The 132,557-nt window shown below is 40.2% G+C and overlaps 8 protein-coding genes across 8 annotated transcripts; 5 read left to right on the top strand and 3 right to left on the bottom strand.

Annotated features, from left to right (window-relative positions):
* The first annotated feature begins 25,101 nt into the window (after nucleotides 1–25,101).
* Nucleotides 25,102–29,325, top strand: LOC129376408 (cholecystokinin-like). Its single transcript, XM_055056052.1, has 4 exons — nucleotides 25,102–25,622; nucleotides 26,431–26,551; nucleotides 26,633–26,788; nucleotides 28,926–29,325. Exons 2-4 carry the CDS (start codon nucleotides 26,431–26,433, stop codon nucleotides 29,051–29,053), a joined length of 405 nt encoding a protein of 134 aa, XP_054912027.1. The 5' UTR covers nucleotides 25,102–25,622; the 3' UTR covers nucleotides 29,054–29,325.
* Nucleotides 29,326–33,439: 4,114 nt separating this feature from the next.
* Nucleotides 33,440–50,499, bottom strand: LOC129376274 (trafficking kinesin-binding protein 1-like). Its single transcript, XM_055055849.1, has 17 exons — nucleotides 49,650–50,499; nucleotides 48,612–48,688; nucleotides 47,162–47,278; nucleotides 46,976–47,076; nucleotides 46,373–46,478; nucleotides 46,212–46,290; nucleotides 45,986–46,116; nucleotides 45,834–45,908; nucleotides 45,616–45,753; nucleotides 45,469–45,545; nucleotides 44,550–44,798; nucleotides 44,206–44,477; nucleotides 42,309–42,427; nucleotides 41,906–42,119; nucleotides 41,332–41,437; nucleotides 38,512–38,637; nucleotides 33,440–37,193 (listed from the first exon to the last, which is right to left on the bottom strand). Exons 1-17 carry the CDS (start codon nucleotides 49,789–49,791, stop codon nucleotides 36,611–36,613), a joined length of 2,712 nt encoding a protein of 903 aa, XP_054911824.1. The 5' UTR covers nucleotides 49,792–50,499; the 3' UTR covers nucleotides 33,440–36,610.
* A 7,089-nt stretch (nucleotides 50,500–57,588) lies between these two features.
* si:dkey-166k12.1 (solute carrier family 22 member 13) lies at nucleotides 57,589–68,974 on the top strand. Its single transcript, XM_055055850.1, has 10 exons — nucleotides 57,589–58,682; nucleotides 60,611–60,714; nucleotides 62,580–62,734; nucleotides 63,282–63,450; nucleotides 63,560–63,674; nucleotides 65,531–65,637; nucleotides 65,718–65,929; nucleotides 66,533–66,641; nucleotides 66,727–66,939; nucleotides 68,145–68,974. The coding sequence occupies exons 1-10, from the start codon at nucleotides 58,347–58,349 to the stop codon at nucleotides 68,215–68,217; spliced, it is 1,593 nt and encodes a 530-aa protein (XP_054911825.1). The 5' UTR covers nucleotides 57,589–58,346; the 3' UTR covers nucleotides 68,218–68,974.
* A 2,395-nt stretch (nucleotides 68,975–71,369) lies between these two features.
* Nucleotides 71,370–79,634, bottom strand: zgc:110239 (uncharacterized protein LOC550326 homolog). Its single transcript, XM_055055975.1, has 11 exons — nucleotides 79,472–79,634; nucleotides 79,124–79,183; nucleotides 78,936–79,028; nucleotides 77,415–77,587; nucleotides 76,589–76,850; nucleotides 76,305–76,500; nucleotides 75,508–75,701; nucleotides 75,332–75,423; nucleotides 72,663–72,824; nucleotides 72,279–72,468; nucleotides 71,370–72,197 (listed from the first exon to the last, which is right to left on the bottom strand). Exons 1-11 carry the CDS (start codon nucleotides 79,515–79,517, stop codon nucleotides 72,010–72,012), a joined length of 1,656 nt encoding a protein of 551 aa, XP_054911950.1. The 5' UTR covers nucleotides 79,518–79,634; the 3' UTR covers nucleotides 71,370–72,009.
* Nucleotides 79,635–83,039: 3,405 nt separating this feature from the next.
* On the bottom strand, nucleotides 83,040–98,896 carry LOC129376362 (SH3 domain-binding protein 5-like). The gene is made up of 9 exons (XM_055055976.1): nucleotides 98,470–98,896; nucleotides 98,231–98,293; nucleotides 93,185–93,313; nucleotides 87,094–87,258; nucleotides 86,878–87,008; nucleotides 86,557–86,599; nucleotides 85,041–85,257; nucleotides 84,565–84,921; nucleotides 83,040–84,114 (listed from the first exon to the last, which is right to left on the bottom strand). The coding sequence occupies exons 1-9, from the start codon at nucleotides 98,545–98,547 to the stop codon at nucleotides 83,942–83,944; spliced, it is 1,356 nt and encodes a 451-aa protein (XP_054911951.1). The 5' UTR covers nucleotides 98,548–98,896; the 3' UTR covers nucleotides 83,040–83,941.
* A 2,709-nt stretch (nucleotides 98,897–101,605) lies between these two features.
* Nucleotides 101,606–110,984, top strand: mturn (maturin, neural progenitor differentiation regulator homolog (Xenopus)). Its single transcript, XM_055056009.1, has 3 exons — nucleotides 101,606–102,262; nucleotides 106,993–107,115; nucleotides 108,513–110,984. Exons 1-3 carry the CDS (start codon nucleotides 102,104–102,106, stop codon nucleotides 108,618–108,620), a joined length of 390 nt encoding a protein of 129 aa, XP_054911984.1. The 5' UTR covers nucleotides 101,606–102,103; the 3' UTR covers nucleotides 108,621–110,984.
* A 921-nt stretch (nucleotides 110,985–111,905) lies between these two features.
* LOC129376325 (E3 ubiquitin-protein ligase znrf2-like) lies at nucleotides 111,906–122,077 on the top strand. Its single transcript, XM_055055923.1, has 4 exons — nucleotides 111,906–112,729; nucleotides 116,575–116,670; nucleotides 119,512–119,617; nucleotides 121,096–122,077. The coding sequence occupies exons 1-4, from the start codon at nucleotides 112,411–112,413 to the stop codon at nucleotides 121,151–121,153; spliced, it is 579 nt and encodes a 192-aa protein (XP_054911898.1). The 5' UTR covers nucleotides 111,906–112,410; the 3' UTR covers nucleotides 121,154–122,077.
* A 937-nt stretch (nucleotides 122,078–123,014) lies between these two features.
* On the top strand, nucleotides 123,015–125,358 carry txnl4a (thioredoxin-like 4A). Its single transcript, XM_055055811.1, has 4 exons — nucleotides 123,015–123,165; nucleotides 123,349–123,532; nucleotides 124,634–124,737; nucleotides 124,861–125,358. Exons 2-4 carry the CDS (start codon nucleotides 123,380–123,382, stop codon nucleotides 125,030–125,032), a joined length of 429 nt encoding a protein of 142 aa, XP_054911786.1. The 5' UTR covers nucleotides 123,015–123,165; nucleotides 123,349–123,379; the 3' UTR covers nucleotides 125,033–125,358.
* The last annotated feature ends 7,199 nt before the right edge of the window (nucleotides 125,359–132,557 follow it).

Below are 132,557 nucleotides of genomic sequence, written 5' to 3'. Positions count from 1 at the left end.
TGCAACATATTCATTATTTTCTTTTTCATTCAGTTTATTTCAGATTTCCAGCTTTACGGTTGTCCTGTTGACGACGCAGCATCTGGCCAAGCTTCAGATCTGGAGTTTCATGCAGGACGTAGTGGTGGTAAGTAACTCACTGCTGCAAAGATGGAGACCAATTTGCCTGTTTGCATCAACAAGTTCTTCTTTGTGGTCACTGCTCAGGTCTTCCATCTTTGAAACTGCTAAAACTCAAACTATTATAGAGGCGAAGAAACATTTTGATGATCAGTTTATAACTTTGAGGTGCCTGGCTTTTAATATCCTTCTCAATTCATTTTCAATAGCTCTAAATGTTTCTTTTCTTACATGACAGTAAATTTCAGTTTTCTCTTTGTCAGAGATGAAATTACCTTCCTTCTGTGAGGAAGGTAAATTCATTATGTCTCCTGGCTTATTCTTGATTTAGGATCTCTTGGTGTGATACTACCAGAAACAAACAATCCTTAAGTCAGAAGATTACTAAGAGATCCTCGAGAAAACCTGTGCGATCAAGTGAAATCGAATCAAAACAAGACTTTCCTTAAGCTTAGGAACAAAACGGAGATAGAAGACAGCACTTTCATTCTCAGTTGACCAGAGTTTGACCAAATCTAATTGCTGCTCGCTCTCTCACAGACTTGGCCATAATGACTTTTATAGAGATTTTCTAACAGTTACAGAAACACCATTAGTTCTTCGTGCAATTTGAAGCGTACTCCCCCCTGATTGCTTGAGATAGAGCCATCTGGGAGATGGGCGGCTTGGCTCCTCTGCGATCGTCTGTCGAGCTTTAGTGCCGCCTCTCGCGTTCGGCTTCATCTCTGCGGTATTCTCTGTAGATTCAGGTTGCTTTTCTCTTTGTTTTTTTATTTCTTTCTGGCAGCCAGTGTGCCACAAAACTGACAAATGGATCGATGGTTGTGTGGATAATGGTGACTTTGCACAAGTTTATGTCTCACTTAGCATCCCTTGGTGTCCTGTGTGCAGGAATAAAGAAACAGGAGCTCTGGAAGAGTTTCTGAAAAAGACATAAAAATAAACAGCTAGTGGCTGACATCTTGGAATATGTGCTGGTTTTAGTTGATCCGACATCCCTGAGAAGTCGTGACGGATATTTAGTTTACTTATCAACCCTTTAACACAAGAAGTGATCAACTGCTCATATTTTTCATTGACAAGTAACTGAAGCTCAGGATGTTTCATAGAGAGGATCTGTGAAAATATATTTTTACATCCCACTCAGTTCCATATTCTCAAGTTGATTTAGGTGTGGACTTTGACTGGACCATTTTATGACATGTATGATGTAAACCTCACTCTTTTAGGGCTGCTGTTCTGTAGCTTTCAGATGTTTGACGTCTTCTAAAAACGGTTCAACCAGGGACTGTGTAAATTAGAAAAAAAGAAAATTGTCCAAAATAATGGTTGCTTTGTTTTCATCATGTGACATCATTTCCTGTACTTATTGAAATAAACTTGAATTGAATTGAATGTGTGAATCAACTGATCTGTTTGACTCTATAGCTGCACCAAACCTTGTCAATATTCTGCTAAGATGTTGAAAAAAATTAAACATTTTTGCAATTAGGTGTTTCCGTTAAAAGAGAAATGCAATAAATAAGTGAATAAGTTTAGGTCAGTAAAAACTTGTCACCAAGATCCTCCGACTACTTCCTGTCGTTGTCGTCTTTGTGGTTTGCGCCAGTGGTAACATCTGGTTGTTGATCATGTGACTTGTGTGATTAAAAAAAAAAGTGTTTCTTATGAAGCCAACTTTGATACTAAGTTGGTGTGTTTCCATTGAGCAAATTTATTTTCAAACGTCAAATTGCTCAATTTTATGGTAACTGAAGACGCAGCTTGTGTTGTCCTGTGATGGACTGCCTCAATGTCCCCTCAGGTTGGAGGGGGGTATGAATACTTTTGAGATGAGCTGTATGTTCACCTTTCTTTTTTTTCTTTTTCTGCCTGATATTTATCTCAGACAAAAAAAAAGGAGAAAAAAGGCCCTCGTTACCAAGAACAGCATCCCCCCTTGAGACGGAAATGACATGAAACGCGGTGGAAATTGGGAAGTAATTGCGCAGCTGCTCTCATGTTTTCAGACCAAACTAATCAAGCCATACCTCAGCAAGTGAGTACATTGCATGTTATTTTCAATAACAACAACAACAAAAAAGAAAGACGAAGAGGAGGAAGAGAAAGAGACATGGAGGGAGAGAGGGACCAGATTTTCTCAAGTGCTGATTGGTGAACGGGGTCCAGGTGTACTGGAGACGAGGGGAAGCGGGACCATCTGCTTCCCCACACAGCGCACGCCAAATACGACATGCTCATTATGATTCAGAGGCATAAAGGAATGCTTCCTGTGCTTCAGTTTGGCCTGGAGCGACGTACATCCATATGCAGCGAGCTGACCGTTGGCTACCGCAGTCAGCGTGTGTGTGTGTGTGTGTGTGTGTGTGTGTGTGTATAACGTACTCTAGTGGTATGTTTGCCCACACAGCTGACTGCATCTCACCATGGCTGCCGGGGACGTGACTAATCCTTCCTTTCCTGTTCTGGTTGGCATCGTTTAAAATCACTTCCTGACACCTTTTCATCGTATAACATTATTTAAGTCGTTCATTTATCTCAGAACTCAAATGTTCAGATTCAGATTGAGCCTGGTTAAGATTAACTTCTAAGATTATTTCAGCAACAAGGCAGTTCAAAGTGCTTCATATGAATTAGAAGAAAATGCAAACCAAACAACAAAACCAAAAGACAAATATAAAAGTATAGAGCTACGTATTAGTTCCCTATGTTTAATAAGAATAAGTTGTCTGTGATTTATAAACTAATAGGAGTTGCTCTGGATTCTAAATTTGTTCCAATTCTTGCTCTGGTTTGAGAGAAGAACATTAAATGTTCAAGAGTAATCATTAAATATTTCAATTAAAAAGTACAATAAATCAGTGTATCTTTGTATTACTACTTTAATCAAACGGGTTTTTAATCTGGATTTACATTTAAAGGCATCAAAATAAAACCTGACTGAATTTATGGCATCTATTCCTGCTGTGGAAACATTTTAAATATGACAGCTGCAAAATAGAGGGAAATTTTGCAGACACATAAGCTGCCTTTTTGCACCATATACGTGATGAGTCTTTCCATACGACAGATACATTTGACTTTCAGAGATGACTTTAAGCCCTAGATATTCTATATATTTGTATTTTTTTACATTTACTGGTGCATCCAGGAAGTTGCTTCAATCAAATTCCTCTCTTTTCCAGACTCGGCGCGGCTCTTCAGTAGAGCTGTGCCAATGTGGAAATGACAGAATGTAAAATTATTCTACCATCCGTGTGAAATTTGCCCGGACCATCCAGACATAAAGTTCACGTTCACATTCAAAGACATTATTTTATTTAATGATTTTCCGGGAGAGATTTAAAACGTGCTCATAGTTAAAAAATTAACGTGCGTAACTTAGAAAAAGACATGGCCGAGCAATACTGCAATATAACTTGCCAGAAAATGGGGAAAAAAGGGATTATTCTTGATGAACAGCTGTAATATTCTCACATGTGGAGCTTATCGGGGTTTAACTTAAACGTCTCGTCTGTATTCTGACGTACCTGGTGTTACCTGCAACCCGCCACCAGATCATATGCAGTTTTCTATCATCTTATCTATATTACATTTTGGCCAATCGACTCTGCTCTGTGCTTCATATTTCATTACACCAAACAGTTTTTATCTGAAAGTTTACATCCTGAATGGTGCTGTATCAATATACCCAATATTGCCTAGTATTTCCCTGGCACTTTAGCAAAGTGTTTCTCATCTTCAGCCATAGCAGCACACAACTGCACTGAGGTCTCCGGCTGAATGTGTTGAGTCACATAAATGTTTGACTTGCAGAAACTTCTGCTGCTTTGAAGAAAAACGGTTACTGCGTCCTCCAGAACGCTAACATTGAGCATGTATCACTGATGAAATCCAGTTTGTGTTTTCACGCAGCGTTGATTTCCCGAGAAGTATCTGGGACACAGTGTGGTATGCTCTTTATTTAATCAGGTCGGCATCAGGTGGAAAAATCTTGATGACATAATACATGTTTTTCTTTTCGTATTTTCTCCTGCAGCAGAAGGAAGATGTAACAACAACAAGATTTAACATGCAGTATGTTCAGATTTGATCACTGACACCAAATGCACTGCGCACAGCTCTGCTCGGTTTCTTTCCTTCTTCTTCAGCTAATATCTCTTTTGAGCTTTTTAATCTGTCAGTCATTGCTCACCTCCATGCTGTGCAGCTCATACCCATCCTGCCTGACTCTATTGGACACCTTTGGGGGTAATAATGAATTGGTTCTATCTGTCAGCACTATTTTTGTAGGTGAATATATAGCTGCTCAGCCTCTTTTTCTTCCTGCCTTTTCTTTTTATTCTCCTCAAGTCAATTTAAAACTGATTAAATAATGATTTGATATGCTAAAACTGCTATTACTTTCACAACATGTATATTAAAAAAACATGAGTTCAAACAAACGCAAAAGAAGATTATGTTGTGTGTGTGGAGCTAAATTAGGGCCACATAGTTTTGCTCAAATTATTTTTGAAACTGAGCAAAATGTAAAACAGAAAAACGATTTGAGACTGAAAAAACATTCCAACTGAAAAATTTTAAACTTCATAGTGTTATGCTAGATCAAATCTCCCTTTTTTTTCTTCGTAGTTCAAATATTGTCTGGTAATGCCTTCAAGTTATCAGAAAGTTGACCAAAGGTTCCTTTCATTTTCAGTTTCAAGAATCCGGCATGCTGAGGTGAGTGAATCTTCACGGTACGACATAAAATTACACAATGTTTTCATAAGGTCGTTGTCATAGCCTGACTATCGCTTTTCTGCAGTTTCACCTGATTCTCATCTCCCTTCAGTGCTGCGTCTGAAATTTGTCCCATTGAGCTTAATTTCTCATTTTGCATTTCATCAATCAGCGAAGAAAAGGAAGAGCTGTGAACAAAGGCATTGAGTTTCCTCTGCCATTTTGAACTGTAGTATGTCTATGGTTTGTGATTTGGCAATGGCCGAGAAAGTGAACAAAACCATTTAATCTAAATATTTAGCAATTAAAAACTGAATGCCGAAGACATTTTATTGCTGGCAAAGACGACAAGGCCATACACCCCACCGGTTGTTTATGACACAAGCAGTTTCCAGGAAGCTTACTAGCGTATTTCATACGTCATGGCCAAACGTTAGCTTTTGGGTCAAATTGGATCCATCCATTTAAAACTTTGACTTGGTCCACACCTCCAGGAAGCAATAACTCAAGATGATAATGGAGTACTATTTTACTTGGCTGTCCTCTCTTTTTGTGCCATTGAAATGAAAGACACATTTACAATAATGTGATAGGGTGATAAAATTTTAATAAAACACTTCTGTATAATTTGTTCCTTGTATCTATTGGGAGCAAGTGGAAAACCTTCAAATGGAGTGAAGGATAACAAACAAGCATTGAAATTCATCTCTGAAGAAGTAAGTCGGTGACGGCTTGATGTGCTAATTGATGGTTTCCAATTCTGACTTCCTCAGCACCACCGTTTAACACCTCACCACAGCTCACCTTCCCTCTGTGGATATTATTTGAACCCACCAACCCCCCGACACACACACACACACACACACACACACACACACACACACACACACACACACACACACACACACACACACACACACACACACCTCCCTTTGGAATCTGCCTGGACACATTTCTTTGGATAATTGCCAAATTCGTGTCACATAGCCACTCTGAACTTTCACAGAGCTGTCGCTGCCAAACTCCGCTTAGCGTCTAATAAATTATACATCATGTGGGAGGGAGAGAGCGAGGACGAGAGGGAGGACTGTGTGTTTGTAGATCATTAAATCCCCCGATGTCTCGGGCGTTCAACAAGTCTTTAGAAATGGGTGACAAGCCAAGAAAGCAATACGAACAGAGAAGAGGAAGAGCGTTTGCATGGTATGGCGAGTTGAATAAAATGACACTAATTTCTTGTGTAACATGGGGTGTGAGACAGGCGAATCCTCTGCCTATCGACTCCATGTCTGTCATTCATTCAAATTCATCCTGGCTGACAGGGAAAGCAGCATGACACAGAGTGTCTGTGACACAACACAGCATCCACTGGCTGCAGGCTGCTGCATTAATACTTCCTCACTCCACTGAAAACCTGAGAACGATATCAGCTGTTCCTCTGCTGGGCTTTCTGGATGCTGCACAACCAAGTTTAAGATTCAATAAGATGAATTAATGTTCTCATAACGGGTTAAAAGTGCTAACAGGGAGCAGAAAGGACTAACAGTTCCTAGTGAGCTGTTTTATAGCTGATATAAATGATAAATAAAGCAGCAGTTGTTTATTATTTGAAGGTTTTCTGATCATTTGATTAAAGACGCTGTGAGGCACAAGCTGTTGTTGCCTCCAGACCGGCTACACATGAAGCAACTTGTTCCTCCATATTTGCTTCTACGTGATTTAAGCCCAGATGTTGCATTTGGATTTTATTTGAAAACAAACCAAGCAATAAAGATCGCTTTGGTGCAGTAGATCGTTTAGTTAGACAAGGTTTCATATTTCTCATATACCACTGCAGTAGAGGTAAAGGAAACCCTCTACAGGTATTTGTTTATTTTTCTGATGAACAAAATATGAACACTGAACATGGAGTGATGTAATCCCATCTGACCCATCATCAAATCATGGTATTTGTAGCTCAGCTGAGCCGCAACATTTTGCAGTTTTTACTCAAACCTGTGCGGCGGCAGTGTGGTTTGTCCTGTCAGGTCTGGGTCTTTGTGGTTCCTGAGATATAATTTAACAAATGGGAATAACAACTTACCTCCAAACATTTCACTCCTTGGAAAATAAATGTTGCAGCTTTTGTTCTGCACTTCTTCTGACCGGCGCCATCTTTTGAAAAAAAAAAAAAAAAAAAAAAAAAAACTAGTGAACCTATTCAAGCGAAGCCTAGTTATGTTTTAAGTATACTTTTTTTTTTTTAATATACGTCGTTTTTTTGTTTGTTTTTTTTACTTGTAGGACTTTCCTGTCATGCAAAAGTTTTAGTTGCACCCAAATATCTTCATTGTGACTTGATGTGGTTGAGTCTCCCGGCATAAACTGCTAGCAGGACTGGCTAAGTTTTTTTGTTTTGTTAGTTTTTTGCTATGTTTGCTTGTAATGCAGCAAAGTTCCCACAACCATCTTCAAGGTCTAGAAGTTTTTTATTTGACATTTTATTCCTGGTGGCATTAAAAGGGTTTAATCATGTCTTAAATGTAACTTGCTGAATCTAGCGGATGCCCCAACTCCACTGGTCTTCAGTTTCCTGCTCCATCTTCTTGGAACCAGTTACAGAAATACATGAACCTAAAGCTGCTGTTGTAGCTAAATGTTTTAACCGTTGAATCTGTTAACTAACTCATTCATGACGCTGTTAACTTTCTGTTTTGCTGTGGATGTTCTGTAATGCCTGCGTGTTTCTGCTAATCTTACCCAGGATTCTCTTGTAGAGATTTTTAATCTCAATGATTTTCCTGGTGGAATAATGATTAGTACTTGGAAAAAATAATGATTAAAAAGAGTAAATCAAAATAAATTTAAGTAGAATCTGACAATGTGTAGTAAACTAAAAGGTCTCAAGGAGAATTGGTCACATTTTGAGGCACGTGTCTGACGGGTGGGTTTCACACACGGGTGGAAACCCAGGAGAAGGAGAAGTTCCCTAAACACAAAGTTTAGGAAACTTTCCTATAAGTCTGGCCGGAGGGCTGCTGCGAGGATGAGGAGAGGAATGTAGTTTGCCAGGAAAATATTGTCAAATTCCTCCCATTACCAAGACACAAGGTGATGTGGAGGGATGAGTCCAGGAAGTGTTGGTCCGTTTGGTGAGGTGAATCCAGGTAAGCATCAGAGAACTTTCTAGAAGGTGTGCACCTGTGTTTGGATGATTCAATATTCATTTCAATTTTTTCCCATCCTCACAACTTTGCTGCCTCATTTTCCTAAATACTGTGACTTTCAGTGGTGATAACCCGGCTTAATGATGGTCGTAATACTGTTACATAATTTATGTGCTTCCCTTAGCAAATGAAAACATGATGTCATCAGTAGAAACAAGTGTTGGGTTATTTTTCCGACTTTGTTTGATAGTTACATCTGCAGAGATCAATACAGATTTATGTCTGGCTCATTAATTCCCTGCTTTTTATTGCCAAACTCCTTCCTGTGTTGCATGCAAAAGAAAAAAAGAGTGTTTTAGTGGGTGTAACAGGACGTCCAACACACCCACAAGCATAGAGAGATGTTCTGAAACTGACTGATGATTGATCAATTATTTTACCCAACAGATTCCAGATTAGATACAAGTTCCTGGGCAAACCACCTGAGGAGCAAAGACATGATAAAACCCACATCAGAAAAGAAAAACATGTATGTGTGATGCACATTTGTTCTTAATTGTTAACAAAAATGTTCTGGTGTTGACGGGCCAAAGGCTCTTGTCCTAAATAAATCATAGTCCCATCATTTCCCAACAGAGTTTGCGACACTCTGACTTATAACTCCAATGAATTTATCTACTGCTCCTTGTTCTCTGTCGCCACTGCCCCACTTTCAGTTGTGATGCGTTTGAGGGTTTTCTTGGATCTACGTCCCATTTCAAGTTGCCCCACAGCATCTCAGTGAGATCAAGATTCAGGCTTTGAGTCCGATGTAGCGCTTTTCATTTTTTAGTTGTCAGTGACTCCTCGGTGGATTTGCTGTCATGTTTTGGGTCACTGAGCCACAGAACCACAGGGTCCAGTTCTGTTTCGGATCACATGGCCTCACATTTTCTTTATGTACCTTTGTCCAATTTTTGGTCAACTCTGCGATTCTGTAGATGGATCAACGACACCAAGACACGTCCACATGTACTCCTGACAGCTGGGATACGGCCGGTTCTCTGACTTTATGCAAGATGTATTTTCTCCTCTTGTTTCCAAGTAATTCAGCTTTAGACTCATCTGATTCTGTTCCTGAAGCTCCGGTCTTTATCTATGTTCTTGTTTGGGAAAATTAAGTCTGATTCACACAGTAAGATTTAAAAATTGGTTCCTTGGACTTTCGAAATCTGAGGCACCACACACGACGATTAAAATTTGTTTGGCTGCAACAGGTTTGGTTGTACACAAACCGATTCCACTCCTCAACATTTAAATGTCGGACTGGAAATCAAACATGGCCGACAGGGAGGAAGCGGTGATGAAAGTTTGTGGACGATATTTAATCCAGTAGGCTTTGTGGTGTGCCTTGGCCTGTGGATTAGATTGCAATGATCAGATCAGAGGGGACCACATCGCTCTGGAAGGAATATCTCTAAAGATGACCTTAAGAGTCATCCCCATAATCTTAAAATTGTTGGAAATTGGGACAAAACTTTGTATAAAAATCTGTCCGTGTGAATAAGACATTGATTTATGACTTCTTACAGTTCCTTAGAAAATCACTACAAATTTGTATCCTATGTTTTTTTACATTAAGATTTGGATGAGTGTATTTGCTGTATCAGTACTCCACTAGCCTAAGTTACCTTTTCCTGTAGAACAACTTTTCAGGTTGATGCATCTGTATGAGCAGAGGGACATTTTTTCAGATGGCAACAGTAAATCTGCATTTCAGCCTGTTATCCATCAGGATTCGTGATGAGAAGACAGACGCCGCAGCTGCAAATGCCACCTGTGAGTTCCGCCTCGTTTTTGCCTCGAGCTGAAAAAACCCCCCAAATATGTATTTTTTTTATTTTGTGGTTCTGTGTAAGAGAGTTCTCTGAAGTGTGATGCTCGAGCACTACTGAGTAATCAGAGAACTGGTAATGGACCACGGTGGGAGAAAGGTAAAATTGCAAAACGTTTATGACATGATTGAGACGCCGCAGAGCTTTGCCGGCCGACAAGTCGTGAACCGAGGATATTAAGTTCTGCTTTCGTCAATGTGAAGCGAATCCCAGAGGAAAATCTGAGAGATCAGGAAACTCTTAAAGACTACACCACTGACCGGATGGACTAAGTTGATAGCTGTTTGTGTCTTGTGGAAAGAACACATTCAAACTTCCTCTGATGCCTCAAATGGAAGTTCAGCGTGGCAAGAAAAAGGCAAGACGTACGCGCCGTCTGGAGCTCAAGCATGGCTTTGATGTTAAGCGAGGATCACCAGGTGTCAGATTTGACAGGTTTATTTCCTTTTTCCACCAATTAATTGCCCACAGTCTGATTTCAACATAAGGGTTAGAAAAGCTTTTTTTTTTTCTTTTATGGTGAAAAAGATTACAACATGATGCAACTCTTGGTTATTATGGGAGAGACACAGCGTCATAATGGATATCTTTTCATTCTGTGATGCCTCTGTTTTCTCAGTGGGAGTAACCTATATGCACTCTTCCTCTGCAGCAACATGCCACAGGATCATTAATAATTCAGCGCAGAGCCATGAGCAGTTTAACAATAACCAGGCTCTGAACACAAGGCCAGGCGCACAGTCGTTGGGCTGAGTTGAGTGCACACGGCAAACAAATGACCAAAACACGAGTTTGGTAAGCTAACGCAGAACAAAATCAGCACTTCCACTGCGAAGCATGGAGGTGGCAGCATCATGGTGCGGGGATTGCTTTTCTTTCTCATGCACAGGGAAGCCAATCACAGTCGGAGTTGAGTTTAGGTTCAAGGGTCAACTCGAAATAATTGTTTCTGTGATTGTTGCGTTCAAGCCTTCAATGCATAAAACCAAACAAATGCATGATAATAATTACTTATTATGGCGTAAGTGTTGGAGCCGGTAGTTTAACCTGTTGAGGAAATATTCAGAGCATTTCCTCAATAGAAAGTTAATCAGGCCCTAACAAGCGCAGCGCATTAGTTCCTGCCAAACGCTGATCCCAGACGGTTTGCACCCGGTTCACCCTGCGGTTCCAACAACAGACAAAATGGAGCTGGAAGACGTGAAAAGCAAAAACAGGAGAAGTTTGAAGTTTGAAGCACCCTGCTTCCTTAAATGGTGGTCTGCGAACAAAAGCAGTAACATCTTAATTAAAATGCCAGGTTTATTTCAGGCTGAGTGTAATTAAAGTTAACTAGTCGAATCAGGTCGGGTCTTTTAGGATTACTTCAGGTCCGATCTAAACTCTTAAGCTGGAGAAAGTTTCCTCATTGGCTGAAATTAAAACTAAACTTTGGCAAAAATAAATAAATAACAGTCTCTACCTGCATCTAACCGGCTTTCTCGCACCTCTTTTTGGCAGTGAAGCACGGTGGTGGTAGCATCATGGTGTGGGGATGCTTCTGTCAATAAGGACAGGAAATCTTTTAAAAGTTTATATAGAAAGAAGCCAGAGCTAAAAACACAACTATTCTGGAGGAATAAAATGTTTGATGTCGGTAGAGACAAACACAAAACAATTTTCTGCCATAATGGCTGCTTTCCGTTCCTGCACCAAGTCAGGATGAAGAAATGACGACTTTCATCGCTGCAAAGCCACCTGAACATCAGGTTCTCCTCACCAAAGCTTTTACTTATATTTTACTTTAGCTGTCTTTCCCTCAAAAAGCTTTTTAATTGAGAAACGTGGTTGCTCTTAATGAGCACTCATCAACTTAATTGGATGCAAAATATCTGCGCAGCGTTAACGTAGCAGCTGACTGCACGGATACGGATGAACACTCAGGAGGACACGCCGTTCCAGTCCAATGCTAATTTTCACAACAAGCTTGCCTGCTGAACTATGGGGATTTTTTGAGGGAAGTTTGGTAGAGCTACTCTCAAAGTAAAGTCACGCTGCGCGATAAGCAGCTGTGACCGTTTTTTGTTGTTTTGTTTTGTTTTACTGCTTTGCGGTGGGAAGCCACAGAGAAAGACGCTCACTTGGTGTGTCTATTTATGTAAAACGAGACTCGTTTTTATTCGGGCATTCTGTGGGAACAGACAAGCTCGTGTCCCCCGACGTGAACGTTGATGCTGTTATACAACAAGTGAAGAGGAGAAGTTGCTGGAGATCTTTGAAGCTGTGAGCGGATTCCAGCTTCAGCGTCATAAGCCATATTTTTATATTTTTCTATTTTTCTATTTTAACATGTCCAGCCCATCAAGAGGCAACAAAAGATCCACAGAGTATTAATCACATTCATAAAAATCCAAAAGCATGAACACAACTCATCTGTTATACGCTTAAGTTTTATATAAGGTACAATATTTGTAAAAATAAAAAAAAATAAATATTTCAAAATAAATCTTAGGATCCCCCAAAACGTTGAGGCCCTGGGCTACTGTTCCTTTACGCCTTTTCCAAAGTCTGGCAACAACTTGGACTGAAACTGGAACCAGGCACTTTAGTCAGAGAAGACAAGCAGTGAAATCTTTGGTTGGTTTGGCAGGAAGCAAAAGATAAACACTCTGTTAACTGTTAAACATGGAGGAAGACCTGTGATGCTGTGGGTTTGATTTTTTCCAAAAACCACAGAAACCAAATTATTCATAGTTCATGGTAACTTTGAAGATTTGAAATACTCAGATGATTACTAAAGTATTACTACTTTGTTTTGGTGGAGCATATATTCCATAACACATTAAAATACCTGCTTAAAATAAATTATTCAGCCTTTGAGGAACTATTTTTTTTCATTCTAAGACAAATTACAGACCAAATGTTGGATTTCAAGGGTAAGAAGTTCCCAAATCGATATAGAAGGACGTTCTAAAACTGGCTTGAGCGTCAAAGTAAAAGTTGTCCAAAGTGTGACGTTTCCCAGCAAAAATGTCAGAAGTTCCTTCAATACCGGGGAGAGAAAAACCCTCAGCTGCTTCAGATCAAAATAAACAATGACTGGAAAACCAAACAGACGCCCACATGGCCACATGGATTAACGGAGCCTCCTCTAGACAAACACTGCAGGTCTCCCGGTCCAACTCAAACATCCCTGATTCTGAATCCACAAACACAGAGGAGCCGTGCGTCTCGGAGAACATCACTGTTTATTCTTCAAACCGGGCCCGGAAAAAAACGGAGCCACATTCACGAGGCATCAAAGGCTTCGATACGGGACCGGCTTACTTATTAACAGAGCAATTGGCCCTAAAATTACTTCTAGATCGTTAATTGGAAGGTCTGAATTGCCTGTAATGGCTGCTTAAAATAAATGGCTCCAACAACAGCATCACCTCAAAGTGCTGAAAAAGTGCAGAAGCTGCAGAGCGAGCAGCTCGGCAGGCAGATGGAGACGGGCTGAGGAAAATGGGGGGAGGGAGGAATAACTGTTTAATGTCAAGCACCATTTCCCTGTGGAGACCCCAGCAGATATCAAAGTCCTATTTAAAGTAAATCAAAGTTGAGGGTTCAGTTCCAGCTTCCTTCTGCTCCACGTCGCTGTGTGTCTGTACTGGTGTATCACTGTGAGTCTGACTGGGTGAATATGGCTCCAGTGAGAAGCACTCTGAGTGGGCGGCATCACTGGAAAAGCGCTGTGTAGATGTTGTCTATTTTATTTAAAGCCAGTTAAATCCAAAGGGACTGACCTTTGACCTTACATCTCCAAAGGTTTTCTGTTCTTCTGCGCTCGCTTCCGCAGAGCAGCTCATGTTTATTATCTAACTCAGTCGAGGCCAAACAGATAAATCCACTTTCTCAACATTTATGATGGTGTTTTTAGACTTTATTCTTATTTAACAAGAATAAAGCAAAATTATTCATTGCAAGATTTAACAGTTAATGTTTATGTCGGAACATTAAGTGTGAATCTGATTTTAACCCGCAGAACGATTGTCTTAAAATACCTTCAGTGTGGAAAACAACTCTTGACAATATTCTCACTGATAGAATTTTATGTTTCTGTCAGTAAACTCTTAGATGTTTCACATCGTTTTCAATTTTTAAAAGATGAACATCAAATAATAACTTTCATCTTCTTGTTTTCAGGTGTAACCTGAATCTCACCGGAAAGGTTAAAACCGTCTCTTCAGATGAAATTGGTTTTGAACAGACTTGCCGAGTGGTGCAGAATGAAGGCGGTTGGTAGTTGCTCTATAGATTATAGTTTCTGCAGAACCTGTGAAGTGTTTTTTTGGAGGGAGCTTAGATGTTGCAGAGTGTGGTGGCTCTTCCAGCTGTGTCTGTCTCAGCAGCCACAGTAACTCGTTAGATGTTGTGATGTCCACAGATGGACCCGGCCTCTGGGGCTGTAAGAGACTCTGAAGACGTCGTTAAAAGATGGAAGTTGGAAGCCGCTGATCTGTTGTCATGCAGTCGGTGATGTTTAGAAATCAAACATCCACTGTTGGAGAACCTTGTCTGTCTTCATTAAGGCTCTCAAGTCCTGCCCTGTGCTGCTTGAGGATCAGTATATGTCTTTGCTGATGTGGACACCAATGAACTCACTGTCGTAGAAATTTGTAAATTTCACAAACTGCCACAGTTAGGCTGGAGGCAACTTTTCCTCCCGCCTACTTTTGGGTAAATTCACTTATTTGTTCGCTTTGGATTGAAGGGAAGTGTGTTGTTAACATTTCCTGTTCTTTAAGTACCATCCGGCTCAAAATGGTTGGACATCAGCCCTGGAACAGTGATGTCATCATCTGCAATCATGATTTAGAAATTATATACAGGTCTGCATGTGCCAAAACAAGTGAGAGTGGGCTAAACACACAACCCTGTGGCGCTCCATTACACCACCACAGAGAAGTACGGCAAAGTCCAATTTCTCATGCTTAAACTGGAATAGTAGCATAATGTCCCAGTTGCAAATGTCTTTTTTCACATCCCACAAGCCAAAGGTAAGAACCTGCCATGATTATGCCAATGTTACATCCATGACTGGTTTCACTGGTGACAGTGATTGTATTGTCATTGCATTGTTTGAAGGAGGTTTAAGGCTATGAATACAAATTATATATTAACATAGGAAAAACATAGAAATAACAAAACTTTATCTTATTTATACATGAAGGTCAGAGTGATGAATGGTTGGAGTAAAAGGTTTCGGCTGATGATTCAACAACAAGTTTGACTGGAATAACTTTCAAAGCCAACTGAATGGAAAACACTGTGCTGCTAAATTACATGACAGAAAATTACAAACTGCTTGACTACTAGTCCTTCAGATTTTGGTCTGATAATCCAAAAAGTTGCTTTCAGCTGGTAGTTTGGCCCTCGTCCTGCATGCCTGTCGCCAGCAATGGGAGGAAACCCTCAGAGCAAAGAAATTTTAAACTATTTGCCCATCATAAAACGTGTGACCATCTCCGTCATTGTGGCTCAATTGCTGCGTGGAGCTGAAATCGGGCCTATCAGCCTGAGTGCCAGCGTAATTGATGGGGAGCACAGAGTGTAATAGGTCTTCCTGTCCTTTCTGTACTGGTGCTTGATCTCCTGAGAGATTCATTCACACGACAGAGATGTCAGCCCCGTGGGGGGCAGGAGACGACTGGGAGCCTTCATGTGTGGAAATGAATCCAACACATCAACCCGAGGGAAGGAGAGGAACACCTGGGATTCAATATATCCTTCTTGTTTCTAAAAGATTTCCACAAACAGGAATAGACTTAGTAATGTGAAAAGGAAAATCAAGCTTCTTCTGTGATTTGAAAAGTTTGTTGTAACAACTCAATACTCATGAGACTTTTTCCTGCCTGTTGCCTATACAACTCCATCACTGTGTTTTGTTTCCTGGGGAATTTCATGGCGGAGGAAGATACGCTGCCTCCAGCCAATTTCAAAAGTCTTACAGGACTTGAACGCACCACGCTGTGCGCGAAAGACATTATGGGAACTCCTGTCACAACGAGAGATTGGATGACTTGTTGCTGAAGCAAAATCACACATCGGTCGATCAGTACTTGTACAGTTATTGCCCTTCATGTCAGACTGGGACGTCGGACAGCAGGACACAAAGAGGCAGAGGACGAGAATCAGACGTCTGTGGGGCAGAAATCACACGGACGGCGCAGATTTAAAATTTCATTGCAAGTCGTCTCTAGTCATGAGATCACTGACTCAACGCTTTGAAGTCTTTCTTGGCAAAAAGTTTTAGTTTGCGAACCCAAATTAATCTGAATAAATGTTCAGCATCGCTTTCCTGATATTATGTTACTATTACATGGTTTAGTCTCCAGCTAATCCAGCTAATGTGTCAGTTTTGCGTACCTACAGCTTAGAAGTGATAATTAATATTCATAACATAATATTAAATGACTGTGTTCACTAACTTGGCTCACGTCTGCTGGCTGAATACTTGAAGTGACTCCAACTTAAGGCGACATGACCAACTTTCTTATTAAGTCTAATAATCACATCACCACTTGAGGGTAATAAACTTTTATTTCTAAAGTGATAATTAAGTGTGGAAAAAAACTGGGTTGGTTATATTATGACAAAAGTAACATACGACTTCCTTTTACACTCGTTATCCCGGTATACATGAACGATGCAAAGCAGGAGGGCACAGAATGTGGAAAAAAATTGGAAAAAAAGAAAGAAAGCAAACAGACGTTAAAAGGAACCAAGATTTGTCAAATATTATAATTCCACATGTCGATGGAAATATGCATTTCAGTGAAAGACGTCACTTTATCTGGACAGTGAGATAAAACTATTTCAGTCTCTTTCTGCGTTTAAAAGAAATTTGAAAATCACAAGGAAGCGGAAAGGCATTGAAAAAGCTGACGCTCCATTGTCCATTGTTTGTTTATTTTTCATGGATTTGAAATATAATCTGAGCTGAATGGCTCATTTTGGATAGGTGGCAGAATATTACAAGTTTATCCCTCTTTCTGCTCCTTTTCATTCACATTTTTTTAATTTGTTACACATTACAGAGTGAATGAAATAAAAAAATGGAGTTAAACGACCAGGACTTGATGCTCCATAACATGGGTCCATTCAGACCCATATAAAACGTGCTTCTGATACAATTACTAGGGCTAAACATGGCTGGATGATTCTCTTCAAAGTATTGGATGGCCCACAAAGTGCCATTTAGTTAGAGTTGTAGACCAGGTGACACTGTATTTTTATGAGTTGCAGATACAAAGGTGAGTGCTTTGATCTCGACACTCCATATCTGTGTTTGAAGTAAGACAGGAAATAGCTCTTGGCTCGTTAAACGGGTTGACCACTCTGGGTTGTATTGCTGATTGCTGTTTGTGACGGAGCGTTGACCTGTGCAGGATGTTCTCCTCTCACCCAGTGACACACCAGCTCCCTTCGACGCTGTAGGACATCTTGAATGTATTTATAAAACCTATTAGAAACTGTTAAAACATTAACAACTAGCTTTGATAAGTACTTCTTAGAATTAAATATCGAACATCTTTTCACGCTGATCCGTCCCTGCAGGACTTCATGATTGTTTTTTTGTGAGTTTTGAAAAACATTCTAACTCACTGACTCCATGGAGGCATAAGAAATATTTGCAAGGTATTTTGAAATATTTCTGATAACGTCTGACAGTAAATGTGACTTTCTGTTTCTCGCCGTATCGATTACAACTTGATATCAAGTAAGACAGAGGAAACAGGGTAAAATGAAATCCACAAAAATCTCTGGCCGGATTTGGCCCCCAGTCCTTGAGTTTGACGTGTTTAGAGAACAGACGTAAAGAATACAGAGCAATTCTTCACGTTTGTTTGCTGCTAACAAACTTATCATCTAAAACGTCTCAACTGATTAGACACTTGTGTGATAATTCAGCATTGTGTACATGTTCTTTCAATGAACACAATTCAACAAAAAACTGTATGTTTCCAAAAACAAATAAAAAGCTTTAAAGTCGTTTTAGCATAAAAACGGCATCAGCAGTAAGTCTGTTTAAAGAGAAAACAAGCTAAATAAAGTATGAGTGAAGTATGCGTTGTGCTTATGTTTGGTCGCGAGTGATTTTAAAAGAAAGTTTTCACGGTCAGGCTTTGCGACGCAAGCAAAAGAACAGTCAGTAAAGCCAAATCTCCCGGCCGCTCACTCGTCCTCTCCCTCTGCTCTCTCAGACGTCTCTTCCTAATAACACCATCATGAAACATTTTCATCAGAACTCCATTTTTTTTTTTTAATGACAACTCAAACTGTGTTTGATTGCAGTGAAGACACTCTACCACTCAGGCACTGATGTAGAACTGGACGTCTCATCCGCCTAAACCCATTTCAGCTAAACCGAGCGTCACAGCACACAATGGATCCGTCTTGATTCTGGTGGAGAATCAGTAAGAGCTGGACTTCTGTTAGGTCAAAAACCAGATCAAAAATAACAAAATACCGCAAAATTATTACGACCAGCTATTTAAAACACTGTTACTTCAGCTGCAGAGTATTTATTTATTTAATTTTATTTTTTTTACTTACTTAGATCGTATTGATTTATGCAAAGGATTTAAAAAGTTCATAAAATCTTGGATTTTCTCAGATGTATTTCTTGAGCACCTCCATGTGCGAGGCTCATCATGTGTGAGAACGAAAGCCTTCATCTTCAATATTAATCTTTAATGTGACATCACTGATACGCACAAAACAGGATTGGTTCAAGCAACGCGGACACTCGCTGATGTCCACGAGAAATTCAGGCTCAAGATTCCTGATGTTCAAATTAAAACAAAGTAATTCAAGCGTTTTACAGCGTTTGGCTTCAGACTGATAAAAAGACAAAATGCTGACAATACTCTTTTTTTACAAAATACTTTCACACGCAGTCTCATTTTCTTCAACCATTGGCTGACTCGGCTTTGACACAGTGACGCCGGTTGGTTGTTACTTTATGGTTTTCATATGGAGTTTGAGTTTGAGCCCCTCTGCTTGATTTCATTTCTCAAAATTAAGACTGCGGTCTTTTAAAATCTGCCACCGTTAACTTTGCAGTTTACCGAATGATAGAGAAGCAATGATAAAAAAAATTTGGCAAAAATTTGAGATTAAACCTGTGAAAGTTAAAACATACAGTGAGATCAAATTAAGACAAAGTTACCTAATGGTCTGAACCTTACGGGCTGAGCTTTGTGGAAAAACTGTGATAATAATATTGATTAGTACACTTTAAATGTATTTTTTTGCTGGTTGTTTGTCTTCTACGTCTCTCTACTGTCCTGGTATTTATGCAAACAAAACAGGTAACAAAAAAAAGACAGGAAATGATGGTTTCCTGAGAATAAAGTTTATTCACCCCTGCAGCGCTGACTCGCCTGGCGAAGCTCCGATGTGAGTGCAGGACTGAAACTGAGCAGGATGCATTAATAGAGTCATTTAGCGTTTGCTGTCTGTAAACTGCAGCGCCAGGAAATCGTCTTCTGTGAGCCTCTTAGCCGTTTATAATCTCATTTGTGGGTGTAATTTCTTTTACACGCTGTCAAAAATGAAGTGCTTTAACTGGAATTGACACAACACCTCTGGCTGGATTCGTGCAGCTTGAAATACCTGAAGAAGTTGGGGAAACTTTGCTCGCCTGCACCCTGAGAAGGGATGACGTTCAACAGGTCGCCCGGGGCGTGCTGGCAAAGCACGAACAGAAACAAGTAAAAAACACCTAAAAGACGACGTAAGGTAACGCACACTCACGCCTCCCACACCACATGGTCAATTAATTCTAATTTGAACGCCAGTGGCATCACCACCTACACTAATGTCTTGTGACTGTGCCTTAAGAAAATAAAGCAGTTTCCTCCGTGTGCAGATGAAATGAAAGCAAGAAGGAAAATTACATGTATGTGGGGGGAAATATCAGTGTACTTCCTGCGTGGCTGTGAATCTGAATGGATGAATGTGTCTCCAGTGGAAACGATGCTCAACAAAAACACTAAATCTTACCAAGTATTGTTGACCTCGCTTCTTGTGCAAATATCTGAATACATATGAAATAAGACAAAACTAATATCCAAGTAAGCAGGCATGTGCAGAGGATGGGGCAAAAGGGGCTTGAGCCCCTGCTCCTTTTATCCTTGATGCCCCTAGTGCCCTTTTTGAGTTTTTCTTTTATTTTAATGTTTTTTTATCTGTATGTCAGAATGCCTGTTTGTGCCCCTCAGCAAAAATATTTAGCTAAATATAATAATTGATCAAAAATAAACTAGTCTAGCTGCCCTCAGTCTAATGACACTGAGGGTTCATGGTGAGGAGGGGGTCGGATCTGTGGCTCTACCAAATATTCATAGCAATATATGAATATTTGTTCATTTTTAAACCTGTTCAAATTATAAACCTTTTAAAATGATTAAAAATCTCTAATTAAATCTCTAATTAAATGAATGGTTTAATTATACCATTCTCAAGCTACACTTAATATTTAACTATTAAAATCCCGGTTTTAATCTGTAGCCTCCTGAAATGTACACTTCCAAAGTCCGTCATGATTAATCATTTGCCTCAAATGATTTAGTGATGCAGTTGCAAAGGGTTAATAGTTAGTAATGCAGAACTGATCAGACCGTTTTTATAGCAACGATCAGAAGGAAGACTTTCCCCCAGAACTACAGTGATCTCATCGTAGCTATGACCTCACTGTCTGTGACACAGAGCTATGTCGCAGAGTTCAAAGAGCATCTAGGGTTATAAATGCTTCTGTCTCAAAATATCAGGTAGGAGACGAGCAGCACAATGGAGAAAGTTTTAGTGACAGCATTTATTTTGGTGCAGGTTATTTAATAACGACAGGAGTGAGGAAGATTTTTAATAAATTCCTTCCTCGTATAGAGTTTGATACTCGTGGGCCTCGGGACGACTGTCATTGTGACATTTTCGACGATTACCTGTTTAACCCTCCTCTGGCTGCAGAGCTAACCTCCATGGCTGGGGAGAGTAGAGAAGACTCTCAAGAGAGGCCTGACATCGCGATTAGTGAGACTGTTCAGTCTGCTTCCACTTCTGCACAAAACAAATCAGAAAAAGAAACTTCCCCGGCTGAGGAAGTTGACCAACTGTGTTCGGACCACTCTGATTTAAAAACCAGCGAGAAAAAACGGTCCGTGCACTTTGCTGAGCTGCCCGTGCCGTATAAATATGAACGGCCGGGCTGCTACATTTGCTATGAGGAGGCCCAAAAAAGAAAACTTCAAGCCAGTAAAGACAAGTGTTGTACCATTTGTTGACCGATGTCCACTTTAGTGCTGCTATTGATGTTCATTTATTAAATTGCAAAAATAACAAAATGTTCAGAACATAATTTTGTAACTTGAGAGCAACTGGATCCCGGCAGAAAGAAGCAGTCTGAATTTAAACGCTGTATTTGTGGTCGGCCCTGTTTCCACGTAACACGGATGTGTCTGACAAAAGTAAGTAACTTTGTTTGACGAAAGCAGTGATGTTAAGAATTTAGTGCAGGGACACAAAAAACTTTTAAAAGTAGACTGGCATGTCTTGTTAGCCTGTGTCCAATGGCAATCGTAGAGATAATAGAATCATTCTTCACTACGCAACATAAAACTAACAAACTGTAGATAGTCTTGCTTACAAGACTATCTACTTACAAGACTATTACAAGACTATCTGCTTAGTCTTGTAAGCAGATAGTCTTGCTTACAAGACTATCTGGCTACCAATGCATTTTGATATAGCTATGTCCTTTCCGAGCAGCAATATCAATAATTATTTCATTATTTATCATGCATGGCCATGTCCAATATTGTTATGATTCTGTTGCAGCATCTTTAGATTATGAAATACCAGCGAAATCAGACAGAATAAAATTATGCACAACAGTTTTGAACTTCTTTGTTTAACACACACACACACGTATGCACAAAAATATGCGCATAAAGGTCCATCTTTACAAATATCTGTGCTGTGCTGAAAACAAACACCCCGATGATGAAAACACCTTCTCAGCAAGACACAGGAACTTGTTTTGAGTAGTTAATTCCTTAATTTTGATGAGAGAGTACTTGTCCTATTGTCAAATTATTTCATTTATAACATGGGAAAATGTCTTGTTATAAGAGAAATAATCTGCCAATGGACCTGGTACTTTTTCATCAATATTAAGAATTAACTGGCTTAAAACAAGCACCTATATCTTGTTGTAAAGTTACTTGTAAGTTAGTTTTGTCCTGTTTCAAGCGTGCTCAGATATTTTCACAATAAACTAGACCAAAAATACTTGAAAAATATTTTATGTTTTTGCATAGTGAAGTTGAAAAAACTGTTCGCACACATCTGATCCACAGCTCCCCACTTGTTAACTAAGTTTTGTGTAACCCAGGTGTAAATTTTAACTCCCTTTCCCTCCGCTTCCCATTTTTCCACTCATTAGGCTTTTTCTATCAAATATCGCGATAGGTTTAATATAACGGCAGGAGTTCTCGCGAGACTACGACACAGCCAATCGCTATTGAGTATCTGTTAGTGACGTACAGTTAGTGCTATGCTACCGTGTTGCTGCTGTGTTACTGCCGCGTCACAGGCTTATTTAACAAAAGTCTTAAAGCATCATTAAAAGACACCTTCAATCTTTGAAGACTGGTTTTTTTAAAATTGCACCACAAATGTGCTGTATACAATGATGTACAATATGATCGAAACAAATGCAGTTTCACTTCATCAGTACAGAAGCCAAACTTACGGACCAGGATATTTGCCTGAGCATACAGCATTCGAACCTGTCGGTAAATGTCTGCATCATCAGACAAAGTGTCTGTCAACACATGACCAAGATATTTTACTTCATTAGAGACATTCAATTGAGTCCCAGACAGCTTGAAATTCGGAAATTTGCTATATTTGTCCTCCTTAGTGCGACAGATCAAGATGATGCTTTTTGATGGATTAAATTTAACATCATGTAATTCACCATATGCTGAACAGACATTAAGCAGCTTCTGCAGACCAGCTGAGCTTGGACTAAAAATCAGTATGTCATCAGCATACATTAAATGATTAATAATGGTATCGCCAACCATGCAGCCAGTTCTACACAGGTTGAGCTGCTTAGAGAGTTCATTCATATAAAAGTTAAATAACATGGGTGATAAAATACTACCTTGTCTGACTCCATTGCTGACATGAAAGGATGCAGATATACAATTGTCCCATTTGACCTGCATAGTTTAATTGGTATACCAATATGTCAGACATCCTACTATATATTTGGGCACACCAGCTTGGCACAATTTTAAAAATAACTTTCTATGATTTACACGATCAAAAGCCTTCGTGGCGTCTAAAAAGCACAAAAAGACTGTAGAGTTTTTGCTGGTATAATTATTCAGTAATTCTTTTAGGCCATATATACACATATCAGTGCCGTGTTTGGACTTAAACCCAAATGGATTATCAGTAGGCATAACTATCTTTTCAAATTTAGGCAAAAGAATTAGTTCAAAGACTTTGGACAGTGTACTTGCAATGGCTATAGGTCTATAGTTATCAGAACTGCCAATTCTATCAGCTTTGTTTTTAATCACAGGAAGCAGAAGAACATTCATCAAGGAATCAGGAATAAAGCCATGCATAATAAAACCAGTGAAGCACAAAGCAAGAAGAGGGGCTACCCTAGAACTTGCAAATTTCAGATGTTCAGCTGAAATAAGATCCTTTCCTATGGATTTATTTACAGACAGATCTTTAATTGCTTGATAAACCTCGTAAGTTTTGATAGTTTCTACAGTACTAACCTTGTCAACTCGGAAGGGTTCACTCTGTACACAGGTAAATAGCTTGCTGTAGTGATGTTGCCAATAATCTACAATCATATTCGTTCCAGAAACACCATCGACAGTGCAAGGGAGAGATGGTTTACTGTTATTAATGGTTTTAACCTCTTTCCAGAATGCTTTGGGATCCTTACCTATGAGCTTATTTGCCAAGGAGTCAGCCCTCATTGTTTGTTCATTCTGTCTAATAAAGCGTAGTGCATATTTGAATTTTGCATTAGACCGCTTTTTATGTTCAAATAAAGGGCCCTGCCTAGGTTTACCTGCTAGAGCCCAAGAAGTAGTAGCTTCACAGGCTTCACTGTAGTATTTAGACACATACGTTTGGTCTGGTCTCTTTTTAATATTAATATTACTTTTATAATAAGGCAGGCTAGCTCCAAGTAGCGCTTCAATAATGTCAGAGTATAATCCAGTTAAGTTGATTCTATGTCCAATATTAGAGCAGTTACAGTCTGTACAAGTAACTGCCTCTCTTGGTATTTTAACACTGCAGGTGTGGCTTATGTATGTTTTTTTTAATTGGTGCATTTTCACAAATTTATTTTTGAAATGTTGGTCAATGGAGATGCAACTTCTGGCTGCTGACACTTAATAGGTATCGTTCTACTTAAATTATGAACAAAGTTCAAAATACTGTTCATCCGTGGTTACTGTCTTTCTTAAACTAATCAATTTTGATTCTTATACTTCCTTTAGATGGACCTCTACCCTTTAGAAAAACTTTTTGGATCAGACACTTGGGGCTTTAATTAAGCCGCTAGTGTTTTTTTGTGTGTGTTTTTTTTCATAATTAGAGTAGACAGGACAGGTCCTGTCATCTTTTGGTGTTGGTAGAGATGTGACTTTTTGGGTAAACTGATAGACATTTACTTAATGAAGGAGAAAAGCAGTGTTTCAAAACTCACACAAAGCAATTAAATAATCTGACAGGTGTTTGAATATTAAAGTGTAAAGTTTTTGAGGTTCACAGATGAGTTTTTGGAGAAATGACTCCAAATTCATATTTCACTGAACAACAGCACATATTCTATCAAGAACCGATTACTGTGAACGCATTCGAGCGTCCGCGTCTGATCTGCCAATCATCATTCTCTCCTGATTACAGTGACAGGGTGTCCATATCCCTCGATGAATTCGCCTCCCATATTAACTTCGGTTACAGGCCTCGACCTCCTTTGTGTCGGCAGCAGGTAAAACATCAACCCAACCATGCATCAGCAGACCTTCAACCCTACTAATAAAAACATTAAGTCGGAACATTTGATCGATAGCCATCGACTCAGACCCACTTATTTGCCACCCGGCCTAGATCGATGAACCGGGTTAATCCCTGGTGATTAAAGCCGGGGTGGAGCACCCGTCCTCCAACATCTCACTTCCACCTGCTCCAGGAAATGAGCAGCTCTGTTTTGTGCTTCTCACTTTTTCAGCATCTTTGCGTGGGCGCGTGTGCATACACCTACTCCGCCATTCCCCCCGGTCCCATATGACCAACGCCAGCTGTACTACACATTCACAAAAACACTTTATCTATAAAACTACCCACTGAAAATCGACCCCTCAACTTTTAAACATTTCAACAGCACTTCAAGGTTTTTCTTTAGTCAGGCAGTTTGTTGCCAACCCACAACAAACATGCATCTCCAGATCTGCTAGTTTATGACATGCAAACAGACAGTAAAAGCGAAGCACGCTATTGTATCACCGAGGCTTCGTTCGCATCAGCCTCACGAACATGGAACACACACCGACACACGCACAACGCACACACACACAGAGTGAGAGGGGCTGAGCGAGGAGTATAAAAGGGGGCATCCTTCCCACTCATCAGAGAAGTGCTCACTTCACTCTTGCATACTTCTTGAATACGGCAAGCCTGTTTTCTCAAGGTAAGGCTGTTTTTATTTGGTCCTGAAGTACTTTGTGACATTATGTTGAATAGTCTTTATTGCTAATTAATGCATTTACATTGTTGGTGGTATTCCCTTGTGGTTGGGTGTTGTTTTTAAACATTTTTATTAAATTTTAAAATCCATGAAAAATTTCAGTTTCATTCACAAATTCATTGTCAGATGTCAGATAGAGAGATAAAGACTGAATGGGTAAAACTTCTTTTAAAAAAATCAAGAAATTTTATCTTTTGAGAAGAAAAATATTAGTTTTATAAGAACATATTCTTTTAGAATCAAAACTAATATCAAAATCTTAGTTTTGATGGAATCTAAAATAATCTAAAAGAACATGTTCTTTTAGATTCCATCAAAACTAATATTTTTCATCTCAAAAGATAAAATTCCTTGATTTTTTTTAAGGAAGTTTTACCCATTCAGTCTTTATCTCGCTATCTGACTGTTAAATTGAATTTGTGAATAAAACTGAAATTCTTCATGGATTTAATTCATAGATTAGTCTTGGAGATTTTGCTTGATGACAAATCGACCAAGAGTTTTATTATTATTATTATTATTTATTGATATAAATTGTTCGGTCAGTTTGACCTGCTACAAACTGTATTCACCTGCTGCAATAGCAGCTATCATATCGTGGACGACTGTGAATATTCTGATTCTCGCTGCAGTCAGATTAATCTCTTTTTCCTGTGGCAGAGCGGTTGCCAGGCAGACGGTCCGAGCCGTCTCATTGTGGGAGATTACACCTAAAATAATAAAACTAGTCGCTCCCCTTTCTGTGTTTCAGATGACTGTCGGACTGTGTGTGTGCGCTGTGCTGGCGGTCCTGTGTTCGAGCTGCTTCGGGCTGCCCTTCTCCCCCCAGCCCGCAGACGAGGACCAGCGCTACTTCTCAGTTCCCTCTGAAGGTACTCGAGCGCATTCCGGCAAATCCAAGTTTTCAGATCTGAGCTCGTCACCTCATGCGTGTGTGTGTGTCGGTTCCCCAGCTGTCTTCGAGGCTGACGCCCCCACCCTGGGGGAGACTCACCTCCGACACAGCCGCTCGAGCCCCCAGCTGAAACCCTTCTCTCAGACTGAGGAGGACGCAGACTCCCGCGCGAACCTCAGCGAACTGCTGGCAAGGCTCATCTCCTCCAGGAAAGGTGTGTGTTTCTGTGTGTGTGTGAGAGAGAGAAAGAGAGGGTTTTGATATTGGGGTTTGCTGTGTATGCACAAACATAAAGAAACGTCTTGTTGCACTTGCAACAGCGTTGATTTTCATACACAAGTGCTTTTTTTCCCCCAGCCATTCGTCTCCCCTGGGTCATGACTAATTACTGAAATTAGTGCAAAGGCAGCTTTGTAAAATGAATTAGTGGCTCTGGAAAGCTTTTGTGGTTTGAAAAAGGGTCTTCCAGAGTGAGCAGCCTTCCGGTTGATCCTCTCATACGATTTAAGTCCAAATCTGGCTTCTAATCACTTGACTCTTCTCCACCATCTTTCCTTGTGTTGTCAGTGTTTTGTTAATGTCACACACATCAGGATCTCAAATTTTCTGACTCTCTCTCTCTTTCTCTGTGTGCATCAGAGCTTTGTGTAGAACAATTTCACCAAAGTGAACTGTGGGAAATTTGATCGAAAAGATACTCCTTGAAGCTTAAAATCAGCTTCAATGAAGAGTTTTTTTTTTGTCTAAGCAGAAAGATCGATGCAACTCTCATTCTAAGTTAATAAAAAATAGCTTAAAGTTTGAAGAGCTGCAGGGTTTAGATTGCAATTTTTTTTCTTTTAAATCTTTGTGAAGTGGCCAATTATTAATCAAAACTAATAAATGGAAATATAAAAAGTACCTTCATTTTCCATGGTTATTTGAGAAGTGCCACTAAGACAGTCTTTTACTTTACTTTCATTTATCTAATGATTGATCTTAATTAATGAATTGACTAAATAACCTATGTTGTCTTTTTTGTGTCCCTCATGTCATCAGCTACAAGTCAAAAGATTGTGAGAAAACCTTACAGGAAGGATTAACTCATTCATTAATCAATGACTTAATTACTAAAAATAATAATCCAACTCAAAAAGGGAAAAAAAAAAGAAATACACATTAATTTTACATGCCAGACATCTTTAGCTGCAATGAAGCAGCTATTTAGCCCTAAAGTTTCTCCCTCACTCTTGCATAATATGCATAATCATTAACAACCCCCCCCCCCAAAAAAAAAACCAAGCCAAAAATTTGGAAGCTGTTAAGTCGGATGCTGAGATCCTCAAGCAGCCAAAAGGTCATGCTGAAACTCAAATGTAAAACCGTATGAGGCTGAGCGCGCCTCTGTGTTCGCTGGGTGTCAGTGGGTGTGTGTTGCTTGCGTTCTCGCTGTTCACTTGCATGTTTCGGTGTGGGAGGTGTCATTGTCGAGCCTTCTGCGGCCGGTCTCCTCAGCTTAGCAGGAAGCTGAGGAAGATATCTGTGTGTGTATGTGTGTGTGTGTGAAAGAGAGAGAAAGATGCGTGGGAGGATGTGGGTGGAGTGAAAAGTGCATCTTTGAGAGCGCGGGATTGATTACCGAAAAGATAGCGGCTCTGCTTCCCCTTCACTTGGAATCGAATGAGTTGAAAACTGGGAATTTGGGAGATCAGAGACACAGAGGTTGCGCAAGGCGTTGAGGTGTCAAAGGGTGCGAGAGCAGGTTGACGTAGGTATTTGGAGAAACGGGAGGCTCACATTTGTCCACAGTCATGTGCGGTCATGTGGATGCACAGGCTAATGAGGCGCTGTCAGGTTGAAATCCAGCCGTTGCTGCTGCTGTTTCCTTTTCTTTTGGCCAAATTGCACGTGTGAATGTGGTTTCTATTTGTGTCTGGGTTTTCACAGAGCAAATAAGTTTAAGATGCAAATCTAGAAAGGAGAGCAGAACAAATCCAAACATCTTTAGATCTCAGAAGCTTGTTGAAAGGCGTAAACGCTTAAGTTGTGTTAAACATCTGTGATTTGTTTGCCGGTTCAGCTTTCTGCTAAATTCCGTTTGAAGGCAGTGAATTTGACGTTTCGATGTTTGTCATCTTGAAAGCCTGATCACACCCAAACCAGTGAAAGTATCTTTTGAATAATTCAGCTTGAGAGGGTAAACGTCTGTAGTGTCTTGCTTCTTAGATGTGTACAGAGTCAGAGCTGTCAGAGGGTCTCTGTGAAATAAAAGTTATACTCCAAGAAGATCTCTCTGTACTCAGAAATACTTACTTGACTTTTGTTCCTCTCTTCCGCCCACGATCTCTCCCCTGCTCCCATCTCTTCCTCAGGTTCGGTGCGTAGAAACTCCATGGCCCAGAAAAAAGGTGGCGGTCTGCATCGGATAGCGGACAGAGACTATATTGGATGGATGGATTTTGGCCGGCGCAGTGCAGAAGAGTTTGAGTATGCCTCGTAAGAGGAAGAAGCTTCTCCCCCATGGAAAGGGGAAAAAAAAGAAACACACCAAGCTGGCTCCCCACTGTCACCCAACAAGAGCCTATTTATGATGTATTTGTTGTACATTTGTTTGTAAAACTGTAATAACGCAATATTCATACTGTATGCCAAATTTTTTGCAGAGAGCGATTTCTGTTTGTTTTCTTGTTCATCTGGTTTCCTTATCATTTGGGGTGAAAAGATTTGGGTCTGTTGAGACTAACTGGGCTGAATAAAGATTATAAATACCCATTTGCAGAAGATTTCTTCAGAAATATACAGTAATACAGCAACAAGTTTTCCAACTAATACTCACAATGATGCATTATTACAAACCAGATCAGACTACATCTGGTGCTCAAATGGTACATATGGTGGTCAGTTTATCCATTACTGTGGAAAACTTCTTCACGACACAAGTCTAATCACAAAACATTTAACTTTTCTGCATAATGTTTGTGGAATTCAGCAATTCAAAGCTGATTGTTGAAAGCTTTATCTTTTAACCAGTCCGTCTACATTTTGTCTAGCAGGCATAGTTCCCTTGTAAAGTATCCAAAAGATGAATGGTGTTAGACAATGTCCAAACGTCTAACAAAAATGTCTATGAATTGTACAACAGTGGTTTGGGAAAGTATTCAGTTCTATTGCATTCACTCCATCTTCATCTGTGACTACATCTTGAGATTTCACCCATGAAGAGATCCAGGGCAGAAGGAAGGAGCGTCTTTGACATAACCCATTTGGACTCCACATCCCCACTATCGTCTGGAATAGGAGAGTAACTCTCTCCTTGAAAATTTTGGCCACATGTTCTCTGTTCATACTCTGGGAATTACCTTGTATGTGACTGTGAACTTTGTTCTAGCCCTCTAATGCCTAGCATAGATCTCCAATAACAAGTCACTTCCTGGATTCAGATCTAGGAGAATGTTCCTCTCAATAAGCCCCTTAAACAAAACCCATCACTGCCCACATTGGCACTACGTCCCCCAGGTGCACAAGGGAATCTCCTTCCAGGGCAGCGACCAGAGACTCCAAGACTGAGGAGTACTCTGAAAAGTTGTTTGATGGATAAGAACAGAAAACATCAAGATGCTTTGCTAGGGGATTGAAAATATCTCCACACTCAACTTGTGTCTCCCTGGGCAACACAGGAGTAGGAGATAGACCAGTCTCTGGGATTCCAGAGAGCAAAAGGTATGCAAAGGGAATACCAACTGTATCAATCTAGTATTGCTCAACTTCACACACACCGGCTCGGAGCTGAACTACATTCCATGTCCCTGGAGTCCAATTATGATTATTAGTACACCAGGGTAATCGCTCTCATCTGTTTCTAGGCTTCCGCTGCACCTGACTGCAATATCATCTCAGATAATAGAGCCTATGCAAACCCCAGAGCCTAGCCTCGACCACCAACCACTCCCCAGTGAGTTCTAACTCCCATCCCTGACTGCAGGGGGGTAAACATAATCTATAGTCTACCATTCATTAAAGTCTTAAATTATTACTCACTTGGTTCTTCCCCTAAGGCCAATTTACCACTGGAGGCCTTACAAGCAGCTAAGGCCCTGAACAGCCACACCCAAGGATATTTGTACAGAAGGAGGTATCTTCCTCACAAATGACCAGTATGGAATACATTTCTATTTATCCTCGTTTATTTTATTTTTCTCCCCCAGCTGCCTTCAGAAGTCACATAATTAGTATGTAGAGTTCACATTTGTGCAATTTATCTCAATGTATACAGATCTAAATTAAACTAAGTCTGTGGTAAGACTTAAAAAAATATTAAGCCAAATGAAATGCAGCTGTTATGTTTCTGGAGTGTAAGTGTTTTTGGTTGCATTTTAATGACTACTGAACTGCAGACTTCCATCAGGTTGATTAGAATCTTCTCATGAATGCTGCTGGAAATAAAGCGAACTATTGGACCACAATTCTTCACCTGATGATTGACCCTTGTGATGTCTTCAAGCCTCTATTTATATTTGGTTCAAGCCATATGAACGCCACACATTCTAAAATCTTTGGATCTCTGAATACCTACCACAGTCATTTTCTGCAGCATCAGTTTCCACAATTGCTACCTACGTTTGTTTGGAAACCACTGGAGAAATCTCAATTGGCTACCATTACTGGAAGTAACTTCCAGCATCAGCAGAGCTTCCCTCAGTGTGTCATCTGTGTTGCCCTGTGATTAACTGGCAACCTGTCCAGAGTGTACCCTGCCTCCCCCCCAATAACTGCCCCGCACCCTTTGCTGCCACCCTGCCAGGATAAGCTGGTATAGATGATTGATGAACATTGTACTAAACCCAGATCCTGAAATACTTTTGGCACTAGTGTATCAGTCCCATGAGCAACTGATTTAAATCTTTAGAATTAATTTCTTTTCTTGCAATGATCCAAATCCAAAAATCAAAGCCAACTCCAGCCTGTAGTTGGAATTAGTAAGGAGAAGATGAAATCTAATCAACAGGGCAGATTACGTTTCTTCCTGGCATGTGTGTTAAGTGAAAGATGTGTTTGTGTGAGGGAGACGTGAAGAGGGGGATCGATGAACAAAGCAAGCAGGCTGAATTATTCAGAGAGGTGATTTGAAGGTGCCCCAGGGGAAGAAGACGGTTTGCCATGTTTTTGTGTGTCAGGCATTAAAGTTGCTGGCTTGGAGGGAGGACAGATTTGAAGAAAAAATATAGAGAGAAGATTAATAGAGATCCCTGGGCATTGACCCAAACTTTGTGTTTAAAGATCTAAGAAGCAAAAAAGAGTAAAAGGCTGACCGAAGATTTAAAAGGCTTCAGCCGGACCGTTGGTAAATGTCTCCATTGTTTGTGTGAGCGTTTCTGCAAAGATATCGATTGCAAAAGGTCACAAACGCAAACGTGCAAGAATTCTTCAGGATTGATATTGAATGATAAAGCCCCTCTGTGTATAAATGCTCCAGTTTTGTTGCTAATGTGTAAAACCACACATTTCCGAAATGAAAAAAAGATGAGCTCTAAGCGTGGTCACCGGTGACAGGCAGATGGTCCAAATGATTCTCAAATCTGGCTGAACATCCTGCATGTAATTCTGTTCCCATAAAGATCCTTTTTAAAATTTAGATCAATCAAATTTACCAAGCTTCTATAGCCAAACTACTTCAGAATCAAATGTGAGTTCCAAGATGCAGAGAGGCAGAAACGGTAGGGACTGTGATGAAGGGCGTACAGTTATTTTTAGTAAAATAATTTGCCTAAATTTGAAGATAATGTTGCCAATTACTCCAAGCCACTTTGAATATATAAAATATTACATCACAGTAATGTAATTCTTTCCATGTGTTTCCCAACAAAGTGCATTCATCTCTGGGACACACAACACTCAAGGAAGCAATGTATTTTAAGTTGTCACCCAGATGTGGCCCTAATTTCGTCAAGTGCTGCGGATTAACCTACCAGAAGCTTGCAAAGCTATGTAATCTTTACCTGGGCTTTCCAAAATCATTTAAAGGCATAGTGACACAGGAATTGGAGATTTGGGCCAAATCAAGACTATTGCACCTAGTGGTGGCTACTTTATATCTATTAGAATGAAGTCTAACTTTAAATTGTATTGAGATGCTGTGGCGGGACCTTAAACAGGCCATTCAGGCCTGGCTAACCCCCAGTCTGAACATCAATCATATTTAAATATGAGTCTAATCAAGGCAATCACATTTCTTACCATTATCATCTTCCAATTGTAAAAATAATAAAAATACCGAAAATCAGCTAAATTCTGCCCACATTTTAAACTGCCATCATTTTATTATTCAACTTCTGGAAAAGTTAGGAAACTTTTGACAGTGACAAGACATGGCATGAGCAGCGCTTCGGCGGAGTTTGAACCCGCTTGCACATTTGTCCTGTTGAGGACATGGGCTGAAGATAAATGACTGTCAAAATGACATTCAGAGATGATGCCACAAAAGACGCTCCTGCCATTTGAAACGCTTTCATTTCATCCAATTAAGACTCCCGGCCAGCCGAAGTGGCATTTTTCGATTATTGCTCACCTCTCATTCACCTTTTTGGTTCCGCCTGAGGTTTAATAAAGAGTCCCTTATTGCGTTCCTGAAGGAAAACAGATGGTGAATGGGTCCGGAGTTATGACTGATCAAATGCGGAAGGACAGATGCACAATGTGCTTCATCATCGCTTTGTGTTGTTATTTTTGAGCTCCATCTGCTGGACGAGAAGCAGTTATTTCATTTTTGGGAGGGTTGCCTTGATAACTTTGGCCTTGTTATGGGTTCATACAGGAAGGAAAACAACAACAGTTAGATTTAAAAAAAAAAAAAAGAAAAACAACATTTTGGTATTATTTGCCAATGTTTATTGGGAACTCTTTCCATATTGTGTAATTCAATGACACAATATGCACCACACTAGCAAATCCATCTCTTAATAGCTACAATACCCAGAACGAAAGTTTTCCAGGGGGCCTAGTCAAAGTCTAACCAAGAGCTTATTTCCAGTGTGCCTGAATTAAAACAATTCTGTAAAGAGTGGGTCAAAAAGTCAACACAACCAGCTGATATTAGCTGTTTAGTTTGAATAGGTTTGTTTTCCTTAAAAACAAAATCATTTTTTAAAAACTTGATTCTGTGTTGACTCACTTTACTTTGGTCTTATAAATTATTATGCAAATTGGATTTAAGTGTTAAAGATGGAATTTTTTGTTGCGCTATTAATTTTATAGATGGTATTGTGTGTCGGGGCTCTGAATCATGAATCGTGACTCTAAAAAGGTTGAGACTGAGGCAAAATATCCCCCAAAAAATTTTTCTGCTGTCATTTTCAGCCACAAACATTTAATTAAAAATATACTGTTGTGTGTTACTGTCTCTCACCTGCTGGTCTGTTTCTGTCTCTGTCTCTCTCTCTGCATCCTGATGTTCCTGCATGGCAATAATGTATTTACAACAAAAGCTACTCTAACATACAGTATCAGAATGTGCACTAACCAAAGATAAAAAAATAAATAAATGTATGTTTATGATACAGAATGAGAATTTTAACAACTGATTTGCAGACGTATACATTATTATACATGTCGTAAGCTGTCAACTCTACTTACTGCAGCACAATATTCTGTGACTTTTACCCCACAAAATAATACAAAAAATAAAAAAAAGAGAGAAGTCTAACTGCTTCCTTTGTATTAACAAAGATCTTCTGGTAAATGCCCGAAAGCTTCCAACCAGACTGAATGAACTCGCCACAATCACTTACCCCAAGTCCATCTCCCTGCCCTGTTTGTGAGCTGTGGCTTCTGTGCGTTCATTCATCCAATTCAGTGGAAGTTCTGTCAAATTCCCCGTCTAATGGTCAATTAAACAAAGAAAAAGCATCTTTTAGAATGCAGTGATATCGACCCAATAAACTATTCCAAATGCCTTGGGAGATTCTCACCCGTTCACTTCAAGTGGAGCGATAACGTTGCTTGGATTCAGGAGACAAAATTTTATGAAATTTTGACATTTATTTTAAAAAATAACAACAACTGCATTTCAGTACAGTGGGGAAGAGGAAGAAAGGCATAATGTAGCGCCTCAGTAGCTGGAGATAGCCAAACAGTGGGAGTGCACTTGTCTGAGACTGGATGCGTGTGGGACTTTGTGTATTTCAGAGTGGGAGTGCTACATCTAGCCAGCAGACTCGTCGGCCTCCAAAGCAGGGGTGTTGTGTGGATGTGGCTATAATTTTGTTCTGGTGGGTTGCTTGACCTTCTTATATAAACTAAAGTTACATAAAATATATTTTCAGTCATTTTGTAAGCATTAAGCAGTTAGCTCCTGTGAGCTGTGTCCTAAAATAAGCATGCTAACGTGCTAACGGTGACAATCCGAGGCCTTTTCTTGTTGATACATGTACCGAAATAATTGCTCTCCAACAAGAATGCCTAATCCTTACCATAAACACAAAGTGCAATGAGCAGATAATACATTATAAGCTGTTTATTTATTTTTTGTTTGAGAAAACCAGGGCTTACTTTGGATTAGCTTCAAAAGGTCAGGGTTGAGGCCTCACAGTGGAAATGAGAAGCTCCAAGATAATTAAAAATATGCAGATGTCAAGCACAGGAGTATTGCACTGCAGTTCACCAAAAAATAAGAGCTGGAACATTTCATAAGTTTTTGGCATAAATGCTACTTTAGGGGTTTCGATCAGTCAGTATCTTCCCTGCTGAAAATAGCTGATCTTTATCTTGGCATAGGCTATTTACAGAAAAGTCTTTAGTTATGTACACAGAAGAGCCACATGATACGTGGTGTGTAACATTGATCCCACGTGTTAGACACAAAACAACAAACCTAAACACATCCGTCCAAATAAGCCAGCTGATTCACAAGTAAGACATGGTGAAAATCAAGGACACAGTTTTTATGGACACGTCATTAGCTTTGCAGTGAGCAAGTGAATCTGGGTAAACGCAACATGCTGTTGTGATGATAGACTCTGGACAACCACAGTCTTTTAATGTGAAAATTGCTTGCTTCCTGCAGTTGTTCCGCTTCAGGTTTTTATATCATCCAACAAATATTGATTTAAACCAAATTAAATACAAAAAGCTATTTTTAGCTTTTTTCAGTGGTTAAGGGAGGTAAGCTATCTAAACCAACCTGGCTGTGTATGAAAGTTTAAGTCCCCAAATTATGAATTAACTAAAATAACTTACCACATTTGCTGCAAAGCTAGGTTAAATTTCAGGATGCTGTTGCATAACCTCAACATATCGATCCATCGTTTGCCCTCCAACATATCATTTCCTGTTCTCCTTTTAGTGAAGTATCGGTGTTCGTTTTGTATTTCTTATCTTTCTTTTTTTTTTTTTTGAGGACCAAACTCCAAATCCAGTGTACTTTACTGTGTGTAGTGCATCATTGTGACATATCGTGTTAAAATTTCCGATCTATGCGCTGACATAATATGGGTTTTGTTAGCGCTCAAGCTAACAAAACCCATATTGCTTCTTTCCTGATGCTGTGGACATAGTTAAAAACCTGAAGGACAAACAGTCTAGACTTCTGTCAGGTTGAAAAGATGCTAACTAAGAAAACTGGAAGAAAATTAACTACTTCCTGCTGAAAGCAAGACATTTACAGGTCGCAACCTCTGATCAGAAACCCCACATCAAGAATCTGAACAAGCCAAATACTGCATAGGAAAAAAACAAATGACAAAATGTTCCAGATGATTCCTGGAATAGAATCATAAATCAAATTTGATATCATGCACGTCATTAAAGAGATTTTTTTAAATTCAGGAACACAAAAGTAAAACTGCTTTTACACTGAATGGTTGAATTGTTTGTATTAACTAGACTTTTATTTCTTTAAATTAATTCCCTTTATATCAGGCATCAGCTGGCTGTTAAATTAGTGCTAGGGATAAAATTCAAGTAGAACTGCAGAGTGATTGTTGTTGTTTATACTTGAAACCTTGCAGGCGACCGCTCAGCAGCCGGTCTGGTTCCTGCTCTCCCCACTCAGCAGCAGTGTGGACTATTCCTGGGGCCCCGGGGCCTTCATGGCCATGCTGGCGCCAACCATGGCCGGGTAACTCCTGTTCCTTCTCATTCCATCCGGCCCAAAGGGGGACCCAGACCTGCGCAGCCCCCCCAGAGGCCCCAGCAGAGGACTGGGGCTCGCTGCCCTGCCTCCGGCCACGCCCAGCCGCTTCACCTTGTCCAACAGGTTGAGGTTGTGGACGGCCACGCTGACGTCCGTTTGGCTCTCGCAGTCCCTCGCTCTCTGCCGGCCTCTCGTCCCCGTCACCTCCTTCAGGATGGAGCGCGCCGGCTTGGACGCCAGAAAGTTGTCGTACGACGGGCTCTTGAAGTCGAAGCCTTCAGAGGTCGTGGCGGCCGAGGCACCGGGCCTCGTCGGGGAGTTTGGAGGGGTGGCGGGTCGGAGGTGTTCGGTGTTGGATGCCCTGTTGGGGGCGATGGAGGTGCTGAACAGAACTCCTCCAGTGCCTTGGCTGTACTCCAGGCCCTGGCTCTGGTGATACATGGCCGCTGAGATCCCCCGCTCCTGCAGGAGGCGCACTAACCCAAGGGAAGTGCTGGTGGTGCGCGTTCCATCTCTACACGGATAAGAATCAAACCACGACCAAGAAATATTGAACTTTCTGTCCTCTTTTCTTTTTTTTTTTTGTTTTTGTACATAATAACTAATTCTTAAATCAAAACAGATTCATGTGAAATACTTTGAAAAAGCTTTCATCTTTTTATGTTGGTACAACCGCATACCTAAATGAATTTTACATTTTCAGTCACACAAAGTGGAAAGAAAATGTTTTTTCTTTGATCCATTTATTATTTTAAAACCTAAAATCCCATTTGTACAGACAGGCTGCAATTGTTGAAATAATTGTCAGTAAATTCAGTAATCGATTAATCGTTACCGACGGCACACACTCAAAAAAAGGCCATTTGCTGAAAGAACAAAACACTGAGAGTACTAACCAAGACAAAACTATACAAAAGATAGGTACGTTTTAGAAAATGAACAAATTTGTCTGTAAATCTGTTCTACCCAAAATTCATTGGTTTAGCTTCACTCGATTCAAATTCTGTAAAAAATAATCTATTAAGAACTTTTTGCCTGTAAATTATTAATTGGTGAATTGAAAAATATCTACATGAATTAGCTGTACACTGTACTGTAAACTGAGTTGATGTCAAGTTGAGTAGAAGGTTTGAACTTTTCACATGTTGATGTTACAAGTGTTTTATTCAGCTGCAGATGCATCAAAGAGCTCACTAAAGGAATGTTGTGTAAGTGCATTTTAGGCAAGAAGAAAACACGATTTTCTTGTTTTATGGATTTGTTCTGCACTCTAAAGTGTTTCAGGTGAGTTCTGGAGCAATTGCTTTCACTGGATTTTATTGGCGGTATCAGAGTAAAGAGGGAGTAAATAGAAACGCCTACCATGATTAAAAGTCAAAAGCTTGTATGGCTTTCTTTCCACTTTATATTTACATACGACTTTGTGTTGCTCTGCCATGTTAAAATGTGGGGCAAAAAGGTGTCACTCGGTAACTTTAATAATTTTAAAATAATTACTGGCAGCCTGTTCATTAAAAAATAACTGCGTGTAGTTTGGTTTCTTATATTGATTATATAAAATTGTAATTATTTATTAGTTGCATTTTACTTATTTCAGAACAAATATTATCAATTCAAAATGACTAAACATATTTTACCACACATTTCTGCACCAGGAATCGCGCCACACAAATATAATTAAATCAACAGTTTTTACTTAAAGTAGAAGTTCTTAAGATCTATTCAATCATATTAATTTTAACTTTGTTGCCACAATATTTTTTCAAGTAGACAATTGTCACACTTTTTTTTGAGAGAAGACGCAGTTTAATTTGAAACAGTTTCAGCCTTGCCTGAGGTTGGTGGATGATTCAGAGGGCCTGAGGCTGAGCCTGCGCGGCGTGCAGGGCGTGGCGGCGGGCGTTCCCCACAGGCTGCTGGTCATCACACAGGAAGACGACGTGGAGACGGGGTTCAGACTGGCAGGAACAACAGCAACAGACCGACTTAACACCAAAAAATCAGCGACTTCACTGGCATTTAAGAGCCCAAGCTGCTGCCAAACAGCAAAAACAGCAAACAGGAAGCATTCACATGCATTATTGAGCAACTAAATGTTGGTTATTCATAACAGGAAGCAGAAATTGGACGGGGAATGTGTTTAAACTGCATTTAACCTGTCAGGTCAGTAAATAAAATGCATCATTTGAACAAGACCTGGGAGCCATTGTGGATCTTTACGGTCATTTTTGCAGAAAAGGAAAACTGTAGTTCAGTTTGAAATTATTCCTTCCCCTGGCAGTTTTATGTGCAAAATAGAACATTTCTGATCAAATTGAAGTGGGGCCTGCCAAAGGGTGCCCATCGTTTGGAAGCCAGCATTCTGGCGCTAAAAATCAGTATCAATGCTAAAGGAAGCTACAATGTACTCAATAGCAAATTGCAAAAGTAAAAATCAGATGTTTACATTGTGGGACTTGGTTACCAGGAAACAAATATTGTTATTGTTGAAAAAAAAAACATAAGATTTCTTCTACTTTTTTGAAACACTATTTATCTTAAGCTGCTGACAACTTAACAAGAATTGTGCAGTTGGTAAATTTTGGAGAAAGGTAAAAATAAACATTTTTGTCATTGGTGGTGAATATATTATTGAACAGACATTCAACACAAAAGTCAAAATCTGATTTATACTTCGTAGTACCAGAAAAAAATTGCACATCTCTCAAAACCAAATTAATTATTTTTAATAAAACATAATCTATCTTTGCAAAAGTAAAACTGCTAAGACAAAATAAGTTTACAGTTGGTAAATTTTGCAAAGCTAAAAGATGTTTACATCGTGGGACTTGGTTACCAGGAGACGCTCATCTCTTAGCAACACATTCACAGCAAATATTGTTATTGTTGAAAAAAACAAAAGATTTTTTCTGCTCTTTTGAAAGACTATTTATCTTATGCTGCTGACAACTTAACAAGAATTGTGCACTTAGTGAATTTTGCAGAAAGGTTTAAAATGATTTTTTTTGTGTCATTTGTGGTGAATAAAACACATTCAACACAAAAGTAAGAATCTGACATACTTCGTAGAAGTTCGTTACGATAAAAATAACGCTAATCTCTTAACACCAAATTATTAATAAGTAGTATTCGGTTCATAAAACATAATCTATTTTGAAATACTGCTTGTCTGCTAAGACACCTAGAAACTTACAATTGGTAAATTTTGCAAAACTAAAAATCTGACGTTTTGGTTACCAGAAAACGCGTTCATCTCTTAGCAACAGATTAAAAACAAATATTGTTATTGTTGAAAAAACAAAACATTTCTTCTGCTGTTTTGAAAGACTATTTATCTTATGCTGCGGACTAATTAGCAAGAACTGTGCAGTTGTTGAATTTTGCAGAAAAGTTCAAATGTTTTTAGGGTTTTTTGTCTTTGGTGGTAAATGTATTATAAAACAGAAATTCAAAACAAAAGTAAAAATAAGATATATTTCGTGAAAGTTTACTATAAAACAAACGCTCATCTCTTAATACCAAATTAATTAAAAGTGATATTATTTTTTATAAAACATAATCTCTTTTGAAATACTGCTAATCTGCTTGGACAAAAGAAATTCACAATTGGTAAATTTTGCAAAGCTGTTTACATCGTGGGACTTCGCTACCATGAAACGCGCTCATCTCTTAGCAACACATTAACAACAAATATTGTTATTGTTGAAAAAACAAAACATTTCTTCCGCTCTTTTGAAACACTATTTATCTTATGCTGCTAACTACTTAACAAGAATTGTGCAGTTGTTGAATTTTTCAGAAAAGTGAAAATGTTTTTTTTGTCTTTGATGGTTAATGTATTTGAAAACAGACATTCAACACAAAAGTAAAAATATGACATACTTCGTGGAAGTTCGTTACCATAAAAAACAATGCTCATCTCTTACCAAATTAATAACAAGTAATTTTATTGTTTCTAAAACATAATCTTTTTTGAAATACTGCTAATCCGCTTAGACACTTAAAAATTTACAATTGGTAAATTTTGCAAAAGTAAAAATGAGATGCTTACTTCGTGGGACTTGGTTTTCTGAAAACGCGCTCATCTCTAAGCAACAGATTAATAACAAATATTGTTATTGTTCAAAAAACAAGATTTCTTCTGCTCTTTTGAAACATTATTTATCTTATGCTGCTAACTGCTCAACAAAAATTGTGCAGTTGTTGAATTTTCTGAAAAATTTAAATGTTGTTCCTTTTTGTCTGGTGGTAAATGTATTTTAAAACTTCGTGGGACTTGGTTTCCAGAAAATGTGCTCATCTCTAAGCAACAGATCAACAATAAATATTGTTACTGTTCAAAAAACATCAGATTTTTCAGCTTTTTTTCTGTGAGTCTCTACAGATTGTATTATAGGAAGAGTGTGTGTTATTCCCAATAAAAATTGTTTCATTCATTAATAAGATAGCAATAAATATATTTTTCAAAAGTAATGAAAGGAGAATCAGCTTGCTCTTATTCTGTGTTATCTTTGGAGAGATACGTATCCCATTTTCTATCAGAAACAAACTTTTTGGTTGAACGAAAATGACTTAAAATCTGCCAGCGGTGTGAATAATTTTTGATCATAACTTTATTATTCACTGTGACATTGACATCGGCTGTCTCTTACCTTGGTGTGACGCGCGTCTGTTCGTCCGTTGGATGGAGGATCCGACATGTTGTGAAGGTGTAAGTGGAGCTGGTGTGGGCCATGCATTTTCCTGGATAATATGCAGCTGAAAGTCACAGGAAACACAGATTAGAAATTAATTTTTAACACAAGTGGCACTACCTTGTGTTACAGGATTACGTCAGCATACAGTTTGCAGCGTGATTCCACATGAAATGTATGTCACTTTGACTTCTCTTGGATTAATCGGCATGTTGCGCTATGCAAACACTCTGTCTGCACTACTAAAGATTCACTCATCAAATGACTGAGTGCATTGAGTTAGGAATAGGCAGTTTATAGTTTCATTGATGTTCTGAATATTTTTTTAATAAGAATTGTGTTTTATGTTGATATTGAAATAAAAATGAACTGATATTTACGGTGGAATTGTTACTTTTGCTATTTTGTCCACTCTTCCATGAGAGCCTCTAAAAATAACACATCTGACAAAAGGTTCGTCCTGAAATGTCCTATTTGAGAGTTTGTACGTTTTTCTCTCTTTCATTTCCATGAATGTTCCGGTCATCCTCACCCAGCGCATCGGTGTTGCTCAGATGCGGAGACGGGGATGGGGAAGGCGGAGACGGAGGGCCGAGGCTGCATGGAGGATGCCTGAGGTTGGTGTCCCCCGTGCTGGAGATGGCAGGCACAGCTGGCGAGGCCGTAGAGGAGGAGGAGGAGGTAGGCAGATTCTGGAAGTACTGCTCTCCTGGTTCATCCTCCTCGAAACCACCCCATGGGTACACCTGATGTGACAGAGGACCCGGGTCAAATCAAGATATTGGGACAAAGGGACAAGAAAATACAATCAGTTTTTGTAAACCAAGAAGAAAAAAATTGCAGGTTTTTTCTACCACTTTCTAACTTTCTATTTGGAAAACAGTCACCTACCAGTTTATATCTACCTCTGAAGTAAATCACACACACACACACACCTGTTCCAGCTCCAGCTCAAGGGGCCTGTAGCCCTTCGGCACGACGCCGGGCCTGGCGTCCAAGATCACACCGAGGTGAGGCTGAGCCAGCTGCTGCCACTGGTGCAAGATGGCTGAACCTGGAGACGAAGAAAACGGCAAAACCTTACAGACACAATCAGCTGGAGGAATACTTCCGTCCTCCAAAACAAATATACTATCACAGCAGTGACAGTGGTATTATGAGACAAGAAGGCCATCAGTCAATGGTCATCAGTCAACTTTAATTGTTTTTTGGAAACTATCATAATTTCTGGCATTGGTATTTCTGGTACCAATTTCTGGTATTTAAGACAATGCAAACATTAATACAAAGTATTGGGTTCATACAAAGAAATAATAGAAAATAAGAATTTATTCCAATAAATACTTGGGTCATAATATTACGAGATTAAAGTGAAAATAATGGGATGAAAATAACATTATTACTTTATTCTCATATTATTTCTATGTCAAAATAATATAACTTAATATTAAAGTTATATTACAACTTTATCCTCTTCTAAGTTTATTCTTGTAAAATGAGCTTATTCTCGTAATTTTATTATTTTTATTTTCTTAGTGTTCCCCCTAATACTCCACGGTATACAATACAGTGTCTAATTAAACAATAAATTATAACCCATAATGTTTTTAAATTTAATTATTTGACCGTATTGATGTATTTGTAATAATAGTAAGATCTGAAGAGAAACAACATTTGCAGACAGAAAGATGGCAAACAAACAGAATGAAAAGCAGACAAATCATAAAAATGAAGTGAAATGGAAGCGAAAAGTAGACTGAGACAATAACTTTATTAACAAAATCACAAATGAAAAGCAAGAGAAGAAATGACAGAGCAAACATGGAGACATGAAAGAAACAACAAAACCAGAGGAAATCACTGAATAGTTAAGACAAACGTTTCTAAATCATTCTAAGCTGTTTTCTTTCAAATAGGTGGAACCTGGATTTGGACTTTCTGTAAAAGAAGGATCATTTATTACAACTGTCCGTGGTATAATTATTACACCTTGAAAAAAAGTCTTAAATATACCATTAATGCCCATAAAGAGTGTACATAAACTTCTAACTACTGTTGTATGTGTCCAGTTTGGATATACAAAACAGTGGTCTATAATGTTAAACCATAAAACATGCTGTAAGTTCAAAACGATCAGGGTTTAAGGGTGTTGCCACACTTTTATGTTCAATGACTTCTTTCTACCTGCAGAGGGCAGCACAGACCTCCAGCAGGCAGCACTACGGTCTGAAACTGCTGTGAGCTTCTTTACAGTGAAACAATGAAACATCAGCTGTTGATTAAAAACAGCAGAAGGATAAAATCATATTAATGGAAAGGTTACAGGTCTGTTTGCACGTTCTATGTTTGGTTAGTTTTCTTTACAGGTCAAAATCGTTAATGAACATTAAATCACTTTGTCAAACTATTTAGTGGTGTGTGTAGGTATGTGCTCCTATGTGCTCCTGTGTGTCTACAGCCACCCTCTGGGCTGTGGCTCTTTGTAGTAGCTGCCATATTTGTGGTGATGCATCAGAGACCAGAAGGAGTTGAAGAGCATCAGAGGCATAGGCCTCTCCTTCTTCTCCTTTGCACTCCTCCTCTTCCTGCCGCCGGCTCTATCCCTTGCCCACCTTCTTCCTCTCTCCCGCTCCACCCCTGCTATAGTCCTCCTGGCCCACCCCCACACCCTTTCCCCCTCTAGCATTCGCCCATGCCGACCCTCGCACCTCCTTTCCGTGTCCATGCCCCAGCCCCACTTGCTCCCTTTCTTGGTTCCGACGCCCCGGTGGCGCTCGGCTTCCCAGCTCCTGCCCGCCTTGCAGCTGCTTCCGCGCTCGCTTCCCCCCTCACCTTCGAGCGGCTTGACGATCTGTAGCTTGTCGGGGAGGTACGGCCCCCGGGAGGCCCACAGGTTCAGGTTTCCTAGCGACATGATGCTGTCAGAAGGGGTCAGCACGTTGTCGTGGTCGAGGGCTCCGTGCACTCTGCCCCGTCGGCGCTCTCTCTCCTCTTCGAAGAAGCGTCTCTCGCTCAGGTTGTTTTGTCGGCGCAGAGACAGGCGGCGCAGGGCCAGCCGCAGGTCCTCTGCCCCGCTCGCCTTCTTCTCTCTGCACTCTGAGCTGCTGAAAGAGATGAAATCACTTAGGAGCACAAGGACACCAGTGTAGCCTCAACATCTTCTGGCTACCACTCACTTGTCCTGATTGGATGCTGTCTCCATGAGAATGGTCTGGGTCCGGTTGTCGTAGGCGACACCGTCTCCGACGATGTCCCCGCCAAACATGGCGGAGTGAGGTGTGGAGAGGCCGCTGGACTGGGGTGACGTCCGAGTGGACAGTGATTGGTTGGAGCCTGGGATGTTGGAGTTGGTCGGAGTGAGCGAGCGCTGGCGAACGGTTTGGTTCACACTCTTCACCGTCTCAAACACTCGCTTCCGGTGGATCCTGCACACACAAGAGTCTCGCTCTGTATACTGAAGCCTTCACATGACAACATGAGCAAGTCAAGTTTATTTGTGTCGAACATTTCAGCAACAATGAGGTTCAAAGTGTTTTACCACATAGAAATATAATACAGTAAGCAATTATAAAACAAGCAATAACCAAAATGTTATCATCAAAATCATCAAGCAAATACTCATCAAATATATTAATAAATGTTCCAGTTATTAGGAATCAAAGGGAAGAAGGTATTTTTAAGGAACTCAGTGGTTTGGCATCTTTGCAGTTATCTGGAAGTCTGTTCCAGATTTGTAGTGTATAGAAGCTGAAAGCTGCTTCTCTATGTTTGGTTCTGGTTCTAGGGATGCAGAGCAGACCAGATCCAGAAGACCTGAATACTCTTGGAGGTTGGTACAACAACAACATATAAATATTTTGGCTTTAAGTCTTTCAGTAATTCATACACAAACATTTTAAAGTCTATTCTCTGAGCTCCAAGGAGTCAGTGGAAGGACTTCAGAACTGGGTGATGTGCTTCATCTTCCTGATTTTAGTGAGAACACAAGCAGTGGCTTTCTGGATCAGCTGTCTAAATTCATTTTTTAGCAAGATCCGTGAAGGCACTATTGCAGTAAACTAAAGATAAACGCATGGATACCCAAATCATACGTACTTCTGCTCTTCACACTCAGGATCGTCCAGACTCAACTCCTTCCTCATTGTTCCTTCGATCTCCGCCGCCAGAGAATCCTGAAAGACGGAGACTCTTTAAGCGACAGGTTCTCCTGTCATCAGCCAGTCTGCAGACGATCCCACTCACCATTGGGTAGAGACCCAGTGGGTGGTAGCGTCGGGGAGTTCCTGCAGGGTAGTTCCTGTTCCTCAGGTTCTTAAGCTCCTCCTGGGCTTCATGCAGCATCTCAATACACTCCGAGTATTTCTCCTCCAGCTCCTGCAGCTGTTGCGTTACAGTTCTCACAATCAATTTTTGCAAGCTCTCTGCAATAACTAAATTATGACTAAAAACCTGAAAGTTACCTCTGCTGTAAGCTGCCTCTGAGCATCCTTTGCTGCCACTAGGTGCTGAGATAGCTCCTCATTTTCAACAGCCAGCTGCACCAACAGTTACAGGTTTGACTTGGATCAACAATATTTAGAAAAGCAGTTTTAAATTTGAAACGTGTGCTTACAGATTTAGCCTTCTTTTGGAGATCTACTATCTGAGAGAGGAGGTGCGTGATCTCCTCCTGCTGACGGGAGGCATCCTCGGTTTTCCGGGCCAATTCCTCGGCGATAGCAGAGATCTGCAGACTGGACAGCCCTGGAAGAATACGTTGTTCGAGGCAAAGATATGTGCACAGAGTTGCAGAGTGGCAGTAATGTGAAAGTGTCACGGGGACGAGACACAAGACTTACGGAGCTCTTTCACACAGTCACTGACAAGCTGCTGCTCCTTTTCTTCATACGTTTCCGTCTCTGACTTAAGATGGCTGGCCTGCGTAGAATCAGTGACCAGAAAAAGGTTTAGTAGCATATATTGCATGTACATTGTGCAATTAGTGGGCTGTATGCTGCACCTCTGAGCGGAGTGACAGGTTCTCCTCTTCCAGCTCTTTGAGTTTCCTCTGGAGCGTGTCACTAAGAAAGACTCCTGAAGCTGTTTCTGCTTTACTCTTCTTGCCCCTTTTGGAGTAAGAAACACATAAACTGATTAATTCATAGACAACATCCCTGGTTTCTCCTTCTCCTCAAACGTCTTTAAAACTCTTCTTTATCCCTCTCATCCTCCTGAAAACTTGTTTCATTGTCTGCATTCTTCTCTTTATATTTGTTCCTCTTTACAGGCACTTCTTTATCACACTCCCCCCTCTTTTGTCATCCTTCATTCCTACCTTCATTCATCCCTTTTTACAATCCTTCCTTACGTCACTCATCCTCCAAAGACCTTTTTCATCATCTGCACATTACATTTGCTCCCCTTTTCAACCCTCCCATATCCCACTCATCCCTTCTTTATCATCCTTCATTCCTTCTCATCACTCTTTACAACCCATTCTTATCCCACTCACTCACCTCATCCCTCCTTCATTATTCTTAATTCCTAGTCATTCCTCTTTACAATGAATAGAGTCTAAATTTCTACTACAGTTAAAAAAGGAAAGCAAATTGTCGATGCTGACGTGGGGGAAGTGGCGGACTCGTCCTCACACTCCTCCACTGCGTTGGTGTAAAACTGAAGCAGCTCGTCCTTCAGGTTGAGCTCATGGTGAAGCTGGGCCACCTGGAGGAGGGAAAATGTTCTTCAGACCACTTGGCTCAGTCTCACTGCAGCTGATAAAGACCAGAGAGTGTTTTTAATACAGAACCTCCTCAGTGATCTGCCCCACTTGCTCCTCCAGGTAGTCATTCTGTTCAGTCAGAGTTCGGTTCTTCTTGAGAAGAGACTGACCGATCTTTGCAGCCAGTTCCAGGTCTCTCTCTTTCTGTTAGATGGAGGGCAAATGATTTCGTAGTTGAAGCCAGTAAATATAGAAGAGATACACAACATATCTGCGCTAACATCGGGAATCGGCCGATGTTAGTAATTTTTTAACACATCTGTATTGGCCCGAAAAATAAAACTGGACCGATATTAACAATCAATATTTATTTCCATAATGTTGCTGTTTGTTTCTGAAGAGTAACAGAAGAAGTTGGTCACATTGTATTTATTTGGTCATGTGACAGTGATGCAGCAAAGAATTATGGGGAGTTTCACTGAGGAAGAAAAGTAGTGGGGGAATCAGTGTTTTTCTAGGTGTTGAAAGGGTAGTGAAATATACATATCGGTAAATATCGGTTATCAGCCCAGATTTTCATTTTGATGGATCCCTAAAATATGTCAATTCACAGAATGAAAAGACAAAAACATATTTCTCTGAAATGATATCAGGCTAAATATTTTCATTCATAAACTTTTCAGGTTTATGGAAAGTTTTTTTTTTTTTTACTTTCAACATCAATATCAATAATATAGATAAAATTGTGATGCTGTTGAGCAATTTTGGAAAGTCAAGTTCATAATGTCAAGGATTTGAAGGTTCTTATAGTTTACTCCACAAGATTTATGTGGCATCAATAATAAATAATGAATCAAAAATAAAATGGAATCATCCCAGATATTGGGAAGAGAACTGGTTTATCCTTAGATACAATCTCAAAATCAGTTATGGTGCCATTCATCTGTTTAAACAATTAAACATTTTACAACATATATAAAGGTGTAAAACATTTCTATGGTTCAGAAATATACTGAAATACTAAAGATGCATAAATGTCTGAATTTTGAAAAGTTATTATTTACCAAAAAGAAACAATTGTGGTAATCCTAACCAATCTGAAACAGGAAAAGAATAACCAGATTTAATGTCCTACTACAACATATTACGGACATTGTAGATAGGAAAAGGAGTACATTTCTGTCAAAAACGCCAGTTTCTTTGTTTTTAGAAAAACAAAGCAATTTCTGAGTTTCAAAAGTCAAAAAGTTTCCTCTTTTGAAACTAAGAAATGTTCAAGTTTCCTTCAAGAATATTTTTTAGATTAATTTAAGAATTTCAGAGTTTTTTTTAATTTATTTTTTAGATTAATTTAAGAATTTCAGAGTTTTTTAAATTTATTTTTTAGATTAATTTAAGAATTTTAGAGTTTTTTGGCAGAAATGTACTCTTCCTTTTTGAGAAACAAAGTTATTTTAATACAGCCTCCAGCTCTAACCTTAACTCTCAGTGCAACTATGACTCAACCTAGAAGAAGAAAAAAAATCTGCTGCTTTACCTCCTCCAACAGACGTGTGACAGCATCAATATCATTGTAGGTCTTTGTCATTTGGCCCACTCTGTCTGCGCACATCACTGTGGAGACACAAAACAATGTGAAAATTACCGCGAACGCAACTGACTGAAAAAGAGCAGGAAGAAGGAGAAATAAAATAAAACAATTTAACTTCAGGAACATCTCCTCTGACCGCCTACAGTAAACTAGGCTATGTGACAGGTTGCTCATACGCAGCCTGCTTTACGTAACGCACAAACGTACGAAGGCTATGACTGATGCGTCATCTATAGGCTATAGCAGCTCCATCAGCTGTTTTATGGACGGGAATCAAAGCTAAAGTGGAGGGAGCTGTTTTCCATGGTGCACACTGCTGGCTTTGCTGCCCTGGGGGCGTCTCATCTTATCGACTCCAGAGCCGAGATCGATAACATGCTGAACAGAGATATTGAATGCATTATGGTAAGCTTCTGTAATACCGTCAGTATTAAATCTAGTTCATTAAAGCAGGTCTAGAAAACTGTTTTTTTTTCTAAATTAAAAATAGGAAACAAGCTTTTAAATTAATTCCTTATAAAGGTGGGCATTTATCATATCGTTTATCATTTATCACAATAAATTTCGTTTCACAATAAGTATTTTGCTTTAACATGACTCATGTCACTAAAGAAGCACATTACATATGGGAATGTTTTTCAAGAGCAGCATTTGTGTTTGTGGGGCTATAATTGCCGTGGCACACAGTCACAGCCATACAGTTACCTAAAAAAATACATAAATATTTTTTATCATCACTGTTATCACAACCACAATTAGTACAGCAAAATATTGTGATAAAACTTCAAGTCCATGTCACCTAATTCCATGAATTATTTGCTCATTGAAGCAAATAGTTTTGCTTCAATGAGCCATTGACCTAAAGATAACCAAGGGGCATCATGGACTTTCTATGGATCTGGATGTCACAAACCATAAGATTCACAAACTCTTGCAAGTAAAATTCACACACAAAACCAGGAATATTATCAAAATACACTTTACCTTCCTTTTCCTCCTTACAGTACCAGCCCTTCATTGCACATTCATCCCTAGCTAGTCCCTCTAGTTGGTTCTTGCTATCCAAGTCTTCCATTTGTTTGGCGGTGCTTGATGGTGCCGTGACAACTGAGGATCCAAATCCCATTCACTTTTCACGTCTCTCTCAGCCCCAGTGCTTGGAAGCGGCTGTGGTTTCAGAAACCCGATTAACCTCCGCCCACATGCGTGAGAGCGAACGTGAGGGAGGAGGAGAGATGGCAGAATACAGTCGACTGGCGTCACACAGAGTTGGCTGCACTGTGATTAGATTTTTTTTAAAGGTTTCATTGGGTCCAGTGGCCTTTGTTTGAAAGTAGTCAGACAGAAAAGTGGATCTGCAGGTGTCTGTGTTTTGCTCATTCTCCTGTTTTGTTTATGTTGTATAGGCCTTGTCATATTCAGTTCATTTCTCTGTCTTCATTGAGGTTGTAAAGGTGTCATATACTGTATGTTAATTCCTTTTTGTTTAGTTTCATAGTTTATTTCTGTTTGATTTCTGCCAGGCATTTTCCCTCTTGGTTTTTTGACGCTAGTTTACACAACATGCCTTTATGCTCCAATCTGATTCTTTTCTGCTGAAATCCTATTTTTTCTGTTGCGTGGTTGTTCGTACTATGAATTGAACCCGACCGCAATGAGACTTCTTTGAGCAGAAGAGGAATGTAGATGTCATACAGCAGCGCAAAGGTTTTGGAAGTAATAGTGGATGGAGATGTTAAAGGACGGATTTTAAACGAGAGCCGACTTTTCGTCACAAGATTACAACAAGTCAAAGGAAACTAATAAAAAGAAAGTACATTGACTTCTACAGAGACGTTTGGATGTGTGGGGGGATTATAATGTCATGCACTTCAGTGACACAGACTTCTTTCATTATCATAATTTTCAGCCACTGTTGAAGTCCGAATTCACCACTGGGCTTTTCTGGTGAAAAATTAGGACGCATCTCACATTAGCAACATGACTGTCGGATAAAATACAACGTCACGACTGCAGACGCCCAGAGAATTTCAATTTAGTTCCACAAACAGAAGTGGTAAAACTGGATTTTTTGGGATGGTGAATTAGGAATTAGGCCGTTCTTACTTGTAAAAACTCAGATATAAGTCACATATGGGCAAAAAAAGGGACTTGGGTCACATTTGTTGTGTGAATGTTGCCTTACTTCAGCTCCCTCTGTGCTTATTGGTCGTCTCCCTCCTTCAGTATTTAACTCCCCATTTTTCAGTTTTGGTAGCTAATTTCTTCTGTTCACTCCCTGCGGTTTCCCCTGCAAGTTCATCTTATTTTATTAAAGTAATCTGATCAACCATATTTGTTTTTTTTCTGCATTTCAGTCCTTAGTAACTTCAAACATAACAGTTAGAGGCAACTGAAGGGTTGCCTCTAACACACACTTAAGATTTCAAAACTTGGTTTCTTTTCCATAAAGGAAAACAAATTCTAATAATTGTTAGGGATTCTATACGGCATTAAATATTCTCAGAATGTGTCAGGAGAAATCTCTCTTGATGAGGTGGTCATATTGAATTGGTTCAAGCCCTCAGGCAGCTGCTGGAAACAGATACCACTACATATTGGAAATATGTGCCACATTACTGTCTGTTTTACATTCTGTTAAACATAAAGATTGTTCCTGGAAACATTCCCTGTTAGAAGTTATAGATGCTCTGTAACGGGGAAAACAGATTTTTAGTGGTTTTGCTTCAACATAAGAATTTTTACAGGAACAAGTGTATTTTTTTACTATATTTCAGCATTATTTTTCTTTATTTTCTAGATGTTTTTCTTTTTCAGTTTAAATGAAGTGGCATATTGTATAAAACTCTAGCGATGGTCATTGGATGATGCTGGTATTGGTACAGATCAGTGGTCTACAACCTGCAGTAAACATAAAGTTATAAAGATTTTTTTAAATGGAATTAAATTTGAATCTCCACTACAAAATGACACTAAAATGATTTGCAGTCATTTTCTTTCGGTTGTTTTGGAAACTGTTAAAAATTGTTAATTTTCCACAACTCTGATAGATGCTCTATGCCCAGTTCTACTATTTATATTATTTCTCCCATTCAAGGATATTGTGTCATCAGCCCACCTCTAAAACTGCCTCCACGCAGCTTCACCTCGGCACACGTTCAGTGAGACTTACAGAAGTATTTGAGTGTCTCTTCAATCTGCTCAGTGGTCAGGTCGAGCCTGGCGTCCGGCGCCACCAGGGGCGTGTGGAGCCAATCATCGTTGTCGTAGCCGTAGACGGTGTCGGCCCGCAGCCGGTAGACCGGCAGCTGCTCCTCCAGAAGGCTGATAATCTCAAACTCTGGCAGGTCGGTGCTGTTGCAGACATCTGAGCGACACCAAAATGCATGCTGTGAACTAGATTGCTTTGGATTTCTTTTTCTCATCATAAATAAATAAGGACCATCATTACAGAACTGAATGTCCTCAGTAAATCAAACAATCAGTGATATAACAACATAACATGTCACGATAACAAATATATTGTCCCAATAATCGTTGCGATACACTAATATTGCTGTTTTGAGACCATTTTGAAGTAAATGTTGATCATGGGATAACAATACAAGTTCGCTCTCTCAGAATCTAATAAACTTCACAATAGAACTAGAAGAGATTTTAAATACCCAAAAATGAAACTTAACCAAAAACAATAAATAAAACAAAAATCTAAATCACTTACAATCAAAACCACTGATAAAATGTATCATGATGCCTCTGGAAACAAAATTACCTTTCAAGAAAATATAAAAGGAAATTACTGAGCTAATTTTAACTTATCTTCCAATCAATTAATCAGTTGATTAATTACTTCTTTTGACAGGCTTGTTACTGACTGGATAGAATCCGTATCATATTATTACAAACTTTTAATGCATACCAACTTAAATTAAACTGGTAAAACATAAGCTTAACACAACTGAAACCACTACAATGCAATAAACTTAATATACCATCTCAATTCACTGGTGTTCTTCTAAACTCTCAAATTCAAATTCAAAATTATTTTATTAATCCCAAAAGAAAATTCATGTTGTTCTTTTTAATATATAATTTGAGAGTTTAGAACAATACCAGTGGATTGAGCTTATATATTTAGTTTAATACATCAAAAAACAGATTAAAACCATTACAGTATCAAGTTAATATTGTACCAGCCAATACATAATATCGATATTATATTGAAAGTGAAAAGTTGTATTGGGACACTTCTAGCGTTGAAATGATAACCTTAAAACAGCCCATTTTCACTTTGTGTCAGCCTCATGGCTGTGGCGACACTAAATTAACCTGTGATGGTTTCAGCATCCCTGCAGGAAGGAGGTGCAGGACCGGCGTCAAGCGGGCTGCACTCGCCCACGCTCACATACTGCTCTTCGTGAGCGAGACGCTCGTCGGGGTCTGGGTCTGGATCGGGATCCAGGTCTGTGGCCGGGGTGAGCGACGCGGCAGCCGGGGAGGCCAGCTTGGCTCAGAGCTGTGGAGGAGCAGGGGCCATGAGCCACTGGAGCCGGAGCCCCACGGGGGTCAGCTGCTCCACCACAGAGGCCGGAGACGAGGGTGGCGAGAGGGGAAGATTTCTACCAGGAACGAGACAAACAGAAACTTTAAGAGAGTTATCGAAAAAGTCCACTCTCATCCTTGTTTTCACTTGACAGAGTCTTTAATTTAAAGAAGTCTGCTGAGTCGGCAGTAGATCTCCTGCCAGCGTGACGCATCAATAACTCTGCAGACATCAACTTTTAACGGTTGGGAAACAATTGTGGCGGCCAGAGGAAGTTCTGGAGAACCAACACCTTGAAAAAATATTCATACCCTGTGGACTTTCCCACATTTTGTCATGTTATAATCAAGCGCCCCAATGGATTTAACTGGATTGTTATTCAAATTTCAACCAAAAAAAACATTTCAAAAATACTTTATTAATCTATTTAAGTAATGGAAAAATTGAAATGCCACTTCCATATGTGGTACCAATTTGGATTTATATCCGATTGTTTTCAAAGTGTCTTCTGTCTTAAAATTACAATTATGAACTCATGAAGGACGTCTGTGTCACTGAAGCACATCGCATCACAATCCCACCACTTTTAGCTCTGACTACACACCCAAACAGACAAGTCGATGCTCCACAGTAGCTGTTGCTATAAGTTGCTTTCTTTTTATTAGCTTCCTTTGTGATGTTTTGATCTTGTGACAATTTGAAATTGATCTATAAACAACTCTTTTTCACAAAAAAGTGAGATTTTAGCAAGAAAAATTGGAATTGAGCAGCAAGACAACATTACACTCTGTTCTGATCAGATGAGAACTAAAACTGAACAAAAGAGTTCCAAGCAGAACTCTTTTGTGGTGGAAAACTGGAAAACTAAAACTGCATAGCAACCTCTGTACATCATTTCTTTGGTGAAACATGGTGGTAGATGCATCATACTGTAGGAAGTAGCAACAGAAAGGTAACGACGCTAAATATCTGACCGGACATGCAATGCGGTGGTTGAGGTCAGAGGACGGTCATGACCTAAATTCAATGGAGAATTTGTGGCAGATTCTTCATCGAATTAGCAGAAATTGATTTCTGTTAATTTGCTCCGTCTGATCCGAATGAGCTTGAGCTAGTTTACAAAGAACTGCTCAAAAGTTTTAGTCTCTAAATGGTGCCAATTATTGCATGAAGTGAGCTGCAAGGTTCTTCAGGATACTAAATCTATGCAGCTGCAGAAAATTAATGTAGAATACATTTAAAGGATTTTAGATAGCAATAAAGCTACCGCTGACCTTGCAGTCACCCCAGAAAGCCTCACACATCCACAGTGATATCAGTTTCTGTGACCTTGCAGCTCTGACTGAGTTCTGCAGGAATCACTATGTGGCTGAACACACTGCGGGCTGAAATTGTGACATCACTGCTGTGAGAAATCAAATATTGAGCACCCAAGCTTCAAAACCAGAGGCTAATTTAAGCATCTGTTTACGTGCGTGTGTGTGTGTTTTGGCACGTCTAGTTGAGCGTAGAATAATAGAAACAAAGACTGCGTTCATGTGTTTTGTAATGCTTCCACAACAGACAGCTTAGCTCTGTTTTAGGTACAGCTTTCCTCATGCAGCACTCTGTACTCAGCTTAACATCGCTGCTGTGTTTTCAAAATTACGTTTCTATATTAGTTCAAATTTGTTGCGTGGAAAAAAATAAGCCTACATCATGCAAGTACAAAACTGAGTCCCGAAAGCAATGCTTGTTAATAAAACACAATGACATTTATCCCTCCAGTACAACCTGTGGTATATAAACTGAAAACCCCTAAGTTTTATAAATCAAGGTGACCTGAAGCATCTCATTAAAACTAACATGACAATGTTTAGGTTAATTAATTTTGGATTTTCATCATTTCGTCTTGGTGAAAAAATGGCTGCACACAAAAAACAGCTGGGTTTATATTTCTTGGGGCAAAAATTGGGTCAAACATTCTGCTTGCATTGGTTAGAAAAGAGACAAGATTGACCTGACTAGACTTTACTCAACCCTTTCTGTACAGTCAGCTGTAGCCTAAGCCTTTTATTTGCTAAGTCGCGAGCACAAGCTTATGCTAGGCATGTTCAACACAACAGTTCAACCAAAGAATTGCTCAAACTTTATGTACTGTTTACTCTATAAAGTATTACATTACTGGTGGGCCATTTTATAAAATGCACTAAAGTCCTTTCTAGACTTTCTTGGGACTAGGCTTGTCTTCAGAAAACATTATCTAGCTGGTGCTAGCTTTGTTCCTACATCTCAATAAAGAGGCAATATCCAGTGTTGTATAATTACCTATCCAGAATCATTTGTCTTTGTTGTTTTATGTAATAATTTTCATTCAGAATTACAATGCTTTATTTTAACCTAAACATGACTGATTTAACATTTCAGGTTATGGATTCTTTACAGCCTACCCTTTGCTTGCCAAAAGCATCAAAAACCCATACAAGCATGTTCCCACTTTCTATGATGTACAATCAGAAGTAAGGACAAACTTCTTAAAAACAAACCAGCATAAGGAACATAACATTTCAATCAGTTTAGACATTTATTACAACAAGCTGACGTTTCTTTTTTAAGTTAAAAGCTACAACAACGGTGATGTAAGATGTCTGATTTGAGTATGGACGCCACAAAGCCAATGTTAGCTGAGCTGTTGTGATTGGTTAATATAGATAGGCCCCCAAACAGTTTTCTATTTAGGACCGGCTCTGCTAGCTTGCTGACGCTGGCATTTTCTAAACTCTATTGTGTTAAAACAACCCAGACCAGGATTTATTATCAAAGTAGCCTGAATTAGGTTGTCGGTAAAAATGACAGTATGACACGAACGATGCCGTTAAAGCAAGCTGCCTCTGCAGTCGGTGTGGTTAGTACGAGCAAATAGGTCAGGGTTCACAGATGCGTGTGCCAGAAACCATAGAAACGATGTTATTTGAATGCTGTTTGAGGGGTGTGGCTTCATCTCCACTGGCAGGTCGCGTCATGGGTGAAAATCCTGTCTGTTCATGTGTTCTCTCTCTCACACAGCGGCAGGACGAACAGCTGACCTTATGGTGGATGACATTGGCAATAACGTGAGCTGCTCTCTACTTACTCTCACGACGAAAAGATCCGGTGTCCCGTCTCAGTGAAACATCCAAGAGGGGAAACTACAGGCAGCCAGGCGGGCCGGGATGATGATGATGATGGTGCTGGGGTAATATTCCAGGGATGGGCAGGAACAGAGGCAGGCAGGCCGGGCGGAAAGATGGGAGATCTGCCTCTTTCTCTCTCTGCAGCGCCAGCAGCTCCGGAGGATCAATTAGAACTCCGACTGGTTTCCAAACGATGCCCGGACCCGAGTCTACTCCTTCGGCCTCTCATCCATCCATCCCGCCCCCCCACCTGTCCGTCCGTTCCTGCGCTTCTCCTCTGAAGCTTGTGTTACATGCAGCCACAGCGTCAGAGGCAGAAACAGGACGACTTCTGGACTGCCGCTTTCAAAATAAAAGCTTCACGCACGAAAACACACGAGACAAAAGCAACCGCAGTTGGTGAGGTTTACTGTTCAAAAATAAATAAATAAATAAATAGACAATCTCAGCATTAACATGTAACACAATAGGAAAATTATTATTTTAAAGACAAAATATTGTTTGGGTATTATCTGTGACTTAATTTGTGGTCATTTCTGATGTTTTTCTATGAAACTGCTTGAAAAAAAAAAAATTTTTTTAATTAGTTCATCCGATTTGCGTAATGCACAAGGAACATCAACATCAAAACATCCACAAAGCATGATGCTGCCACCACCATGCTTTGTGGTGGCGGCACAGCACCACAAGCGCCAAAGTTGGTTCTCAGTTCGAGTCCAACCCTCTCTTTCTTTGTGCCAACTGACCACGAATCTAGTTGGTTTGGGGTCAACTTCAAATAAAAAGCTCCAGATCAAACAAAATCTCCAAAGGATTTATGGAGGATCGAAACTGTCACAATCAAAACTGAAAGCAGAAATATATAAATGGTTCAATAAATCAATCAATATGCTTCAAATGCATCCCTTATTTTTTTAAAAAAAGGGAGATATTCACCTCATGTTTTATTTTTCAGTTGAACTTCATATTTATCTTTTCAGGTTAGTTTCAACAAATTCTAAATTTAAGCACATTAAAGCATTTAAGTTAATTTTTAAACTGTTCTTAAAAGTCTTTTTGAATGTTTTTTATTCATAGTTGTATTTTTGTCTCTCTTTTTTAATGTATTTATTAATTCAAAATATATAATTTTAATTAAAACACTTATTTTAAACAATTTAATTGATGCAAGATGTTCACATTTGTTGTTTTTACATGTTTCCTCTTATTTTTAATTATGTCAGTTTTGATCCTCTATACATTTAGCCTATTACAAAAACACACCAGATTTATGTCAAATCTTCCACCACCTGATCAAACAGTAGATGGCAGCAGAGAGCTAGTGTGAGCCAAAGGCACGTGCTCTAAGACCAATTTATGCAAATGAGATGCTTATAAAACGGTAATTGCACCGTTGAATTATGAATCACGATGCGTCCCGTGCATTGTAATTCAGCAAACACATTGATATAAACGTCCCTTTAAATCAGCGCTTGAATCCGCACATATGGCGCGTGTTGTGCAGCATTTTGCATACATGGCTCTTCCCTGTACAGTAAGCAGCGCATCCATCGCACCACCTCCGCTGCCATTTATGTGGGAAACCAGAAGGGAGCCGGAAGGTGTGAGGGATGCACGTCTTCTCTCACTTCTTAAAACAGTGCCTCTGATTGTGGAGCGTTAATTGCATCCGGTTTTCCGCGCCTCCGGCTGGTGAACTTACACACGCTCCTCCTTCCATTATGTGATGCGGAGAGAGAAACTTTCACGCGTGGATCAGAATTCGGCGTTTGGAAAGAGCAGGTGGAGGCTTGGAGGGGGGAAGATGACCCCGAACTGGAATTGATTCAGATAGTTACTGTTTTTTTTTTTTTTGTTGTTGTTTGTTTTCCTGCTGCACATGGAGGAGAAGATACACCTTGTTTACATCCTGGTCTGACTCACTGCCTGGCGCTGCAGAGGAGCCTCTTTCACGTTGACCTGTAGATCCCCATAAATTCCCACCCTATGAATTTCGACCAGATCCTCGCTGCCATCGGCGGCTTTGGCAAATATCAGAAGATCCTGTACATCTGGATTTGTTTGCCTCAGATCCTTCTCGCCTTCCACATGATGGTGAGCATCTTCACCGGGGCCACGCCGCGCTACGGCTGCCGGGAGAACTCCAGCTCGGGAGCGGGGAACCAGACGACGCTCCGCGCAGAGAACGCCAGCCTCTCGGAGTCCTCCTGCTTCTCCTCGGAGGCGATGCTGCGACTGCAGGGCAACCGGACGGAGCGCGTCCCGTGCGCCCGCGGCTGGGTCTACAGCACGGAGGTTTTCCAAAGCACCACTGTCACCGAGGTACCGGCATATATATAGATCACGTAGCAGTGGCGGTTCCTGCGTGAATGGTGTCCCAAAGGGGAGCCCCCTCCACTCCACTGCCTCATCGACACAAACTTTCTGCAACAGCTTAGTGCATAACTTCGGGAAAAAAAAATAAAAATATATTTTTTTTGTACATAGTCTATGTTTTGAAACTGTCATAATGTTGTGACAGCATTATATGATACACATAAACTATGAAAAAGATGAAGCTCCTCTGCTTGAAACAACCAATCAGTCAGTAGGGTCTTAGCACTGTCAATCATGGTTGTACACACTGCCTCTTCCTCTCTCATCTTGCTCTCTAGCTGCTACTCCACAGCTTCTTCTTGATAGCAGAGCCTATCGTGGATGTTCAGGCTAGTTAATATGACCACTGATGATGACAGATATTAGTTGTGTTTACTCAACATAAACTGGACCCAAAACAGTTTGTGGTGACATGACTCCATTTCCACTAAGGCCTCATGAGTTCCACGATGCAGAAAGGGCGGCTGCGATACTGAGATCGGTTTCACCGAATTAGCTGATATTGGCTGAAAGGGAAGGCTAGCCGTTAGAAGGGAATAAGAGGAAACACATTTTAACACCTTATAAAACAAATGTTCTGTGGAACCACAGCAGTTTGTTACATTTGTGAAACACAATAACAGTAAATGTTGGCCTTTAGCTATTGGTGTGTTCATTTTTTTATTATTATTCACACCTCATACTTCAGACATTTTTGGGTTAATAAATATGGATAAAATGAGGAATGATGCGAGGACAAAAAAAAAAAAAAGAGGAATTCAGAAAAATTAGAATGGAAAAAGTGGAATTTGGAAAATATTACCTATCCTACAACACTTTAATGTTTGCATTTATTTGTCAGCTGAAGCTAGTTATATTTTTTTAGTAATAGTAAATATTCTAAATAATACAAACACACCCAATTACAACCCCGGCTCAGTTCCATTGTTTGTCTCCAGTTGGTAAAATAACTCTTGTGTTAAACTCCAGTGTACCAGCAGATGATGACATTTATGCTGTGCAGACGTTGTTGTCGAGCGATCTGAGAGTCATAAGAGCTTGCATTGTTCACCTCCAGAGGGATTATCGACTCCTTATGGAACGGGTTTGCAAATAACCAATAGGAAACTTGTTCCTAAAGCAGCTGATAGACGCGCTAACGTTGTAACTCTGTGGGTTGTGAGCCACAATGAAAACCACCACTGCTGAGCATTTATTATAGAACTAATTAAAGAGTGGCTCATAATGTGAGCAAGTATATAGGAGAAGAAAAATACACTTTTGTGTGTGAGTCTGACACACACTTACACACACAGTGCAGCAGCGTTCCTGACAGAGACCAAACAACCACAAACCACACAGATATGATTTGTGGGTTTTATTTTTGTTTTGGGTTTTTTTTTTGCTTCCATACGGGTCTGCTACAAATAGTTTGCAATATTTAGCACGTTATGGTTGTTCTGGCTGTGCTGCTTCTTAGTATTTTCCTGAGCCTTGTTCTTTTTCTTTTTAAAACACCAAGCTGGTGTTTCCTACACAGTAGATGTTTTTGGCTCCGATTGTCGACACATTTACGTTTTTCATTTCTTGTGTGATATCTGCAACATTTTGTATCTCCTTTCAGGTGTTTTTTAATCTGTTTCTGTGTGTCTCGTCGTTCTGCGTAAAATCTGAAAAATCATGGGTGCAGAAAAGCTCAATAAGCTAAAAAGAAAGAAACTTGATTAAAAATAAAATCCAAACATTTGTTTTAGCATCTTGAGAGAACTTCAGTGTGAAGCTAGTACATGGTAGATGGTGAAAATGTCAAACAAGTAAAAATTGTATCCCACCCGGAGAAACCTATCTGTAAATTCAGTAGCAACTTTTAACTATTTCCTTCCTTCTCCTCCCAGTGGGACCTGGTGTGCAGCAAAGCTGGACTGAACAGCCTCGGATCGTCCATCTACATGTTCGGCCTGTTGGTGGGATCTGTGTTGTTCGGAGCCATGGCTGATAGGTAAGGCTGGAATCTCAGACTCTGAGTCAAGACGGCGGACTCGGCTGATCTTCAGCATCAAAGCGTGGCTAAAGGGGCGGGCGGAGGAGTCCTGCTAGCATGTGGTTGTTATGTGTGAGTAGGACAGCTGACAAACTGTGGCGAGTTAGTTCAAGAGTTAAAAATACACAAGGTGGTTTGACTCCAACTGGTGACCTCTGCTTTGAGGTGGAATTTGTTTCAGACTTATGACATCTTCTGAGAAATGATACTGTCCTTCCCCAACAAAAACAAAACAAAATTCAGGAGAGTGTAAAAGCAGGTGCCTCGGATTTAAAGACACGGTTCAGCATGCTTCGATCAAGAGAAAACATATATATATATATATATATATATATATATATATATATATATATATATATATATATATATATATATTTACTTTATTCAGCAGTGAAAAAAAAATATTTTTTTTTTGTTGTTTTTTTTATTTATTAGGTCTTAGACCTGGAAAGAGTTGCTAGTATAAAACTCTCAGAAGCTTGATTTTAATTATTTTCAGAGAATTAAAAATTATCTGAAAAAGCCTGGATAAATTATACAACAGAAAATGACCTATGATTTTGAATCTATCAGCCTTGATGGTTGAGGATTTTAAAAAATGCTTACGTCACTTTGTAGTTGCTTTGATATATACACAATCCAGTGTACAAATTATTCCTGAGTGCACCTTAAAAGTTCAGCTCGAGGGTCCAACTCTTATAGGGAATCCTGTTGTGCATTGAGATTAAGCTGGTTGAAGGCAGCTACAGACGGTAAGCTGAAATAACATATGTAGGTTATCATTTAAGTAACAAGCCAAAATAAAAAAATAAATATTTAGGGAGCAAGCTAACTATTTAGCCACAAACAAAAATATTTAACTCTGGGCTGGCTAAATATTCAGTTAGGTCTGAGCTAGCAATTGTTAGAAAACTTACTAATTAAATAGTTAGTTTTCTAAACAACAAAATATTTTTGCTTCAAACTAAATGTTTAGTTTGCTTACTAAATGTTTGTTTTGGAGCTAAATATTCAGAGTGCTAATGTAATACTTAAAGTTGTGCATAAGTTGTAAATTTATATAATATTTAATACTTTTGTGAAAAAACTGAGCAATGTGAGAATGAAGATGTTCTGCACAGAACAATGGTTGAATCAATCCCAGCTATAGTTTAGCTAATTACTGCTGTAAACCCTTACCTTTAGGATGGAAGCTTACTGCAACCTTGGGTGGCTCATTAAGTGCAAAGAGAAAAAAAAAAACAACCACAGTGACCATTTTGTGAGTCAGGAATGAAAATGCTGATGTGGAATGAAAATCCTAATAAAGAAGTTTTAGGGGCCATGAGGTCAAGCCACAGAAAATAAGATATCAAGCTGAAAATACTAAAATATAAGTAATCAAAAAAGAAATGAACATCGAATTGATTCAGTGGTTGAGAAAAACTTTGATACTTTAAACAAGATCATTGCAAACTCAGAAAACATAACGAGGTAAAACCCAAACATAAAATTAAAAGCCACTTTATAAGTCATTTACAGTATCAATATGAAGCAATAGAAAAAAACCTTCTGAGAGGAAAATTTAAATATGACATCATGGAAGGCACGATACCAGAATACATTCACATGTTGAACATCTGCAACCAAGAATGTGTTATACAGGCTGCCTTTTATAAAGACTGGCTTTGGTTAGGCTGTCTTATTTTGGGAGATCTCTGGCTCAACATTTAAATGTTTTCAGGGCTTAAAATTTAACATGAACCCTAACAACTACATCTTGAGTTATTTTGGGATTTAATGAGACAGACCATCACTATCTAAGAGTGCTCTCTTTGTGAAAGGTACGGCCGACGTTTGGTCCTGCTGTTGTCCATCGCGCTGCAGACTGTGTTTGGAGTCGCTGTAGCTTTTGCGCCCAACTTTCCAGTCTACGTGATTCTTCGCTTCGCAGTTGGGACCACCATATCTGGAGTCATTATCAACGCTTTTGTTCTTGGTATGAACTAAATGATCACACTCAAAGACGAACAAGGCAAGGTGAACTATGAACATTCAAGTTATAATTCCGACTTCCTGTTTCCCTGTCATAAATGTGACATTGTGCATATTTCTATTTTCTTTAGGTGGATGTGTGTGTTGTTTTACATTAGTCTGTGTCAAAAAATAGCTTCTTGTCTAAACTTTTCCAAATCTACTATTAGAGCTAAAGCTATAGAGTTAAAAACTGGAGCTAGAATAAACAAGGCTCAATGGGGAACCATATTTTCTTTGTAAAATATCTTTTATTACTATTTTTTCTCTCCTCCTGGAATTAAATATGAACTCAGGTTTTTCTGCTTGATGCATTACAGAAAAGTATTATTTATTGATTTCCACTTCCACTTGTATGTTATTTTTTTTTTAAATTATTTAAAAAAAATATAAATTATTTTCTTTGTAAACTTGCCACGTTATCCTCCACCTCACAGCTCCAAACCTCAGTCAATCGCCTTATCTCTCTTGTCCTCTTCTCTCCCAAAACCTCCTCAATCTTCGTATGCCAGGTACTGAGTGGACGTGTACAAAGAGACGCATGCTGGCAGGCATCATCACGGACTACACCTTCGGACTGGGATACATGCTGCTTGCAGGGGTGGCCTACCTGATACGAGACTGGAGAAAACTGCAGCTCGCTATATCAGCCCCAGGCTTCCTGCTTATCTTCTACATACGGTGGGAGGTTCAACCAGAAAATTGGATCGATGCGTGTTCATGCTATACTATGAATGGCCTCTCTGTGGCGCTGGGTTCCTCCCTGATATCTGCTTGTGTCCTCCATCAGGGTTCTGCCCCAGTCTGCCCGGTGGCTACTGGCCAACGACAGGAGAGAGGAAGCCATTGCACTCCTCCGCAAAGCAGCGTTAGTTAATGGCCGGGTCTTACCTCCCGCTATCCAGGTGTGCATTTGTTTCATTCATCCTTCCATCTGTCCATTCATATATCAGTCTGTTGGTCCAATCAACCAAGCCAACCATTTGACCATTCATCAGATTAGTCGTCTACACCAGAGGCGTCAAATTCCAGTCCTCAAGGGCCACTGTCCTGCAGTTGTTAGACTGCAGGACAGTGCAAAACACTGGAATGAAATGGATTAATTACCTCCTTTTTGTGTAGACAAGTTCTCCAGAGACCTGCTAATGATCGAATTATTCTATTCAGGTGTAGTCCAGCAGAGTCACATCTAAGAGTTTCAGGGGAGTAGCTCTGGAGAACTGGAGTTTGTCACCGGTGATCTACACATACATACAACCAACCAGTCCATCCTTCCATCCAGCCAGATAGTGTAAAGTAAAAGGATGCCAGTCCAAAATGTAGGGAAATTTCCTGTAACTTAACAGTTTCATCTGTCTGTTCAACTAATCCAGCTGTTGCCCATCTGTCCTCCAGTCCATCCAAAGCTCCATCCATTGATTAGTCCACCTGTCCAACAAATTCATCTGTCCATCTGGCCACCTATCATCTATCTACCCATCTATCCACCCTGTCCATCGAACTAACCAGTTAATCTCTCCGTCCATCTGTCTAGCTGTCCAACTAACCAGTGCATCCATCTGTCTAATCTATAATCCATCCATCCATCCATCCATCCATCCATCCATCCATCCATCCATCCATCCATCCATCCATCCATCCATCCATCCATCCATCCATCCATCCATCCATCCATCCATCCATCCATCCATCCATCCATCCATCCATCCATCCATCCATCATCCATCCATCCATCCATCCATCCATCCATCCATCCATCCATCCATCCATCCATCCATCCATCCATCCATCCATCCATCCATCCATCCATCCATCCATCCATCCATCCATCCATCCATCCATCCATCCATCAAGCCAACCAACAATTGATTTTCATATACAATGTGTGGCCATTCTTAAATATGTCCTACAAAGTTATTGAAAAAAGTGGCCAACCACAGGAATCTATGTCTTGACTCTGGATCAAGAATACATGAAATTGACAGGATATTACTTTCTATGTAATGTCCTTCCAACTATTCCAAAATACAGCTATTCCTGTTAGCATAAAATCTGAGTAGTGTTCCTGTTCAGACAATCATGCCGGCTTTCAGCTGCTTATTGCACTTACTCAATTTCAGTAAATTTCTTCTTATGTTTGAATGTGTTCAGAAAACACTTGGATAATTGTAGACTTTAGATACTACAAACAGACATTCAGTAATTTGATTGAAATTCAAAACAATCCTTCTCAGAAGCTGAAACCAACTCAGCAAGCTTTAGACAAATCAGGAAGTTTATCTTCTTATGTATTTAGTTCCTCCGGTTTCACAGACTTGAGGTCAACCAGAGAAAATGCATTTTTAAAAACTTCTTTGCAGAAGTTGGATGTAAACACACAATGGAAGAGGACCAGTCCAAGTCTGAAAGGCTTTGGCAATACCACCTACTATATTTCTTCTCTGATGATGTTTGGACTGGTCTTTTAGTGCTGAGGATTTAACATGCTCTTGTCTTTTATGTTCAACGTTCATTAAGTATAAAACACTCAGAGTTGCATTAAGGTTAGACAACTTACTTAGTCATTATAGTACTTTGCATTTCCTTGACTGCAGAGGATCTTCTTCAGTCATCTTCTATTTGTATTGAGTGGTGCTTTGCTTTCAGCTGCATACTACTCCTGCTTGTTTGCGTAAAACTCATGGTAAAACGTATGTCCTGAAGTAATTTTCTACCAACAAGTTTATCATTTGCTTGTGTGTTGTGTTCATTTACACACCAGGCTGAAAAGTGGGAGTTTTTAGGCGGCTCAATGCGAAGTCACTCAGCTATGGATCTAATCCGGACACCACAGATGAGAAAGAGAACCATCATTTTGTTCTACATCTGGTATGTTATGTCGGCCTTTATCAGCATTTCTCAATGTTATTTCGAGATCTTTCTTGATTCTTCTGTGTTTGCAATCACAGGTTTGTGAACGTGCTAGTGTACTATGGGCTGTCTCTGGGTGTGTCTCGTTTGGGGACAGACCTCTACCTGACCCAATTTGTGTTTGGGTTGGTTGAGATCCCAGCTCGTTCTCTGGTCCTGGTCGTCCTGCCTTTCAGCCGACGATTCTCCCAGAGTGGCTTCCTGGCGATTGGGGGTCTTGCCTGCTTGCTGATGCTCGCTGTCCCTGCAGGTATGGAGGATGGAGACCAGGGATTGGTTGCAGTGTCAGGAAATCTCTTAAAATGAAATGCGCTTTGCAGGATCTCACAGCTGACTCTCAAGAGGTTCCTACACAGTCTGGAAAAGTTTGAAATTTGACTTAGTTATCTTCCAAATATAGAAAAATATGTAAAAAATAACAAAGAACGTGAAAAGCTGAATCCAGCCATTCCACCTATTAATTTGTCCATCCAACTAGCAAGTCAATCCGACTGTCTATCTGTCCAATAAAGCAATCTATTTATCCATTTGTCCATTCATCTGTAATTCATCCACCCTTCCATCCATTTGTCCAACCAACCAGTTCATCAATCTATCATTAGTCTTTCCATACATCTGTCCGTCCACCTGTCCAACCAAACAAATAATCCATCTATCTATCCTCCATCTATGTAATCTATCCACCATTACATAGGTGGTGGATGGATAGATAGATGGTTTTACAAACAATCCTGTTTGTCCAACCAATCAATAATATCATCTACTGGTCCATCCAACTAACAATCCCATCAATCAGCAACAAATACATATAAAATCTGCTCTTTAAAATATACAAATTTTTCTTTGTCTGTAGATCATCCCAATGTCCTGACTGGGCTTGCCATGGTTGGGAAGTTTGGTATTACAGCCTCATTTGCTGTCATCTATGTGTACACTGCTGAGATTTTCCCTACTGTGCTAAGGTAGGACTTCTACATTTTCTGCCAAGTAGTTTAAGGTTTCCTCAGACATGCAGTCTTGCAGCTTCTGCACTTGGTGTACCTGCAGGCAAACAGGAATAGGCGTGTCCAGCATGTTTGCGAGGATGGGGGGCGTATTGGCACCCATTATAAATATGCTGCACAACCACAACCCCGTCACGCCGCTTATCATCTTCGGCACGTCCCCGCTTCTGGGAGCAATTCTCGCCTTGGCACTGCCTGAAACTGCTGACCGACCTCTGCCAGACACGCTGGAGGACGTAGAGAACTGGGACATCAGGTACAGCGGCTAAATAAAGAGCTAGTCCCTGTAAATAAAAACTGTTGCACTGCTGCGCGTTAGCCTAGCCATTGCCTTCCAACGCAATTTTGCTCGATTCTAATCGTGATCTTGGCTTTTTCCCACTGAAGGGAAATGCAGCTTATAGTCTGGAAAATACGGTAACTAAAAAAGTTAGTTGTAAATCAAAAGAGTTGATCTTTCTTTTAGGAGTATTTGACCCAGTAACCCGGAAAACACTTGAAACACACACACGATTATTATGATTATCATCGTGATGAGGAGTCCTGCTGCGACCCTCTGTCGCTGCCCTCATCTTCGCTGGTGTCCTCGGGCCCCAACTCTTCCTCGCCCCCATCGTTGAACTCCTTGGTCAATACACAATTCTCCGTGGTCGCGGGTACGAGGCGGACATATTTGTTCGTACCCTGCTGTGTGCGAAATGGACTACTCACAGGCAAAACAGTATGCCAGCAGGGGGTGTTATGCCAAGCGGGGGCTGATAAACCCCGACCGCCGCACAAGAAACACTGCCGTAAAATAACGTCCGTCACTCGAGCGGCCATTCCACTCCATGAGAGAAGCGCGACACGAGCCGCGGTGGGCGTCCCTTATTTTAATTTCTGGAAGGAAATTAAAATAAGGAAAAAGCCACTGTATTTTTTTCTATTTTAATGTCGCTTACTTACTTCTCTGGTATCGGACTTTCACTTATTTTTTAAACTTCACAAGCTTGCCGTCGTAACCCAGGGGATGAGAAGCATTTAATCTAACGGCAGGCAGACTTGTGTTAGCCGGTCTCCTCCCGCCTGTTACGTCCGGTCACATTTCAAAATAAGAGCATCGACATAAATCGCATTGCTTTCATAATGAAGTGATTTTTCATCGAGGTTTATGAGTAGGGCGGGCTAACTGTTGATACCTGACCATTACATTTAAAACAAAATCCGTTTTGGTAACTGAAATAATATGTAATAAGTAGTTAAAAAACAGAAGTATAAAAATTAAATTACTTTAAAAAATTATGTTAATAAAACTGACCTTGACATAAATAAATTGCACAATTCATTTCTTGCCTTCTTTTTCTGTGTTTTTACCAGGCTGACTTTGGTTAGATATATCAAATAAAATCCTTATAAAAGTTCAATTCATATGATTCAAGGTACTGTGAGAAATCTTTACATTTGTATTTTTATCTCTGGCAGAATGGCTCCCATTTTGGAAATCCTAGAGCCACACAAAGACTTCGATCCAGCAGAGAGCAGCTGCAAGATCTAGCGAGCCAGAACTCCAGTGTGTGTAACAGAGACAAGCCGATTCTGTCAAGCAAACGTTGCAGTGCCTCAAAGCTCCGGTATCTAACACACTCAATCATCTTCTATGCAACTGCAAGTCTTGATGTGATTATGAGCTCTATCCAAGAAAGCCAGTCATGTTCCACGCACCAAATCAGCACAAGGTGTTCACACAAACACACACAAAGAAGGCATTCAGCGCTCCTGCCAAGGCCAATGAAAACCTCACTGTTTAAGCAGACGCAGGTGAGAACCTACAGTCAGGAATAGTTGCAGTTTAGACTTCCGTATATCCGTCGTCCAGTTTGTACCTTTAACCCAGTTTCACAAAGCGAATTCATTTAGAGCGCCCTATAGATGCAAGTAAGTAGGAAATAACTCACCTTAGGAGTTTGCAGACAATTTTTGCATATTTGTATACCTTTATAAATGTCTATTTAAAACTGCCAGTCCAACACTAATGCAGCTTACAGGCCTGAAAAACTCTGTAGAGTCTCATGGTTAAGCAGAAGTACCTTTCAGCTCTAGGGTTTTATGTATAAGGATATCGAGTTAAGCGGTTCAGCAATTTGCAAAGTACAACCTCAGATGAACAACATTTTTAACAGTTGTCATTACTTATTTATATGCTTTACACTTATAATATTCCAGCACTTCTGATTCTACGAAGATTTCTTTTCTTCAATGGATCAATTTACTTCAGTTCACTGAAGATTGCAGACATCCATTTTGTGAACATTGCCCGGTTTGGTGCATCGCTTGCCCGGTTTGGTGCATCGCTTTCGATTGTTGTCAAGTTGCGTGACGCAGTTTCATTAACTAGTTTGCTCTCTCCTGTTCAAATTAGACTCTTCCAGAAATCCTGCTTCTTTATCGATGCGATTCTGCACATTTGAAGGTGTGGCATTTCATACCATTGTATGTGTATGAAAAGGAGCTTTTGGAATCAAAGTATTTCTGAACTGAATTGACATCTATGAATCATAAAAATAATAAATTTGAACAGATCAACTTAGAGTTCTTTTTTGGTTTGATGGGGGGATCACACTCTACCTTAAGATAAACTGTCCCTAAAAATATTTTTGGATCTTGTAATTACCTGAATAATTAATAAAAAATACTAAATTAACAAGTGAACTAAATTAATATGCAGTGATTTTTAGCATACAAAATGGCAATGCTTGGGTAAAGAAAAATAGGTGTTAGGGTTGATGGCTACAGAGGTTTTAAATGTTTTCATGCCTGACCTCAGACAGTCATTGTAAAATGACTATCATGTTGACGTTGCTTCTCCGCTTAAGCTAAACTCCCCACACTCCTTTGCTTCATGACATGACCAAACATAACCTGCCAGTAATGAAACATAAATAGCATTAAAACAGAAATGAACATTAGCTAACATCGCCATAGTTTCACTTATTGAAACGATACGATAAAAAATGACTGTCGTCGGCCAATACTTATGTTAATGCCGATATATCACACATCTCTACTTTTAACATTGGAATATTTCAATATCTCTCATGCTTAGAGCAGTGCACTCAATATAAAGGTGTTGAGTCCTGTGGCACCTCTAACTCCTTCAACTTGCTTTCCAAGGTCTGCTTCAGCTTTGCTACGCATTGCTGTCTGTCTTTACCATATGTCGTTCATATGAGTTTCCATCTTCCCATCTTTCAGTTTGTTTAAATCTGATACATTTAAACTTCACTGAACTGAAATGACTGTAAATCCTGGACAGGGTTCTTAAGCATTTTTACATTTCATACAAAACACTTTTTCCAAAGTGTGTCATGTCTCCTGAGCTGCAATGTGAAGCATGATTGTTGTATTTTAATGCTGTTTTTCCAAGTAGCTGCAGCCGAGATTAATTTGCATGCACTAGTTCCTTTTGTAATGTTCTGTGTAACCTTTGTATAACTTTTATAGACTTGGTTTTGTATTGAAATCATGGGATGTATCAGATCAGCACGAATCAAGGTGCTTCACTTACAAGTATTGTTCGTAGACATATGCTGTTTTGGATGAAACGTAATCACATGAGAATCAATCTATATTCTGTTGAGCTCTATGGTCTAGGTTTAAGGGTTGTAGTTGCATTTATAGGAGAAATGGTTGAGAAAAAGTGTAGCCATCAAGTTACTGCAGATTTCTGCTGCAAAATATTTTTAAAACAATCATTGTCTACAGCTAAACAAAAAAGTTTATATAGATATTATTGTATAGCTTGATGTTCTTTATATTTTCTTAAAACACGACCACAAATTCTAGTGGATGTTACTGGGATTTTCTGTGATAGAACAACACAACGTAGAAGATAATTACAAAGTGAAAGCGTGTTGGTTTGTTACAGGGGTCTGCAACCCACGGCTCTTTAGAAACTTCCACAATAACTTTGGATAAAAAGATAAAAAACCACATAACCCTTTTAAATATAAACATTAGGGTGGCGCAGTATGGCTTAAAATGTCATCACAATATTTTGTGACGTTTATAGTAATACCAATGGCAGTGAAAATATAATTTTCACAACTTATTTTGGCTTTTATTTAAGCAACAAATTTCTCTACTGACACACATATATATATATAACTAATGGGAATTTGTAGTTATGATAAATCAAAAAATCTTTTAAGAAACAAGAAATGGATGTGTAATAGCTCAAGGACAATGTAATCATCTCATGGAATAATTACATTGAATTTCCACTAAAGAATGAAAATTGAAAGTATTTTTTTTGTAGATTCTACAAAAAATTTTTATTTTAGTTTAAGATTTTTGGTTTTCTTTATTTCAAAACTTAAAAACAAGTTAAATTGTGGCTGTATGGTGGATAAGTCTCAGAAATTATAAGTTCAATTTGTTTCTAAAATGTCATGTAAGATTTGTGGCTCTAAAGTTTTATTTAGGTGAACTGCCGGTAAGAACGGCTTTTTGGGTTGCAAAGGTTGCAGACCCCTGCTCTATTTCATAAAATCCATTTTCGATATTTTCAAGTTTGTGATTTTTACCAAATGTTTGTGGTAATACTTCTGCAGGCATAGTGAATGTGGAAAGTTTTGACATTCATCTGAATGAAGTGAAGAAAGCATTTCTTAGAGCCCAAGATGAAGCAGAGATGTCACTGCAAGCAGATAACTTTCAGCGTTTTTATTGTCATGATTTTGTCAAATGTGTAACGATCAAGTGGAAATGTGTCATGAAATGTATTTTGTATAACTGAAATGAAGGCATAGTGCCTTGGTGCCTCCAGCAATAAACTTGTTTGAAACAATCAAAAAAAATAAAAAATAAAAAAAATTTGTGCAACTTTTGCAAAACAATACTTTTAGAGACGCACCGATACAATATTGTTATCTGTATCAATATTGAAATAAAATTCTAGATCATGAGTCGATGGCAACGTGCTTGATCCTCAACGACAGATCTATTCAATATAGCTCTATGCCTTGAGTGATGTCATACTCTAGAATTCCTAATTGAACTTCCTGAACAGGTCGAATGAAAGTTTGCTGAAGTTTAATTGACACATGTTCAACCAAGACTTTCAGTACTTCAGTCTGTGTTTAAAAACGAGGAAGTTCAACGTTAATTCAGCACTGTTTTTTTTTGTATCGGACAATACCAAACCTCAGATATTGTGATTGGAAATTAAAAAAGTGTACCGATGCTCCCCTAAATATTTTCAGGCTGCTTAGAGGCTCACACCAAACAAAGTGTCATTTAGACCCAGGCACTGACAACAGTGTAAACATCAACAACAAACAGGAATTATCTAGGCCAGAGTGATGTATGTAGCGTCTGTAGTGACTCCGCAGTTGTTGTCCTTCGTAGACATCAGGATGTAGCCGTCGTTGCCCCAGTACGTGGACCAAGAGTTCTTAACCAGCCAGTACGGCTCTCCGTTCAACGTGCCGTATCCCACCGCAAGCACGGCATGGTCCAAATCGTCTACGGTGTTCCCTGAATCGATAACGGAATGGAATGTTAGTTTGCAGACGGGAGCAGAAATGTCCGGAACATCCGGAGAGACGTAAAGCTCACCACAAGCCGGTTCGTAGTAAACGCCGTGGCTGTAAAAGACGAACGATCGGTGTGAGGCGTCGATGCTGACGGCGGCCGGGCCATTCTTAAAGAGGGCCAACCTGAGGGCGTCCGCGTCGCCCGACGTCACGTTGGTGTAGCTTTTGACGTGGGCGGTGAGCTGCGACGAGTTCAGATGGCAGAATCCGTTCTGTTCAGGGAGGGGGAAAAAAGAAATGAGGCTGACTTTGGAAGAAGAAAAAAAATGTTGCTGACCTCAGAGTGGAAAATGAGTCATCAGTTTTATTTCCTTTAACACCTCTGAACGGGTTTGAGGTTTTTCAGCGATATGAAACACCTCTGCAGCTGTTAAAAACCTCCAAGTTGTGATGAAATTCGTCTCACCATTCCCATGTAGGCGCCGTAGGTTTCCGTGGTGGCGATGCCTCCGTGTTTCATGATCCACTCGTATGCCCGCCACTCCTCCCCACCGTCGCAGCCGTTGTTGCCGAAGCCCCAGGAGCAGTCCACCAGCATCTGCTGGGACAGGACCTGCAGGGAGCCCGTCTGGAAGAACAGGGGTCAAAGGTCAGCAACCTGTTCTCACCGCTACAGTTTGGGGGAGAAGGGTGGAGAAAAAGGGATTATGCTGAAGATTAAAAAGTCAAATTTGTTGTCGATTATTTCAATAGAGAGAGAACATTAAGCTACGTATTCTCTTCAGTGTTATGAGAGATATTCTAGTCGAACATTTTATGTTTGAGTCAAGGAGTGAAAAAAGAAGCCAACAGCTGCACCGTTCTGGCTGCTGAACGTTTTGCATTATGTCACCGCAAAGATGAGATTCGCCCATTTATTTATTTCACTGAAAACAACAGTCTCTGCACTAGCTTTAAAAATTCATTCAAACAATCAGGCAAAGTGGAAACAATCTCTCACAGAACTTTTAAATCTATCCAGCAACTGATAGCTGCATCAACAACCGATTTATAAACTTCTGTAGACAAAGTGAAACCGTCTCCAAACAGACAGAAACTTTCTTGGACCAGCTGTTCCTCCACAGATCTGCAGAGCGATGCTGTGAGACAGGCTGGAAGTGAAGCCGACTGTGTTTGCAAAGCTGCCGGTGAGGACCGGGGTCACCGCTCTGTGCAGGTCACCGTTCCACTGCGGGGGGCGAGCGCCACATCCTGGCAGATGTACAAAGCCGGAGCACTGGGGCCCTGGCGACACACACACACGCGCGCGAGCACATACACACACACGGCTCTCCTCTGAGCTGGAACATTGTGTTTCTGCCACCGCTGCAGAACAATTAGGCTGCACCGACTCCAAGAAGCTCCCTGATCGAGCTCGACATCGGCTCCCCGCCCCCTGTTCTCCCGACTGATAGACGAGAGAACATTAAAAACCAAAAAAAAGCAACAAAATGAAAAAACAAAAACACGTGAACGACTTCAATGTGTTCCTGTCGATAATTTATGACCTTAACTAAAGCGTCCTGAAAAGAGAAGTGCTCACAGGCTCCTACGCAGAGCTAATACAGATTAGTCTGATGAAAACGTTCTGGAAATAAAATCTGGAAGATGTGGTGTGCATTTGTATTCCTCCACATTTTACTCCAACTAACCCTGAATAAAATCCAACAAACAACAACTAAATTTAAATTCTAACAAAATGCATTCAAAATTTGAAAAAAAAAGAAAAAGTTCAGCAGGTTTGACTAGTTGCAAACCATTTCTCCTTACTGGACCTGGGCCACGAGACGTGATGGAGAGCGGCGTGCGTGTCGGAGTCAAAGAATTTGCTGACTTCGACAGGGCGCCATCAGACCCCATAATAAACTGCTCCCATGTTTGGATCGGTTGCTCAGCAACGAAGGAACAGGAATGCCTTTGAGCTTTGGATTTCTCTGCGACGGGAGCCGACGCTTCAAGCCGACCGTCAGGTCTGACTGCTGTGCAAATCATCCTGCATTTACTCAGAGTAAAACGATTTACAACAGCCACAAAAACACCAAAAGTTCAGATTTCATTTCACAAAGTGGTGCATGATTGTGAAGCAGGGGGAAAAGGGGAATTGTCATGAATTTCAAATCGAAAAACCTGAGAATTTTCACTTGAACATTCGTTTTGAAGCTTTGCCAGACTTTAAATTATAACGTTGTATTTAGTAAATAGCTCATGATCTAAATTGATCATTATCCAATGCATCTGGTGCGACGTCTGACAAGCTTCCCTGCCCATAATGAAAGGCATGATACTGCCACCTACAAGTTTTCACCGTACTAATGGATTTACGTTGTTGATTCAACGAGGTTTGATTTGGAGACGCCGAAATGTGTTTGTACGGGACACTTTTTAGATTTATATTCCTAAATCATTTTGAAAACAATAGATAATTTTATACACTACTGTGTTTCTCTATGACATAAAATGCCAGTAAGAAACACGGAGATTCATGGCTGTAATGTGGCCAAATTTTTAAAGGTTTACTGGGTCTGCCTACAGAATCTAATTTGACAAATTAGATTATGGGGCTTATTTGACAGATCAAAGGTATCTTTTGAAAAATGACAGCCTTTAAAGCAGGCACTAAACATACTTTGCATTAAAGCTGCATGTCTTTATAGGTTTTATCTAGTATTCTAATGTTAAGTTTTTATAAGTTGTAAGTGGAAAATAATCAATGTTAACAAAAGTAAAGGCTTTCAAACACATTATATAATGTGCTAGTGATAGTTTCTGAAGTAAATTAGCTTTTCAATAATATTTAATTTGTTGAATGAGTCTGTATGTCACTAAGGACTCAAATAATTTGATCAGTTTTGCTTCCAATATGAAATTTATCTTTATCATTATTATTTTCCCCAAATGCTGTTAATTAACAAAGTGATGCCAGTTTGTTCTCTTCAGAAGAATTCAGTGCGGTGAAAATAGACAAACACGAATAGATGAGGCATTGTGCTGAACATCTGCATCCTCAAAGAGAATAGGAAATTACCCCATTCCAGTGAAAAACACCGGAATGGGGTCACTCTCCATGCTAAAAGCTGCTTCTTAATTGTACCTCACCTTTAGGAACAGGGCGCCCTCTACTGCTCCAGTGGTGGCAAAGCTCCAGCAGGAGCCACAGATGGCTTGGTCCTTCACTGGAGTCACAGCACCTGAAAATGGACACAGGATGAGCAACAAGTAAAAAATGCTGACAAATCTGACTTTAGGGAAAAAGATTAGCGTCTCAGACGTACCGTACAGTCTCCAGTCCAGAGACTCGGGTACCTTCACCCCGTCGTACACCTTGGATGGGAAGGGGAGACCCTTGTTTGGGGTCTTGCTTTGTTTTCTCCCCCTCATGGTTGCTAGCTCCGACATGGTGCGGTCCGACAGCGAGTTCAGAGCCAGAGAGAAGGACAGGCCTGCTCTGTTCTTAGAGTGGACATACCTGCAGCAACAAGGAAACATTACTGGAGACCTTTTCACACCATAAATTATTAAATATCAATAGTTGTAACAATTTTGCATCAAAGTCAAGGTAAGACCTTTTTGTACCTAGCTAACTATTTGTGTCTATTTAGCTGTTTTGCATCTATCTTGATATATGTTTTACATTTAACTAGTGAACTTTTTTCACTAGTTAGAAAAAAGTGAGCTAGTTAGTTTTTTTTTTTTTGTTGCATCCTGCAAAGTACTAGCTGGATACTGCATTGCAGGATAACTTCTATATCTAGCTAACTGTTTTACATCTAGCTAGCTTTTTTTTGTATGTTGCTAGCTTTTTGCATTTATTTAATGTACCTTAGCAGCAAGTTATCGGTAGCCTCAACTGCCTCATGTCACAACGCAGTGAAGATGTTTACATGCGACTCAAACTTTTAACAGAGAAAAAAGATACTACAAATATGAGAATATACAACTTTAAACAGTCCTACCACTACAAATTTAAGACCTGTGATTAATGTATATAAGACTAACTTACATTTTAAGGTCTTAATACTTGATGCATGAATTCAAGACATTTTAAGGATGCGTGGACACCCTGTTTAACCTGAGGTTGTGAAGAAAAGTATGCTCTCTCTTCTCGTGCTCCATGTCGTCGCCATACTGACGCTGGAACTTCTCCTTGAAATGACTGAACATCTTCTGAGAGTGGCCTGAAGCCGAGGTGTGGATGAGTTCTTTCATCGGGTTGGCCAGCAGGTGGTGCTCCACCCCTGGACCTGGGAATCCCCCGCAAGTCATCCCTAGACGGAAAAGAAAGGAAACGCTACTGCTATCGTCATCGGATGATTCTAAAATGTTCCCGCTAAATCCAACGGTTCGCCCTCAAACCTTCAGGCAGGGAGAAAACTTTGGGGTCAAAACGGGTGCTGAACTCTTTGTAGTCCACCAGGTACTTGTCATAATGGGACCCCAGCAGAGTGTTGTATCCCATCATCTCGTAGTGTAGGGGTATGGAAGTGCCTTTCTGTCCATCTGCGCTTTTCTCTGCGTTTGTCACCCACAGTGTGTAGGTGTTCTTCTTGAAGCCCACGGTGGTCACGTTCTGCCAGACTTCGCACAGCGAGCCGCCGTAATACTCCATCCTCAAGAACTATAGAGGAAAATGGCAGCTATGAAAATGCTAACATAAGTGGATGATTTGCCTTCTACAAAGCAAAGGCAGGAAACCTCAGTATGTTCTGCTGTTTGAACATGTTGTAGGTTGTGAAAACAAGGACAGTCAGGTGTGTAAACTAAAGCGGCGGCACTTATTATATTTTAAATGTCTAATTACAGTAGTAATATTTTAAACATATTGTCGCAAAACTTAAATCAATATACTGCTAAGCAGCAGGCTGCAGGCTAATATAACCTTGTTAAAATATTAATATTTTCAGATATTCAGGTCTGTTTTGCAGTTAGTAACACAGTTCAGAAGTGTCAAAGCTTTAGAGAAAAATATATAAAATCATCCATAAGAACCATCCTATATCTGTAATGCTAGTTTCTTCATCATTTTAGAAACCCCAGCATAGCTGCTGCTTACATAGTTCTAAACCATCTATAGTCAAAATTTAGTGCTAGTTTAACTTAAGGAGAAGAAGAGTTTTAAATGTGGTCTAACTGATACCCTGAAATGTCGTCATTAGGGTTAGCGTGAAGTACGCAGACGTACCTGGAAGCCCTGCACGTCCGGCAGCGACGCTTGCGGTTTGACCGCTTCGTCCTTCGTGCCGTTCATCTGAAAGCACTTCATGACGTTTTGCTCCACCTCTGTGGTCTCAGGAGTGATTTTATAGGAAACGCCAAACTGCTGCTGAGCCGCCAACTGGTAAGTGGAGACCTGGCCTGGTGAGAGGAAGCCACAGAGGGAAGCTTAGAGCGACGCAAGGAACCACAAAACCCGACACCGGTGGTCTGCGTTTACATTATGGATAGAGTTCGCTTCCTCATTTTCTGACCGCCTGCTGCAATGTTAAGGCTCATATTTCAGTTGGGAAAGAGGCTTTTACACTTCTTCACGTTACAGTCAAAAACATCTCTTTGTTTTTAACATTACATCGGATTGAGCAAAACACAAGTAACCCTGCTCTGGTAATCAATTAATCAATTAGTGGCTGGATAAATTAAAATGAGCTTGATCATTTCTGGTCTGATGATTTATGTATTTGTGAAGGAATTTTTGTTTACAGAGACGTTACAATGCATTTTATTTATTGTTTTGGTTGTCATGTTTTATTTTGGATATTTGAAATGTCATACACTTCCAGTATTAAGCATTTCTTACTAAATTAAAGTATGATTGATCTTTGAGAGAGCAACCTTGCATTATTATGCCATAAATAATATATTACTTGAAAATGGCCTCAAAACAAAAGGATTGTCATTTATCGCAATAATTTCTGGGGCAATTTATCATCCAGGAAAATTTGTTATCATGACTGGCTTAAGCAAAAGTTTGTGCAAAATTGTAATGAAAACGGATACTTTTTTTCCCCCTAAAAAGTGTGGTGTGTACATTTATATTCCCCAAAGTCAACTCTTCGTGAAGCCACTTTTAATGCAACCAAAGATTTTGGGATATTTCTCCAACAGATTTGCATTTCAAAGGACTGATTTGTCAAGTCTTCTGTGCAAAGTAGCTCAAGAACAGGTATATCGACCAGAAACCTCACTTTTCAGATCTGACCGCAGATTATCAATCGTATTTAGGTGTCAAAAAGGACATAGATACAGCTATATATCCAAAACGTAACATCTACTACAAGAGTTTGAAAATGCAATCCTTTAGAGTTTAATTTTAATTACATAAAACGCCAACACAACTGACTGAAGGTTGTGGTTGTAGTGAGACAAAAAATAAAAAAATCTGAAAAAGTTTGGAGTGTGTATATTTTCGGAAGAGCTTGTCAAGTTCACTTAAAAAAATGCTTGGTCATTATATTTTAAATGTCTGAAAAATAAAAATCTGAACTCTGGTTCAATAAAAAAAAAACCCTAACGTGATGCGTGTCACATGAGTTAGCCGGTCAAGTTCTCATTTCTTTTTAACTTCCTGTTCACATTTGGTGATGCCGCTGCAGTCTGGCTCCTTTTCACTGACACGACAAGATATCAGGTTTGGATCCATTCAGTCCATCCGTTCTTTAAAACACAGAATCAGCTGTAAGAGCCTAAGGTCGAGTAGTTCTCTCACCATGATAATAGTCGATACGGCTGGACTCTGCTGCGAGGTCAAACCAGCCCTCAAATGGCTCCAAAATCTCAGCATAGGGCAAAGAGATCACTCCTGCAATGGCAATGAGAAACCTCAGTGTAAGGACACAGATCCCTGTCATCAGGACTAAAACCTGTCATCAGGACTAAAACCTGTCATCAGCTCACCTTTGACGTGATAGGTTTCCCCGAAGTCAGGAAGAGAAGGCACAGCTTTTGCATGAGTGGCTGCAAACAACCAAAAATAAAACAATGAATTTGACATGTAATTTCTGAAGTTACACACAACCAATGAGTCAAAATAGCATTTTTCCTCGTTAATAAGCGTTTCAACTCAGCCTTATTACCCACAACAGCTGAGAAATAACACATGTCAAGCTTTGTGGAGCGAATTACAGTTTGAGAGCATAAAAAGGAGCTAAAACACAACCTGCCAGCTAGTGGCTAGGAAAAACAACAGCACCTCATGCTAGCTTCTTTAACGGATTTAACCTTCACTGACTTTAAAGCTCTTACCGTCGGCAGCCCAAAACAGAAGAACGGCGACGTACAAAGGCCGCATTGTGTCTGGACTAGGTTTAACAAACACGGAGAAAACAAAAGGAGCCGGACTCCAGTGAAGAAACGCGACAACACATGACTCCAAACGCCCCCCAGCGTCTCCCAAAACACTCGGTAAACGAACGTCCGAGACGTCCCGTCTCGACCAATCAAATCACAGAGAGGAAAGGTGTTGACCAATGAGACGTCAGAGGCGGGTTCAAGTGTTTTTAAGCGTCATGTGACACGGGTCATATGACCAAAGGTGATCTGCAGGGTAAGTTGAGCAACTTATTGCTGATCTTTGCACATTTTAACCAACCAAAGGTTCAGTTTTTTTTGTGTGTTGATGTTTTGAAAAAACATAGCTTCAGGGGGAAGGTTGGGAAATGATTTGAGACATTTTGCTGATTGTTGTGTCACTGAAACATTACTGATATTTGTTGCTTGTCCAACTGTCTGCAATCTAAGTTTGTTATAAAATCAACTTGTATATATATATATATATATATATATATATATATATATATATATATATATATATATATATATATATATATATATATATATATATATATATATATATATATATACACATTGTCTCTAAAGCCGTTTGTTTGCATGTTGTCATGTTTTTGGACTATGGGAAGTTGGAGAGAGTATCCACACTTTTACAAGGATAACATTCCAACTCCATTTAGAATGTTTATAAATATGTCTCAAAGGTATTATGTATTAGTATTTAACACCAAATCACTCTGATACCCTTAAATGAAACCCAGACCAACCTGATGCCTTTAGATGTTGCTTTGATGGCATCCTCATGGAGAAAATTTGATCTCTGTGTAAATCCAGCTGTTCTGTAAAACATTGGATGTGTGTGTGTTTTTTTTAAAGAAATGAAGACACTGTTAATGTTATTAGAAATTCTTATCTCTACATTTTAAGGGAATAAGATATATGATAAATAATAAGCTGAATATTTTGGTGTCCAAAAATAGAGTACCTTTTAAAACTGCAAACCTACCAAGACTTGACCATTCACCTGAAATCAACATACTCCACCCCATGGTTAAACATGGTGGTGGTGGCATCATACTTTTTTTCCCCCAGAAGATATAGGGAGCCAATGAAAGGGATTTTGAAAGAAAAGCTGTTAGAGGCTTCCAGCAAGACAACAACAATAGTTTTTGTTAAAATACACTTCCAGCTAAGCAAAATTGGTGTAGTTTTGTTTTGCCAAATGCCGAGTAACACTATGCACTCAAGTCTCAAATTTGAAAGCATTACTATTGTTCTCTTGTAACAGAATAAATGTAAAAACTGATTTCAATACATTTCAAATATTCCAGGGAAAAAAAATCTAATGGATAATGAAGCCGGAAATAAAATCCAAATAAAATACATGAAAGTATTTTAATTCTTTGTCTTTATTTTATTTTTTTTAATTATATGCTTCAATAGTTGCGTAATTTTCCACTATTTGTGACATAACATAAATTAGCTTTAATGGGTGCTGTATGTTTTATATGAGGAATGTTACAATAGTCTTATATGACTGTAATCTCTGTTAGCAACAAATACACAGACTGAGGGGGGGAAACAATAAGTTTGATGTATCTTTTAAAACTCTACTTGTATTCACTTTGTGTGCATCATCACAAATCCATTATACAATATCAACGCTAGATGTCAGTATATTACAGGACATGGCCACACATAATTGGAAATATGCTCCTCATGATCTGAGTCCAGGGTTATTCAGATATTGAAAATCTCGATTCTCTGATGTAAGTGAACAGCAGCTGCCTGCAGTCAGAACGGTGTGGCACTGGAGCACGACAGACGCTATTCTGCATTTAACTCGGTCAAGTGGGTGTCTGGTTGCCCTCAGCGAAGTCATGAGGTGACGGTGTGAACAACTGGGACTGACAGTAAGCCATGTTTTGTGGAACAGTGGCGGAAAACGGTGCAGATAAATGTTCTCTTCAGAGTGCAAGCTCATGTTTGAGTCTGAAAACTCACAAAGTCAAGAAATCTGCCAGTAAACAACTGTTTGCTTGTATCTGCTGCTAATTATGGGGCGGTTCAGTGAATGTCATGAGAGCACTGAAAGTTCTCAGAGTGTAATCTGATGACTCAAACTCCGAGTTCTTACGCAAGACCTTTCCCCAAAGAAACCAAACCCCAAAGACAAACAGGAACACATTTTCACCTCCTCTAAATCAGATCGGTGTGTTTAAACACAAAGATCTTCCTCTTGTACACAAAGGATCACTTTCTACTGCATCTAGTGCCTTACAGTTTATGAACTGTCATGTTTACTTTCGGAACTAACAAAATGGATTTTTCTGAGAAGCGAGAAGGAAGCAGAATTAATCTAAGGCTTCTGAACTTCTACATCTAGGTGTTGATTTGAAATGGGAAAATCGATATTTAGAGTTTTCAGTCACTACATTGACACAGAAGTGTCAACTCTACCACACTCAGAACTCAGAGGCTTGCCTGTTTTCTTGGGTTATGAAAATTTGAGTGGAAAAATGAATTTCCTGCTTTGTGTCCAACGAAAACAACAGAAAATAGTCTGAGGCAGAAAAGGTCTCACTACAATGTGTCAACTAGATGTAGGTTTAGACTTGGACTGGACCATCTGTCCATTTTCTTATAAATTCAGGCCACCTCCATGCCCCACTCAAGAAGAGAATTTGTTGCATCTCCCGCATGGTTTTTGGAAAACTTTGGAAACATTCCTTCTTGCCATTCCTCCAGAAAGACCAGATTTGTGAAGTTCACAATTAATCGTTGTCCGGTCATCGTATTGTCCCACCTGAGCTCCTCGAGGCTGGTGGTTGTCCTCCTTTCCAGCCTGTGAGTGTAGCTGAATGACCCTGCCTCTCACTTTCAGATGACAGGAGTGAACAAAGCTTCTTGAGACGTCCAAACGGTGGGATCTATCTCCCCTAACCATGTTAGAAGTTCCTCTGACATGGCTGGGATGCTCCTTTGTCTATGTAAAGCTCCAACTTAACTAATGCTCTGCCTCTGAGGCCTTCGTCAAACTACACGCAGGCAACGACTTCTGTTTTGCGATAGCCGACTTTTGAAGGCAATTGGTTGCGCTGGATTTTACTTAGATGCAAAACACATACCAGTTATTTCCTTTTGTTATCATTTGCTCACAACTCTGTTACTCTGCACTGTTTGTCTGTTGCATAAAATACCAGGAATATACAGAATATACAGTGTGTGATGAGAGAAAATGCGGCGATGTGTTTTTGCCTCAAAATATTCTGAAGAAGTGGGAAACGCCACAACATACAAAACGCAATTGAACTTTGTCTTACATTAGGAGAAAAAAAATGAAGAGAAATGTCGCCCTCAGTCATTGATTGAGCAACAAGTTAAGAGTTAGAACTGTGGATTTGAAATGTGAGCAGACTTTGCGCACGTGAAGACAAAACATTGGACATGCTTTGTATGAAACGATAAAGGTCAGTAATTCCTGATCTTTACAGAAATGCTGCAGAAGAACAATTTCCACTCATTGAAAAGTTACACAAATCCCAAGTTTAATGCTTATCTTGTGCTAAACACTAACAATAGTAACCACAAAACATGTTTCATATACAAGAATACATGAGTATAAATATAGAATATCTCTACAACGGGGTAATAGCTGAACAATTGTTCGAAACACACAACACACACAGTCAAAAACTACAACAACAAACTAAATCATTCACTCAGCCACGCAGAGAAACCTCAGAATCCTCTCTGAACTTTGCACTCAGTAACACATTCACTCACTCTTTCACAAGTCCGGATGGAAGACTGTTTATGTAGCTAAAGGCTAAAGGGTTAGGTCAAGCTGTAAGTCTCGTTAGTGCTCAGTTTCTTCCAGTTGCTTCCTTCCCATCGCTCCAAAAAACTCCACGCCATCCACTTTTCAACATGGAGACCGAAAAATAAATGGCGGCTCGATTCTGTCCCGTCCGTATCCTCGGGTGGCACAAAGCCGATCTCTGGTTACAGTAAGGATTAGGTTGGACACATCACTGCATAGCATTAGAACATCTAAAAGGAAATCTACATCTCCGTGTTATGGCATGCATGCCTAGAATGAAGGTCTCTTTGCAAACGTGGGGCAAAGAAAGTCAATCCAACAGGAAACCGCAAGAGTTTCAGGTTGAAACCTTTAATGCCCTTTGATAACACCAACATGACAGAAACCCACTCGCTGTCCGATCTCCACCCGCTGATGTTTATCATGTCCACGCGGCTCGAGAAAATCCTCGACGAGGGTATAACGATGGTAAACACACCGTCAACACTGATGTGTACACAACACTGAGACGGGGAGTCATGCAGGAGAGCAGCTTCAGCTCTCGCTGTCTCTTTCAGTCCCACTTCAGCGTCCCGCTGTCGGTGAGTCCCGAGTGACGTTCATTAGACGCCGTTCAGGAGCAGAACGGAGGCGGCGGAGCTGGGGGAGGTAAGTTCAGGGTTGATGTAATGCGGATCTTCCTCGTCCTCGGACTCGCCGGGGTTTCGGGAGGCGGTCAAGGCGAGCTTGCTGAGGCCGCCCTCTAAAGAGGCCTCGGCTCCCTCCGCTCTGTCGCCTGCAATGCAGAGGGAAGAGGAAAAACTGGTTCAGAATTTACCTGCTGGAGGCGGGGAAGGCCAACTGTCTGCAGAGTACTGTTCACAGTCACTGAATGTTTGTTTTTTTTAAATTCTGCATTCAATGTGTCTGATACACCAACACGAAGCAGCACAGAATCACTGAGTGGAAGGAAACTGATGCATGGTTTTCCAAATAAAAAAAATGCATTTCAGTCTTTGCAGGGGCTTTGTAAGAAAAATGGTTTTCAAAACGTATAAATCCAGTCCTTTCAAACCAAAATGAAGCTGTTTTGAGCAACTTATTACTGGAGACTTTCAGTCTCTAGACTGAAAGTGCGTAAATGGAAAATGCCCAGTAAACGACAGAAACATGTGGGGTTAGGAAATCATTTCCTACATTTGATGCCATAATGTAATATTTCATGTGCTGTTATTCTACTACACACCTCTCTCCTGATCGCAGTCTGGAGAGGAAGCTCCACTGCACTGACTGCGAGGGCCCAGGACAGGTGAGACATGACCGGAACTGCACGCCAGGTCTGGGCCGTGAGAGGCGCAGAGGGCCTCTGACTCCAGACCTTCAGGACAAGGTGAGGAGGAAGAGGAGGAGGAAGCGGCGAGGAAGGAGAAAGGAGGGTAGCCGGAGGAGCAGGGCATGCTCATGGGAGTGGAGGCAGAGGTGGAGGGACGGGAGTACGAAGAAGAAGGCGAGGAGGGCGTCGTTCGGCACAAGGAGGTGGTGCGGGTGTCTTCCTCCTCCTCTGAGCTGCGACTGCCCTCTTCATCAACTGAAACTGACACCACTGAAATAAACACACACACACACACCATTAAACATGCAGGCCACGAAGGTGCACCAACAAAAAACGCAAAACATGGATTGACAAAAAGGGGCGAAAGAGGGACATTTTCAAACACTTACTAGACAGGCCGTCTGACTCCATCTTGAAGTTGGCGATGTCGTCATGACCTTCGTCGACCTCGGCGCCGACGCCTCGCTCCCTGGTTCCCATGGCGTGGGAGCGCCGGTGCGCGTGGATTTCCTCCGAGATGCTCTCCAGGCTGCGTAGCGCTGCGCGGTACTCGGACTTAGCGAGCACGAGCTTGGTCTGACGGTCGTCAACATGCTGCTTCAGTTGCTGTGAAAAGCCCAGAGTCAAAGATCAGGCAAAAAACTGGAGTCAAGTTTATTCGTGTCGCACATTTCAGTAACGAGGCAGTTCAGAGCGCTGTACACCGGAAAGACACAAGAGTGACAAATTACACCAGAAGCAATGCACAGTCAACTTTGTCAAATGCCATTATCAAAATAATCAAACAAATGCACATTAAATATATTCATGAATGTTCAAGTTGTTATTAATCAAAGGACACTATAAACACACAATTTGGTCAAAAGGAGCTTAAGGTTTCGGCAGTTTTCTGAAGTTTGTTCCACATTATAAGTGGAGCATTATAAATAAATGCTGCTTCTTTTAGCCATTCAGTGGTTTATAAACTAGCAGCAGTATTTTAAAGTCTCTGAGCAACAGGGAGCCGATGTCGGGACTTTCAAACTGGTGTGTTGTTCTGTAGCTTCCTGGTTTATCCACACTCCAGCTGGAGGATTGATTTATTTTATTTTTTTCGGCAGACCTGTGAAGATACTGTTGCAGTAATCAATGCAGCTAAAGATAAACTCATGAATGAGTTTCTACAGATCCTGCTGAGACATCAGTCCTCGAATCCAGGAAATGTTCTTCAGGTGATAGAAGGCCGACTTTGTAACCATCTTTATGTGGCTCTGAAGGCTCAAGCTTGGATCACAATAGTATACATGAGAGACACTTTGCTATGTTTTAACAGAGTGTGGTTTTAACTAGTGGTGGCCCACTCCCCTCCCCTACCTGTTGCTTTGAGATTTCATCGGGATTTTTCCCACATAAATAAAACAAACAAAAAGAACCCAAAGCTATTTGGACATTTTTGTGGGGCCAGACAACTCATCATTGCTTATGGTGGGAATGAGACTTGGTGAAATAAACAGCTTTCTGCAGGATTTTCACACAGGTACTTTAAAAAAAAACAGCATTCTGGATGTCAGGTAACTAAATTAATGTAGTTAATTTAGAACCATAACTACATTAGTCTGATAAAAAATGTATGTTATTGGTTGGATTCTCCGTTGTAATGTATATCTATAGAACACCATCTTAGCATTTTCCTGCAGGATTATTGGCGTTTTAGTGACCAGTGAATTTAGATTTAATCTCAAAACTTGAGATTTACGTAGGATTTAAACTCTGATCTTCAAAGACAGTTTTAAAGAAAGTCATAACGTGCTCTTTCCATCAACTCTTGAGTATGCATACATGTACATAAACACAATAAATGCATTGCTAATAAATAACAATGTTGCAATAGTTCACCTAAAATCTACAAGCTTTTTACAGACATACCTCAAGCTGTAGATAATATTTAGCTTTCAGTTCGAAGTACGGTCTGCAAAGGAAGCGAAAGAGAGACAAGGTTGAGAGGGGGGGAAAACTGTCAGAAGAAAAAAAAAACAGTCTTCTGTTAAAAAGTCACATTCCTTGGCTCTCTAAAAGGGAGCACAACCCAAAGCTGTCCAATCAACACATGGAACATCTGGAGTGCATCAGGTGACGCTTACAGAGCTCTCTCTTTTTCAGCGCGGTTGCATAACACCAAAGAGGCCCGAGGAGGGGTGGCAAAACCTGCGCGTGTCATTTCCAGCGAATCCTAATGGAAGCGCTGACCTGGATTTGTTTATGGAGCGCTTCAGCTTCTTCTCGATCTGCTTCATGTGGCCGATGCTGGAGTTGTAGTTGGCTGCTGTCTTTTTGTGCTCGGCTTCGCTCCGCGTTCTCGCCTGCTCCGCCTCCATCACCTGAAAACCAAATCCAGACAGGGAACTGTTAATAGATGCGCTTCAGCAGAATGTTAGGATGGACCCTCTTTACGGGCATACTTACTCTCTGGGTGGCGTGGTTGAGCATTTCCTGCCAGGCAGAGTCAAACTGACGGGTGTCCTCCTCCAGGAGCTTCTCCTCAGCCAGGGCGATGGTCTCCTTCGCTGCCCGCAGGATCTCCATCGCCCGCTGGAATTCTTGGGTGGCTTTTTGGGCTTCGACCTGGGCCTGTGGCACCAAAACAGGAAGTTACGCAATAGATCAGTCAATTGCAAAATAAACTAAAGTGAGCTCAGTATTTTTTATATGCATAATTTATTGTCTTTTTCTTTTCTTTCTTTCTACCAATAAACTTGGTGAGAAATGTTTTTAAGCTGTGGACACCACTGGTCCCTCTCAGTGATACTATTTAGCTTAGACCTGCACATATTTCAGCAAGAGCTGTAGTTTCAACTTAAAGATGGATTAGAATCTCATATAAATAAAACTTCTTTTATGTACTCCAGAGCAGCTGTATGGTGCATATGAGCATTTCCACGTTATCATGTTACTGAATTACTTTTAGGTAAGTACGACAGATGGCATCGTAGAAAAAGGTGCTACTACAAAGTAGGGGTCGGCGATACGGACTTAAAGTTTGATCACAATATTTTATAGTGTTATTGTGATAACGATAAAACTGACAATAAGAATTATTTATCACTTCCTGTGGAGTTAACTTTAAATGACTGAATGGCACATTAATCACAGCTCCACAAACACAAATGCTGCTCTTGAAAAACAATGCAATGTGCTTCCTCTTGACACCAGTCTCATAAAAAATATTATTTGTGTCACTAAATTGCTCACTGTAGCTACATTTAATTATATTTTGTAATTTATTGATACACGCAATGAAACAACAGTGGAAACAAATAGTAACAGAAACCATCCAAACAATACAGACAGTTTGAGGTGATTTAAAACATCATTACTTGAAATATATCATGAGAACGGTAAATCAAAACTCCTATAATAATAAATTTATCGCAATAAATGATAAATGATGCAATACGATAGGATAAATGCCCACTCTACAACAAGGTATTAATTCCATAGTGGATGAATACGAACGCATCCCACATTTGCATTAAAAAAAATTAAGAATTTAAAGCCAAATATTATTTTTTTCTTCCACTAAAAGCTGCACTCTTCTTTCCGTTAGTCTATCAAATAAAATCCAGACAACATGCATTCAAGTTTATATTGAAGGAGACCAAAGGAGAAGCAGTTCAGCTTGAGCCTACAGAAACATTAATGTCTGCTGCTCATAAAACCTCTTTTAGCTGGTCGGATATAAAAAGACCCAGGGGGAAAAAAAAGCAACTTTAATCGTTTTTAGCATGCTGGGAACCACTTCTGGGGAAAAACACGCTCCACAATGTTTACAGGAATCCAGCTCATTCCCATCACTTTTCCTGACCCAAACCGCTGCATGGACTCCGTACTGTAAAGTCACTCTTGGTATGCATAAAAAAAAAACCAAAATAGCAGGTTGTTACAAGTTTGTAAGTGATATAGATATGAAAATGTTTCTCCATATAGAGCATTCTTCTCCTGCTCCTGTGGAGAGCATGTTTGTCATTTCTGTGCATGCTTTGAAGGATCCATGGAGGATTTCTTTTGACAGCTATGGAGAAGCTAAGAGGATTTACCACAGCACACACACTCATTCAGAAAGACAAGCGAGCCTTGATCCAGCAGACAAACAGACACTTTGTCTCTGAGGGGCTCTGACATGCTGTCAGTGGCCTCTGCTTGCCCACTGCCGCAGTCAATAGGGAGATTATCGCCAACAGTACATATCTGGACCCACTCGCGTCAGATGAATAAGCTAAAAGGTCATCGTGATTCTGTTACGGAAACTATTGGATTAGACGACTTTGCATGAGGTAAAAATAATTTTTGCTAAGTTGTGCGTTTAAAATCTAACGTTGAAAATGGAAAAATGACAAAAGTGATTTGGCAGCGACTTCAGAACATTTAGGAAAGATTCCTCTTTTCAGAATGGGTGTTACTTTTCCTATCATGCTCTACTTTTGAATTTATTACTTTGGTGTGGAATAACAGTAAAGACCAAACTGAACTGTAAATGAAAATAAAGCTAGAATGCAAAACCTGGAAACAAGAGACACCGTGAAAGCATCTCAGTCAATTTCAAGATTATTATTGCAGCTTTAGCTACAGACTTACGGTTGTAAACAATAGATTTTATTTCACATATTCAGATGTTATATTCAGCATTTTAAGAATAAGGAATATGTAACAAAATGATTATACATACATACATGAGTACTCATTATTATTGTATTATTTATGTTTTAAATTATTTTATTATAAATTGCAAAGGTTTTCTTCAAGATTAGCTTGAGTGCTACATTTTTAGCTTTTTTTAGCATTATTGATACTCATCCATTTTATTTTTTAATTGTGGCCTTCAAATTTTATTTGTTCTTGTTTAAATTTAGGTTTAAAATTTCAACTTAAGTTTTAAACCTAAATTAGGGTTTTAAAAACTATAGACCTACATTTTAAATGGAGGTAGGTTTAAAAATTTAATCAAAATTTTAAATGTAAATTAAGGTTTAAACTTTAATTTGATATTTGACTTATATATAGGAGAATGTTCTATAGAGCATCCTTTACGTTCTATAGATCATGAAGACGCAAGCATCTCCAGATCATGACACTGCCACCACCATGTTTGATAGTTGTTGTAAAGTTCTTGAATCTGAGCCTTAAAGTGCTTTACAGTGTCTTTTGTTGTACATATGTATGAAGAAACTCACCTGAAACAAACCCATTTTTTATAACCACTGTAGCTCAGAGCTTGTTCAGTTGATCACTGTCAATTATTTATGTCTCTAGTCACTCTCACTCGTACATCCTACATTTAGGGCCAAAGGATTCTGCACAGATATTATTTTTGGCAAAAAATGCAAAATAACTGTTAATGGTAAAATAAGAGACTGGTTCTGTAATAAATAAAGCTTCAGGATGTCCGACCTAGCAGGTGCGGTAAGCTTCCAGAACCATCTCCTACTTAGACTTTGCCATCATGTTGTTACCAGAGGCACAACGCCGTAAGATAAAAACTTATGGAGAACAGCTTAGGAACAAGAAGATTAGCATAGAAGCCACGGCCAAGAACACACTTAAATTCTCCAGGAAGAAGAAGGAGGGGCAGCAGAAGATCTGTGCAAAGTTATATTCTCTAAAGAGTATTTTTTCTTGTTTCCTACATCTGGAAAAATCATTTGTCAAGAGCAGAAAAGGTAAAAGCTTCCGCAACCCTTGTGTTGTGTAAACAAAGAAGCATCCGGATACGTGGGTGGGGTTGCTTCTCATTAAAGTGAGTTGACTGACTGACTAACTATTCTACCCAAGAAGACCTCTGTGAACAAAAACAGGGGATAGTGTTACATGGGAGTCAAAATACAGTGAAATGAGGTGAAGGAAGAAAACTAAATTGGGGATAGGACACAAAAATGATCACAGAATGATACATTCTGGTTTTATTTATTATGAAAAAGGCAAAAGCTGGCACTTTTTAAAATGAATAATAATTATTATTATGAGAAGTGCAACTACAAAAAGGAATCCTTTAATCCTTTGCCTTTTTCTCTCTGCATGACCCATTTCCCAGGGTGTAAAAGAGGACAACAGACGGAGGGTGATGGATATTTGATGAGGTGAAACTGCATGGCACACAGAGAAGATGAACTAAGACTCTGAAGCTCCGTCCATCTTTGCTGTTTTTATGTCAAAGTGAAGATCAAGGCTAAGTCGGATCTTTTTCTCTGACAAGATTGGTGTCTTTTCCTTGCTGCCTCCGAAACAACCCAGGCTGTGGTCTATAACCAAACTTGCTAAATATGTTCTTCCTCCCTTCTCTGCTCTCGCAAAAAGAAGTAAACATGGACACGCTCCATCCCACAATGTGCAAAAATTTCAGTCTCTAGTTGAGCAAAGCTGGTAGAGACATAATTCAGAAGCTCGTGTGACAGACGGTTCCACATGGTTCTGACTCAATGGGCTGCAAATGCATACCACATTTTCCCCTTATACTTAAAGAAACTGGGAAAACAATTTATCTTTCACTTCAAAATGATGTGCTAAAAAGAGAAAATCTGATGAAAGTTATTGAAATAATTGTGAAATAATTTTGTAATTTATTTATTGTTAACTGGAGAAGTCAGCCTCAAAAAAAAGCCGCGCTGTTTCAACTTTCTATAAAAATAATTTCCATTTGTTTTCTTATTTTAAAAAGTAATTTAATTATTTATTTGCATTTCTAATATTCTAATATTGTATAAAATAAGTTTGAGGTTAAACAAAAAATCTGAAGAATGTGGCAAATTTTTCCCAGATCAAACTATTAATGATCAGAATTGACAGACTAATCAATTACTAAAATAATCGTTATGTACTACACATGTTTATTTTCTTTAAAAAAAATAAGTTTATAGTTCATAAAATATGAACTCAATTTACCTTGAGTTAAAGGTAAATTGGCTCCAACATCTGTAGGGATTTCATAATAGCATTAATGTTTGGTGCTTTTCAAAAGAATATTTGCTCTGTAAAACCAACACATTGTAACCTTGTGACATTTTTCCATGACCACTCATCCCACCCTACATGCTTCTCATGTCTGGTGTGTCACTCTCAAGCTGATTCATTTCAGTTTTTTTCCATCTAGCCTAGCACCTCCAGACGTGTGTCCTGTTTGTTGCTTCCAATAGAGTCTGGGGACAAAGGGTGGGGTTGGCACAAGTGGATGAAGGTGGGTGAGGGTTGCAAGTGAGGGCAGAGACATTCGCACTGACAGCCAGTGAGACTCAGGAGAATGCTGGGTGGAAAGGACAAAAGATAGAGCGGACTGGGCAAATACCTACACTCCCCCCCTCAGGCTCAGTCTGCTGGAATGTAAGGGGGTTAACATGGGGGATGAGATTAGCAGATGAAAGGGGGTCGGGGAACCACTGTTGACATTTTTTGTGGTAGGGTCAGTGAGGACATATCTGAATCCTTTGGAAATGGGTCATATATTATCCATAAATCATACCCACACAATTTTCCTGTTTGACTTCAGGCCTTCATTGGCTTTGGTCTATTTACCAGCTACATTGATACCAAACCCAAACATTGACCCTTTATAGTCGGGGTCAGCTGAATTAAGATCTGGCTTCGGTCCCCATAAACCCCATTGGTTTTCTGTTAGTAGGACCTTGCTGGTACAAATCATTAAAACAAGTATAAACACACAAACAAATATATATATATATATATATATATATATATATATATATATATATATATATATATATATATATATATATATATATATATATATATATATATATATATATATATATATATATATATATATATATATATATATATATATTTAAACTTAAACGCCTAAAGATGGATTTTGTCACGTGAGTACGAGTCCCATCACCATCCAAATCCTCCCAGTTTATCCCTCACGTACTGACATCAGAACTAATAGTGCTCACATTAGTATTAGCTCATGAGCTTACAAACAGACTCAAGCAAGAACACACACACACACACACACACCCACACAACAAAATCCTCGAGTCTATTTCAGCACAGCTATGACACACAAATGTCAGCCGTCTGAAATCTGACTCATAAGATTCCAATTTCTTGGCCAAGACAACGAGGTGATGGATTCCACAATTCTGGTTGTATCCAATCAGACTGAAACATCAACATTAGCTTTAAAGATTAGCTGGTAAAGTATTCTGGAGAGGAGAAAAGCAAAGTTTGGGTTTTAAACCACACGGGAAGTTGTTCTACCCACCTGCAGCAGTGCAGGAAGCACTAAAAAAAAACTGTAAGAGAAAATGAGCAAGAACATGAATTGTTGCAAGTCTACCAGTAGTTTGTAAATGTATACTTATGCTATGTTAGCTCAAGGAAGCAAAAATAGCCCTCATCTGATGGCTCCCTTTAAGTAGACATAAGTAGAGTGCTTTAAACTTGTCAGTAATCCTCAGTAAACTCGCTGTCAGTGTCTGTCAGCTTCATTCAATTCAGCTTGACTGTACCCTGTGTGTGTGTGCGGGAGTGTGTGGACGTGTACCCGTCTTGCCACTTTGCGGGCCTCCCAGTAAGGTTTGGAGTCGTCCACAGCCCGTCCGATTTTCTTCAACACTTCGTCCAGCTTCACTGTCGCTTCCACCAGGACTGCTCGGAACCTTTGGCGGAAATCCTGCACATGTGACGACATGAAGAAGGCAGCATACATAAGCTTATCAAATACTGTATGATAAACATTGTCTGCTGAGTGGTCAGGTACTTTTTAATCAAAAGCAGAAACCAGGCAAGGGTCATGATTAGGTCATGATTGAAGTTGGCCTCTGTTATGCTTTTTATAAATCAAGATTTCACTGCTGTATTAACAAACGCGCAACTCCAACTCAGAAAATGTTCCAATGTTTCCCTTATGATAATGGAGATCTTTATCTCCAAGACATTTAATTATCGTGAATCTCTCCTGGGGTGTTTGTCACACGCATTTAAACTGCAAGCACTAAGTGTGATTTTACCTACACGGATACTGAAAATGTTTTATTTAAAACCCCAAAATATCACTTGATTCGAGAAATATGTGCCCACACACATCTAAAATCGTAAGTCTGAAACTAAAATCTATTACAGTTATAAGTAGCATAAAATATGAAATATAGAAGAGTCTAATTGGTGAACCGATGCTGAAAATCATCTTCCAAAAAGAAATGAGTTGCACCCAAGTGACTGATTTGATGACATCTGGGGTCCCTTCTGACCAGGTTTTCAACTTAACTCCCACTTTCTGATTATAGCTTCACAATAAACTGGTAGGCCATTGTGAGGTTAGAGATCATGTTGCTGGGATTGCTGAATCAAAAGGGAGTGGCTTACAACTGCCACATTTCTTCTTCAGGGGATCTTCGCTATAGGATTTCCTCAGGGCTGAGCTTTGTGTCGCTAACCCTTTAAGTGCTACCCAATAAGATTCAATGCCATGATTACAAGCAAAGGTATTGTGCAACATCAATAGCCAGTAATTATCTTCATCAGATTCTGCAATTTTTCAGATTGGCTGAACATCGACTATGATCTGTCAACTCTTTGCTAAGTGGTAATATATGAGGTAATATGAGATTCCAGAGAGTTACTCGGGTTCTGTAATCCGGTATTATCCCTTATAATTCATAGTTAGGCCTGTCACAATAAAAAACGACTGGATGATAAATTGTCTCAGAAATTAATGCTATAAGTTGACATGTTGAAATCATCTGGCGACTGTTATGGGGACATGGTGACCTCAAATCACTCAGCCCTTGCATGTGGAAAACCTTCATTAGAGACTACAATATTCACCACAATTTAGAACTTCATTGTGCAAAAATGAAGTCTTGTGTGTAATTTTGCAGAGACGAAATATAAGAACAGTGCAGGCATCTGGAATCTGCATTCCTGACCTTCTTTTTTAGGTTGCACGCTCCAAACCAAAGCTAAAACTCCTTCAGTAACCACAGCCTCTGTGGCAGTCTGGGGCTGTGTCAACATTTTTCTACTTTCTAGAGTCAGACAGTCTCTTGTGCAGAAACACTCATGCTATTTTTCATTGTGACGAATAAAAACCATGACCACAGAGAGAAGAGAGAGTCAGGTTACTGGATTGAACTGCCTTCATTCATGACCCGTCAGCAATGTGTGTGAAGAATTTTAAAAACTGAAACACTTAATCCTCTGGTATCCTCAGAGCTTCAGTGAGGGTAATGCGTGAGCGGAAACCTGAACGAATGCTGTGTATTCCAAGATTTGCATTTCCATGTAACTGAAAGGTAATTTGCTACCTGTTTGCATATCAGAGTGTGTGTGCGTGCGTGTGGGTGTGTGTGTGTGAGATGCTGCCTCTGTGTGAGATGCGGCCACCAGAGCCTCCACAGGCCTCTGGTGGCCTGTGGAGGCTGTAATTTGGAGAAGCTGGGCACAAAAAGGCAACACCTGCATCCTGTTCATCAAGCTGACCGAGCAGCAAATGAGAGGTTAACGAAGGAAAACGGAGAGGGTGTCGCAGGAAGCGCATTTCCTGTGACATCACAGCACTTCCTGACAAGCCATTCCTGTACTGAGATAATGATGCAGCTTTTGAATCCAGGAGGTAAGTCCTGTGTACAGCTGTATCTACAGCAACAATCTCATGTTGAAAAACAAAATCACTGATGGCATAATTATTGGAACATATAGCAACCATGTATGTATCCATAATGTGTACCCAATTGTATCCTTGCAGGGTTCGGGACACCGAGCATTTCGGAGGAACCGATTCCAGTTAGTAAGCTGATCACCAATTTAAAAAAAAGCCTGATCTGCCGATTCCAATTTTGGCTGATACCGATTTTTTTTGTGTGTTAATTATAGCGACAAATTTTCTAAATTGGCAACAGTGCAGTAACTATTGTTAACTGCGCATCAGCATACACGACCCGGTTGGCGGGTCCGTCAGTTAGCCGTCATTCTGGGCAGAGAGAATGGAGACGGTGGTTGATTTTGCACATGTGATCAATTGCTGATCTTGTGAAATCAAACCCAATTTTTCAGTGCACCCCTTGCTAGCAGTAAGGTTTTTGGACTGTGAGGCGAATCTAGAGTACCCAGAAAGAACCCATGCTTGAATTAGGAGAACATACAAACACCTGGGATTCAAACTCCAGACTTTTTGCGGCGAGGCAACAATAGCTGCATTTCCACTGACCATATAATTGCTCAATTTGACATTTTGAAAATAAGTGAGGTTCGACAATGAATTAGGTAAACGTTGCAATTGTGAAAAATCTCTTGGTTTTCAATAAAGTTTTAATGATGGCATGCGCTGGTTGTCTTGGCAAAATCAAAATCGGTTTATTTCGCAAGAAGACAAAGACGTTGGCGGCAGGAAGCAGTTGGGGGATCATAGCATGGAATGTTTTTTAATGAATTTTAACAGTAACAAACTTATTCGCGTGTGATTCTAATTGTGTTTCGTATTTAATCGCGAATTTGTGTTTTTTTTCCCCCGACATTGGCGGAAAAATGTGGTTGACAAAACACAATGGTAATGGCAACGCAGCTCTTGTAGCCAACTACTACACCAACATAACATAATAATTTCTATAAATCATATAAAATAGAAGCATTTTCTTCAAGCTATCTTTTCAAGTTGATCAGAGTGTCTGTTCTCTTAGTCTCACACAAATACCAGTTCCGTTGGGGTATAAATACAACATCACCCTAATCGCTAATCCATTCTTAAAAGTGAGAGAGAAAAGAGAATATTTACTTTGTTTTGATCTTCTGAAACAGGAAATGGCTAACAAAAGCTTATCTTGGTGTCGCTAAGTGTCTATATCAGGTGTAAGATCTTAAGATGACATCGCGGACTCTTCGGGGTTTTTCATTGAGTGGTTCATCGAAACACAAGGCCCAGTCAGCAGCAAAATAACTCGACGACAATGAAAAAAAACAATCCAATAAAGGTTGGATTGTTTTCATTTTTATTCAACATGAGGCTACTCTGGTCCAAAAAACATGATGAATTGATTTTACACATTTCTACCAGGGTTTTAGTATTTATTATCCTCCCTGTAGCACACACACACACACACACACACACACACACACACACACACACACACACACACACACACACACACACACACACACGCACGCACACACACAGAGTTCTGCTTGTGGGAGCAAAAAGAGAGCTTTATAACTGTGTCAGCAGAGTCGCACACAGTTTGAGCAAGGATTTAACTTCACTGCCTGATTTTTTTAATTTTTTTTCCTCCCCAAATCCTGTAAATCTACAGCACATCTTCCTTAATCATGAGCTGGCAGTGCAGGGAAGCAGCCTGGCTGCTGAGCGTTTGGCCTCAGGACGTCGCTAAATGTCGCAGCTGCAAGTCGTCATTCAGAAACACGGGATTCTTGGTGCACTACAAATGAAGAGAAAATCTTTTCTTTTCGTATTACAGAGCAGGAAACAGAAAGTCTAAAAAAAAAAAAAGGAGGCTACTCCCACCCTCTCTTAATGAGAAGCAGAAGAGGCCTACTTTTAGGATAAGAAAACCTGCGGCCTCGCTCTGGAATGTATAGGTTGTATCTGAACGCAAGCCAGAGCAATAAAAAAAAAAAAAAAATCCCGTCGACAAACAATCGATCTTTTTAGGGTTTACAGCTTTCTTTCTCTTTAAAAGCGTTTCATTCTGCCTTCACAATCAGGGGAAGGGAGTTGCAGTTCACTGGCGAGAGCAAGGGCCGGTCTCTAAGTTGCCACAGAGGTGCTATTAAGCAGTTGTTCCATGTTTTTTTTGTGTTTTTTTTTCTACAGAAAGAGGCCAGAATTTTCCATCTTTCTGAGGCTCTTGAACCGTTTCAAAGCCAAAACACAGTTGCTAAGGAAAGCGTCCAGCACCTAGCAAAAGCTTTCATGTGATTTTGCCATATTAAAACCACAAACTTTTTTTTTCATTTTACTGGAGTTTTCTATAATAGACCAACACGACAGTGCATAGTAATAATGTAAAACTGCAAAACTATATGAAAAATAAAATGCATTATATGTTTTAAATTTAAAAAACCCCTGTTAAATTCAGTGAACTGACTGAGCCAAACCGTGTTTGATTTATAAATGCAGAGAAAAGTAGCACTGCGCTTGACCCTGAACACATCATTCCCACTGTGGAACACGGTGGTGGCAGAATCATGATGTGTTTGAAAACAGGAAAACTGGAAGCTGGACTACAGCCCTAAATGCTTAAAGCCCAAGCTGCAACAGAAGGTTTCAAATCAAAGCACAAACATGCTATAACGACCCTAAAACTAAATATTGACACAGAAGATCTAATAGCCTACATTATTTGTTTTATGTTTTGAAACCCAGCTGTTGTTTTCCTTCCACTTAACTATACAGGAAGGACGTGGACGTGCTGGTGTTTCTGGTTTTAAAGTGGCAAAACGAGGGAGGAAAGTCTTCAGAACGACCTGAAGCTCCTGGGTTTAAATGAAAACATCTCAAGCTGGAGGGCTGCGCTGTTGTTGCCCCGGCAGGAGAGACCCAGTGCTGATGTCTTCCTTTTACTGTGGTGTTTCCTACCTCCAGCTCGCTCTCCAGCCGGTTGATGTCATCCGTGGACTGGTTCAGCTTCTCCAGCTCTCCCTGTTTACAAGAAGACACGCAGGGACAAAGACCGTTAGAATCAGAATGGAGGCGACGCTTCTGTTGAGTCAAGTTACCAACTGTGTGTCCAAAGAGAAACATGGATTCAGCGAATAATAAATAAATCAATAAATTATTCACAAGAATGTTCCAGCAAAAACTTTCCCATCTCTCACCTGGATCCTGGGATCGACTTCTTCCTCCTCCTCAGCGCACAGAGGATCGTCCTCGCAGATATTCCCATTGCGCTCCATCCTCGGGGAATATCTACAAAAGTAATAAATGTTTGTATGTGTGTGTGTATGTGTGTGTGTGTGTGTGTTTGAAGAAGCGAGGGTCTCCAAGCGCAGACAATGAGCGTCTGGCGGCGGTCCGCCCTTGTTCAGCCCTCACGCAGAGCGCTCGGCGGCCTGCATCGCTCCCTACGGGGCTCGCGGGGTCTACTGTGCGGACGGGAGGCGGGGCGACCGCGGGATCCGCAGAGCGCCGCGTCCAGCCGCGGCGACGTCCACAGGCAGCCTGCGAGAGACCATGGCTCCGGCTCGCGAACGAACTGCAGAGGAGAAGAAAGTTACCTACGCTGGTCAATGGGAGTGTTTCCGGTTTGGGGCCTTCAAAATAAGAGCCTCAGTGAAGCGGAAGCCTCGTTTGTTTTCGAATGAAAACATTTCAAGTGGTGAATTTGGAAAAAAAAAATGCTGCCAAATATGGCGGCGTTTTTTTTTTATGTGTGTGTGTGTGGAAGAATTTCAGGACATTTGCATTAAATGTCCCATATGTTGCAGCTTTAAAATAACTCAGTTATTAATTAATTAAAATTATATTACAGTGAATTTTAGGGGGGCCTGGTGTGACATCAAAAGATACTTAAAACAAGTGTCTTTTAAAAATTATGCTTCACCTACCATTTCAATTCTCTCTATTGTGTAATGTTGTGACCACCGTTGTCAATATATCCCCCAGCATGATGCTGCTGTCACCATGTATTAGGTGTGAGACGCTGCACATTTTGGTATTGGTTCACTAACAAACAAATACATGACCATTGGTGCATATTGTCACTAATATCAGTACACATATTGATGCCAATATCAATATTTGTTATTGTTCAGATTTGAAATATCAAACTTTTTGTGGATTTTTCTTTGATATTGTCTTATTTTTATTTTAATGTTATTAAAACTTGTGACAGAGTTTGGACGAATAACATAGAGAAGATAAGCATATATATATATATATATATATATATACATATATATATATATATATATATATATATATATATATTATATAATATATATATATATATATATATATATATATATATATATATATATATATATATATATATATACACACACAAGAGTTTCTTCTTCAGGATGAAACCCAAAAGACTTTTACTTTGGCAAAAGCACTGCGATGAGACTTGAACTGAAATATGTCCACCTTGTTAGAACAAGGACTTTTCAGTTGTTCCTCTCCGCCATCTGGTGGCTAGCACTCCGGGGAGCAGGGCGGGACTGGAAGCGTCTGGATTCCTGGAAATAGAGCATTTTCCTCCAGCAGTGGTTCCCAGCGTCCAGTTAAAGTGCTTTTGTCTGCATCTGTCTACTTCTAAGAAACTGAGAAATCCTGTTTGCTGCCAGTGGATCAGTGTTTAGTGGTGGGCTGCATTTCTGTCCAGTCACATAGAAAATCTTGTGTATTTTTTGGGATTAAACCAACACAAGGTACTGCATGATTGCGAAGTGGCCTAACGTCAGTCAAAGTGGATGGAGGGAATCTGGAAACATAAACATTTTCAGACGATTTAGGTCTGTGCTTTGACTGGGCCATTCTAACACCGGGACATATTTTGATCTTCTAAACCAACAGTGTCCAAGCTGTTAGCCATGAGGTCCAAAAGAGGCAATTTTAAACTGCTCAAAAGCTGCAACATTCATTTAATAAAAAAAAAAAAACACTTTTTTGTTTGTTTTTTAGTTTTGACTACTTGGCAATAAGCAAAATATTTACAAAATCTATAATTCAACATAGGTCCAAAACATTTTAAAAAAAAACTTTGGACTGTTGCCCAGTTTAAAATATTTTGTGTCGTCAATTGTTTCCTATTTTGTTGGTAAAGTCATGGTTCCACCTGCGGTCTGGGGCCGAACAAAATCATTTCAAGAGGAACAAATGACCCACGGGCCACAGTTTGGCCCCCCATCTCCTAAAATCCTTGCATTTTAACTCCAGAAGTTTGTTTGGCACCAGTTTCCTGCTGAAAGGTGAAACTCCACTTCCGTCTCAAACTTTGACATATTTCACCTCCGTTCTCTTCTCCTCCGGGCCCCTGTTGGAGAAAAAATCAAATGTACAAGCGTGGACCATACTGTAGTGAGGACAGTATGACGCCCCCACTACTATGTTTCAATGTGAGTGCAGTGTACGCTGGGCAATGTGTGATTTATCTCCTATATGAAGTGCAGCAAACTTGCACTCAGTGCTTTGGATGTGTTGATAAGGTCGTTGTTATTCCACAATGCTATTAAGTCACTAATGTTCTCCAATAAAAACTCTCTGTTCCTGATCAGCTGGACTTAAATGGCTCTCAGACTCTAATCAGTACCTACAGGACACTTGTGGTAAGTTGCACTGGATTTGATTCAAAGCTACTAAAATGAAAATCAGTTGCATAAACATTGGATTTTTATTTGACTTGTTTCCAGCTATGCAGAAATTGTTGCTCCATTGCATGCAACTAATAAAGGCCACAGCGTAAAAAGAAGTGAAAAAATTCAAGGGGTACGAAAAGGCTTTTTTCAATACACTGTAAAAGTTTTAACGATAGGGGCACACAAATTGACGTTTTCTAACTGGTCACCGATTTTGAAAAGCCCATATTGGGCGAATCCATATTTTGTCTTTCAGAGTCGCAATAAAGTTGCCAACTTAGCAACAACTAAGAACGATTTAGAGGGATCAATTAACCCAACAGGTTCATCAAAAGCCACCAATGCTGGTTGAGTTTCTCTTAAAAGTTGTCAAGTGTAGCGACAAGTTACTTGCAAACATTGGGGGTGAATATTGTCAATGAGACATCCATCCATCCATCCATCCATCCATCCATCCATCCATCCATCCATCCATCCATCCATCATCCATCCATCCATCCATCCATCCATCCATCCATCCATCCATCCATCCATCCATCCATCCATCCATCAAACAAATAAAGAAAGAAAAGGAAATGGGGAGGGGAGTGGGGGGGCCACAGTGACGTCATCTTTTATGTTTTTTATATACGATCCCGTGTTTCACGCGGCGTCAGCAGGTTATGTGAGCCTAACTCACTAATGTAGTCGACAGATTGCAGTGGACGGGCTGGGCCGTTCATCGCCTCCCTCTCTCTCTCTCTCTCTCTGTCTCTCTCTGTCTCTCTCTCTTTTCTTCTTTTTTTTTTATCCCAGAGTCCCTCCTGCGTATGCATATGTGCGACGGCCTGATTTCATAACGCAGTGAGGAAGAAGAGAGGAATGGGGCTCTGAGAGGCGGATGAACATCAACCCCATCGGTCGGCTCCACCGTGCAGAGCAGCAGCTGCAGCCGCCGTCTCCACCCCGCCGCTGTTCGCCGCCGGTGCCGCACAGAAGAGATGCGCTATAGCGGAGGCTGCTGCTGCTGCTGCTGCTGATGCTGATGCTGCTGTTCTTTGCGTCTTGAGCATCATCGACGCGACGGCCAAAGGGTGGGCACGGGGGGGCGCGCGGGGGGGGGGGGGAATCGATCTCCGGAGCCAGGGACACACGGCAGACAGGGCAGCAGAGGATGGAGTTCAAGCATCTGGTGGAGGCGGCGGAGAAGTGGTGCACCGGGAACCCGTTCGACTTGATCTTCGCCGAGGAAAACGACGAGCGGCGGCTGGACTTCTACGCAGAGCCCGGCGTCTCGTTCTATGTGCTGTGTCCCGGCGGCACCGACACATTTGTAAGTGGGCTTCTGCAGGGCCTTAACTTAACCTATCCACTGTGTGTACATGTGTGTGTGAGTGCGCGCGCGTGCACGCGCTTGAAGGAGTATATGGGCTGGGTAAAGGTGGTGATGGAACCGGGATAAGAGGGGAGGGTGAGCAGTATGATGTCATTTCAGTCTGCCTTCACACCTCTTCTCTCAAATGTGTTTAATATTATCCCTCCTCTTGTTTTTTTTTGTTGTTGTTTTTTTTTTTTTTTTTTGCTATTAATTATTTTCAGCATGGCTCTCTATTCAGGGCGGCATCGCCTCGGGGGTGGCTGGAGCGCTAACGTTTTATTTTTTCAGCCCTTTTAAAAGGAAGAAGTCACCATCTTGGGTTCTGCACTGGACGGTAGCGTGTGATGCTACTTCAGTATTTAAATCTTAGCATTATCAATTTAAAGAAAAAGATTTTTTTTATCTTTAGCGTATCTGCTACAAATAAAGGTTCCATGAACCTTCTGCACCTTTACAACTTTGCTGAATGTGAAAAGCAGGGGGTCGCTCCACACACCAGAGGGCTGATTTGAAACCCGGCTAAACGCTGTCAGTTTCTGAACAGGAATGCAATTGTATCCCAGCCTCTATATTGATGCGCCACTGATTTATATCAGTATTATAAGTGTTTTCCATGCATTGACGGGGATTTGTAGTTACTACATGTTGTTGGTTGGTTGATATTATGAGTGTCTGATCAAATCTCAGTTTTTCAAATTGTAAACAAAAAGAGCGAACTCTTTTATATCACTTTTTTTTCTAAAAATATATTGTGAATCCATTCCATTTAATTAGTCTCTGTCTGTTGTTTTAAATTCTCTAATTTTTATATGTATATTGTATCAGTTCTTCCTTTAATCTATTCACTCTGTACTTTAGTCTGTCCTCTTTTGCGTTCGCATTTTCCAGCCTACATAACTGTAGTCAGGAATCGTTTGATATTGGCTTGCATCATATTCTGGAACTGTTTGTTGTTCCAAAATGTTCAGTCTAATGATGCTGCGAATTACTGTAATATGGCAAATTTCGATTACATTTAGCGTTCGATTGGGTAAGACGGATCAGTCAACTGGCCGCCCAATTGGTCGGCTCCGATTTTCTTAATTTTGGACGACCTGCAATCATCCCAACACTGACATGTGGAACCAATCTGTGCACTTATATCTACCTCCATGACCGACCGTCTCTGTTTTCGGTATCTGCTAAAATCCCAATCTCCAGAAAACTGCAATTTGGTATGAAATAATTTTGTTCAAGTCATTTCTAGACGATAAGACGAATGAATATCTCCGTAACACAATAGTTGGATTTTATTCACAGTTGATTTATTATTACTTTGGGTTCAAGTTATGGATTTAAGAAAATCTGTCTGTCTGTCTATTTATTTTCTTTCAGAGTCATTCAGATTAGCATTAATTTGATGTGAAGAATGATAATAAAAACTGGCCGAAACGCTAAATTGGCCTTTGTCAAATAACACTTCTAATCAATACTGGCCTTCAAATGCTTGATCAATGTTTGCACCCTTCCTGTTTGCAGCAAAAACATTTCTAATAGTTCCAAATGATAAAAATAAAAATAAACAGTAAAAGTCTTATTATGCTGGGGATAATAACTGCAGATTTGTTCATCTACAAACTGCAACCAAATGATTCTACCTTCTACAACCATAATAATTTTTGCTTTTCCCATAGCACACATGTAAAGGCCTTAATGGTGGAATCGGCCTTCAAAATTCAGCCTGGTCAGCTAAACTGGACATGCTAATGGTGGATGCAGCACAGCCTCATACTGTTTCCTCAGAGCGAGCTGCATGTCCTGCAGCCATGTGATGCAGTGCTGGAGTTATGAGTTCAAAAGTCCCAGAAGCCCGATCCTCCGCCTCCTCCCCCCACCGCTCAGTGACACGGGCCAATAGGGTGGGGGAGCAGATGGAGATGACCCAGGAGTCTGTTCAGTCAATAACGCATTATGTCACACGGACCGTGCCTGTGTTGTGTTTGCACGCCTCGTCTGGACGGCGGAGCAGCGCCACAGTGGGGTGTTTAGATAGCTGCTGATGAAACTTAGCCGAGTCCCTGCGCCTGTGGCCGTGCTCTCGTTTAGGAAGCAGATTCTAATCAAAGCGAGCAATCAAGACAACAGCGGCTTCTTTCTGCGATCTGTTGCCTCTCAACAGAACCACTTTGCTCTCTGGCCCTCATGTCCTCCCTCCCTGCTCACAGCTTCCTCCTGCTCTGTAATCTAATCCATGTCAGATGTCTTTGCCAGCGCGTCCTCTCATGTACTCATCTCCGGCTACATGCACGGTCAGACATTCAGAGTTCTCTGCTGCGCAGCCTCAGACACTACAGGCTGCACTCCATATTCTCTTACTATTTGATGTGGAGAGATTCACAATTACACCATATGCCACGGAGTTCAAATAAAGCAGACTGGACCATTAGTCAAACATTTATGTGATCGTATGTAGCAGAATGGCATTTTGGCCAAGACTCAATTTCATAAACAACTACCAAATATCGTTTAATGAGGCATTTTACATAATTGCACTTCAAGAAACCCAAACTGATTTGCACAAGTGTTATAAAAAGTCCTAACATACCAACCTGCGTGCAGTAATCACATGTCAAGCAAAACACAGGCCAACTGCAAAACTGCTTCCTGCTTTGGCAGCTCGTGCCGCCCTGGGCATCTGCCCCCTGTCTCAACCTTAGAAACTTTGAGCTCATGAAAAGAGGTGAATGTTTAAAAATATTTGTAGACGCATACAAAAATAGCAACTATAATTTTCTTATTCATGACTGAGAAGGTCGTAAATTATTTTCAAATGCTATTTTTAGTACTACCTATGGAGATTACACCATAAACACCATCTTATTATTCAAACGTCTCTGGTTTATAAAGTCTGCGTCAAAAACTTTATCAAATGATAACTAAACCTAACTCTGATCTAGGCTTGCTCTTATTCTGAAATATATAAATCCGTATATTTATGGATTTGTGATCCATAAATATAAGGAAAGTTTGATGACCTAGAGGGACTTTGATAACAGCGAGCTGCTGCCTCCAGCTCTTTAACCTCCTCCTAATATGTCGTAATAGATATTTTGTTTAATTATTGAGCTCTATCATCAGAGATAAACATTACCAAAAAGTCAGATAATAAGTAATACACAGTCACAAATTACAATATGCTTTGTTTTAATTTAACAAATGATAACAGTTGTTAGATACAAGTTGAAGCATTTGGGTTTTATATATATATACATTAAAAAAAGCATATGTATATCTAATCTATGATTAAAAATCATTTTCCAGAAGAACATGTCAGGTCTCCCTACTGACCTAAATCAGATAAGCCTAAAACAAGACTTCAGACGTCATCGTTTTCAGTACGAGGTAACCTGCGGCACAGTTCCTACCTCAAGCTTGACTGGACATCAATAATGCCGTTGACTAATACATAACCTAACAGCGTGACCTTTAGACTCTGACTGAATGGGCGTTCAGCACACAAAGCGTTACAGCTGCAGCGGTCCATCACACGCAGCCGTTTCCATCAAAGCCTTGACCAACTTCTTCAGGAGCGTCTCGGCTCTGATATCAGCCAATCTCTAGTCTGCGCTGATTCATTGTGTTTATTGAAAGAGGTCACGTATCTCAATAAGCAGACTCGGTCGCCGTCCATTGCGGCACATCTAGAAAGCAACTTATTTATTTATTTTAATTTTTTTTCAGTGCAAAATATATGTTCTGGAAGGTGAACTTCTGTCCCAGTCTTAATTCTCTCTCTGCCTTTAACAAGTTTCTTCCCAGGATTGTGCTCTATGCTACGTTTCACTCAGCTTCCCATCAACTCGGACCTGGTCCAGGTGGGCCAGAAAGTTACATTTTGGTTTCGTCTGATCTGAGCTCCTTCCTCTACGTGTTTCTTGTGATCCCTACTAGAAACAAACATAAAATGCATGTTTTCAGCCCTGCTGTAAATTTCTTCTCAAATCTGCGCGTAACACACATAAATTTATCTGACAGGCAATTCTTCACTAGATTTCATTTAGTGGTGTGAAGAGTACCATTTTCACACTTCTTAGATTTTTACTCTTGAAAAGAAAATTGAAACCTGGAATTCTTTGCGCTTCACTTCACAGCTCTGCACAACTTTGTTGCTCAACAGCATCAAATCTGAATAAAATGTATTCAAGTTTGTGATTTTTATGTGACAAAATGTTTCAAAGGTGTTTTAATGCTTTTAAAATCCACTGTAAATAGATTAAGGGGGCAAGGGGAAACTTGTAGATTTCTACAAGCATGATCAAAGTTGGCTTTAATCCTGAAAAAAGTAAATGAAACCACAAAGTAAAGCAGATCCTTCTTTTTGCATAAAATCAACAAAGGAGTGGGGAGTTGTCATGAGGTAATGGTGCATTTCTTAATACTATCAGATGCTGCTAATTTTTCAAAAGTGCTATAATTACAGATTCATAAGATTGTTAAATGGTTTTACCCTAAGAATGTATTTTATTAAATAACACTGCATTGAATATCCCTCCTTTTTGTTTCAATTAAATATTTCCCTCATATTTTTATTTTTTGTGCCTCTGATTTTGTTGCTTTCAGAACAATAATTGTGTCTTCAAAGTCTCTATTTCCTTTGCCAGCACTTGGTTGAAAATATGTTAACTAGAGTTTGCATGTGTGCGCAGCATGTTTGGAGCGAGAGCGAGGACTGCCTTCCATTTCTGCAGCTGGCCCAGGACTACATCTCCTCCTGCGGGAAAAAGACTCTGCTGGAGGTGTTGGAAAAAGTCTTCACGTCCTTCAGGCCTGTAAGGAAACTAAAAGCATGCAGCTCGCCGTGTCAGTTTGCTTCCTAGCACACGGTCACAGCAAAGTAACTTCTGTTCACTGGGTTCAAGTCCATTACACACTTGATACATTCTGTTCTCTCTGCCCATAAAGGACACCCTGCTGAACTAAACTCGAGAAACTCTTTTAGGAACTTGTTGGTGGCTTTAAATCAACCGTCTTTCAAATGTTTTCAACGCCTGTGTGTCCTATTGTTTATTGCTATGGCCGAGGGTAGAATAAGACTTTGAGTTTTGACTGTTTTGAATGTGCAGGGTAAATATAAAAGTAAGCTGGTAAACACTTCTGAATGTGTTATGATCTCATTCCATCCAATAATCACCCGCCACCTTATCACTTCCTGCAATTTAGAGGTTAGAAGAAAACGCAATGTCCTTGAAAGCTGCCAAACACATAATATCTTAAGACATCAGGAAGCCACACCTGCAAACATACCAGACTGGACTGAATAACACATTCTTAAAAAGCAACACTCTTCAATAGGGAAGACGTCGGCTGATTATGATACTTCAAATAAGCCTCTAGGGTTGGTGGTGGCAGTCCTTGCACTGAGTTTTGGGTAAAGTCTCTTAAAAACTGTTTTAAAAGTAGTTAAAAAAGCATAATAATAGTTTTGGAGTGGCTTTAGGAGCATTTTAGACAGCTGTTTTAAAAGCCCAGTCAAATCTTGTCATCTTTTTACCTCATAATAATTTGATGCTAAGCTAAATTAAGGTGATCCTCAGTCTGACGTAGCTTCATAGTTACTGTTTTATAGAGACAAGATAGTTATATTCTAAATTACCTATCTAGATTTAAACAAAGCTAATATTTGTACCAGATGCTAAACTATGTTTACATTTTGGGCCTGTATATTCGGAAAGAGTGATGCTATTGGCATTCTTGTCCGCAACCGAGACATCGGAGCATTTGGGATATTCATGGATGAGGCCTTCAAGTGTCATTTTCTCTTGTTAAAGATTTGCCATCTGTGGATAAAGTTTTTGAATCAGGCAAAAAGAGACTAAAATGGCAAAATTCAAAAGACCCAGTACCAAACACCGTTCTTACATCTTGACTACAATATCAAAATACATCAATGTTAATGTTTGTTTTTTTTTACCCTGTCTGTTTATTGTTGGTATTTACAAATGCCAAACTTTGTACTCTATCATTACTACAAGTGGAAGTAAAAACAAATGTCCTGCCAATGTTATCTGCTCCAAAGAAACAAAAAACAGTCTTGGTAAAAAAAAGAAGAAAAAAAGCTTTCTGCACATTCAAACATTGTTTATCATCAAACTTTATATTACTTATATGAATTTCTCATACTGGCTGATCCCTACTGCTAACACTTCCCCTCTTGTTGGTCTTTTAGCTGCTAGGTCTTCCAGACATTGAAGATGACAGCTTTGAGCACTACCATGCAGACATGGAGGGGGAGCCTGGGTCCGACCACCAGCAGATGGGGGTCAGCCAGCAGTGACGACCCGCCGAGAGGACCCCCGAGCCCGGGCATGACTGCTCCTGAAGACTTGGGCCTTGATACCTTCGCTCACTTAACAGCACACAGTCTTGCAAACTTATAGTTGACATGCTGAACTATCACCACCTTGTTCTTGAATGTTTCAGTGGCTTTGCTTTCCAAAGACTGCACTTTGTTGACCTCCCCGACCCCGTCCTTTTCTAAAAGACACACAGAAGTTTGCATTTTCACACATTAGGACTTTGTATTGACTTCCATTCGTTTTAGTATGATGACATCTATGCCTAGCCTTACCAACAACTCTTACCCTGACAATTACCAGTATATTTGCAACGCTAGCCCCAACCAAAACTGGATTCACACCATACCTCTAAACCTAACTCCTAACTCTAAAAAAGGGGGCCCACCCCACATGTAACTCCCTAAAAACTTTTGGCAACATTGGTCCCCTTGAGTCCTTTTTGGGTTTATGGAAACAAAGACTTATGGGGACTTGAGGGGACATTGGTCGCCATCAGTCTTGTTTTGGAGTTATGGAGACTTATGTGAACAAAGACTTATAGGAACATAAGTTTGTTTTATGAGGACATAAGTTTAAAAAAGATCCTAATTAGGTTACACAACCAAGTACAAATACAAATATATATACATAAACATATATACACATCACTCTTATGCTTTGGAGTTATGTGAGCTGTACCCATGTACAAGTTATAATCATTCACAGTCCGGTTAGTTAAAGTTCCACATCACAGCAATATTATATCAGCTTTGTTATGCAGAAAAACATTCAGACGTTACAGCAATATGCACCCCAGCCTCCACGCCAACCTCGACCTGTGGAGGCGAATGTGGGAGATTGCTAACTTTTTCAGCCAGTCTGACATAAACGACGCACAAATAACCAACAACAGGGGGGAAAACTGACAGTTTTCCCCCCTGTTTCTCTTTCTAGGGCAAAGCAAAGGTCTAGCAGGTGCAGGAAAGAGAAAGGGAAGTGAGGAAATAACGTGCAGTTAGTCGTGACACAGATTCACGCTAGCAACATCTAACATAAACGCAGTCATGTAGGTTAAGGTGATTCCCTCGATGCAATCGCTCCTTTGTGTGGATTAGAAAACTCTACAGCTTTTACCAGTAGCATGGATCATTTTAAAGTGTTTGTTAATGTTCGTAAAGCTGTGCATCGAAAATCAGTTACAAGTTGAAGATCTTTTAGACCACTGTTGCTTTCTTATGACTGTCACAATAAAAGCCGTGCTGCAGCTTTAACCCTTCCTTATTTGGGTGTCTTGTTGCCATGCGACACCCAGCCTCTTGAATGTTGTAGTCTTCCTGTTGGTCCGAGGTGTGCCTCTCTTCCTGGGCACCACCTGGAGAGATAACCCTTGTAAAGCTCTTCCCACTCTTTTTCATGAAATTTTTTCAATCTGTTGTGTCATTTAGGGGTTGTTCAGAATAGGTTTACAGAGGACACACCCGCACACCCCTGGACAGCATGGGAGCAAAGGGTAACTAGATACTGTTGGCCACCCGTTTTGTATGGAACGCTATCAGGCCAAAAACTTGTGACTTTCATGTGTCTTCAATGTTTCTACGTCATTTACTGGATTTAGGAGGTGGCGTAAACTACAGAAAATCTGGCATGCCCAACCATAATAACAATAGATTGACAGTGTGCATCACCTGCAAGGTTTTTGAGCTTTCCAGAGTTTCCATAAATGATCTTTGTTTGTACAAATTTCTTAAAAGTCCCTAACTCATCCAGCAGGTCAGGTTTGGACATGGAGTCGTGATTGAAGCAAGTTAGTCACGTCTGACATGCAGGAGTTGAGGATCACATTAGCAACTATGACGCACTATGGTGCGTCATAGTTTCCTACACGAAAGATTATACATAACACCGTAAAATGAGCTTAAAATTACAACATGTTGTTTCCGAAATTCATTAAAGCAAAAGCTCGCAGCTCCTGAATGTCCCTCGTTTCTTTGGTCTATCCAAAGTCAGTGATGTTTCTTGACTGGTTGGTTGAAGGCAAATGTCGTTGACGTGTGCTTAATGCACAAGACAATGCGCAAACACGTCGCTTCGCGCAAACAACACATTTTTAAAGTATGAGTCACATGAAAAGTTATGCGTTTTTGACCCTTCTGGCCTTCCATAGCACTGCAAGACTTCCTTTCTCTTTCTAGGGCAATGCAAAGGACTAATGGCTCCTCTGCCAAGGTACTTTGAGTCCTAAATGTTTTATTACTACTATCATCATCATCATGATTTGGCTGTTTGAATGTTTTCCATGCAGTATATCCTTTGTCCTCTGACGTGTGTGACTTTGGTCAATAAACGGTGTGAACTGAGAGAGACTGAGAGCGTCTGAGTGTTTTTGGGGCCAAAGCGGATATGGAGGGACTTTTCAGGTTCCAGTTGTGGACCCTCGATCTACTGCTCTGCTAATGTTATTGGAGCTGACGTCACGTGGCACCTGACGTGCATCCTGGCGGAGCCGCGTCAAGCTGGAGGAGTCACCGGACGTAAAGGTTGGCTTTCAAAGTAAAGGCATAAAGGTTGTCAAGAGTTCCAATTTCCATTACTTTCCTACGGTTTTTACAGGTTTTTTTTTTCTTGTGTGCAAGTTGTCATGCTTCATTGAATGGCATCCAACCATCTTTGCAGCATTGCAGGGTGTAGTTACAGGCAATGTTTCATTTTATTTTTTTAAATCAGAACGTCATCGTGTTTCTAATGCATTTGTAAACGTCACAGTCTCAAAATGATATTTAAGTAGCGAGCTAAATATTTAGTTTGCAAACTAAATATCTCACTCCAAATTCAATATTTAGCCAGCAAGTCACAGCTTCAAATTAAATATCTAGTTTGCAACTTATTTCCAAATAGTTAAAAATATATATATTTAGCCAACAGGGTAGGTATTCATTCTCCAACTTAGCTTGAAAATATTTAGTCAGCAAGCTATTATTATTATTTATTTATTTATTTATTTATTTATTTTGCTTGCTTGCTAAACTAAGTTTAGTTTGAAGCAAAGCTGTTTAAACTAGACTAAATTTAATTTGAGGCTAAATATTTAGCTCACTAAATGTTAAGATCTGGAGGAACTGCAGTGGTTCAAAACTCCAGAGAGAACGTTCTCAGCGGAGGACAAGCTTTCGCTTCTCTTCACGTTTCTACACGTAGCGCTTTTATTTTGAAAGGCACGCCTCGTTTACGTGACTTCTATGCGTCTGCTTGACTTGAGCGCCCCGCCACAGAAGGAGGAGGAGAAGGAGGAGGCAGGGCAAATCCCTGCATTTATTTTTCCTTCCCGACGGCCGCAGTTTAAGCTCCAAAACAAACTTGCACCAGGACGAGCTTTGCGCAAAACATTTGCGCGCTTGCGTTCGGCTGCGGCGCAGGGAAGTGGAGACGTGGGGCTCATTGGAGCTTTTCTCTTTCCGTCTTCATTTCTTCTTTGTTGAAAAAAAAAGAAAAGGGGAAGGGCTCCGCTAACGGAGGAGAAAAACAGAACAATTGAATATCAAGTTTAGGTTCGCAGGGAGCGAGCGCTTTACGCACGGAGCGCGCAGCAGGAACAACAGAAAAACACACCAAAAACTCCTGACATGTTGGATCACCTCGACGGTCTCGCCCTGCTCCAGCGTGTCTCTTGTTTCCTTTGTTAGTGTCAGCTCTTCTGAACTCACCGTCAACATGTGTCGCGGCTGAAACACGCCAAGTTTTCCCAGCGCAAAACAGCAACAGCAGCAGCAAAACCAGTGAAAGAGACCGGCAATGGGGGCCAAGCAGAGCAGTTCTGCTTTCGACAGCAGAACTCGGGCTTACTCCAGCTCAGACCTCCCGTCTGGAAACTCAGCCTCGGCGGACGGGTTCGCGGGGTTCAGGTACACGAACGGACCCGACGGCCCGCTGATCCGGTACACGGGCGGAGGGCCCGCCAACCCCGGGATGAGGATCCCGGCCGGCAGAAGGTCGGGGTCACACCATCAGGGTCTGGACGGCCCAGACGGGGACGAGGGGCCCCTGGCCCCGGAGGCGCATCGGCTGTTCATAGGGTCCTTGCCGTCTCACCTGTCCCCTCGCCTGCTGGGAGGTAAGGACCACGAGCTCAGATTGCATAACAAAAAAACAATCTGGGAGACAAAGACGGAAAGACTTATGCATGTATATGCGTCCGGAACAAAGTTTTTCCGGACGCATAAATTTTTCACTCTGATCTGTACTTTGAGCAGCCATAGCTCACAGCACTGCAGTTATTATTATTATTTTGTATTTCATGGAGTGCAGCTGCCTTTACTTCCTGTGTTTATAATCTGCTCAGCACGTTATATCAGACGTTCTGACGCTCCAGCGGCCACCATGTTTAAGCAAAGTGCTTTGAGCGTCGTCACCTCTTCATAGAGGTGATCCGTGACGCTTCGTTAGTTTCTCACACAAACATTTCCAAACTGCTGAATCTGACCTTCTGTTAAAGGAGAGAAAAGGGCGTTTCAGCCAGCTGATCTGCAGTGGAAGGCAACAGGGACTGGCGATGTAAGAACATGTCTGGACATGATTATCTATCTATCTATCTATCTATCTATCTATCTATCTATCTATCTATCTATCTATCTATCTATCTATCTATCTATCTATCTATCTATCTATCTATCTATCTATCTATCTATCTATCTATCTATCTATCTATCTATCTATCTATCTATCTATCTATCTATCTATCTATCTATCTATCTATCTATCTATCTATCTATCTATCTATCTATCTATCTATCTATCTATCTATCTATCTATCTATCTATCTATCTATCTATCTATCTATCTATCTATAGCTTTTTTGGAGTAGGGGATGATAATAATAGTTATTTCTTGAGATCTTGAGTTGTTCTGTTCATATAATGATCATCAATACTTGTTTAAAACATATTGAAGAAGTCCTTATCAGTTTGAAAAACCTCCAGGTCAGCAATAAACGTCTGCCTGTTGCCTTACACAAAGTGTAAGAAGGTGTTTGGTAACTTGTTTGAAAGTTGCTCAATGTAGAGACAGAGCCGCGAAGGTGAGCAGCAGTTGGCCGACCGTCGTCGGCCAGCGCAGCTCACGGAGGGCAGAGGCCGTCGGGTCAGCAGAGCAAACAGACGGCAGCTGATTTCCAGACCGCTGCAGAGGAACGTTGGGTCGATTTGGGCCGATCGTCCAAAATGAAAGAAATTGGGGCCAATTTATTGGTGCACCCCAAAATTACAAGATAAGACATGTCTTGATCCAAAATAAATAAATAAAAATAACAATAAAGTAAATTAAAATGGAGAAACTCAACTGATGAGAATGTGTTTCAAAAATGTTCAACTTAACCTATTGGAAGGCTTGTTGTGTTGCTGGACCCGTTTGTGGTAGAAATCTGAAATTGGCTTATATTTGATCAGAGAAAATCTGAAGGACATTCTTTTTTTTGAACCACCAGACCATGCTACTAATATTAGCATCGATTCTTCTGGGAAATGGCCGACGTCTCCCCTGTGATTGTTTGTTTTTGTGGTTTTATGCGAAGCTCATGTACTTCCTAGTGAACCACATGTTGTCTCTCATGCGGATTGCTAAAGCATGCTTTAATTTGTTCCGTATTCAAATACGGAGGTCATTTTATTACCCAACACTAGCCGTGGAAAAATAATAAAGGGGGGGAAAAAAATCTTCAAACGAAAAATTTAAGGTTCAACATAAAATCCCTTTTTTGCATTCATATTATTTCCGCAGTAGGTGTTACCTCAAAGGTTAACCACCTTTTACTCAAAAGCAGATTGTGTAAAGAAATTTCTTAAGCTTTGCTAAATAACATTTTTTTTCTTGTCGTTGTTTGAGGAAACGTTGACCTACATCCCACTGAGTCAAACTGCAGCTTCTGTTTAAATAATGTAAAAGTCAGAGACCTTCTTTTTGTCTTCCTGAAAGTATTTGTAGATATAGTTTCCTAAACTAGTGAGATTTTTATTTTTATTTATTTTTATATGTAATTGAAATCTTATGTTTTGGGTAATCTACTTGAAAAGAAAATGACAAGAAATTTTGCCTGCATGTGTGCTTTTTGCAAATTTAAAACTATCTCTTTTACTTCAAACTCTACTTTTCTCTTCTTTGTGAAGTCTTCGGGACCCTGGATTTGGTCCGGACCAAAAACAATTCTGCGCTGTCGTTGAAACGTGACTGACAGAGTCTTTGTTTACCCCAAAACATGGCTTAAAAAAAAATAAAAAATGTATTTTTTCATCTTGTGAACTCGCTATCTCGTGACCTCTTACTCATAATCATTAAATGTTACAGTCGCAGTCCCGGCTGCTTGGTATTTTTCCGTTTGACATTCGATACCTGGATCCGTTTAAAAGCTGTATGATGACTGAACCCTTTGTTTAGCCCTCTTGCACATTCATCGCGGCCACAGGTGGCTCTGCCGCCGCTGCGCCGCGTTGCCCTTTGTCGTCCTTCTTCTGCTTCTCCTCTGTTGTGCAAAACAGGCCTGCGTTTTTTGCTTTTTTTTTTTTTTTTTTTGCTCTGAGAGGGAAGAGAGCACTATGTAGGTCAACAGATAAGCGCTTCCTGCTGGTTACACATTGCCTGACACGGACACACAAACATGGAGTGAAACTCGCAGGACGCACTCAGAACTTCCTGCTTCGGCAGGTTCAGCCGTTTCTCCTGAAGGAGTGGGAGAGAGTCTCCAGATCTGAGCACAAGAGCACAAACTCGTTCTGTAACGAAAGAGGAAACGCTGCTGCGCTTTTACAAAGGAGATCCATAAAAATCCAACTGATCTCTCCTTCTCTCTTCCCCACCCCCCACTTTTTTTCATCTGAAGTTACTGGTAGAGGTAATGAGGAAGTCTAATCACTGATAAACTCATTTGTAACCTTTGCACCCACCAATGAGAACCATGTGACTTCGCGAGCCCCACGCTGACTTCACGTAGTCCCTTGTAAACACATGACACATGCATGAGGCAGACGCCAGGCGCGGCGACGGCGGGACAAGCGCTGCGTTTCTCCTTCTGAAAGGAGGCCGGTCTGTCTGTGGTTGAGCGGCTCTCGGCCCAATAGCTCGGAGCAGAACACGGGGGATCGGTCGTGATCCAAAAAGATATCTGATATGTACAGCAACTCGCAAAAGCAACTTTTCAACTGGTGAAAATGTGTGGAAAAAAGCGTAATTGAAAACCCCTAAATAAAATAGGATAGAATTTGGATAAGGAAACAAACGTAGGACAGCTCACATTATTTCATTTAGTCTAATATTGTATTGGAATGGATTTGCTGTACTTTTTGTGTCATTTATTATGTTAACATTATTAATTTTTTTCTCTTTAACATTTGTTTAAAAGTGCTGAACAAATAAATTATTATTATTATTAGCAGCAGTATTGGTAAATGGGGAAGAAGAGGATTTGGTCAGTTGAGACCAAATTTGTATTTTTTTTTTAGTGTCAATGGAAAACACAATAAATATTGGTCACCATTAAAACAGGGGAAACGTAGACGGAAAGACAGATGGATGAAAACGCAGGATAATCTTGGAAGAAATCCTACTGAAGACTTGAGGCAGTGGGCGGCGTCTCCAAGTCTAGAGCCAGAATGCAACTCGTTCATTTTAAGCCATATTTCTGCATCTCATTGTCCAAGTCGTAGATGCAACACATGCTAACTGTTTGATGTTGCACATCCACTTATAGATAGAGCTACAAACGTGAGCGTCCTCCTTAGCAGACCGTCAACAACATGTCATCTTCAGCCAGAGGATAAATAAGTTGTGCTGTAACACAGACTGCTACTGGAAACAGTTCCTGCTGTCTCTTCAAAGAGACTTATATGTTCTTTAGGGATTATTCAAGGTTTTTTTTATGTTGATGATGGGTCCTAATGTTCTTTGTGCTTTTGTGTTTTGTACTTTCAGGGTTCCATTGTCCTGTTTGCGCCAAGTTTATGGCGGCGGATGAGATAGAGAAGCACCTGCTCATGTGCTTCAGCAAAACACGTCTTACCTACAACAGTAAGTTCTGGCTTTGGAGAAAGGGAGCGGTTCTAGAAGTTGTTTTCTGTTACCATACAGCAGACGTGACCAGTTTTTTTTTTTTTTATCCTCTCCTTTCTGCTTTAGAGAGAACAATATGTCAGCTGACTTTAATTCTGATGCTGTTGAGTTTTCTTCATCAGCATCAAATTGTTTTCTTCAACAACATTTAAAGAAACTGATTACTTGTGATTAGCTTGCCTAAGTAACCAGTGCAAGTTAATCAAGTGGTTGAATTACATCTTGACCTTGTTACCGAGTTCTGCTGGGGCCTGATAAGGAGCCGTTCATTTGATTTAAGTGTGTTGGAGCAGTTGTGAACCCACAGTAACCAATAAGGTAGACGTAGTTTTACTCCCCAACCTCGGACCGGTGAGGATCCAGCTTCGATTTGCTGTATTTGTTCATATTTGTGCTGAAGTATCAAAGCAAACAACTAGAGGGAACAGCGGGAAACCCAGGTTGTAGGGAACTATTAAAAAAAAGCAGAAGGTGGGTGCAAAAACAACAAAGAAGCATGGTGTTTGTGTGATATTAATATTTTGGCCATGGGGAATAGCAGCTGTATTTCTGTAGTTACCATTAGAGGCCCGTAAAACGATCGTTATGATTATCCGGTCAATTATAAATAAATGTTCATTTCAATTTCAATTATATCTGCCCTTAGAAGACTGAAACCCTGGAGTACCAATTTAATTTTGATGCTACAAATGACCTTTTCTGTAAAGCCCGTAGATATTGTATAATTGAGCAACAAGAAGACTTCAAACAATAAGACAATAGGGATATTAACAGTCGGTGACCAAAACTTAAATACCAGTGTCGGCTGTTACAGAACAGCAAACTATAAAAAACAATTTATTCATGCCGGCCCTCCAGGACCCACTTTGGGGACCCCTGATTTAGGAGAAGCTAAACGTTTTTTTTTTTTTAATCTAGCTATAGATTAAAACTAGCTCCGCTACTCGTGGGTTAGCTAGTAGCTAGTAGTGGGTTAGCTGGTAGGTACACTACCTGGTGTACCTACTAGGTAGTGTACCCACATGCTCACTGGCATGTTACTCATAGAAAGATTTTGATGTGAATTTCCAAAGGCACTCACAAGCAGCCCCCCGAATGCATCCAGAATGCAAAGCACTGCCCAAAATCCACAGGCTCAGTCGGTGAGGTCCCAGAATGCACGAATCAGCCCTTAAAAGCTAGCTGTCTCTGAATGTAGCCACTAGCTAAAACTGAAATTTCTTTTTCTTTCATCGGTGTCTCGACAGCACGGTTTCATTCAGGCAGAAAGTCAACCCAGTGTTGACGCATTCAGTTGGATAGGTGCATGATTGTCGGTGAAGAACTTTCCCCCTCAACTCCCTTTCACTCTTTGAAGATATTTTTGTCATGCAACCCAGTTTGTGGCCTCCGGCTCTTGCAGGCTAGAACTCTGTATCAGTCCTTTGTGGGATATCAATGGTCCTTAAGACCAGAGCGGATCGTCATCTGCATATGTGGGATTTGCCCAAAACAAACTTGGTCCGTGGAGAAAAACTCAACAGACAACTCTTATGTTTTGACTCGCACAACTAGAAACACTCAAAATCCAGGTAGCCATCGCTTTGCGTTTGCGGCTTGACACGATTGAAGTCGTCAAGAAATTTCACTCTTTGTGTGCTGCCAACCCACAGGAAAGAGATGAAAGAGAAAACTAATGCAAAAGTGTGATGCAGCCGCATGCCTCAGCAGCGGGAGCAGCACCTGCATGAAGCGACGCGCAGGAGAGACGTTTAAAAAACACCAGAAGCGGACGGTTGCCATGTGCAGCGTGAGGTGTGGGCCTCTTCCGTCGGCTTCAATTGCTTATTCGCGCACACGCCCACGGCGGTGTGCGCGTTGCTGATAAATGTGCAAATCCAGAGCGTCTGCTGAACGGCGTCAATCAGCTTGTCGCAGCCGTGCAGATGTGGAGGATCTGCACAACTGCTGCTTCACTCTTTACCTGCGCTAGACTTCGTACGTAAGAAGAACTTTTTGTTTGAGCCTCCCTTTTGTTTCACATGCAGTTTGAAAAGCTTTTCTTTTTGTATTCTCTGAAAGATGAACCCAAGCTTATTTACAGAATCTGTTGTGTTTAAATTTAAAAAGGAATGGAAGAGTTTTATATTAAAAATGCTACAATATACTTAGTTGGTGTGTACTCTGGTATATAAATAGGAGAAACAAAGGACAGGAAAAGGTCAGAGGATAGTTTTACTTTTAAACTGACTGACAAAATTAAGAATAATAAAAAAAGATGAAGACTACTACAACATGAAGAAAAGTTAAATTTTGTACATAATAGAGCCTGTTTAGAGTCCTTAAAACGATCAGATACAGGCTGTTGCAAAAGTATTGACCTTCATTTAAAATTAAGCAAAATACACACGAAAAAAGTGGGACACTGAATTATGGCTTCATTTCTTTCAGAAGAGCCGCTCTTTTTGTTTTGACTATTTTTAAAATTGGATTAAAAAACAAAAAAAGATTGATGGCAGTTAAACTCCAAAACTCAGATCTGTTTTCATGAAATAGAGATGTCGAACAAATGACTCATTTGATCCCAGATGTGCACTTGAACTTGGCCGTTCCGAGACCTGTATCTGTTCCCTTTGCTGTTTTTAGAACTGCTCACAACCTCTTTAAGCGACAAGGAGACGAAACGTGAACGCCAAGAGATTGATTTTTTCGTGTGTGTGTGTATGCAAAGTACTTGATCGATCGATCAATTTTTAGTTTTTGCTTTTTGGTGCATTGTGTAGCTCTGTGCTCAGTTTGTGCGTTTTGTCTCTTCCTCAGAGGACATCCTATCGAGAGACTCCGGGGAATGTACGATCTGCTTAGATGAGCTGGAGCAGGGAGACACCATTGCCAGGCTGCCCTGCCTCTGCATCTACCACAAAGGGTAAAAACACTCAAATATGTGGAAGTGAAAAGAGAGAAAGTGAGTTTGTTTAATGCCTGCTCAGTGACTGCGTGTTGTTGACAGACAAATGACGGCCTGGTCCTCAGCTACTGAATCTAATTCAAAATACTTTCTTAATCCCAAAGGGAAATTAGACACGTCTTGTTCGTGTGCCACCCAGTATGCCAACACTTGCGATAGACTATAGTTATCTGGACCAGGACTCCAATCACATTGACATCCTTTCCCTCTATTATTCATTTACCAATCCTGCAAATCAGTTGCTGACTGAGTCTCATTAAAGTCACAAAGATTTCCCCAAGACTGATAAACAACCTTATGTTTGGTCCCTTTGGACTTCTGTCACGATTCAGATTCGGCTGTCAGATGCCCAACAGAGTCCGGGTTCGTACTGCTTTCACTTGCTGTTCCAGGATGAGAATGAGCCAAAAAACATCTGCTAATTTAAGGAAAGTAGAAAAAGAACGAGCCAGACGTGGCTCTAGAGTTCCTCCATGTTCTGGATCAGAATCAGACCACCGGTCTTATCATCTTTCTGATCTTTTATGGTGAGATGGACCGTAAAAGAATGGGAGTGACAACCATATAATTCCCCAGCAACCAAAGCAGTTACTCTGGAGTTTTCAATCACAAGATCCAGAATCGGCCTCTGAAGTCAGAGTATCCCGATGAACTAGTTTCGTTCCATCTGAACAAGATAAACCGATCGATCAAGTAAAATAGGTTAAATGGAATGAGGGAAGCCAGGATCAAGTGGAAATGTTATTTGCAGCATGTACTGTCTAAAATATTTTATTTTTGCCGCATAAAATCAGAAGTACATATGTACCATGCCTTTAATGTTACAGTTGAAAATTTCTGTGTATTTTATTGGGATTATATACAGTAGGAAACTGAAGTCTAATGTCAGCTTGTGAACTGAAAAATCCCCATATTGGTAGAAATTAAAAGATTACGTTAAAGCCAAATTTGCCGGTGGTATGGATAATTTTCGACAAACTCTGAAGAGTGTGTACGTTTGTGTTTTACGCACTTCAAACATATATTTTAAGGCAGTCTTTCAATAATTACTTACTTATTGCTTTTCTTAAAGCATCAATACATAAAAAAATACAATTTTAAATTCCTCCATCAGGTTCACTTCACTTGTTCTGAAGATGTGAAAAAAAAGCAACAAGCTTTCAGGTGTATGATTACTGTTTCAAGAGTGCATCCGTGAAGTGAAATGTAAGGACTGAGGACTGGATGTCTTGGTGGTAAATTTGATTCTGGAGGGCGTTCCAAGCAGCTAATGAACCTGAACTGCTTGCAAGGCCTTTCAGGAGTTGAGGTGCAGTTCAGTATCTATGTAGAGATTCTCAAAGCAAAAGGAATGACTCGGTTTGTGATCCCGACTCTTATTTTTCATCAGGGACAAGATATTAATTATCTTTTTTTTTTGTATTGTTTTTTTCCAGGTGCATAGACGAGTGGTTTCAGGTGAATCGCTCCTGTCCGGAGCATCCCACCGACTAGGAGCTGCAGAAGCGCAGCTTCATTCAGCAGTTCATCGCCGAGGCTGACTGTGCACCCTGACCTTATCCCAACAGCTGCCTGGTCCGGTGAAACGGCACACTTTTTCCTCAGGGTCTGCTGGACGTTACGACACGCAGGGCTCCCCTTATTGCCTCACCGAACGCCGATGGACTTTGGATGTGTTTCTCTACTATGCTGCGATGTTGCAAGAGCCACAAGCGGAGACGTCTTCTTCTTCTTCTTCTCTCCGATTTCCGTGAATTTTCCTAATCGCCATTTGTCGGCCTGAAGTGGATGACACGCAAGCCGGGTTCTGATCAAGACAGCCATGTTGGTCAGGGTGAGGCTTTGCAGCGGTGGACCTGCCTATCCAACAGGGTGGGAGGAGGTTTAGGCTTAGAGGCAGAATGTTGATGTTGTGCAATATGAAAATTAGCCAAACAGAATTTCAAGCGAAGCGTATATATATGCTTTAAGGGATTGATTGCTGTGTTGATGCTAGTCAGTGAGTAGGTCCAGTTTATTTTAATGTTTTCGGCTACCAGTGTCCTTGGTTAAACAATCATGTCTCCTAAACCAAATTGCCTAACATGAGATTGTTGAGCTCCATTAATCATGTGACCATTTGGTAGCACAGTGATGTGACTGTGTAGTCGTAGTGTTGAAGCTAAAGAAATGTTCAGACATATCTAATGGTGATTTATACTCGCTCTAAGGAGTGCCATAATGTGCTGCTATGTCATAGACTGGAAAGTTTTCTTTAACCTTTGAGCCTGTCCGATGTCTGTCGTTCTCTCCTGTTTGTACTGTAATGAATTGCACAACAATAAATGTTTTTATCTTTTTTTTTCTTGTGAAAGAACTGTTTTAGGTTTCCATGTGTCATATTCGTTGAATAAAAATAAGCCCTTGATTAAAAAACAATGCAGGAGTGAATGTTCTTTGTCTTTTGAGAGAAGATTTCAAACGGTAAAATCATTTAGATACTACAATCTACTGGCGCAGACAAATGTCCTGGCGCCACTGCCTGATGAGAGCTAAAAATGACTTTGATGCGTAATCTCAACAAAAAATTGAAAGTATGGTGAAAGACCTATAGTGCCTGTTTTTTTTTTTTTTTTTTTTTTTTTGCCTTTTTTAGAATAATATATTTAATAAAAACAGATTGTTTCAATTAAATGTTGGATTTGACCAAAGAAGTATGCCTTTTATTGGAAATAAAAGTTGACTTTAAGTTTTTTAAAACCTTTAATTTTTACAACTGGTTTCATTCCCCAGTTTTTAAATATAAATCTCTACTGTTTCTTAAATATGCAAAGATGGGTTGTATCCAGCTGTTTACAATTTGCCTTACAGAATATTTTAGTGATTTATGTACAATCTGAATTTGCCCAAAAAAATAAAATAAATAAAAATGAATAATATTACAACCAATCACAACTTCGAACAGTGTGATCCACATTACAATTTGAATGGATGGGTAAAGCAGAGTTAAAGTATTCCTCAATGTGTCCATCTTTATCGTTATATCATTAATTCATTTATTTTTTGCAGCATTTAGATAGAACCGAAATGGGAGGGTTTTTTTCTACGCCAGCATTTGGCGTTTTCACAATTTGTAAAAACGCCAGACATTATCCCCTTAAATCTCAATTAAAATAAATTAAATAAATAAAAAAACGGTTTCACAACTGCTACTAAAAAAGTTTTAATAAAAACAATTAATAAAAAAAGAAACAATTAATTTGTATTAATAAAAAAAAATTATATATATATATATATATATATAAAAACATGACGTATATACGTCGCGGCGACCTTGTCGCTAGTTTGTGACGTCATGGCTATTACATGGCTATTACGCGTCTGTTTGACGCGACGAGACGTCCAAGACAGGCTACATTCAACAACAAATAGCTTTTTTTTTTTTAAAGAAAAAAAACATTACTGTGTTACTTTAGTCGGCAGTTGGGCATTTATTTAGATACATAACACGCACTTGTTAATTTAAGGTGAGTTTTTCGGTTAGTTTTGTCAGGGTTGTGCTTCCTTCTGTTCTTTCTCTTCCAGATTTTTCCTCAGCTAACATTACCAAGCGCTAGCCGCGTTTCGCTGCTCAGACCAGTGCGTCGTGTTTGTCTCTTGTCCGTCTGTCTCCCCCCTCAACCTTTAAACCCGTCCGTGTTGACCTGCAGGTTGGAAATCGCTGCTTTCTCTTGAGTCAAGATGTCGTACATGTTGCCACATCTCCACAATGGCTGGCAGGTGGACCAAGCCATCCTGTCCGAGGAGGACCGAGTCCTGGTCATCCGCTTCGGACACGACTGGGACCCGACGTGCATGAAAATGGACGAGGTTCTTTACAGCATCGCCGAAAAGGTTTGACGAGCTCGTTGACGTCACGTCGGAGAAGCACCCAAAGTTTTCTCCCTACAATAACCTGCTGCGTTATTGGTTTTTGAACGGGTTTATCTTCGGGTCATTGAACTGCACATGTTTATGTGAAACATTTTAGTTTTTGCTAAATGCAGACGTCTTTTTTCTTGTTAGGAGACACAGTGAGGCCAGCAGAGGTCGCTGTTTCTTACGTGTTTCTGATGAATGGCTTTGGTTCTCATCTCTCTCTCATTGGAGACGCGTCAGTCAGTGTTTTGTGGCCATTTTCTAGTCAATTAATTTGTAAACTGGTTTGTTTATATTCTTACACAAGGCAATCATTCTTTGTTTAAAAGACACTAAAGGAGAGATGAGATACACAAACTATGATTAGGGACCACGCTAAACATTTCAAAGTGTTGTGTCAAATTGATAAATATATTTTTTATATAAGATTTCAGAAGAAGAAAAATGACAAATTCTTTGCTTGGGAATTTCTGTGCTTTGTGAGAATGACAACTATCAGTTTTTTAATGAGATTCTATGACTGAAAGCTGCAGTAGACAATTTGACTTCAGGCATATCTATTTCTACATACTTAATACATGTGTGGCCTTTAGGAAACAAGCTGAACACGTGGCATATTGTGTGTTGCATGAAGTCTTACAGAAAATGTAAAAGTCTGATTGACTCATTTCTTAGACCCACTACTCTGTAATAACTCACCTTGCTGATTAATTGCTCCACATTTCTCAAATATATAAATTAAAAGCTTTTGCACATTTAGAGCTCGTGGTTATCAGGGCTATTTCAGATGTAAGGACCTTCATTCATTTGATTTGGGCATTTATTGAAGAGTGTATGTTTATTCCTTTGTGTTTAGTTTTACAAGCATTTTGTTGCTATTTTAAGCTTCTACAAAACTCATCATTGAGTTTTTATTAGGGGTGTTCTGGCTGAAGCTGCTAAAGACCTTTGCAGCGTTAGATAGGATCAGTTTCTCAGGTTTTTTCCGATCTGCCAAAATTATTATTATTTTTTTTCTACTGTTCTGCTGGTTTTGTTGGACACAGTTTGCTCTAAACGTTCCTTTCTTTCGGCCAGGTCAAAAACTTTGCCGTCATTTACCTCGTGGACATCACAGAAGTGCCCGATTTCAACAAAATGTACGAGTTGTACGACCCCTGCACCGTCATGTTCTTCTTCAGGTAGGTCACTCTCCGAGTGTCTGCGTTCGTGACGGGTTCGGTTGGATGAACGACGGCGCGCGGCAGCCACTGACACAGATTCCGTCTCCTGGTGTTAAACGATGGCGTCTCTGTGTTTCCCAGGAACAAACACATCATGATTGATCTGGGCACTGGTAACAACAACAAGATCAACTGGATCATAGAGGACAAGCAGGAGATGATAGACATTGTTGAAACAGTGTACCGAGGAGCACGGAAAGGAAGAGGTTTAGTGGTGTCTCCCAAGGATTATTCCACTAAATACAGATATTGATTTTATTCTTTTTTCCTTTCCCTGCCTCATTTGTTCAGTGTTTGCCTTTCCCATTTGATAGTTTGACAACCGAGAGACAGTAAGTAACGGAAAGCAAAACAAAATTGATTTCATTTCTGCTTTGTTGATGAGGGAGCCGAGGATCCTCATCTAGGGTTTTGTTACTGTTTGTTTCATGTTTTTTTTCACCATTTCATGAATATTAGGTTGTGTCCTGTGTTTTTCGAAATCTTATTTCTGTGAAATAAGAGAAAAACAAATCAGACGCATTGTATTTGGCCTCTTATTTGACTGTTGTAATAAATATGAATTTCTACTTTAAAACATTTTCAGTCTGTTGATTTTTATTTGATTAAAATGAGTTTAAAACTGCAGTATGTAGAATGGAATATGATGTCAAAGAAGCAAATGGAAAGGGTTTACAGAGCAGGTCTTAAGTTTTTATAAGATTTAAAGTTATGCTACTTAAAAAGAAATGGACAGATGTAACTTAAAAGGATACAATCATGTATACTGATTTTATAATACTCACTTTGACTTTATTTTCTTTTTCATCTTAAAGACATTAAGAACATCTGTGAATTTTGGGGGTTTTTGTACTGTTTCACAGATAAATCTCAATAAATTAGAATACAATTTAGAAGTTTATTTAAATTTTTTATTTTGGAAGTGTAGCTTCATCACACACACATTGATACATTTTTAAGATTTCATTTTATTTAGATTCAGAGATGATGCCAAAGTTCAGTTTCTCAAAAAAATTGTTGCACTAGACAATAATGAGAATATGTAACACAGAGATGTTGGTGTACTAAATTATATAAATTGTCTGCATAAATTTCCATTAAAAAAATAAAAATAAAACTAGCTAATAGTTTTCATCTTTGTGGTATAAAAGGACTGTCATTAGTTTCTTTCTGTTTTCAGAAAGCAGATGTTGCATTAAAACAGAAAATAACCTTTAGAACTAATAGCTTCTATTGCCTTTACATTATTAAAACGCATATTTCAGTGCGTTTACATACAACAAATTTACACATTTATCTCAACAGAAATATTTAGGATCTTTGAGACATGTGCTAAAAGAATTACCACTAGATGGCGCCAGAGTACTGAACAGTGTTGATCTGAGACGGTAGTTTAATGCTCATAAAAGAACCAATCAATCGTTTGATCGGTGAGGATTTTCGTTGAGGTCTCTTCTGCCAATTTCGATTTTCGAACGATTCTCTTTCTGTACTTTACCGTTCCAGGTCCGTTGATGGAGGTTACTTGGAATCTTTTGGAAGATGCGAGATCTTCCCCACTTATGGTTAAAACACTTTTCTCATAGCCTAAGTTCAGGGAATAAAGTCTATCTTCTTCCCTATGAGAAACAACTAGAGAAAACACTCATAGTTCCTCCCTTAGACAAATTAGGAGGTGCAAGATATGTAAAGGTCACTGCTTGCGTCTTCACTTTGAGGCTCAGACAATGTACACTGACCAATGGCCTCAATGAGGAGGTGCTGAGGTGGCTGGTTACCAGCTGGCAACTGAACAGCATCTGAGCAGAAAAGAAGAGGCAACCAACTTGGCTATAGGCACACCAAGAGACTGCCGCAGCTCCAACATGACCTGATTGCTCCAAAGTCTGCACTCTGACCGTCAGAAACATGTCCGTATTAGAAAACAAGCTCATTTTCTCATGTTTGTCTGTGTGAACGCCATGTCGAGGGCCCACAACAACCCCCCTCCAGGCGTCCTGAGTCCTTTCCAGTTACATTAACCCAGAGTCTGGCATGGCTTTGTCTTTGTCTGGCCTGTCCCTCCAGGGCTCATGCACACCATTCCAGAGCCGCTGTTTTCATATGGAGCGTGGGGCAAAAGGCCGTCGCCATTGGTCCATTATAATTCACATTATCATGCATTGTTATTCCCTATTAGAGTTAATCAGCTCAGCCTCCGGGGAAGCAAGTCCAGAAAACTAAGAGATTGTGACTAACTCCAGTCTAGACGTGAGAAGAGGTGAGGCAGAATGTACAGTAAGACACAGAGAGGGGTAAAGACAGACAGAAGAAGAAGAAGAAGAAGCAGCTTTTCCTATGGACTATATGGGGAATATGCACGCTCATGCTGTAAAGCTGTTTAATCCGTAATCTGGTTTCAACTGATAGTGTTTGAATGAGGGGGGATGATCCGGGCGCCAGGGGGAAGACACGCTGGCATCCTGCCATCCCCTGTGTGTCTCTTTTTTTCCAGGTCTGTCACTATCCATGTGGATACTCAACAAGGGGTGGGGGGAAGGCAACAGGACATTTGCCAGTTTCTGGGACACCCTACCCCCCCTTTACCTCCCTGCCGACTTCCATACTGGCACTCACACGGATGCATACACAAATAAAGCTTTGACGTCTTGTTTCTACCCAGCAACTGTTTGCTCGGTCTGATCTTAACATATGTTAAACAAGCTATCTAGTACATCTTCGCTGTGTTTTTTTTACACATCAGTGTAAACAGTTTTTTACTGTTCAGTGTGCCTTTTCGTGTTTCTCCCATTAAAATGCATTTCTCCGGTAGAATTTTAACTGGGCCAATCAGCGAACAGAAGGAGAAGTTGTGAACAATGACGCTAATTTTCGGCGCCATTTCAGAGTTGTCTCCCAGTAGTTTTAGCAATAGCAGCGAAGGAAGTTAACAAAGCCTTTCCAATCTGCATCTGCAGGCTGTTTCTGGTAAGTTTCAAAGTGTCGGATTAGCGCCCAAACGTTAGCAATTGGGTGAAATGTAAAACTTCAACAGAATCCACCCAAGCAATTGTTTTCCAAAAGCCGAGGAGCCAGACCTTCTGCGCAAATCAAAATGTAGAGCAAATGGCTGGTTTTTACAAGACTACGTCTCCAGGAACGAGTCTTTAAACGATTATGCCCCAGTCAGACCCGGCCAGATTCTTCTCCATTTTCAGGTCCGATGCAGTTCGTCCTCGTTTTTCAGATCCACCTCAGGGTTTGTACATGCCGGACCTAGCCAGCATGTACAACGCACAAGTTGTACATGTATTATGCACAAGTTGAGGTGTTGTTGACTGGCCTGTCAACATTGTCTCAACCACCATTTTCAACCCACAATGAGAGTTGGTGAGTTAGTAAACTGTATGTAGATAATTCTACGGTCAAACCTCTAAGTCCAAACCTCTTTTTCAATTATGGTTACAGTTAGTTATAAATGGGAAGAGTGCATTCAGCAACAACTGGACACGGCAACTCACAATGAACAAATATACTGAGGGATTTCTAAGAAATCGGTCGCTGAAGAGTACACGATTATGACGCCATGCTAACCATCAAATGTGGCCAAGAATCCCCCTAATGCATGATTCTGAGAATGAGTGCATTTTCATAATTGTCACCAAGTTTGCATTTTAGGCTCTCTGAGAATCTCTTTCAGATTGAAGACAGATCAAATATCACATTTTTTTAAATGAGCCATTATTTTCTTTATACATACTGATCCTTCTCATGCATATGAGGAAGCTCTGATGACACATTATCCCATCTGGCCACTGCAGTGGTTTGGTGATTTAGCTCAAATGGGACACAAACCAACAGTTTTCCTGGTACGTGACCGATGAGCGGGATGAGAGAAAGTGGAAGTAGATGTTGCGTCCCGAACACACACACACACACACACACACACACACACACACACACACACACACACACACACACACACACACACACACACACACACACACACACTGTCTGTTAGTTATAAATATCTTAGATGGGACGACGCAGAATACCCTGAAGCTATGGGTCATCCGGCGCATCTAGAAGAGGCCATTAAAGTACGCTGAAATGCTCCGTATGTGAAAGGAAGCAGGTTGAGATTCTGTGAGGCATGTGACACGACTCGGTGTTCCGCTGAGCGTTTTTAGTAATGAGGACGATGTGGCGCTCATAAAGTGGATTATGGGCTTTTAAAGTCCTATGGAAACATTCTCAGTGCTAAATTCAACAGACAGACGGCTTCCATCTTCAATCAAATGAGGAGGGAGGCACTGTCTAATGGCAAATATGGAGGCTCATCAGGCCTGGCATTGTTTCACTGACCTTCCACTGAGTTATCTTTGTAAAGCCCCTTTAACTTGTTCACATTTATTCAGGTTACAACCACAAGTTCACTGCACTGTATTGAAATTTTAGTTGCAAGAGTAAGTGAAGTTTTAGCCTGATTAGCTCAAACAAAGAATGAACATAGAGCTTTTAGTAGCAACTGTGATTTAGCTCTAGACTTTGACTGGACCAAAATTGTCGATTTCAAAGTACTTTGAAATAAAAATGACTAAAATCACGCAAAACATTTTTAAAATTGATTTGTTTTACTGTATTTTCTTTGGAAGAAAGGGGTCGTTTTCATTGTAGATCCAACGCTTCTAAAGGATGTTGTATATTTGCTATACTAAAAGTTTTCAAAAATATTTTGGACTTCATTGAGCTAATCTATTTTCAGCGAAAAGGACAGTTTTAACAAATTAAGTTTAATAAATTAAAATAAAGCTAATTTGGTTGCAGCAAAGTCAACTTTTCTGGATAGCTGTGACTCTACTTATTGTAAAAGCTTGGTTATAAAAACATGAATACTTTGTATTGCACTTTAGATTTTCCATTGTAAAACAGAAATAAATAAAAGTTGATAATAATTTTACCCAGATTACAAATAATAGTTCTCTCTCTGCATCTGCTGGAAGGGCCAAATTTGTATCAATGTTGAATGAGAGCTGCGGGCCGCACATCATCAACTGAAGGGCCACAAAGGGAAACCTCAGGTGTCACCTGGCCAGTGAGAAGTTTAGTTTGAAGCATTTCAGGGGAAGGACAGACAGAATGTGAAGTAGGATATGTACAGTATATTGCTGCTTCTTGCACTTCTTCTTCTCTGTTCTTGCATCTGTGCACAAAGATCCCTTCAGAGGCGCCACCGTCAATGTGAAGCGCTGACCTCATTCCTGCGCGGCCTTTAACTTCCTCCTCGTCCAGCAAACTTCAACTCTTCTTGTGGGTTACATCACAAGCCTCTTTACGTAACCGACTCCGCCGGGAGCGACATCAAGCCTCGTTCCTGTCTCTTGGCTTTCTAATTACTTCAAGGCGAATGTCAGCTAATAGATTTAGGGATGAGATAGGAGGAGGTGGCTCAGTTTTAGCGTGGAGCTTATCGCCGAATCACTTCAGAATGGAGACGATCTTGGGATTCTTCGACGGACTCGTTGGCTGCAGGGTGGGTTTGAGTGAAGAAGTCAGAGTAAACAAACCGTCGCCTACAGGCTGGCAGAGATTAGCAAGCAGGGATGTTTGAGGGTGATAATATCCTGAACCAAACACACACACACAAACCCTCTGCTTTTAAACCACTCCTCCTCTTCCTCCATACATGCTGAGAAACTTACCAGCTGGGTGGTATATTTGTTTTCACACCCTGCCCACCCCCCCTTCACCAATTTTTGAGTCCTTCTTGGGGATTTGTGACTAAACGGATTTGCATTCCCACATAATCCCACAAAACGATGCCATTCCTCCGTAAGCAGTGGAAGCTGAGGGTCCACCAAGAAAGTCACCAGAACTCAGTGGGGAGGTAAGGAGAGAGGGGCTCCCCTACCTGCCATGCTAACACTAGCACCTCACATTCAGCTACATCTGAGGTTTGGCTCCTCCATTCAGAAGCTTCAGAGCCAATTAGCACCTGTCCTGTACTCCCAGGCGGGACGGCCCTCCCGCTACAGGGAAGGTGTGATGCTGAGAAATACTGCAGCTGAACCAACAAAGCCAGTGTGCACAGACTCTCATGAATGTAGAAGTGGAAAACTGCATTTTGTCTTTTTTCTTTTTCTCATTACTTATGAAACATGTTTGAACCATGCAGACGGAGATGGCTGGTTCCTGGACTCTTGCTTCCAGTTTGAAGTGACAATCCAAACCTTATCACATCTGGCTCACCAGTGTCTTTTTTCAAAACCTCTTAATCTTCTAATGTGGTGTTTTGCAAGCAATTTAAACACACAAACTTTTAAAAACAAAACATTTACAAAATGCATCCAGTCATAGTCAATAAATTAGAATATATCACTATGTCTCCTTCGTCAGCACAAATTTCTTCATTTGTTCTAAAGCAAGTTAGAACAAAAAACAAAACACCTAAAACAACCATATACAAACAGGATACAAGATCCTCTCCACACCATGATACTGCCACCACCATGCCTCACCAGTAATGTGAAGTTCTAGTTTTCTTCACAGTCACCATAGCCCTGTTGACCACTAATCTCATCTGATTAATGCTCTCCGTGTCAGTGTAGGTGGACTTTTATGTGTGGGTATTAGGTTGGGATGACAGAGCGACTGGTTTGAAATTCAGTTCTCTTCCTCACCTAAACCCGCAGCTCCCTGACCTGACTGCTGTATTTTTTGGACTTTGTGGTGATTTTTGTTCCCTAATGTTCCCATACAAACCTCCTAAGACCTTCACTGACCACGTAGATTCATCCTGAGATTAGATTTTCTCTCGACGCTGGTCATGCCACACTGTGAAACCCTCCGCACCAAATCCCACACTCTCACTTCACGAGTCTCACCAGCCGAACGTCGGGCTTTGTGTATGTAGATGAGCATGTGGGCAGCTGCTGAGCTCAGGATGAACACCGACGGCATTTGAATTTATGTTTTCAATGTGGTGCATTTAGAATTTGCAAGAGATATTTGGTCTCTTAAGAGCTCAACCTTACATGATGTCAAATGTATCCACCTGCTTCTCATCATCTCAGGTCCCTACATAGTCTTTAAGGAGGGGGCATCCGCTGACGGAAAAGCGGTTGCTCATCCCTCCTCTCTGCCCCTTTCTCCCACTCTTCCTCCCACTTCACCCTGCTGTTCCTGTCGATGTGGTCTCCCCGACCCTGCAACACCCCTGCCAAGCTCGTGCCGGTAGTACAGTCTGCCTGTACTCTCGCCTTATAAGGGCAAAACACATTGACAGAGGCAGAGAGAAGGGGCCATGCCTCCTCAGGCAGGCAGGTAGGGGGACAGTGGCTCAAGCACTAAGAAAACAAGATGTCATGAAGAAGAAGAAGGAGAAGAAGAAGCGGCGACGAAGGAGAAGAAATGATATAGCTGATGGAGTGCAGTGTGAGAAGGAAATATGCGTTAGGCTGAATTAACTCCTGAGAACAAAGAGGATGTTTTATAGGAGAAGGCCAACACCTCATCATCTTTATAGAAAACATCTAAAGAAAACCTTTTAGAAGCTTAATGTTTTAATGCGCTATATAGATACAATGCATGTTAAAAAGCATGTCGTACTTACAAAACCTTCAAAAAATAATCCATAGCGTGATAGTAACAATATATTAGCAACATTATTGCTTTGTATGGCAGTACTGCAAACACACAGTTGATGGTTATAATGGATGGATCCAAATACATCGCCAGCCTGAACAAATTGTTGCAAACACATTGTGACAGAAAACTTCATATTGGGGGAATGTTCACTT

This window comes from Poeciliopsis prolifica, unplaced genomic scaffold, assembly GCF_027474105.1.
Source record: "Poeciliopsis prolifica strain line A6 unplaced genomic scaffold, Auburn_PproV2 SCAFFOLD043, whole genome shotgun sequence".
Lineage (NCBI taxonomy): Eukaryota > Metazoa > Chordata > Actinopteri > Cyprinodontiformes > Poeciliidae > Poeciliopsis > Poeciliopsis prolifica.
This window is presented reverse-complemented; position numbering and strand designations above follow the sequence as displayed.

Coding starts and splice junctions, on each gene's coding strand:
- LOC129376325 (XM_055055923.1), top strand. CDS start 112,411: ATGGGGGCCAAGCAGAGCAGTTCTGCTTTCGACAGCAGAACTCGGGCT. Junction 116,671..119,511: donor AACACGTCTTACCTACAACA/GTAAGTTCTGGC, acceptor TCTCTTCCTCAG/AGGACATCCTATCGAGAGAC. Junction 119,618..121,095: donor CTCTGCATCTACCACAAAGG/GTAAAAACACTC, acceptor GTTTTTTTCCAG/GTGCATAGACGAGTGGTTTC.
- LOC129376408 (XM_055056052.1), top strand. CDS start 26,431: ATGACTGTCGGACTGTGTGTGTGCGCTGTGCTGGCGGTCCTGTGTTCG. Junction 26,552..26,632: donor CTTCTCAGTTCCCTCTGAAG/GTACTCGAGCGC, acceptor TCGGTTCCCCAG/CTGTCTTCGAGGCTGACGCC. Junction 26,789..28,925: donor GCTCATCTCCTCCAGGAAAG/GTGTGTGTTTCT, acceptor TCTCTTCCTCAG/GTTCGGTGCGTAGAAACTCC.
- LOC129376362 (XM_055055976.1), bottom strand. CDS start 98,547: ATGGAGCGCAATGGGAATATCTGCGAGGACGATCCTCTGTGCGCTGAG. Junction 93,314..98,230: donor GGCTGGAGAGCGAGCTGGAG/GTAGGAAACACC, acceptor TCACATGTGCAG/GATTTCCGCCAAAGGTTCCG. Junction 87,009..87,093: donor TCAACCACGCCACCCAGAGA/GTAAGTATGCCC, acceptor TTTGGTTTTCAG/GTGATGGAGGCGGAGCAGGC.
- mturn (XM_055056009.1), top strand. CDS start 102,104: ATGGAGTTCAAGCATCTGGTGGAGGCGGCGGAGAAGTGGTGCACCGGG. Junction 102,263..106,992: donor CCGGCGGCACCGACACATTT/GTAAGTGGGCTT, acceptor ATGTGTGCGCAG/CATGTTTGGAGCGAGAGCGA. Junction 107,116..108,512: donor TCTTCACGTCCTTCAGGCCT/GTAAGGAAACTA, acceptor TTGGTCTTTTAG/CTGCTAGGTCTTCCAGACAT.
- zgc:110239 (XM_055055975.1), bottom strand. CDS start 79,517: ATGCGGCCTTTGTACGTCGCCGTTCTTCTGTTTTGGGCTGCCGACG. Junction 77,588..78,935: donor CCGTATCGACTATTATCATG/GTGAGAGAACTA, acceptor TCCTCTCACCAG/GCCAGGTCTCCACTTACCAG. Junction 75,424..75,507: donor TCTGGACTGGAGACTGTACG/GTACGTCTGAGA, acceptor GTCCATTTTCAG/GTGCTGTGACTCCAGTGAAG.
- txnl4a (XM_055055811.1), top strand. CDS start 123,380: ATGTCGTACATGTTGCCACATCTCCACAATGGCTGGCAGGTGGACCAA. Junction 123,533..124,633: donor TTTACAGCATCGCCGAAAAG/GTTTGACGAGCT, acceptor TCTTTCGGCCAG/GTCAAAAACTTTGCCGTCAT. Junction 124,738..124,860: donor ACCGTCATGTTCTTCTTCAG/GTAGGTCACTCT, acceptor TGTGTTTCCCAG/GAACAAACACATCATGATTG.
- si:dkey-166k12.1 (XM_055055850.1), top strand. CDS start 58,347: ATGAATTTCGACCAGATCCTCGCTGCCATCGGCGGCTTTGGCAAATAT. Junction 58,683..60,610: donor AAAGCACCACTGTCACCGAG/GTACCGGCATAT, acceptor TTCTCCTCCCAG/TGGGACCTGGTGTGCAGCAA. Junction 66,940..68,144: donor GTAGAGAACTGGGACATCAG/GTACAGCGGCTA, acceptor TATCTCTGGCAG/AATGGCTCCCATTTTGGAAA.
- LOC129376274 (XM_055055849.1), bottom strand. CDS start 49,791: ATGGGATTTGGATCCTCAGTTGTCACGGCACCATCAAGCACCGCCAAA. Junction 46,117..46,211: donor TGACTGTGTGAAAGAGCTCC/GTAAGTCTTGTG, acceptor GTATTCTTCCAG/GGCTGTCCAGTCTGCAGATC. Junction 45,546..45,615: donor CACTGGGTCTCTACCCAATG/GTGAGTGGGATC, acceptor TCCGTCTTTCAG/GATTCTCTGGCGGCGGAGAT.